Below are 144,179 nucleotides of genomic sequence, written 5' to 3' on the forward strand. Positions count from 1 at the left end.
GACATAAAAACTCTCAAACTTAGCTCAAATTATTTCTAAATCTATTCTATCAGAGGAACATACCTTTACAAAGCACAATAATTCTTGAACCTCCTCTCTGCAAATATGAACAAGATTACAAAAAACAGTTGCAAGAGTTAGCAAACACAAAGTGCTCATATTACAGAGTAGATACGATGCACAAATAATATCTAAAACATGGTAAAATCACCCACAGGCTAAAGAGACAATCTTTCAAAATCTGCAACAAGGAATAGATTGATACCTAACCAAAAGACAATTATTGACAAAGCTTTCCTCCGCAACTATGTGCACCATGAAGAGTAACATGTGAATTTGAAACCACACATTCAATTCTATAAATTAGCAGACGAGGGAAAATCAAGATTGTTAGGTGTCAACACGAAACATTCCCCTATGCATTAATCGTTGGATGACCAAATGTAGACACTTTGGATTTCTATACACAATTGTTGTCAACTACCACCAATAAAGTAAGAAAACTCATTTCTCGTCCACAAAACAAAAGATTTTTTAAGATTTTATCCACCTTCGTTGCAAGAATCAAACTGGATGAAAACACATATCAAACTCACAAAGCCTAAGAGTCAAAGCATTCAACTAGATATACAACAATCATTGTACTTGCCATAGTTTTTCATAGTCTCCACAGAAGAACATTAAATCAACTGTAAAATTCCAATAAATAAAATGTACTCTATTTTATAGGAGGTGGGCAATTGAATTTAATGACAATAACTGTTGCTATTTTGTACACTTTAACTTTTTGAAAAATCATAATTCGCAAACCTAATGAAAAAAATTGAAAGCCCTATTGTCGACCACACAAATCAATGGAAATTTCAGATTTAACAATTTAAAAATAAAAGTATCCAAATACAAAATTCAAAAGACATTAAAAATGATGTAGGAGCATCTTGGGTTTCTTTGTAATCTTGCACATTAGTTCATTCTGCCTAGTTCCAATTGGGCCGACTTTGCTCACATTTAATTTTGGTATAGTTAATTATATTTGATGAGGGCCGACTTGTGGTTTCTCTATGTTCTATAATTATCCATAAGCCATTTTGGCAAGTATAAGTAGGGTGTTTAGGTTTAGGGTTAGGGCAGATTTTGGGGGAGAGTTCAAAAGAAAAGAGATATGTGGATTTAAAAAGCTGATTTGGAGATCTGGAAGTTGTACATTTGTAATTGGCTGTAACCTAGAAGGCCTTACAGCTGGGCATGTATGCTGAATATTTGATGATCAATAAATATATCCTTGTTCTCTCTCTCTCCTTGATGTTGTTCCTTGTGTTTGCTTCCGTTGTATTAACTCTTGCAGGGTGGTTTGGATAACTGGGTGTGCCTTTGGCCCTAGTTATTCATCCCTTGCCTGCATCAGTTGATATTAGAGCCCAAAGTTCATTCTTGTGGAGATTGGATCGTGTAGAACCCTGATTTGGATATGGTTGTAGGGTGGCAGATATGTGGATTTGACTTATAAATTGCAGAGGGTTACGATCTTGCAAGAACCTGATTTGTAAAGATGGTTCGTGGTAGAGGAAATAATGTTGATAACGCTATATTGGATCAGTTAAGACAAATTGCAGCTAGATTAGATGTTGTGGAAACAGCTTAGAGGAGAGGAGCGCATTTTGAAGATGTAAGTGATGATGAAGCAGTAGGACCAAACCATAATCTAGAACCTGAAGAAGATCGAGATGAGAAAAGATTGTTGCGATTATTATCTAGGGAAAATTCAAAGCCTGCTGTAGAAGTTGTCCCTTATGATGGGAAATTGGATACAAATACTGTGCTGGATTGGATCTCTGATATGGAGAAGTTCTTTGAGTATGAAAACACTCTTGATAACAGAAAGGTGAAGATTGAAGTCACTAGGCTGAAAGGTCATGCATCATTATGGTGGGAGCACTTGCAAACTGATAGACAAAGGAGAGGAAAGGAGAAGATAAGAACTTGGCCAAAGATGGTGAACAAGGTAAAGAACAAATTCCTTCCTGCTGATTACCAAGTTAGCTTATTGAGACAGATGCAAAATTTGAAACAAAGGGACATGACTATGAAAGAATATACCGAGGAATTCTATAGATTGAACATCAGATCTGGACATGTGGATGATGATTTTGAGAAAATTGCAAGGTACATTAATGGATTGAGATTTGGAATTCAAGATGAGATAAGTTTTGTGAAGTTGGAAAGTGTGGAAGAAGCATACCAGTATGCCTTGAAAGTTGAGGAGATCTTGACAAAGAAGCATGAACAAAGATAAAGAGGTAGAGGTGGTAGATTCCAAAGAGGTAGAGGTAGATCTTATGGAGAAAGTAGTAGATCTGACAATTCTATGCAAGATAAAGACAAATTTGAATGGAAGACTGATGATAAAGGCAAGACCGAATGGAAAGGTGGTAATTCTTACCAAGGAGGCACTAATTCTTACCAGGGAAGACACAATTCGTATTCTAGAAGTGGATTTCATGGTAATTGTTTTAGATGTGGCAAAGAAGGGCATAGATCTTTTGAATGTAGATCCTCTAAAAGTGGACAAAATAATAGAAATGTTGTGATTCAAGAAGACATTGAAAGTTCACCAAGTGGACCTGAGGTTGGAGAAAATCTGATGGTGAGAAGAACCTTATGTAATAAAAGAAGTGATGAGGAACCTGTTTTAAGGAGAAGTCTTTTCAAGACAAGATGTAAGATGGCTGGAAAATGCTGCAAAGTGATCATTGACAGTGGGAGTTCTACAAATCTAGCATCAAAAGAGCTGGTTACCAAGTTGTACTTAGAGAGGTTGAAACATCCCAAACCTTATCATGTTTCATGGATCAAAGATGAACATAAGATATTGGTAAGTGAGCAATGCCTTGTGAAATTTAAAATTGGACATTATGTTGATGAAGTTTTGTGTGATATTATGCCCATGGATTGTTGTCATATTTTGTTGGGTAGACCTTGGCAATATGATAGACATGTTGTACATGATGGAAGATTGAATCAATATACTCTTTGGGTGAATGGGAAGAAACAAACATTGTTGCCTTTGATTGAAGTTTCAGATGAGGTTAATTGTACTACTATAAAGATTTGTATGGTTAATGGGAAACAATTTGAAAAGGAAGTGAAGAAGAATCAGGTTTGTTTTGCCATAATTTCAAGAAAACCAAGTTTTGTCAATGAAGGCCAAGTGCAAGAGAATAATGCTAACCGAGTGACAGATCGTAGTATTGACCAAGTGCCAGAAGAAATTGCAGAATTGCTCAATAAATATAAAGACATTATTGTTGATGATCTTCCTGATGGATTACCTCCAATAAGAAGTATAAGTCATTGTATGGATTTGATTCCTGAAGCAAGTTTGCCAAACAAAGCACCATATAAATTGACACCTACAAAGAATGAAGAACTTAACAGACAAGTGCATGAGTTGTTGCAGAAAGGTTTGATCAAAGAAAGCTTGAGTCCATGTGTTGTACTTGCTATATTAGCACCTAAAAAAAATGGAGAATGGAGAATGTGTACTGATTCCAGAGCCATTAACAAGATAACAATGAAATATAGGTTTCCTATGCCAAGGATGGATGACATAATGGATTGTTTAAGTGGAGCAAAGTATTTTACTAAGATTGATTTGAAGAGTGGCTATCATCAGATCAGAATCAGAGAAGGTGATGAATGGAAGACTGCTTTCAAGACAAAAGATGGTTTGTATGAATGGTTGGTTATGCCTTTTGGTTTGATTAATGCACCTAGTACTTTCACGAGGTTAATGAATGAAGTTCTGAAAAGATTTTTGAGTAATTTTGTGATTGTTTATTTGGATGACATTCAGATATTCAGTAAGACTAAGGAAGAACATCTTGAGCATATTAGACAAGTATTGCAGAGGTTGAAAGAGGAAAAGTTGCTGATTAATCTGAAAAAGTGTTCTTTTATGCAAGAGGATATTGTGTATTTGGGATTTGTGATTTCAGCTGATGGTTTGAAGATAGATCCTGAGAAGGTTAAAGCAATTTTGGAATGGCCTGCACCTGAGAATGTGAGTGAGGTAAGATCATTTCATGGTTTAGCTAGTTTTTATAGAAAGTTTATAAAGAATTTCAGTGTTGTTTGCAATGCTATGACTGAGACAATGAGGGGAGATAAAAAGGAATTCAAGTGGACACATGGAGCTGATAAGAGTTTTGAGACTGTGAAACAAAAGGTTGCAAAATTACTGATATTGGCTTTGCCTGATTTCAACAAAGTATTTCAAGTTGAATGTGATGCAAGTGGTAATGCAATAGGAGCTATATTAAGTCAAGAAGGTAAGCCTGTTGCTTTTTTTAGTGAAAAGTTGAATGATGCTAGAAGGAAATATTCTGTGTATGATCAAGAGTTTTATGCTATTGTTCAAGCATTGAAGAAGTGGAGACATTATTTGATGCCTAAGGAGTTTGTGTTGTATACTGATCATAAAGCTTTACAATACTTGGGAACTCAACATAAATTGAATCAAAGACATATGAAGTGGGTTGAATATTTGTAGAGTTTTACATTTGTGATTAAGGATAAGAGTGGAGTTATTAACAAAGTTGTTGATGCATTGAGTAGAAGACGTTCTTTGTTGACTGAAATGAAGGTTGAAGTTCTTGGTTTTGATGAGATGAAAGAATTATACGATGCTGATCCTGATTTTTCTGAGGCATGAGAGAGTGTAGAGCACCAAATTTGACATATCACATAAGTAAGTATGATGAGTATTTCATTCAAGAAGGTATGTTGTTCAAAGGCATTTAGTTGTGTATTCCTAGAAGTTCTATGAGGTTGAATCTAATTAAGGAAAAGCATAGTGGTGGATTAGCTAGACATTTTGGAATTGATAAGACATTGGGTTTGCTGAAAGAAAAATATTATTGGCCACAAATGTATAAGGATGTTCAAAAATTTGTAAAGAGTTGTGGAGTTTGTCAAGTTGCAAAAGGAGTGAGTCAAAATACTGGTTTGTATACACCTATCACTGTTCCTGAGAAACCTTGGACTGACATTAGTATGGATTTTGTTCTTGGATTGCCTAAGACAATGAAAGGGTATGATTCCATATTTGTGGTAGTGGACAGATTTTCTAAGATGACTCATTTTATACCATGTAAGAAGACATCAGATGCTGAGCATGTTGCTGAACTTTTTTTTAAAGAGATTGTGAGATTGCATGGATTACCAAGAAGTATTATTTCTGACAGAGACAGTGAGTTTGTTGGATATTTTTGCAAGACTTTGTGGAAGAAGATGGGTACTGAGTTGAAGTTTAGTTCTACATTCCATCCACAAACAGATGGACAGACAGAGGTTGTGAATAGAAGCTTGGGTAATTTGCTAAGACGTTTGGTTGGGAATAAGCCAAGAAATTGGGAGATGGTATTGGCACAAGTTGAATTTGCATATAACAATTCTGTGAATAGGAGTACAGGGAAGACACCTTTTGAGATTGTTATTGGAATGCATCCTAGAGGCATATTAGATTTGAGAGATGTTGGTGAAGAAAAGAGAAGCGCTGTAGGAGAAGAATTTGCTGATTTTATTGAGTCTTTGCATAAGGAAGTGAAGTTGAGATTGGAACAAAGTAATCATAAATATAAAGAGAATGATGATCAATCTAGAAGACACCATGATTTTCAGGTTGGTGATGAGGTGATGGTTCATCTGAAGAAAGGAAGATTCCCAGCTAGAACATACAGTAAGCTGAAGATGAAGAAATTTGGACCTTGTAAGATCTTGAAGAAGTTTGATAGTGGTAATGCTTATGAAGTTGAGTTACCTGATGACATGGATATATCTCCTATATTCAATATTACTGATTTGTATAAGTATCATGAGTCAGAGGATGAAATTGTTGTACTTGATGATTATCCTAAGAAGCAAATCGAAGAGGTTGAACAAATATTGGATCAAAAAGTTGGTAAGAGCACATGAGGAAAAGATTACTATGAATATTTGGTGAAGTGGAAGAATAGACTAGTTGAAGATGCTACATGGATTTCTCAGTCTGAGTTGGATTCAGCTCAGGGTGTGACACTTGCATGATTCAGGAGAATCATTTTTTTTTCCCAACCCTGGTTGTCTGATTTAGGAGCATCCTGGGTTTCTTTGAAATCTTGCACATTAGTTCATTCTACCTAGTTCCAATTGGGCCGACTTTGCTCACATTTAATTTTGGTATAGTTAATTATATTTGATGAGGGCCAACTTGTGGTTTCTCTATGTTCTAGAATTATTCGTAAGCCATTTTGGCAAGTATAAGTAGGGTGTTTAGGTTTAGGGTTAGAGTTAGGGCAGATTTTGGGGGAGAGTTCAAAAGAAAAGAGATATGTGGATTTAAAAAACTAATTTGGAGATCTGGAAGTTGTACATTTGTAATTGGCCGTAACCTAGAAGGCCTTACAGTTGAGCATGTATGCTGAATATTTGATGAATCAATAAATATATCCTTATTCTCTCTTTTCTTGGCGCTGTTCCTCATGTTTGCTTCCGTTGTGTTAACTCTTGCAGGGTGGTTTTGATAACTGGGTGTGCCTTTGGCCCTAGTTATTCATCCCTTGCCTGCATCAAAAAAATAGGTAAAAGTAATTTAAATAAAACACTATAATTGATTTTAAAAAAAAAAATTAGCTAATTGTGGTTGATGAATAAACTTTTTTCATTAATTAAAATTAAAAAATGGATTAAAAAAAAATGACCCCAAAATACAAAATCACCCCAGGAATTCATTCAAGAGCTAATAACTTTATCTGAATACTTCCTATAAAATCTAAATCTTTTCCCTTGATCCACCTTACTAGCAGAGCTCTTGTTTTAAAAAGTCACAGTAAGTCTTCAGTGTTTTTCCAAAAGTTGCAAAAAGTCGTATGTGGAAGAACTCACAGCCTTTGGTTTGTGGGTGCCCAGCAGGGAGAGCCCACTGGACGCTCAGGATTGGGAATCTGAGGATTGGCCCGGCGGGTGTGTGCGCAAAACACCGTTGATCTGCAATGTGAAGAGCTCGAACGGGTTCTTGGAATTGCAAGGTGGGGTTTTTTTGGCAGATTGCTCGTCGGAAAACACGACCCTCGAGGATTGTCAGTGCGCCTACTGTTTGTACGTCTTCGTCATCGCCACCATGGCAGAAGGGACAAAAAAAAATCTGTACAATACTGTATACTCCATTCGTCTATATTGCCCCAGCATCCAACCCCGAAATGCATGTCTCTTGAGCTGTGGATAACTTAGGGCAAGAGCTGCGTAATGTCATCCGAAGACGTTACAATGTCTGCACACTCACACGACGATCACCACCATCATCACGACCATCACCACGATGATCACGACCATCAGCACCACCATGACCACGATCATCACCATTCCTCGTAATGCAACAAAACTTTGTAACCTTCTTAATACTTTGTTTTGCTTCTTTATTTAGAAGATTCAGTACATGTGAAAGATTTTCTGAAAGCAGAGTGGTTAAGTCAGTCGTACTATTGCAGGAGTTTTAAAGATTCGTAGTCTACGTTTTTTGTGCCTTGCACAGCTTTTAGCTACCGTGCAACTTATATGCACCCAGACTAGTGTTAAATAGTCTTAAGTCCTTTATAGCAGCACACATAAAAGTTGGAGATTGACGGGAAGCACACTTTTAAACCCTTTATGTTTTCGCTCATCTGAAACTCTAGATTTGAGTACGATTCGTTTCACGTTTGAGTTTGGTTTGTTGTGGGTTCAGCCAGTCGTGCATTTGCTGGACAGATTCACTTGGGTCACTCCATGTAAGTACCTCCGACAAATTCAGGCAACAAATGCAGAGCCTAAAATGTACTCGCAGAAAATCCATGGTTTTTTTCCATAGTAAATAATCTAAAGATTATGACGTACGTGTTTTCCAAATAGATATTCGTCAGCTGTCATAGAACAGTTGACGAGCAATGGGCATTTGGCCCTGTTTCGTGTGGATCTTGTTAGAAGTTTTCTTAGTTTTTATCTGAGCAAGCTGTTGCCTTATTAACTGCTTTTTATTTTCTTGAGTGAATAAATTACAGGGATAGCAGCCACGCAAATAAATTTAACAGTAATTTCTTTCAAACTATATATATCTCTTTCTGTGTTTAGAATGGGGTTTTAATCTTTCAAATTCTGCAACGCAGCAACTCATTAAAGTTCATTACAAGCCCTATACCTCATATACTAGGCAACAAACTTCATAACGTGCCGACCACTTGTTTCTTGTTAAGAATTATTACCGCATTCTAATACTTCTCAGAACTCAGATCTTGGTCAACGATGTCCAAATTTCAATTTATATAAACTTCTGCATTCTTAGATTCTGAGCTCTCTCTCTAATTTAAGTTGTTTAAGCACACAACTGATTCACCCCCTCTCTCAGTTGTGTTGGTGTACTTTGCTTTCTAAACATGCCTGAGGCATGGTTTTCTGATTCCTGATATCAATAACAAAGGGAGAACCATCAATGCTCGAGGGGGGAGCAAAGGGGTGGGGGCAAGTCCAGTATTGGGGCGGACAACTATCTTAACAGCCTCGTGAAGGAAATCAAACTTTTCTATAAGGGGAATATTACAAGAAGCTTTTGATGTATTAGGAGCAGAGTTGACAGGTAAACTCTGTTGGAAATCTAATGGCAAACAAGTGACTGAGTGGTGGGGAGTGAATTAGGAACCACTTAAACTTTTTCACTTAGAATACTTTTGCTTTACTTCATTAGGTTATCTAATCTACTTTCATGCATGAACATAAAGTAATATAGAAATCAACACCATAACACTTGGACACAATATTTGGTAACCCAGAAACCCTCCAAGGAGAAGGTAAAACTGGGGTGGGGATGACACCCACAATGCTTGACTACTGTAGTAATAAAGTTGGCCTGTTAGGGCTTACAATTACTCTACTCTATTAGGAGTATGAAGGACTGCAAGGCCCACCTTGTGACAGGATTTTACGACACAATGAAGTATGTACTCTGTTTAGGAAATTTAGCAATGGATTGTTAGGTTCACCTGGTTAGAGGATTTGACTGATGCAGTTGTTAGAATGAATCAGTAGGTTGATCTTTGCTTTGCATCTCTATTTGCTGAAATAAATCCTTTGAATAATATGATCACCTGACTGTGATGGATGAGTCTCTGCTTTTCCCTTTATACTGCTAGGTAGCCTGCTAATCAAACTGCTCTTTCATATTCCTTATTCGCTCGAGTCTGCTTCCGTGATTCATCTTTCACGTATATTCCACACATTACATCTTAGACAAACTAATTTGCCTTCCTTATATATACATCAAACAATATCTGCAAGCTAAGTCGGCTCACATAAGAGATATCTTTACAGTTTCCAAATTATATCTTCAAGTTGGTCAAATGCTGATGCTTGGGCCACACTATGCACTTTGGTGTCATGCTGATGCTTGAACAACATAGTGAGCTCGGGTGATACTCTGGCACTTGGGTAACACTTAGCACTCGGGTGACACTGGACCATGCTGACTTGAACTAGTAGCTCGGTTCATATTGAGAACTCAGCGAGTACTGTGAAATCGGTTCATACTGAGAACTTGGTTTATACTGATAACACTGACAACTTGATTTACATTGTGAACTTGGTTCATATGGAAGAGCTCAGTTACACTGGATATCCTTAAACTGCTCGGGCTACATTGAAACATGTTGTCTGATGGAAAGCTCGGTTGCAGTATTAAGCGACCTTCTTGGACGACTTAAGTGTTTTGTCACTAATTGACAATATGTCTTGCCATAGGGTCAACAAACTTGCAGGGGGAGCAAATATCAGTTTAGGGTAAGTTTCGAGGGGGAATAAAATCCGGGGTTTTATCTAACCTTACCATTAGAGTCAGGATTAGTAAAAGTTTCCCGGTGGTAGAGAATTTGTTATGCCTCAATAAGGGTCAATTCTTCCTCATGTGCTCTTCTTACATAAGAAACAAGTGTTAATACAACCCAATAGTTCAATAGGGTATACAATAGTTTCATTTTCTAGTTCAATTCTTAAATCTCTTGGTAGGTCAAGTTCCAAATTGATCAACAACAAGTGTCTTGCATCCATGTGCGGTGACAAAGATGGGGATTCATCCATTCTAAGCACGTTACCAATTGATTTTAAAGTTTTGGGGACCCACTTCCATATAATTGGGGGAATATTCTGCACCGTGACAGATATAGGGCATGATAGATCCAAAAGCTTCATCATTGTTGGGCCCTAAATTATTCAAAGACAATAGATCAAAATTCCTTTTTAACATCCTTTTAGCTCTGTGAGTTCTGGAAAAAAATAACAAATAGCCCTCTCTGGACCATTCTGCAGAAAGAGTATTGAAACCTTAGCTTTTTACCCCTTACATTTTGGAGCCAATTATTCATATAATTATGAGAGAGCAGTTTACTAATATCAAGGGCTGCAAGAAAGACAGCAATATTCCTAATTCTATTCTTTTCACCACCTGAACCTATGGCAATTTCACAATTAGGTTTGATGTTGAGAGATGTGTCAGAGATGTACTTACCTCTTCCTTCTCCATTTTTTGCTCTGGACATTGACCATGGCACCCCTAACCTCGAGCTTCTGTGGAATGGAAGGTAGAATGATGGCTGTCTCTGGGAGAGTCACTTCCCATATACTTTGGTATCCTTGCCAACCACCTCAGACAAGGGTGCATTCAATGCAAAGGTCAAGACAGGCTCAGGAAAGCCATCCTTTGTACAGGCTGAGTGATTGCTTGCTCATGCGGAGATGGCCTTCACAAGATCCTAGAAAAATCTTAATCCAGATCGAATTACAATCACACATTTACTTTTTTCCCATATCTACATTACAAGGACTACATAAAAAATAAACAAATTTGGGAACCTTGTTAAAGAATGTATTCAATATTTAACTGCCCCTCTATAGTGGCCTCGAAATTAAAAAGATCTCCTTGTATCCTTTTAGTCATTGCAGAATTTATTATTTTTTCTGTAGATGGTTCTATGCCTTGCATCTCTCTTCCGAGGTCTGAAAAATTGAGTGCCCTTGCTGATTTTAACTGCCCCTCTATTGTGAATTTCAAATAAAAGATCTCCTTGTATCCTTCTAGTCATTTTGGAATTTATTATTTTTGCTGTAGATGGTTCTGTGCCATGCATCGTACTTCCTAGGTTTGAAAAATTGAGTGCCCTGCATTGTTCTTCTTTAGATTTTCTTTCTGTTTGATCCAATATTGTTCGACACACTGTTTTCCAAGGTAAAACAATTTCATGTCTAATACTTTCTCCCATATTTTGCTCCTTGGCAATTGTTGTTGCCATGTAACTGCTTCAATGTCTGCTTTCATGGTCCATCTCATCTTCATAACAAGATTACAAATCTGAATTATTTTAAATTGGAGAAATGTCTAGTTGACCTAGTAATTCAGTTTTCTCTTTGCTGTCACTGAATGTTTTCAAAATCATGCAAGGTCCATCTTTTTTATTTGAATTTATTACATTTTTCCCGTAGTAAATCAATCTTTCCTTAAATGCATTATAACCGAAACCCCTTCTTGAATGTCTTAAGCATCCTAGTAGATATACATTTTCGAGATGATCTTTTCAAGTTGTTCTCTGTCTAATAAGTTGTTGTACCTATTCAATAAAGTCCTCTGGATCATCACTGCTTCTTTTCTTCAACTGGCAAAATAGCAAGATCCTTTTTGCCTTCAGACTCTATCCATTCACAATATGAGATCAAATTAAGTAACATATAATTCTATTCCATTGCAGACAAATTCTGTTGAGTAAACACTAGATCCCACTGGTTTTCTTTATCTTCTGTTATACGTTCAGTAAATTTCTCATTCACCTGTTCTCAACTTCACTCTGACCATCTATTTTGAAGGGTATCTTAGCTGAGTTGAACTAACTTCTTGTAGCAAATCTTTTCTACAACGTCTCACAAAACGAGACTCAAACATTTAGTCATTGCCATCCTACTACTATTGTAGAATGATGTCTGTTGTCTTACTTACATCAGTGGTTTTTTGAATACATCATGAAATGGGCTATCTTAGAAAAGTGATCAATAATAACAAAATCAGAATTAAAAGCTCTTTCAGTAAAGCAATCCAACCACAAAATACACCATTATGTCTTTTAATGACATAGTCAGAATTAACAAAAGAGTATGCAATCCTGTATTCACGCGGTCACCCTTTGTTACTTGACAAATTTTACACCTTTTAAGTTTAACAAATAGAAGAGCATTGTTATTAAATTTTTAATGAAGGCCAATGATATCTTGCTTCAATATTGCTTCAGTTCTATCTCAGCCAAAGCGACTGACTAAACTTCCACTAAGCATCTCTTTAATGTAAGAATCCTAGCATTTAGTAGTATTTGTTCACTGGTAACTAATCACTAATTTTAATTTAACATCTATCTTAGAGGTAAGGCATCCTTCAGTTGAGTTTTTTAGAGCATAAATAAACTTTGCAGAGATATTAAACACAGAAACCAGAAAACAATGTGTATGTATGTGTATCAACTCAGAGGATCACTGATTTAATTGATATTGCAAATGCAGTCCAATCTATTCTCTTGAGTTCACCCTAGATTAGGTCCTGTGCAGCTTGTTGAATTTTCTCGGTTTCTTGCTGTCTTAGATGACCTGGAAGGATGTATGCCTTTGCAACCTGGATAAAGATCTGTCACTCAGCCTACGTAGTAATTGGACATGACATATAAATGACCTGGAATGATCTATATGAAATTTGTAGTTGTAAGTTTTGTCCTGATATCTTTGCTTCCTCTTGAGCAGAAAATAGTAGTTATCTCCAACTGTCCTCCAAATGGCACCCAAGCAGTTTAAATACCTCACACCAGATATAGGGCCCAAGGCCCTAAATTGGACTCTGAAATTTTAATTTGAAATTCAATTTTATTTTTAATATTCACTATTAATTTTCTATATTGTATATTAAATATTATTAATTAATATATTTAGTTGGTGTTAATAAACACCATTGTTTAGGAATGTGTCAAGGGTTGACCTTGAGAGGAAAGGGGAATGACATCCCTCTCTTCCCCAAATTGTTCGTTCTTGAGCAACTTTAGACTTGGATGCTCAAATATCTCCACTCCTTATGATGTAGCATCCTTAGTTGACCTTGAGAGGAAAGGGGAATGACATCCCTCCCTTCCCCAAATTGTTTGTTCTCGAGCAACTTTAGACTTGGATGCTCAAATATCTCCACTCCTTATGATGTAGCATCCTCAAGTCAATTTCCACTTCACCAAATACTTTCAAATGACTCTGTCCATCAACTTTTTCTCCCTCATATTAATGATGGTGTTGGGCTTCGAAACAAATTTTCTTTTATCATCAAGTGGTGGCAGCCCTTTTAGTTGTGACTTTATGTCCAAAAACCTTCTCTAAACATGGCAAATGAAAAACATTATGAATCTTGCTATTTTCTTGAAGTTCCAGCTCATATCTTGAAGATGGAGAAAAAGCTGGAAGAAAAAGCCATCCTCTGAACTATGACGTGTAAATGGATGAGTGACTCGGTAGTTGAGCAGGTCATCTTACGTTTGGAAGATTCCAAGGTCAATACTTAGTTTCTGTGTCGATAATATTATGCCAGAATAAGCAAATGTGTTGGGCAATTAGCCTCTTATCACAACTATATCAAGAGACCCTAGTCAACAGGTTAGGAATTGTATCTTAAACTAGGTTAGAAGTACCAGGCAAATAAGTTGAAATACAATATTGTATCACTGCTAGATTAAGATCTCCTAAACAAATAATCTAAAAAATAACATTGTATCAAAGTCAGATTAGGAAAGCCAAGCAAAACAATTATGAGATTAGGTTAGGAGCTCAAAGTGAATAAGAGTGGCCAGATGCTTATGTTAGAATATATAGTCCACTAATATAACTGAGCGGGGGGGGGGGGAGGGGAGGGGCTGAATTAGTAGTTATCTAACTAATATCACAATTAACAACTTTAAACACTTAACCATATGAGTAATATAAACTGAAACCACAACAAGATACTCATACACAATAAAACCAAATTTGTTAACTAGCGAATCCCTTGATTAGAGGGAAAACCCTGGTGGGGATGGTACCCACAAGATGATGCACTAATATAAATATTCTTTGTTAGAGGATAGACACTATTAGGAGTTTGTTACAACATTCAGTACATATGAGTCCTTGTTAGGAGATTCCAACCTTGTTAGGAGTTGTGGAAGACAGCTGGACCCATTGCCCAAATAGCTTCAAGGGCAAGACAACCCTATTAAGAGTTGTGGAAGATAGCTGGATCCACTGCCCAAACAGCTTCAAGGGCAAGACCAATGAAACCCACTGTCCAAATGATCTTTGTATTATTCCTTGTAGAATAATAGAACTGAAATGTACTTCCTTCCTTTGTCTCTGTCCTGTCAACCGAACTTCTGCTTCTTCAAATCTTGTAACCAGATCTCAAATCTCGCATCCAATAATCCCTTGGATCGCTTACGCGCATTTAGTAAGCACTCTGCTCCCATTTGCACTTCACACTTCTTGCAATGATCACTATACTTTAACATGCTAAATCACACATTACAATCAAGGAAAATGTCTTTCCTTTATACCACATCTTTATAATAATTCCTTGAGTCAGCCTTGAGGCTTTCCTAATTAATTAAAATAAGATAATTAATTAATTACAATTACAATAACACTATTGGCTCACAGTCTAAACAAAACTTCATATGTGCGATACTAAGGCTTGCGCACTCGTTGATGTCATTAGTGGACTATCCTTTGTCATTGCCTGATTGTGCGTCTCTTCGTTACATCTTAGATGTAAGATAGCCAACAAGCATTAGGAACTACTTTCCCCATACCCTGTCTCTGAATTATTCTCTATAAATCAGGTACAACTTCCGTACGGCTTCAACTAAGACTCCGCGCACTTAACCATGTCATTGAGACACTGTTCCGTACATGTCCATAACTGCGCACGACCAGACAATCAAACCATTGTCTGCACCATCAAGATCTCTGTCTGCTACTCTACGAGTCTTTATAGAAACAATGCTATGTTGACATCAATGACAAACACAATCATGAATGCAACATATCAATACTCTCCAATGCTCAGGATACTCCCCAAAGTAGTATCATCAGCATTCATGCTAATAGCTTATGACACTTTCCCTTTGATACCTAAAAGTTGTCTTTGGCCAGATTTGGTCTACATGCCAGTTTGGTTTTCTAGGTGCTAGATAATTGCGTTTACCATATTTTAATTTTGTCCTTTTGTAGGTGCTCCCATAACATGCTAGCATGATCTTTCAACTAGGTGGCTGCAAATTTTACTCTTTTTGTTACAACTAAAATGCTTCCATTCAAACCATGTTTCCACTTCATAGATCCAATCTTTCAACTCTTCAACCTTCAAACCGACACTGTATTAAGGCACCTATATTTTAATTTTTATTGAATCAACTTTTCATAAAGACCTGAAACACTTTACTAATGTCCCTTGATGGTCTTCTCCTTCATTGACTGCTCTTCAGCTTCTTCTATAGGCTCTCATTGGATTTGCTCCTCAAGGGTCTTTTTGCTGGGACTTCCTCTAGTCTTTGTCTCAAGGCACCAGACTAAAAGAAAATGGCTGCATAAAAAGGCTTTGAACCTTTATAATGTGTATGTATTGATGAAACTTATGAAAAGAAGAGAAGAAAATATCAGATGGAATAAAGAGGATCCAAATTGAGAAAGATCCCAGCAGTTGATAAAAGTTGCACTTTGGAACGATTAAATTTCCAACGGAAATTCAATGCATATGCTTTTTTTGAATTTTTTTAAAGGCACTATCAATGTTGTATTTCTTGCTGTTTCCCTAACCTTCCTAACAAATTCTAATTTCTATGTTACTTGATGATGTGTCCACCTGTTTCACCCCCCTTCCCTACCTTCCTGCAACCTTGCATTCCCTTTCCCCTCCCCCACACACACACAAAAATGCATAAGCACACACTCCCACAGGCGCACGCACACACAGATATATATGTTTTATATTGCTGTATCCTACTGTGTCCCTTGCCAAAGGGCCTCAAATTGCAATATTCTGTCATGCCCACACTACCAACAATTTAAAAAAAAAAGATGAACTATAGGAAACTACATATATATCTATGTATACTACGAATACTCTATTGAATTATAAGGTGTTTGAAATATAACAACTCATGTTTCTTGAGATAGAGTTGAGTACATTAGGATAATACATACTTTGATCATTAAGTTGAAGGTAATGTTGAACAACATTTAGGAAGCATTAACATTTCAACTAGGTCTTAGGTATTATGGGTAGAATGATAGTATTCCAAGATATAGTTGGGGATATATAGTTTTTAGTTGGTGTCAGTGTAGAAGGATTCATTTCATTCGGAATTGTAGTCTTCAAAATTCAAGGGAGATCAATAAGATTTCACAATGCTTACATTTGTTAAAATCCAAGTAATAACATATGTGCTAGGTGATATTATGAGATATTACTTTTAATTCCACATCCTAAACTAAAAGTAAATAGTGTGTTTATAAATTATGAAGCACCAAGTCCTTATGAAATATGGGTTCATAACTTGAAAATCGGGATGCTGTAGACATGCGTATTTGTCCTAATCATTTTGATTATCTTGCCCCACACACACACACACACACATATTTTTAAAATGAACTCTTACATTTTTATCAATTAATTAAACTCTAACCATATTAACCTAACTATATACTACTAACTATATTATTGAAGACATATAGTAATTATTTTAATTTTATATACTACTACAATTTTATTATTATCTACTAACAATCTAACATCAATTAATAATTTAATATAATAAATTTAAATAGTGAATACCAACTAGGCTATCCGTTAGCTAGACTAATCTTATATTCTAACTAAAGTATTAACATTCCTACTAACTAAATACTATTCACCAAAAAATCTACCCTTAACCACAACCATGCAAATTTAATTTAATAACCCCAACCCCTAGCTACTATATTAACTCCCTAAGCCCTTACTGCATGTGACCAATGACCCACCCATTCCGTGTGATAATCTGCTTGACTAAGCTTGACCTAAACCAAGGTTTCACTTTTCCAATTAAAAAGGGACTTGGCGATTTCCATTGACTAGCGCTAGGCTGGCGCAAGTGGGGACCTTTGACTCAAGTCAGAGTGTTCCGCCCTTGCGTGAGGCGCTCACCTAGGAAGTGTGATGTGGAGTGCTTTGGGGAGTGGTAGGGACCACCTCCCTCCTCCCACATATGCGCTTTGCACTTTGAAGTTTGATGCCTCAAACCATGTAAGCGCTCCATTAAAGTTCCCCCCCCGCCCCCCCCACTTTTTAAAAAAAAATTAAATTTTTGTTTATATAAGAAAGGTACTTCCTATTCACGGGTCGACTCCTTCAGGCATATTATTTTATTGCATTTAAATGTGAGTTAGACATACTTTAATCCCTTAGGTAGTTGTTTGGTTTAAATTTATTCCTTGCTGCTCAATAGGAATTATTATTTTATTAATACTCTATAAAGGAGATTCCAAGGCATATTCTTCCTGAATATTATATTAGCCTGTAATATGCAAAGGTCTATTTTCCCATTCTCATACAAATTCTAGAGAAGAAATGTGCACCTACAACATATTTTCTCATATGGATTTTAGACTATGTCTTACATTGGAGTTAATTTTTTCTATTTCTACTATGAAATTAAGAGGGTTTGGTTTGTGATAAGTTGATGTTATCTACTCTAGAGATTTATTGGTATTATATAACTTAAGTTTAACACAAGATCAAATATAAATGTATCCAATAGATGAATAGAATCATTTATGGAATTGCTTATTATTGAAAACATAATGAATCATTTTCCATGCATACATACGAACTATTGCAATACAAGAACTTTTATTTCCATTGCATCAGAATACATAGTAGAGGTCCTTACAATGAAATCACTCAAGTCTACAATGAATGGTTATTACAATGATTATCTTACATGAGAACTTCCTAAGGTTTAGCTATAAATTGAATGCATAAATCTTCATATGTACAAGAGCTTGATCACCTAACTTCAACTTGACTTTCCACAACAATGGATATTTCTTTACATGAACTATTTCTTTCCTTCCTACGCAACAAAGAATGATACAATCTTTCTTTTACAATGCCAACTACATGCATAGCATCAATCTCATTTTACACATACACAATGGTATACAATAGGGGGTAAATTCCTCTTGCATTTCAAAGAACATAAAAGTGGGGATTTTGCTATCATATCCCATAACAAAATGACATGAAAAGGATGATTTCTTGACAACACTTGATTCTTCAACAATGTCAAGGGAAAATCCCTAACTTCTTCATAGGGTCCATTCTCACAAACCTGCAAAAAACAACACAAAACCAGGAACCATGGAGGCTCACCTCCCATCCGAGGCCTCCAAAGAGGCCACCCACTGAGCTGGGGAAACAAGATCCAAACGGGATACACTCAAGCAACTTTTAATGCATGCAACATCACAATCCCTCCTATGGCTTGCACAATGATTCACCATTGGAATCATGAAAACAATGGGTGAAGGTGGGCTCTTCAAAGAGGAGATTGCCATGTCAATACAAATCACATACATTAAATTTCACCATGCCTCTACAAGGGTTGCACCATACATGCTTCTATTCACAATTTCCACTTATCACCCCGATCATAATATCAAGACAATGGCTTCAATGGAGCTCATACTCCATGAAATCCCCCCTTTCTCTCCAAGAGAAGAGGCTCTCAACTACATTGTTGAGCTCAACTAACCCCTTCACCCAAAACTTCTCTTCCCTCCCAACGGTGAGTGAGGCCTTCACACCCATTAACAATCAACACTCAAAAACAAGAACAAAAGAAGAAATCCAAAGAAAGTAATTGCAACACAATTTACAATCACTCCAACACAACACAAAACATGATTTCACCAACAACAATAACAAGATTACAACACCATTATGCAAGTGCAAAAGAAGATCATGGCATGGGCACCAACCTTGGTCCAAGCTAAAGGCAAATGATAGTTGATGAAGAGCTCCCTTCTCCTTAGCCTCCTCTCTAAAACCCTAATTGTCTCTAAACTTAGAGAGTGGTTGGACACCCCTCTAGTTTGTCCAAGTCTCCCTAAAAAGGCTCTTCCACTATCTATTTTGGCAAAAACATTAAGCCACTATCTCTTACAACTTTGTCCCTGCCAAGTTTGTTATTTTTTACTTTGTGGAAACATGGGGGAGAACTCATGGGACAACTCAATTTTCGAATTGGTGGAAGAATGCATTGGTTAAGGGACACCCTAGGCTAGCTAAGCACTAAAATGATCAAATTTAGGCCCCTAACATGTTATGCTAACATATGGGTGGCTTATTTCCACAAAAAAAACACTTTGGGACCACATAATGCCCCTTTAAAATCCTTGTCAAGCCTAAATTCGAATTTCCCTTTGATGGTGACTCATCCTATCCCTTATCAAGTGGTTTTACTTAATCTTTTGAAAGGTAATTATTTTAAAGGTTAAATGCTACCATGAACAAAACCCTAGGTGATATGTCATTAACACACAACAACTACAAGTGTCAAGTGACACATTAAAACACATTACACATCACCATGGCATGTCCCTAATGCCTTCTTGAGATTAAATTTACCACACACATGCAAGCTTACATTTACGAAATAAAACAGATCACAACGAGGCTTTTGAATCTTCCAAAGATTCCCCTTGGCTAAACCATGTTCACATGAGTGTGGACCTTGTTTCCCCGATAAATTTCCATGGTTCATCTTCCTTCACACTAAACTCGAGCATCAGTAGTCCAAAGAAAAGTCATATAAAATACATATTATAAGTGCATACAAATTCCAATGTTGCGTAATCCACATTAACACATTCAATTAACTTTCCTCTCTTAATCATTTAATATAAAGCATTCAAAACATTAAAATTTCAAAATTTGCATATCACATTTAATCTTAAATCAACATGATCAAATTAACATTCTGAATCACATCATAATCCATTCTCTATCCTAACATGGTGTAATGCTGCATCCATACTTGTTAGATCATCCCATATGAAAATTTGGTTCTTAATACATATCATAGGTGAAAATCACTACTGTAAATACCAAATCAAATAGATAATATAGGCCACCATCCATCTAAATCCCGAATATATGTCAAAATATCAAGTCATGAGTATCAAAATGCAAGTAAGATATCTATGCTATGACGGGTCGGGGTGAGGCCTTACATATTCAACATTCATTATGCTGCCCCCCTGCCATACTCGCTGTAGAAATGCTCTGGAACATATCTAGTTCCATTTTTCTATTTAGTGCTGCTCCTTAGCTTCCTAGTATTCTTTTCACAGAGAAACCAGCAACAGACATTTAGTTTCTTATCATTTCATTTGCAGTCTTTATATGGACATAAGTAAAGAAAAAATAGATTTGGGAACTTTATCAGGGACTGCTTTAGATTTTTCTAGTGCTTCTCTATTGGGAATGACTCTGAAATAGAAAAATAGTCTTTGCATGCCTATTATTCTTTTTTTAAAATTTCTTGTAGATTAACCTATGCCCCTGCATCAGAAAATAACATCTTATGACAGCTAGGTTAGGAATAGCAAGCAGATGTGGTGCAAGGAAGTTTTTAAGGACCAGTACTTTTTGAAAGGATGGGAATTATTGCCCATTCAAAATGGAATATTTCTATTTGGAAAGGAATCTTCTAATAACCTGATATATGTAGGCACATTCCTCTGTAGAAATTATCCTCATGGATTTATTGTATGTAGTCCTTGATGTGATTGTATGTGATTACTTCGATGTTGATGATGCAACACAAAAAGACATGATGAAGAATTGTGTGGAAGTATCATTAGAGCATTGAGTTTATACTATATCTATTCTTGAGATTATTCTTTTTCTTATTGCCCTTTATGTAATTCAGGGATGCTGTAGCTGCTACATCATGGGTAGGTCCTGATGGCAAAAAATATCATACTCATGATGGGTTGGCTCCCCATTCACATGAACCTTTGTATTCACCAGGATATTTTACTCGGAGGGCACAGCGACTTACAAATAGAGATTTTAAGGAGCGAGCTTTTACTATTGGCATTGGTGGTCCAGTTGGCACTGGGTTAGTAACAAGAACTTTTTTTTAGCATTCAATTTCATAGTACTTCTTTGTTAGATATGCATTGCAATTTTGTAAAAGTATTAATATAAATCACTGGAACAACTTATGGGTTTGGGTATTAATTTGTCTGATTGCCATGTCTGGTTTGTTAGATGTAAAATTTTGGTTAGATTATAAGTGTTTGCAAGTGTTGAAATCTGGACATATGCTTTGAATCCTATTTCGTCAGTTTCATGCTCTTTGAAATCATTCCCTATTTTGAATTTAAGTTACTAATATACAATTGAAAAGTCCTCTCTCTTCCACCTCAGGCCCTTCCCTTGCCTTACAATCTTTTGCACAAGCATTCTTTTTCCTGAAGAGTAATTCAGTTGAGCCTTCTATTAACAAAATTTTGAATATAATTTTGATTTATACTTGGTATTATATAACACCAATTGCTTGTTCTACAAAATATCCCTGATAATGAATCTATATCATTCATCTCTCTTTTTCTCTCTCACACATAATCTGGGGAATAAGCATTCTTTCCCCACAAGATCACATATATCCTTACACTTGTTGGTTTGTTTCAATAGTTCTGTGCCAAATTGCTGATCTTGAATTCTCCAGTTTATTTTTTGAGGGCGGTTGGGGGAAAGCATTGAATAGGAGAGATGCAGTGTGCATTTCTAAGGTGCTTTTGATGATAAGGGTTTTAGTGGAAAAATGACAAAAAAAAAAAAAAACCGTTTTAAAATCAAATGATCTTTCATTACTCCCAGAACTGTTTCAATATAAGATGATTGAGAGAATGTTTTAATACTCGAAGTTGTGATATTTTTGAGGGCAGTGAGTGATAGTGTTGTTGGAAATAAGAGGGGAGTGGCATGCAAATTTTTAGGTGGTTTTTATTGTAAGGGTTTCAGTGGAGAAATAACAACAAAGTAACACCTGTTCCAAATTCAAGTACTCTTCCTATAATGTCGTTATTTTAAAGTTGAAATTAATAAAGGTTATCAAACAATATTGATAATAAATAAATAACAATATAACCTAATATAAGATATCAAATTGATATAATATAATATTATATCAATTGATATAGTGATAAAATGTAAATGATATGATATAATTATATAACTATTAGACAATAATAAAATGACAATTTAATACACAATAGAATATAATTATAATTATAATAAATATAAAATTATAATTATAATAAAATTATGAAATTGAAATATATAATAAAAAATAATGAGTCCACAATGACCCTCAAAATATAACTAGTAGAGGTCATATCAAAATTATATAAATAATGATAAGAAAGGAAATGATTAAGAGAAAAGCCAGTAGTCATGACTCTTCCCTCTATTCGATACAAACTATATATAATAAGAGTAGCCATTCAGATAGGGGAGGGGGATTTGAACAGAGATTTCTGAATAGTCACATTGAATAATTACTACAACGAAATAAATATCAGAATTCAGACCTGACTCGGCACTTCATCACTCAGTCCATGTTGGGGAGATATACGCCTGATAGTAATCGCATATAGTGGATAATTGGCGAAGGAAATAAAGAGATAGGATATCGATAATATCATGGACCTTTAATGGACAGTACAGAACGACGAGATTATTGAGAGGAATGGACGCATGAAAAGAGTCAGACTCCTGTGTATCATGCTCCTCCAGTATAAAACGGGGGGATAAAAAACATTCAAATTATATGTATAGCAGATATAGACAAAATGTCTTACTGTGAATCAGAACAACATGAACTAGTCTAGTCAGCAAGGCAGAATATAAGCAGCGACTTTAATGTGGGGATTAGACCAAGGAAGATGGAACATGATGTTTGGAAACAATAATATTGTCGTCTATTTGTCTGGGACAAATCAACACTTGGGAGTATAGTCAGAAGCTACGTTGGATAGGAATCAATGTTCTCATAATAAATGGCACTTGATGTTCAAACTCAAACATTAGGAATTAAGGAAGAACATCTATATTCTTAACATAGCATGCACAAATTACTATTGAAGGATGTATGATTTGGAAAGGAAGAGATGCAAATTATCAGATGTGTGATATAAGATGAAATATTGATACATGAAAATGTAAAAGTATGAATGGAGAATGTCTTAGATATGCATATAGTGGATTAGGAGATAAAATTGGAGAAAAGAAATAGAGGTATATAAAGAAGGGGAAAACGGTAATATACAAGATCATATAGGAATAGATATATAAGGAAGATATGAATATCATTAGGGGTTAGTTTGATGGAGATCAATATAGTGGTTGTGATTAGTTTAAAAAAGAAATATTGAATAATCATTTGAGGTCAACCAATCCATCATAGCTAAGCCAAGAAAGAATAGACATCATAAATGAATTATATGGATTTAAGGAATCTATTGAGACACATGCAACTTTATTTCGTTAAGAACCAAAAAAATATCAATACGAGAAGAGGGAACATTACACTTCCATTACCTCTGAACCATGTTCATCATTTTATGATAAAGAGAAGGTTTTACGGCTTTAAATTTTCATACTTGAAGCTATAATATCCAGCGAGAGATATGAATGTATTCTTACTGTAAGAAGTGCATTTGTTTGCTTGGATGTCCCTTTCTAAATTGTTCTTTCTACTGATTTTTTACATGTAGGAAAACTGCTTTGATGTTGGCTCTCTGTCAGGCTTTGCGAGACAACTACAGCATTGCAGCAGTATGTATTAATAATTTATTTTTCATATCACGTAGTTTTTATTTACATATATAATTTGCAACAAGGTTTTCTTTTCAGTGTATAATAAATACATTTTTATGCATTTAAGGTTTGGTCTTATCTTTGCAGTTAGAAGATAAGAGAGATGCTTGAGGGATATACTTTATAACAATTACTGAAAATGTGAAGAAGTCCATTAGTACAGACAAGATATGATTACCTTAGCATCTTTATATTATTTCCCAGAAAGGATGATTCCTTCAAGTTCCATATGCGTGCTTTTGGTTTAAAAGACTTGAAAGACTACTCATGTTGGCATCACTTGCTTTTTGTGTATGTATGGTTGTTCTGTTTGGGATCCACATGACACATTCATTAGGTTTGGATTCATGAATTCTGTAAAATTGCTTTTTTGAACACTTAGCTTTAGAATTTGAAGTGCTAGAAGTTGACATCACACATGCTCCTCTAATAATCAATACTTGTAGTGAATTCATAAGCAGAGAGGGAATGAGTAGGCAAACTGAAGCATTCCGAATGACGAGTATAACTAAATCTGGAAAAATAAGATCAAATAAATAGTGGCAAATTGGAGTTTCTCTTTCAAAGATAATAATTTACACACATTTGTCCATAATGGATGCTAATTTGAAATTTTTGAATATGCTCCAGGTTACAAATGACATTTTTACTAAAGAAGATGGTGAATTCTTGGTCAAACATGGTGCTCTTCCTGCAGAAAGAATTCGCGCTGTTGAAACTGGAGGCTGCCCACATGCTGCAATTCGAGAAGACATTAGTATCAATATAGGCCCTCTCGAAGAGTTATCAAATCTTTTCACAGCAGACATACTTCTCTGTGAATCTGGAGGAGGTATATATGATACATTCTTTTGTTTGATATTTCTATGTGGTGCAGATACTATTCAACGCAGAATGATAGGACTGTCTTTTAACTGGTACCAATATTTTCTACCGAGCATCTCTTTGATTTATATTTTTTTAGCCTTGGATTTTTTTGGCCATCTGAGAGCAATTTTATTCTGCATACTATGCTGTTTATGTGAGTTTAGTTAAAACCCGTGTTATCCAGGGATGTGTTTCCGGCAAAATTTGACCCATCCCTGTTACTGGGACATCCCAGAAACTCAGAAACTTCTGGAAACCTTTCCCTTGGCTGTCCCGTAAAATTAATGTTTCAGTTTTGATAATTTGTTTGATTTCCTCTCTCGGGTGAACTCTAAAGTTAAATTATTTAACACAAACATTATATGTTAAGTTTCTGTAATTCATATAAGCATTCTTTATCCATGTAACTTTACTTACTTCACTTACTACCAATCTAAGAATCATATGTTACTGCACTTATTACCAATCTGCCGCTCATTTTTGTCACTGATTATCTTTTGAACTGCACTCAATAAAACTGACATTGCATGTGAAGTTTCTGGAAGCAATTGCCAGTTTGGTGTATGTAATGCCAAAGGTAGTTGGTGAATGAAGTCAAAGTATTCGTGTACTGATGCTTCAGTGAGTGTTAAGGCCAGCCCAAATAATTAAAAAATCAAGCGTTTCTACTCATCACCAAATATCTGTCGTGGAAGCCGACATAGATTGGATGGACCTCTGCATTTGCAGAGAAAACAGACTTTTTGTAGAAAAGTGTTGATGGGACGATAAGAACCGCGGAGGAATTTTGGAAAGTTCAAGTAACTGGTATTTGATGCATTGTGCTCAGCAAATGAGAAGCATGTGGAAGATGTCCAACTATATCTGCAATCTAGGGATTAGTCAAGCTGATTTTCACTCAACAAATGGAAAGGTCTGAGTAGCATGCATTGAAAGCCAACCACCTCTTGAGATCGTCCTTCCTAAACATATATATCTTTCTGTAAGAGATTATTTTCTATGAACGAGAGCCTGATATTGATCTCCTTGAGGAATTTTTAAAAATTTACTGTCAAGTATCTATAAAAAAGCAGAGAAGACTCTGGGAAATAAATTATGGTCGGTAGTAAGGGGACCAACACATGAAGAAAAACAAAGGATGTTTTTTTTCCAATTGTAGATATAGAAATTTGAAGGAACCAAATCTGTATAATGATAAAAACTTGACATCGGAATTGATTGTAAGTAATAGTATTGTGAGCATGCAGACAACAACATCTGGGAGAGACTTAAACTGACATTTAAATGTGCTACGAATGCTATCTAAAGTTTGCAGACAAATAGTCATTGAGTGAATCCTGGGAATGAAGTTATGTTCAGCTTGGATAAACATTGATTCTCCTTTAATTTGCAGAAGTGTGTTTATTTAGTAAACATTTCTGAATGTTACATAGACCTGAGTGGGGTATTTCAAAGAAAAATATTTGAAGTCAGATTTATGACTGGAGCTGTGGTAGGCATTAGAGTTGGATTGTTGGGTGCTATCAAAAACTTTAGGTCAGACTAATTTGAGGTTGAGGGGGCCGAAATAGGAGGATTGTTTCTATTCCACTGGAGCGAGCATCTACTGCATATGGTTCTATGAAGACAAATCAGAGCACAGTTTGGCTCAAGTGCTTTTTAAGACAAGTAGCAAGTTGAGGTTGGAATCACAAACAAGGGTAATGATCTTGCCAGATTGATTCAATTGGAAGGACGTTTGACTGTTGTAGAGCAATCAACCTCTGATTTATTGCAGACTGCATCTGTGCCTACAGTGACCGAGTTGAAAGTGGCTGAAGCATTTAGATGGCGAGATAGGACTACTGGTTATTTCTTATTTGATGGAGATCACAAGAATCTTAGCACCTCAAGAACTTTATAAAGAAGAGATAATGAAGAAGTTGCTTCAGCTGATTGTTGATAGCTTTTAAGATCTTGGGGACATTGGAAGTCCTCATTTCTCAAGAAGGGCTGCCATGCTTAAGTCATTTACAGACATTAGATTGTGTAATCTCTTGCTTAACATGGGAGTATGATTTAATAAGTATCATGTTTTAGCAATTCTTGGGCACAATTGGGGAAAGACATCATGTAGATATTTCTGCAGCTATGGAAACTTTTATGGTTATGACCATAAATGAGAATGATATTCATTTTGAGCCTCTTATGCACATTTTAGTAATTTCAAGGCAAAACCAGATGTTTCATAAACTACTTATAAGTTGGTCAAAAAGGTGCTCAAACAACATGAGCCAAAAATTAAGAAGAAAAACCAACAATGGGTTAAAGAAGAACTGAATGCAAGAGGAATACAGGTTGTAGGATCCCAGGAAATGAGCAAGAACCAAATGAGAAAAGAGCAGATCTGTTTTACTTGCAAGCATATTTGGTCACTTGGTCACACTTGTGATCATAACAAGAAAGAAGAATCAGCTCACGAAGTGCAGTTCAACGTTGAGGAAGTTGAGAACTTGTTAGTCCAGCTCCAACTTGATGAAGACCATGGGAGGGAACCAACTATGGATGATGGTAAGGACTATACTAACTTCTTATTTGGTAAATTGGAAGTGGTTATTGACAATCTTGCTCATGAGAATGTCTATTTACAAGATAGTTTTAAAATAGAAAGTGAACCTCTCCATGAGGATGAACTATTTGAAAACAATGACGTAATAGTTGATGAGACAATACATTTGAAGATAGAGGAAAATTCTGAAAATGACGCAGTTGAAAAAGAATATGAATCTAGTATTCAAGAACTAGAGCAAGATGATGTCACTATAGAGGCTGATTTGAAGGATAAATCAAAAATTCCATTTCTAGTTGATGATTTTGTAGTATATAATTTGGAGGATAAGCTGAAAGTATCACATGATATTGTTATGTGATTTTTTCTCCAAGAGAACATAAAGTTATGAAATAATCTTCTAGTATCATAAGGAGAGATAAAAATAAATTAGATAATAATCTTTTGATTTCAAAAATAGTAATAATGAATATTTACTAAAACTCTCTTAAAAGAGAAGAGTGATTACATTATTAAAAGGTAATTAAAAGTTATCTTTCCAAAAAGGTATGACGGTTTGGAAGCTAACCATTAAAATGCATATATATGTCATTTGTGAAGAAGTGGGGAAATCACGGATAAAAGGACAAGAAAAGAAAAATAAAATGGAATAAGAAGGAAAAAAATTATATATCAGGTACACAGAGTGCATAGTGAGGGTCTTGGTTGGGCATTTGAGCATTGGAGAAGGTGCACACAGTGTGTCCAACTCAGGGTACATCATGCACTTGGGAGTGTCCTGGCTAGGGCTGTGTTATGTTCATGTTGTGATGCATGTATTTCATCTCGTGAAGGTGTATGGGGTTTTTAGTAAGAACTGTGTCCTCCTATGAATGCTTCTTACCCAAGAAAATACCAGGACCTGTAACTAATCCTCTGCCTGCAAATCTTCTTTATGAACAGAAAATTCTTCTGGATTCAAAGATAAGTATAAATCCATTTCATATGTTAACACTTGTCTCATAATTCTTGTGTTAAATCATTTCATGTCATGGTTACTTTGGTTATCTATGTTTTAAAATAAATTAATTGCAACTTAAAATGATCTAACATTAATATTTGATCTATTATTTCCTCTGCAATTACTTATTTGAATCACAGAGAAAAGTGTCATTATGTAATGTCCCATTTTTTGGAGGAGTTAATTATAAAGTTATCAATTAAAAAAAAAAATATTACAAGGTAACTTTATATATTAAATAAAAAAAAATCTTCTAGAGGTTGCTGGAAGAAGCGGAGAAAAAATTAAAAAGGAGGCCGACCTATCGAGGAAAAAAGAATAAATAGGCATTGAGGGCTTATTGCCTATCATCTAGATTTATTATTGCTTTTTGCTGATGTGCGTTGTGGAGCCTAGGGTTTCTACAAGTAGTCACAATTGGCCATTGAGAACGAAAACTCTCAATTGGTACGCAATTTTGAGGGTGTGAAAGATCACTTGAATTATTGCAGCTGGGGGAAGGATATTTCAGTCCTTTCACTTGTGCTCAATTGCTGGTTTGGAGTTTCAGTTGGAGTTGCACTTTCATCATATCATCTTCAGCATTCAGTCTCCACCATTTGATCAATCCAAGTTCTTCATTTCAATCTGTGGTTGCAACAAGTTCTCAATTGTATATAGCCAGTTAGGGTTTCTCTGTAATGTGCCATGTCATAATGTTTTGGTGCTGAAAATTGCCATATCATTTGTAAAAACATTTGGTTTTCATTGAATGAATACATTGGCACTATAATTTCTTTTATTCAACAATATACTTTCAGCATTGTATTAAATTTAGGGTTTTTTTTAGTGGCCTATTGGAAAGGGTCATTACACATTACAACTGGTATCAAAGCATAGAGCATATATCCCTTCCCTATCCATCTTTGGGGCCTTCAAAATTATCTGTGTCCATATCTGACACCATATCTGTATCCATACACCTCTGTAAAAAGGTGTGGAAAGTATATTGTTTTTGAAAGAAACAACAAAAGTGGATAAAAGGCTTTGGAAAAACAATTATTCTCTAATTATGGTAACATGGCTATCTTCTGGATACTACTGTATTAATAATTCATCTAGAATAACCCCAAAAAGATCTATTTGATTCTGGGAAGGAACATTTTGCAGTCATAGACTCTCCATCTCAAATAAATGTGCAGGATTGGGTTGACTTCTTTCTTGGCTGTTGAAAATACTTAGTGTATTTTGGTTTTGTTTGTTGTGGAATATTGTGAGCTTCTATTGAAACTTTATGCCCTCCCTATAGGGAGGGAAAAGGATAAGGCTATCTTACTTTATTCAAGGAGTAAATTATTACACCTACATAAGATAAGAAAAGGAGGGATAAAATAAGATAATTCAACATTCATCATAAGCTAGATAATGATATGTTATAAACTATAAGAGATTGCTCTATACATTTTTATAGCGATGGACAGACATAAACCAAGAATCACAAGATCCACAAACTAAACCAAGAATCACTAGATCAACAAACTCAAAATAAAAGTAATTTTAATGATTCTACATGGACGTTTCTATTGAATTGATTAATTAATTGTATAAGATAGTGGCACCATATTGAAAACCAAATTTTCAGTTTTTTTAAAAAAATTGTCTAATGTAAAGATTAATTTTATAACAAGAAAATAATATATATAAAATAATTTAAAAATAAATTTAAAAATAAATAAATAAATATATATATATATATGTATGAGAATGTGTAGAAATTTATAGGGAGAGATACAAATTTTATTAAAGTTAAACGATTTCTAGAATGCAAAATTATATTAAATATTTTTTTCTATTGTTAGTGTATCAAATTTATTTCATAAGAAAAATAAAAAATAACTGTTGTCCTACATTCCGAATATTATACACTTTCATGTGTGGTTGTCTATGAGAAGGTGTCTTCATAGTTCTAGGAAAATGTTTAGGTTTATAAAATTATTTGAACAAATTATTTCCCTTGAAGTGAATCAAACTTTGACTTATCTAACCAGTTAAAAAAACAGAAATAATAGATTTTATATCTTTGTATAAATTGCTTTTATGTATAGTTTCATATCGTTCAAATATTGTAAAATAAAAATAATTTATTTGACAATCCTTTACTTTTTTATTGAGCTTGATCAACCCAATAACCTTGAAGTAAAAGAGGGTACTTAGGTAGTCCAAAATAAATGATTATCATATTGGAATATATGTTTAATATATTGGATATGCTTATCATTGCAGAATGATTGATTTTAAATTATTGTGGAAACTACATGTGCTAAAATATCTATACTAAAGAAGATAGATTGTATAATAAGGCAAATTGAGGAAGTTAAAACATATGTGAATAAGGATCATTAGCTTTTCGCGATTGCAAATTTTGGATACACTTATAAAAAAATGTGAATATATAGTTATTATCATCATTTTGATTGGAAAAAGAAATTCTCTTGAAATTGTTTGCTAATTAAGATAAAGATATCTATGAATCAAACAAAGTAATTGGTGTAATCGATGAAGCATACATTTTCAATCTTAACATATTCAATTATTGATTATGAGCTTTTACGTTGTGATGTAATATATCTAAAGCTATTGAGGACAACAACTAAATTACAGGGGGAGAATTGTTATGTGACTTTTTCTTCAAGAGAATATAATGTTACAAAATAATCTTCTAGTATCAAAGGACAAATAAAAATAAATTATATTATAGTCTTTTGATTTCAAAAATAGTAATAATGAATATTACTAAAACTCTCTTAAAAGAGAAGAGTGATTGCATTATTAAAAGGTAATTAAAGGTTATCTTTCCAAAAGGGTATGATGGTTTGGAAGCTAACCATTAAAATGTATATATATGTCATTTGTGAAGAAGTAGGGAAGTCGCAGATAAAAGGAAAGGGAAAAAATGGAATAAGAAGGAAAGAATTTATGTAGCAGGTACACAGTGTGCATAGTGAGGGTCTTGGTTGGGCGTTTGAGCATTGGAGAATGGGCACACAGTGTGTGTCCAACTCAGGGTACAACACACACCTGGAAGTGTCATAGCCAGGGCTGTGTTATGTTCATGTTGTGATGCATGTGTTTCATAGGTATGTGGAGTTCTAAGTAAACCGTGTCCTCCTATGAATGCTTCTTACTCAAGAAATTACCAGGACCTGTAATTAATCCTCTGCCTGCAAATCTTCTTCTATGAACAGAAAATTATTCAGGATTCACAGATAAGTATAAATCCATTTCTTGTGTTAACACTTGTCTTATAATTCTTGTGTTATATCATTTCATGTCATGGTTACTTTGGTTATCTATGTTTTAAATTAAATTAATCACAACTTAAAATGATCTAACATTAATTTTGTATCTATTATTTCCTCTGCAATTACTTATTTGAATCGCAGAGAAAAGTGTCATTACATATATGGTCATTGTAGCCTTGGTGCATTTCAATAACACCTAAAAAACATTGAACAAACCTTTTGGGAAGTTAATAGTGTTGAAAAGAAGAAGGAAGTGACGGATAGAATCAATAGTGCATACCTTCACACTCTTAAGAGGTCATTGCAAAGAATGAAATCAAACTACTTAAAGGTGCTCAAAGATAGGGATATCGCTATCAAATATGCAAAAGATAAAGAGGAGGAGGTAGATGAGCTTTGTCTTCAATTGAGTATGATACACTACTCTTTATATCAAGTGAAAATCCAAATTCTAGTTTAACCACTTGCACAGAGGATGGACATGATCAGAGAACCAATGAGATCATACACATTGTGTAGAAGGGATCAATGGTGAGGATGAAGGTGAACTTAGTATTCCCACTTCACCTGATCTATATGAGGCTCATTATGTTGAAGAAGATTTGAAGGACTAGAAAGAAGTAAACCATGAGAGCTCTGATTTTTATGACAGTAGGTTGTATATCTTCACAATGCCACATGGATAGAGATGAATCAAGTGAAAATAATTCAGAGATTTCACTTGATGATGATGTTTTTATTAATGGAGATAGTGATTTGGCTGATGTTATTCATACTGAACCAGCAGATGCAGGTTCCTACAACTCACCTATTGTTTTGCCACCAAGTTCTTTGATATGGAAACCACCTCTTTACCGATCGGTGATTTTATTTTTCTGCATACCGAAGCTGACAGTGGTTGTGATAGTGGCTGCTCCGCTTGGTCTTCTATTATATTTTTAGATTTGGTTCATCCTTTAGAAGATAGTGAGCTGCAAATTGAACTCCTCTTGAGGCACATACCTTATGAGATGATTTTCCTTTCGGTACAAGAGCACATTGACAACATGGGTATCATTCCTATTCCGAATTCATATTATAGCTGCAGCTTGTGGTGGTCTTATATGTTGGACTTAATACATTTTAGAGATGTTTTTGGTTTTGGTGGGGTGATCTACTTGTTCAGTTGGTTGATTAAGGATGATGATAGGTTGATAAACACCCATTTGTACACCCTGGATTGTACTAACTAGTTGATTTGAGATCTAGGAGTTAACAGGATGGCCGATTTGTATTATGTGTACTGATGAGCTGCTTCACCATTTTGAGATTTGACACAGTTATGATTAGAGTAACACAACATGCAGGTGCGACAACTTTTCTCAGGTTGACATGGGATCCAAGATCTTATTGGTAGATGGGTTGCATTCTTATTTCATAGTTACTAGTAGGAGTTGTAGAGCAGCTTGTAGAATGATATGGGATCCTAGTATTGATTGCTTGAGGGCAAGCAATCTTAAAGAGGGAGGATTGCAATGTCCCCTTTTTGGGAAATTAGGAATTCTAAAGTCAATTTCATAAAATATTGAATTTGGCTCATGGGAGCTTAATGCAAATTTATAAAATAGGTCAATTTAGTATTATAAAGTGGGTTAAAGGTGACAAAGAAGAAAAAGACGTAAGGATAGGAGAAGGAAGCTAAAGGGTCACCGTGTTGAGCATAAAAAGAAGGAAGCTAATTCATTTTGGGTATTGCTTGGTTTATTATTTTGGTTTTGGATTTCGAGTTTCTCTTGGAGAAACATTGGGAGAGCTTACAACTTTTTATTCAGACCCAAGGATGGAAACCTTCAGGCCATTTCTAGTGGATTGGATGTAGCCTTGATTTCATCATTGCGGTGGATTCAAGAGGGAGTTCATGCCGAGCTTACAGGTTCTTTTCCATGTGTTCCAATTGGGTTGTTATTGTTGTTTGTAAGATTGGATTTCTATGGATGCTATTGTATTGCTGGTTTATAATGCAATAAAAAATTATGAGATATTTTATGAGTACTTTTCTGGTTATTTGCTGGTTTTAAATTGCATAAATCATCTGCTATATTCTGAAATTGTTTGGGATAAAATTTGGGAAAAAATATCCAGTGGGATATTATGTTAGGGTAAATAATTAATTAATTATTAATTATTTATTCTATTACTTAAGCTTACTTAGGTAAATGCATTTCATTTATTAGTTGTAGTCTAGGAGTTCTAAGTTGTTGACAATACGAGAGTTTGTTCTCTCCTAAGTCATACTTATCCTCTCACCTTGTTCGAGGATTTTCCACCTCATGTGGATGTATGCTTAGTTGTCACACTTATCTCCTAGCATCTTCTAGCTTGTTCTAGGAGATTCTTTGAGCTCTTCATATTCGAGCTCCCTCATTGTATAACTCATATCTCATTCTTGCATATTGTAAATACATATTTTCTTGTGTTGCAATATCTTTTTCTCTCTCATGTCCGTTTAGGGTTTTTCCCTTGCTCCACACTCTTCTCTCCTTGGCTTCCCTTTGACAGGTTATTGCATGCAGGTGATCTTGGGCGTCTTCGAAGTTGGATTTTATCAACTTCAACATGGTATCAAAGCCTCCCTGATGCTGCTTCGTTGAAGGATTTTTGAAGCTGTGATTTAAAGTCACAAAACCCTAGTTTGTTTGTGCATTTTTTCAAATCAGGGGTAGAGCGAATTTTTGGAGCACATTGGACCCAAACGGACATTGCCATTGGATTCAGAAGGCGCTTTTCAGCGAGGATCCATATAAAATTAGTCGATTTTGGAGACAGGGCTCCGGGAAGCAATTTTTTTTAGCTCAGAGGACCTTTCGTACGGTCGTATGGACGTGTAGGCTTAAAAAAATAAAAAATTATTAGCGCAGAGCGTGCCACCACAGCTCTGCCCAGTGGCCATTGCGGGGTTGCTCGCACCCTGCTGCGACAAGCTCCGCCACCCAAGCTCCTCCCTGCCACTGCTGAGTCCCGACCATCGCCCATTAGCAGGTCTCTGCCGACGGCGACATTGGTTCTCCACTCTTGCAGCGCACCTCCGTCGGTGATTTCTGCCAACACTCCGCTCAACTCTAGTCTTCGCCTATGGTCGCAACTCCAGCGCAGCCTGCTCCGCCTTGTGACCAGTTAGTGCTTTGTTGTTTACTGCATAGGTTAATTAAGAATTGCACCCAGACAATGAACGCGAACACGAACGACAGAACTTTTTTTATTATTATTCGCATATGCCAACCAGTACATTATGCTTGAATGATAAGATGAATACAATGCTTCTCGAAGGGGTTATAAATATTTTTTGAAGAACTTTCCCGAAGGAGTTCGTCGGCCACATACAACATGTCGCTACATAACAAAAACCTTTCCGAAGGGACCCGTCGGCTACATAACAAGAACCTTTCCGAAGGGACCCATCGGCTGATACACAATTTCCTTTCCGAAGGGACCCGTCAGCTGATACACAATTTCTACCGACGACATCATCCCCCCCAAAAAGAAAAGTTGTCTCCTGACGACTATTACAAAATCTCTGAGACAAATTAACAACCAAAATACATTGACTGACTAACTGGTCTTCAACACTGTCATCGTAGCCAATCTGACATCTGACCCTGATAGCCACCTGTGCTGCTTTCTCTGCTTCCAACTCCTCGGTACCCTGAGCCAAGTGTCGCTGCACTGCCTCCAACTGGATGATCAGCTCCTCCCGAGCTCTTTATGCATCCACCAAGACAGCCTCACGGCCAACACCTACTCTCAGTGCCTCTAGTACACAGACACTCTATGCCTACAGCAGCTCCAAGTCTTCTCAACTGGTTAGACTTCCATGACTGATATCTGCCAAGACCAAATTAGCACTTCCAAACCCACACAAAACTGCACGAAACACACTTTCTGTCATTTTCTGCCGATTCTACACTCTTTTGGCAATCGTCGATGCTTCCCCTTCCCTGTGGCATCATCCGTTACTCATTCTGAGCATTCCTGATTTGTCGACTTTTTTTTTTTTTAAAATTTTATAAAAAACCCCCTGCCACCCTCTGCCATGTTACGCCAATTCCTTATGCAATACCTGAAATGCCATTCAAAATCTGAATGGGATAACATGCAAAAGCCGTATGCCCAAACTTGTAGAATCCATACGCCACATTATGCAAAACTCAAACCCCACAAGGCAAAATTTGTACAGCAACAATATTTCAAGCATATAATGAAATCTGCACACCAAATTTTGGCTGAGAAATTTGTATAGCAATTGCAAGTTACAGGCCTTCCCAAATCCGTACACCAGAGAAAAAACGTGTAGGATAAATTGCAAACCCCTGTTAATGTTCCTACAATCCGTACAAGAACTATCAAATGCGTATGGCGGCAAGGGTAAATGTTTCACACAATCCGCATTAAGCCATCCAAAAACCGCACCCCAATCTTCAGAATCTGTGATCTTGCCATCCAAATCCGTACATAGGATATGCTTGGAAAATCCATACAATCACCTCGCATTCCCAATTGCAATTTCCGTACGCTGCTTTCCTTAAAAAATTCGTACAGGAAAATGGCTCTAAAATTTGTACGCTGTGAATGATGGAAGTCTTCTTAATATATTTGCTTGAAAATCCGTACGAAACACAAGCTTATAACAAGCCGTACGGTATCTTCCTCCAGAAAATCCGTACAGCAGCATCTTGTGAAGAAGACCGTACACTGCATAGAAATCCGCACTCATACCAATTCAAAGTCTGTACAATGATCAAAACCTCTAGAAAATTCCATACTGAGACTCCCAATTTCCGTACAGCAACCAATGGTATTGTGCCAAATTCAAACTTAAAAAATGTTTAAAAGCCGTACGCTTCCAAACTTTATAATATGCAAAAATTGTACACAACCTCCAAAAACTGTACGGTGAGCAGGTTAAGAATCCGTACAGTGCCTTTTTCCATTTTTTTTTGGGAACAATTATGTACAATATATATATATATATATATATATATATATATATATATATATATATATATATATATATATATATATATATATATATATATATATATATATATATATATAGTACTTACAGTTTTCTCTCAGTTGTTCGTCCACGGAGGTGCATTATCATGGTAGACATTCAACTTCAACCTCTTCATTGCGTCGGCGACTTCCTTTCCATCTAGCATCCATAGTTTTATTGCTTCGTTATCACCCACTTCTCGAAGCTGATACGACCTGACCCATTTCATTTGAAACTTGCCTGGGTTGATCTCGTTCCATCTGTCATACCTCAACGCCCACTGTCCTGGTTGGAACTTGCTCAATTTCAGGTGTCTATCGTGCCATGGTTTGCGCCTGTTCTGTGTCACCTCCGTAGCCCACTCCTGCAATTGTTGCTCATCAAGTTTTTTTAAGGTACACGATCTCTCCATCCGGTTTTCCATATCGCCCGGTTTGTTTCCGAAGCTCGGTACCATGGACTCCGTCAGCTGCCCCTTCTGGCTGTGAATAACATGTCCACTCCGTACTGCTGCAACTTTTATTAAACCCTTCTACTTTGTTTCCTCTGCGGACCGTATGATGTGTCTTCCTTGCTGTTGGCACCTTTCTGCTATATCTGTGGTTTGACGTAATAATTTCTTCCTACGCAGTCGTACAGTAGAATCTTTCCTTCTTTTGGGTTCATACTGTATGTTCTTTCTTTCAGCTTCAATCATACCTGCCTTTCCTTCTTCAGCTTGTCTGTGTTCCTTCGGACATTCATTTCCTTCTTCGGCTTCTCTGTGTTCCTTCAGACATTCATTTCTTTCTTCAGCTTCTTTGTGTTCCTTCGGACCTTCATTTCCTTCTTCAGCTTCTTTGTGTTCCTTCAAACATTCATTTCCTTCTTTCTTACCTTCGTCGATCCTTAGCATATTACAACTCGGAAAGAGCTCGTAATCCTCCATCTGCCAGTGGTAAAGACCATTTACTAAATCCAGATCGTCATCTCCTTCCAATCGTAGGACTCCCTCCTAATCGGGTTCCATACTCTGCCTCCTCTCATCGTTTTCTCCTTCGGAATCCGACAATAGAGCTTCTTCTCCAACCATCTGAGTGTGTAGATCGATGACATACTTTCGGCCTTTGCTTTCAAGTGATAAAGTATTTTTCTTCCAATCGTGTTTTGCCTTGGCTTGTATCAACCACCCCCGATCCAGAATAGCATCGTATCCTCTCCGCTTGAGTGGGATCACGACAAAGTCCAACAGGAACGGTTGTGTTCCAATCGTCACTGGTTGTGTTGTGAGTACTCCCAATGGCTTGATTCCATGTTGATCGACTGTTAACAACTGGAAGGTAGGTGGCCACAATGTCGGCTGTCCCAACTTTTTCCAAGTATCCTCTGGCAATACATTGACACTGGATCCTCCGTCCACGACCGTGTCCGTTAGCACAGTCCTGAGAATGCTTATTTCAACAACCGTTGGATAGCGTCTGGATGAAAGAGCTAACAGCATTGGATCTTCTGCACTTGCACCACTCTCCTCCTTTTTGTCCACTGTACTTGCTCCACTTTCCTGCTCCCTTCCATGTTCTCCTGGGAGTTTAGCAGCGGGAATGATGTTTGTGAGTGTCGATCAGAGTTGAGGCATAGTGAGCAATAGATCATTTATCCTGACGGGTATCTTAGCTTGCAATAGTTGCCGTACAATGTTCTGTTCTGCGCAGTTTTGTACGGAGGTACTCGGCGCGTCCTTCAGGTGTGTCGTTTCTATCTGCGTTGCACTCTGGATCTCTGCCCGTGCTTCCTCTAGTCTCTTCTTTTCCTCCATCGGATCGGGGTATAGCTTTGCCTGCTTCCGAGTGATTTTGCCAAAACTTCTTCCTCTTCCGTCTTGACAGTAATCAAGTTTACTCCAAACTTCGGGCATTTAGCATCGTCATGATCGCCAGGTCCACACCATCGGCATAGCAACTTCTGTGTGTTTGCCGTTGTGCACTCTTGGGCGAAGTGACCCCACAGATTGCATGCGCGGCATTGAACTATCGGCCGACCATTCACATCATATTGAATTCGACTCCTTCCGCCATTATTGTTGTTGCTGCTATTGTTGTTGTTTTGACCGTGTCGGTTGTTTTTATATCTACCCGATGTGGCACCTTCCGTATTGGTGTTCCCGTTCCCTCCTGACGGGGATGCCTCCTGTGTCTGGAACACTTGCTGCGGTGTTCTTGTTTTCAAATTGAAAGGGCATTCCTTTACCGAGTGTCCCATAATCTGGCAAATCTCACAAAATTGATCTTTTGGGCAGGATCCCTTCGTATGGCCTTCTTTCTTTCACTCCGTACACCATAGGTCATTGCCCTTAGTCTCTTTGTTCATGTTTTTGAGCTCTTTCATCATCCAAAGCATGTCCTTCTGAAGAGAACGGACTTTCTTGCTGCTGCCTTCATCGTCGCTGCTATCTTCTCTTGAAGGCTATCGTCATCTAAATTGGATGAGCTAGTCTTCTTCTTCTTCTTGGTCTTCTATTCACTTTCGAGGTTCAGTGCCCGATTATATGCTTCAATATATGTCGATGGTGGCACGATCTTCATCTTTTTTCGCAGCTTCGAGTGAAGGCCTTCAATGAACCATCTCTATTGTAGCCCATCAGCCGACTTATTCTCCATTTTATTGATCAGGTCCTTTAACTTCTTGGCGAAGACTCGGACCGTTTCATTCTTCCCTTGCTTAGTATTGAATATCTCCACTACAATCTCATTATCCTCTTGCAATATTTGAAATTCTGCAATAAATTCCTTCTTAATATTATCCCAATTGTTTAACTTCTGCGGATTTGTGTTAGTAATCCAATCAATCGCAACACCCCGTAGGGTGGCTGGAAACTGTCGGACCCATTCGTTCGTATCTGTTATGCCATTTGCTCTCCAGATCGTTTCACATGTTTTATTATGTCGAATCGGATCAACAGTTCCTTCACCATCAAATTTAGGCAACTTTTCTTTTGGACCTGCCATTATCACTGTAGAGTAAGGGTTTTGTTGTGTAGCTGCGCTGTTCTGAACACTCACGCTGTTCTGAGCTCTCGTGCTGTTTTGAACATCCGCGCTGTTCTCTACACCCGTGCTTTGTTCTGCTTCTGCATTGTTTTCAACACCCGCACTATTTTCGACTTCCGCATTGTTTTCAACACCCACGCTTTTTGGTGAAGAAGAGGTTTCGTCAACCGAAGCTGTTCGTTCCGGAAGTATATCTCGAACGAAGAGGTCATTCCACGCTTGTGCTCCTTCGGTACTTCGAGCTATGCGAGTCGATCTCCTTCCGTCAGGATTCTCTTCCCGTGGCATATGCAGGTTCAGAAACTCCTCCCTTGCTTCTTCCACCAAATCAAGCCGTTGTCGAGTCTCCTTCAACAATCCTTCCGTGCTCCTGTTTCCATCGGCAATCTTCTGGAATCTCCTTCGGTGCTCTGTCTGCTACGCTAGAATTAAATTTTCCTGCGCAATGCGTATGTCATCTTTTTCCTTCAGCTTATTCTTATCTTTGTTCAACTGATTCGGCATTTAATTCATATCCGCCTGCCTGTGTACCAGGTCCATTGGGCAACGGCGCCAAATGTTTATTGCATAGGTTAATTAAGAATTGCACCCAGACAATGAACACGAACACAAACAGCAGAACTCTTTTTATTATTATTCGCATATGCCAACCAGTACATTATGCTTGAATGATAAGATGAATACAATGCTTCTTCCCTTGCTTCTTCCACCAAATCAAGCCGTTGTCGAGTCTCCTTCAACAATCCTTCCGTGCTCCTGTTTCCATCGGCAATCTTCTGGAATCTCCTTCGGTGCTCTGTCTGCTAAGCTAGAATTAAATTTTCCTGCGCAATGCGTATCTCATCTTTTTCCTTCAGCTTATTCTTATCTTTGTTCAACTGATTCGGCATTTAATTCATATCCGCCTGCCTGTGTACCAGGTCCATTGGGCAACGGCGCCAAATGTTTATTGCATAGGTTAATTAAGAATTGCACCCAGACAATGAACACGAACACAAACAGCAGAACTCTTTTTATTATTATTCGCATATGCCAACCAGTACATTATGCTTGAATGATAAGATGAATACAATGCTTCTTGAAGGGGTTATAAATACTTTCCAAAGAACTTTCCCGAAGGAGTCCATTGGCCACATACATGTCGCTACATAACAAGAACCTTTCCGAAGGGACCCGTCGGCTACATAACAAGAACCTTTCCGAAGGGATCTGTCGGCTGATACACAATTACCTTCAGGCCATTTCTAGTGGATTGGATGTAGCCTTGATTTCATCATTGCGGTGGATTCAAGAGGGAGTTCATGCCGAGCTTACAGGTTCTTTTCCATGTGTTCCAATTGGGTTGTTATTGTTGTTTGTAAGATTGGATTTCTATGGATGCTATTGTATTGCCGGTTTATAATGCAATAAAAAATTATGAAATATTTTATGAGTACATTTCTAGTTATTTGCTGGTTTTAAATTGCATAAATCATCTGATATATTCTGAAGTTGTTTGAGATAAAATTTGGGAAAAAATATCCAGTGGATATTATGTTAGGGTAAATAATTAATTAATTATTAATTATTTATTCTATTACTTAAGCTTACTTAGGTAAATGCATTTCATTTATTAGTTGTAGTTAGTTATAAGTTGTTGACAATACGAGAGTTTGTTCTCTCCTAAGTCATACTTATCCTCTCACCTTGTTCGAGGATTTTCCACCTCATGTGGATGTATGCTTAGTTGTCACACTTATCTCCTAGTGTCTTCTAGCTTGTTCTAGGAGATTCTTTGAGCTCTTTATATTCGAGCTCCCTCATTGTATAACTCATATCTCATTCTTGCATATTGTAAATACATATTTTCTTGTGTTGCATTATCTTTTTCTCTCTCATGTCCGTTTAGGGTTTTTCCCTTGCTCCACGCTCTTCTCTCCTTGGCTTCCCTTTGACAGGTTATTGCATGCAGGTGATCTTGGGCGTCTTTGAAGTTGGATTTTATCAACTTCAACATGGTATCAGAGCCTCCCTGTTGCTGCTTCGTTGAAGGATTTTTGAAGCTGTGATTTAAAGTCACAAACCTTAGTTTGTTCGTGCATTTTTTCAAATCAGGGGTAGAGCGAATTTTTGGAGCACATTGGGCCCAAACGGACGCTGCCATTGGATTCAGAAGGCACTTTTTAGCTAGGATCAATATAAAATTCGTCGATTTTGGAGACAGGGCTTCGGGAAGCAAAAATTTTTTAGCTCAGAGGACCGTCCGTACGGTCGTATGGACGCGTAGGCTTAAAATAAAATAAAATTATTAGCGCAGAGCACACCACCATGGCTCTGCCCAGCGGCCATTGCGGGGCCGCTCGCGCCCCGTTGCAACAGGCTCCGCCACCCAAGCTCCTTGCCACCGTTGAGTTAAGATCGCCACCCATTAGCAAGTCTCTGTTGGCGGCGACATTGGTTCTCCACTCTTGTAGCGCACCTCTGTGGGTGATTTCTGCCGACGCTCCGCTCAACTCTAGTCTCTGCCTGTGGTCGCAACTCCAGCGCAGCCTGCTTCGCCCTGTGACCAGTTAGCGCTTCGTCAGCTTTTTTCTACACAGTCACCTGCTCCATCAACAGGTCGTGGACAAATCAGTAGCCCAGTCAACTCGTTTGAGTGCGTGACACGTGGTAGAGTTGCCACATGGCACTTCGCCATGTGGCTCCTACCATGTCATCCATCTGCCATGTGGCGTCCGCGTGGCACTGCTACGTGGCCTTCTTTTTTGCTGCGATGGTTGCTAGGCCGTCAAATTTTACCTCATGAAATGATGATGTTAGCATGACGTCAGCGCTGCATCACCCTCTTGCATCTCTCCTAGGTCATTTTGAACCTACCTTAGGTTTTTTGGCCATAACTTGAGCATACGAAGGTATTTTTCTGATCCGAAAGAAGCGCCGGAAAGCTGGTTTTGAGACGGAGACATTGGTACAGGTATTTTCAAGTTTTGATGTAGTTTTCTTGCCCATTTTTTCAGTTGAAGTCCGAAGTTTGTTTTTCAACTCTGGCATGCATATCTTTTGCATCCCATGTCTGTTTTTTGAAAACGTTATATTTCTGGAAAGTTGGTTATGTCTACTTTTCAAAAATGTTGTCATTTCCTTCAGATTTGGCCCCATGCTCTTTCTATCATTGTTTTGGCATTTTCGGTCCATGGTGGATATCTTAGGTGTTTTAGGTCCGAGAATCGTTTTCTTGGTACGGGATCCTTTGTTTTGGGGGCTGTACTATGTTTTGTTGCAGCTTGTTTTTGGTTTTGATCATTGTAGCCATCATTTTTAAGCACTTTTATGTATCGCACTAAGATAAAGTGTCACTCTTGCATTCTGGGGGTCATGAACGTTGTTTTGAGACAATTGTACTTGCACTATTTTCATAAAGCACCATGGGGGGATAGGTTTTGCCATTTTTGTGCCCTTTTCCTTTGTCAAGTGAGTGTCCCTTCCATTACATTAGCCCCATGCAGCATTGTTGTGACCGTGTCTTTATAGGTGTTTGTACCTCTTCCTCTCTCGTCATTCTTGGTCCGTCTGCAAGAGACTTTGGCCTATCTTCTCAGTTGCTTGTCATCTCACCCCGTCTGCATTAAGGGGGGGTTATGTTGTTCTAATGCATCCTTGGTTCGATGGTTCGATAGTGTGAACTATGTATTCAGTGGTTGATCCTATATACAAGGTGATTGCAGTGGCTGGCTACCTATGCATTTCGGTGAGATGGATCATCTACCATATAGACATGCTCGGTTTGTGCCATCTTCTTCCATGGAGGTTCTTCAGATCAGCAGTTTCTTTTGATGGTAGGTTTGCAGCTTCTTCATGCTTCAGTGATGCTCTTCATGATCACTCATTGTTCTTGTTTTAGGGGACATTCCCCTAGTTGGAGGCTTCTTCAGTTCTTCACTAGATTCTTACCTCTTTTTGGGAGAGAGTTTTTTCCACGTGGTTTTCTCTCTTTCCCCATTTACAAAGGTTGCATCTTTTGCATTTGTACATGGGTACCTAACATGGCCTTGTTGTAGGGACCCATTTTGCATTTTCATCTTAGTTTTGTGAGCTTAAGGCATTCCCCTAAGTTGCACTTAAGGGGGGGTGTTAGAGTAAATAATTAATTAATTATTAATTATTTATTCTATTATTTAAGCTTACTTAGGTAAATGCATTTCATTTATTAGTTGTAGTCTAGGAGTTAGTTATAAGTTGTTGACAATACGAAAGTCTGTTCTCTCCTAAGTCATACTTATCCTCTCACCTTGTTCGAGGATTTTCCATCTCATGTGGATGTATGCTTAGTTATCACACTTATCTCCTACCGTCTTCTAGCTTGTTCTAGGAGATTCTTTGAGCTCTTTATATTCGAGCTCCCTCATTGTATAACTCATATCTCATTCTTGCATATTGTAAATACATATTTTCTTGTGTTGCAATATCTTTTTCTCTCTCATGTCCGTTTAGGGTTTTTCCCTTGCTCCACGCTCTTCTTTCCTTGGCTTCCCTTTGACAGGTTATTGCATGCAGGTGATCTTGGGCGTCTTTGAAGTTGGATTTCATCAACTCCAACATATTATAGTTAAGTTTCACTATCATTACACCCACAAGCTTGTCAAAGATGGATTAGTTCAATTGTAGTATGTTCCAAATGAGGAATAGATTGCGCACATTCCCACCAAGTTTCTGGGCTAGACCTGTTTGTAAAATTTAGGGGGTAACTTGGTGTAGTTGATAGATTGACCATTAAGAAAGGGTATTAGAATAATATTTACATATTTATTTAGAATAATTAGTCTTAAGTTATTGATTGTTTCTTTAGGTAACATTGTCAATAAAATTGGCTATACATGTACAATTCATTCTTTGAATTAAATCAAGCAATTACTATAACAAAATTCACAACTAAGTATGAAAACCCTTCCCAATTTAGAGGTTGAAGAGGATGAAAGTAGTGCAAAAGCACCTCTGTCATTGAATACCCTCTTGGCATGTCTTAAGGGTCTAGAAGATGTTAAATTAGTCACTTAGGTGTTTTGGGTCCATTGGACCATTGCATTGTAATAAAAGATCCAATTGTAAGGCTAGTTGACACAAGGTGTGTTTATAAACCTTGTGGTCAAACTCAATCAAAGGGATCAAAATGTGTTGATTTTGGTGTTTTAGAGTTCTTTCGGGATTTTGGGTTAAAATGATCCCAATCAAGGTCTTAGGAGGTTTTAAGAAGCAAGGAACACAAAATTTACAAAAGAGTTGTCAAAGTTGCTTGAGAAATTTTGCAACTTTCCTTGCAAAAAGTTGCAAATCAACGTATAACTCTTGCAACAGTCTAGAAGGATTGGAAGTTGGTTAGGGATATTGGATGGAGGTTATATATATTTGTAGAGAGAGAGAGAGAGAGAGAGAGAGAGAGAGAGAGAGAGAGAGAGAGCCATCACGTGTATGCATATTTGGTGGCAATTGAATCAATAAAAACATTTTTTTATGGAATTTGTGCTGTCATTCCGTATTGTACGGCCAAGGAGTGATTGTTAAGGGATAAACTCTTTCATGTTTGGATTGTTATTTGAGTTATGCTTTTAATGCAATTGGTTTGATACAAATTGGTGGAATTTTGAGGGAGATATAAGTGATTTTGTCCAAACTGGTCTAAAAAACATAGGGTTTGGATGAAAATGAGCCCCTAACTTGCAATTCCACAATAGGATTTTCATGGCAATTGGTGAAATGCAAGTAGGGGTGCAGTGTTTCATGATTCCAAAAGGCTAGAACTAGGGGAGTCAGTTTGCCATTTTTGCTACCAAGCCCTAGCCAAGCATTTTCAATGTGCTTGGTTATAGTTTTGACCAAATAGTTGCATAGTACAATTTGGGGAGTGGTTGGATGTGATTTAATGTTGAATTGGGTGTTCTTGGATGTAGTATGCCCTGTCTCAATCATTGGTTTGGTCTTGTGAATCTACTGACGAACACTTCCTTTGTAAATTAGACCCAATTAGGCATGTTAAATCTCTGACCATAGTGGGTGTTTGGGGGTTTAAATAGTGAGTTGAAATTTGAGTCTTTGGTGGTGTGTGGATCTCCCAAAAGGATGTTTGAATCGCTAATTCATTTGTTAGGTCCTTTGGGGTTTTTCAAAACTCATCGTTGAAAAACCAAGTTCATAAGGCTACTAAAAATGAGTGGTCAAATAAGGCCTAATAGAGAGTTTTGCTTGTGAGATCAAATGGACTATGTAGGAAGTTTGGGAAGGCTTCAAACTTATGTTTTGTGAACCATAGAACCCTAAGCCACTCCTTAAAGTGGCGTGTGAAGAAAATGTGCATAAGCCTTATTCAAAGGGGAAATCTTGTAAGGTATCTTGACATGAAGGTTGGAGTGTATGTTTGTTTCAGTTTGTTTGCAGAAAGGAGTTGAAGAAACTTAAAAGTTGCTTGTGATTAGACGACCAAAGTGTGGGTGCAAGCACTAGGAGGTCAAAAGATTGTGATCGGGCTCTTAAATAACACTTCCTACCACCTCTCTGCATCATAAAGTCCTCTTGGACTTCATTGGTAGAGTTGAGGATGAAAAACCTTATTTCCTTTTAGGGCATCTTCTTAGAGAGGTTGCATTGGAGCTTAATTTGGGTGATAAATATTTGCAAGCAAACAACATGATATCATCAAGTGGGAGTCAACATTGCGATTGCCAGACTTTCTACACTCCTGGGCACTGATTTGTGATCCATTATAGATGTCTCAGCATTGGAATTAAATTTTATACCATTAGGAAGTGATCATACAGGTCTAGGGCATCATTGGCGGACAATCAGTGTTTCTTAGGGTTTGTATGAATTTTTGGAAATTGTCCTGCATCTTTCCAATCATTGTGACCACCATTTTGGGATAGACTTGCCTTCAATTTTCTAAATAATTAAAAAGGTTTTTATATTAGTAATTGTCTTTTTAGTGGAGCAACCAGTACTTTGTAGGTCTACATTCGAAAACTGGCATAATGAGGATTTTGTCATCTTACAAAATGTTGTTCTGCACTGTTTCTAGCCGTCTATCTGTGTCCCTGGTACAATGCCATATCAGCTTTCATCATTGCTGACCCGATGCATTTTTGGAGGGTTCTTGCTGCAATTTCAGACCTGATTGCAACCCTGCAGCAGAAGCAGTGGTGATTCAGGTTTTTGGGACAGTTATTCTTCTACAACTTGTGGCCAGTGTTATTGGGTGTATCAGCCTTTGAACAGCAGTACCTTCATTCCCAGCTGCTCCGCCTTCCAACCTGCAAATTGCACCTTTAACTGTCAAATTGCTGATTTATTGTAAGTGCAGAATTACATTCACTTTTGCAGATACTAGGGGTAATAATTAATCCATTTTTTATGTGAGGCATTTATGATCTAATCGAGGAAATAATTTTTGAAAAATTTACTGAGGTTTTGGACTTAAGAGTACTTGTTTTTTTATTCTCCAGTTATTATGAACACGCTTACTTCATTGTTCCAGTTAGTTTACATTATCAAAATATTGAAAATTACAAACAAAATTCAGAATATTGCAAAATTACATGATTAGGGACATTTTATTGGATCCTACAGCTATCTTTAAAGGGATACTTCATCATCCCGCCTTTTATTTTGTGCAAAATGAGCTCAGGGGAATGTTTCAAACCAAGAGTATGATACATATGCAGCAGGCCATGTTGAAAATTTTGCTGTCAATTGGGCCAAATTCAGGCACTGTATGTGTCTGGTAATACATTGGCCTTACATTTTCATTTTTGACCCTATGATCATGGCATTTTAATGATATAATAACAACATAATGCTGGTTTTCATGGTTTTCATCTGGAACTGTTGTGTTCCTAGCTCACACCAGCTTTCTTAGAATAAAAATCCTTACCCCTAAATTCTGGGAGTGGAGAGAGAAGGAAAATGGATGAATGCTTTTTGTAATTGTGTCAATGTTTGGCAGTGGTGTGAAATCAAAATAGGTAGAATTTTTAATGATGCTTTATTTTCATGTATTTTCAGATAATCTGGCTGCAAATTTCAGCAGAGAGCTAGCAGACTATATCATCTATATCATTGATGTCTCTGGAGGTGATAAGATACCTCGAAAAGGTGGCCCAGGGATTACCCAAGCAGATCTCCTTGTACGCAAAATTCACATTTCATTTAATTTTCAATGTTTAAAACTTCAAAGTTAGGAAGGTTGGAATTTTAGAACTTTTCATAGACAATAGGCTCTTTGTTTCTTATTTAAGAGTTGACAATGTAAGTTTAGTATCTATTTAAAGTGGCGATCTACAAAATGTCTTGTAGTTTATTGGTTAGGAATTCTGCTTTTAGTTTCTGACATTGGTATCTAGAGAATGCTTCTCAGGAACTAATGTGCCATCTACCATGCAGGTAATTAACAAGACTGATCTTGCAGCAGCAGTTGGAGCTGACTTAAAAGTTATGGAACGTGATGCACTTCAGATACGTGATGGAGGACCACTTGTTTTTGCACAGGTGAGATAAGAAGATTTTTATTTATTACTGGAAGAGAAGAAACAGGTTAAAAGAATCATGTCATTAAGAAATTCATTTTCATGTTTTCTAGTGTTTGATAAACAAGATAAAACACTCTGCAGCAGTTCAAGGTTTGGTTGAGTTAAATGAATTTCTTTAATTATCCAAAAGCTGAAGAAGGCATTTGCATTGCTGAGCAAATCATAAATGGTTTTTTAATTTATATTGTTCATTCAAAAAAAAATAAAGAGAAAGAAAAGTAATTACAGTACCAAATTGGTTGTGTATCTAAACTTTTGTCTAACAAGGAGAAAATTTCATTTACCTCAGCAATCTAAGGATGAGGGAATACTTTGGCATACTTTCAGTCGCAGTTTCAGACAAGAGATGGGTAACTTGCCACTTGAGAGAGAAGATACATGGAAAGTCTATGTAATCAACAGAGGAAGCTTTTTTGGGTTCGAGTCCAATGGGATTGCATTGTAAAAATTAATAGAACACAATATTTTAATATTCTACAAAATAACAAATTATTGATTACAATAAGGTTCATCTCCCTGTAGAGATTGGATGATGTAACTCTGCAAGAGGATAAACATGATATTACTCGACACTAAAAAATAGTGAAATTAGATAAAGGGAAAAAAACACTCATCACTAAGGTGGCTTTATTACAACTGTAAGTGTTATCTTCTAATAATTATTTAATATTATTCTAATGCTTCCCCTCAAGGTTACTTCATTGGAAATAGAAAATATCAAACCTAAAAGACCTTGCAAACCATGTATTTGTCATCCTTCAGAAGCTTTTTCTTTGAAAACAGTGGGCCAACAATCCATGCTGAACTACAGTCACGGGGCTCTATCAAGTTGCCTCATAACCCTTAGTATATTATTCAGAAAATTCACAAACTCCCAAGCTAACTAGGTAACCATCCATTTTGAATTTTGTCTACATTAGCTTTCTACCTTTCTTCAAAGAGCTAGACTTCATTAAAAACCAGATAATGGAACTGAAATTTTTTTCTCTATCTCTTTGCGAAACCTCTGAAAACTTGAGGGTGCTGGTTTGCATAATATAGTTATATTATACTAACGTGTATATTTCTTCTTTCCAATCTTTCAGATCTGCAAAACAATGTCACACAAAATATTGACTCCTATCTACAAGCCTTCAACAATTTGCAATTCTTTCTTATAGATTCCGACAAGCTAGCCAAGCTAAGAAATCAAGGTAGAAGTAATATTCAAGACTTAGAACACTATGAATCCTTCACATGCAATCTTATAGATTCCGACAAGCTAGCCAAGCTAAGAAATCAAGGTAGAAGTAATACTCAAAACTTAGAACACTACGAATCCTTCACATGCAATGACATGCAAGCACATGTATGTAAGTTATTTTGTATGAAAAATACCACATCTACTATTAACCAGAAGCCTTCAGCAATCTGCGATTCCTTGTTACAGATTCTGACAAGTCAGCCAAGCTAAGAAAGCATTATAGAAGTAATACCCAGAGCTTTAAACACCATGAATCCTTCACACACAATTACTTGCAAGCATGTGCAAACAACATGCAAGCTCATGCAAGCATATCTAAGCAACTTGCAAGTTATTTTGCATGAAAATTCCTACACAATCCTTTGAAATTTTTTTTTGCAAACTTCATCTGCTTTGGAGCCCACAATTTTCTTATTTCTGTAGCACGTTTTTCCCCCCAAATATAAAAAGTTTGCCAATGCAGAAAACCCCTAAATTGCTGAAACGTGGGACATTTCAGGCAATTCCAGTTGCGAAACGTACTGGAATCAGATTCTGAAACAAATCTCCCGTGGGTACACAGCGATTTGTGTTTTTAAATGCCAAAATGTTTAGTGATTCTAGTTTGATCTTTTAGATATTTTTAAGACGTACACTACTGATCAGCAAACTCTGAACTTATCTATCATGAGATTCTAACTTGATCTTTTTCAGCTAAGTTACTTTTGCTGGTGCGGGTGCGGGGTGCTGATGTGTGGATTTTGGATGCGTTTGGGTGCGTCCATATATAATTTATGTATGCAAAGAGATGCAAGAAATATACAAAAATAAACCATTTCCTAGCAATTAGCATATTCAAATTGAAATAACAGTAATGCCTTATTAGTAAATTACTCAAGTTCAAGATTCCAATGCAATTTGAATTACAAAATCAAAGCATAGTTCATGGTTCAATGTTGATCAATCCAGACTCGAGGCTCAAGATTCACAAATCAAATTCAGTCAATTAGAATCATAAGGATTCTCAAAAAAATCCACATTCTCAACATCTCCTTTTGCTGCAACACTTGCAAGTTTATTTGAACCAAACATGGTTCCAATTGTGTTAGATGCACGTGCTTTGATTTAACATCATCATCCGTCATCACAGTAAGATCCTGAAGTGTTTCATCCAAATTTGCACATTCAAGGGCTATATCTCAAAGCTTGGTGGACACTTCCTTGTATCCATCCTCCTTACATGACAAAAGACGCAAGTTGGTATGTATATAAACCAAGTCCTCAACTTTCTTTGAGCCCAATTGGTTGTGCTTCACTAAATGGATCTAGGAGTATATACTCCAATTCCGTTCAATAGAAGAAGAACTTGCAACCTGGATAGTGTTATACTCCAATTCCATTAAGTAGAAGAAGAACTTGCACCCTGGATAGTGTTCATAAAATTAAACATACAAATGAAAAGCAAATTAAAGAATGTTAAACACTATAGTGTAGAATACAATTGCTAAAAAAAATAAAATGAAAACTTGCTTGTGAGAGGATCTTGATTGCAAGAGGTTGTAGATTCTTGAATGGTTGACCATACATGTACCACCATTTGATAGCTCCCATGTCATTTTGGTCCTTTATTGCATATGGAGTAAGTTTTAACCCTGAAGCAAATAAGCCAAATTCTAGCCTCACCTTTTTGGGCATTTCATCAACTGGGAAGAGTCTTGCAAATATAGTGTAGCACCCAGTAGCAACTTCTTCATCCGCATACGGTGCAATTTTATCTGGCATAGCAAGTATTTCCTAGCTATAGTACCTTGGAGGTAAGGCATATGCAAGGAGGTGCAATGGAACAATCATCTTCTCCCAATGATGATGAATGATTTCCTCCACCCTTTTGCAGAAGGCTTCACATTCAGTATGGTTAGTCTCATGTGCTTGTATGGAAAGCTTTACCTTTTCTACTATGTTGCCCATGCCATCATACACATCCCCCAAATAAGGTGCATTTGTATTGGTAAAGAATAGCAAAGTCATGATAGGCTTGGTGAAATCCAATACAAATTTTACATGAGCCCACTAATGCTCATCCAAGACCATACCCCTTACCTTCAAGGCTCTATCTGAATTTGAAGCCTTCCATATAGCCCATTGGTTACAAATAACCATTTGGCTGAATGTTGATCGCACCTTAAGGAGTCATTTCATAACAATAGTATGAGATGCAAATCTAGTCTCAACAACCTAAGCAAGTTGACTATATGATAGCAAATATAAAGCAAAGTTATAAACAAGAAATGATTTGATAATTGAACATGAATACAAAACTTATTCAAAATAAATAAATAAATGAAACTAAGTAATTACAATTTTAAATTTACCTTAAACAACTCCAACTTGGAGAATGATCTAAATATAGATTGTCAAATGTGGTGGTTTGTCACAAACATTTGTATCTCCTCTCCCTCTTGGTATATTTGCTTCACCCAATCTATTTGGGTGCCAATTTGTTGCATGACTAAGTTTAGAGAGTGTACAGTGCATGGAGTCCAAAAAATATGGTTGTATCGAGACTCAACCAAAGCACCTGCACCCCTACAATTCTTGGCATTATCTGTGACCACCTGGATAACATTCTCACTGCCCACCATCTCTATTGCCTCAATGAGAATTCTAGAAATGAATCGTGAATCCTTAACTTGTTCTTTACAATCAATTGCCCTCAAAAACATTGCCCCTTTGGGGACATTGCAATCACATTTATCAATGGTCAATTTCTTGTGTCTTTCCATCCATTAGACACAATAGTTATGCTGAAAGTTTTCCAAGATGTCCTAATTGGTTGAAGAGCTCTGTCTATAAAAATCTTTTCTTTTTGCAAAAGAGTAGTACACACCTTTTCATACCTGGGGCTAATGTAATTAGTTGGCACTCTAAGGATGGCTGCAACCATTTCCTTCCAATATGGTGATCTTACCAAATTGAAAGGAAGACCATTGGCATAAAGGCAATGTGCAATTGTTTTATCAACAATCTCGCTTGCCTCCACTTTGAATGCTTGATCCAATGGACCTCTTTTGTGGGTAACAACTTCTACTTCTTCATCTTCCTCTCCCACTTCCAAGAATGGATTTTTGGAGGATGCAACATGATCGGTGGGCACATTCACTTTGCTCTTTGTGGATGAAGGTTTGTAGAAACTTGTTTTTGATTTGCTCACTAAACAATCAACAACTTCTTGCTCTTTTATAAATCCGGCTAATTGTGCATCACTCATCCTTTTTCCGTCTTTGTTTCCTTTGCTTAATACTATTCCTTTACCAATAGGGCCCATAAAATGGGCTTTGACTTTAGAATATGAGTTGTTGAATGGTTTACTATTATGACATACACTGCATTTTCAAATGTACGACCCACCTCCTAAAACTTGTGATAAACTTCTGGTGTGTCTCCATAATGGAGATGCCACATCAATATTGAAGTTATCACTTCGTTCAGCTTGCCCTGCTGCTGAACTTTGACTACCAGTAGTGGCCATTCTTGCACAATAGAAACCATGAATCTAATAAGAAAACAAATATTAAATTAGAAATATTTAAATAAACTATGAACATGAAACATAGGAGTACAAATATACGATACAAAAATACTAAAAAAAAAAAAGTTAAACATGTTCTTTCATTTCTTAAAATAATGTGTATATATATGAAAAAACTTGGGAAATTCTTCCAAAACTTGAAAAATTCATGAACATCTTAAAAAAAATCGCTAAAAAAGCTCATGAAATGGATCAAATGCTTACCTTAGATGCTTAGATGTCCTTTGTAGAAGCTATTAGACACCCTAGAATGAGCCTCTTCAAGAATAATGACATTGCTTTCAAAATGTCAAAATGGAGACCGAATGAGAAGAGAGCCCAGCTGGAAACAAAATGAGGGGAATGAGCAATGAATAGCCTATATTAGGGTCATTTTAGGGTTTTGGGGCTCCTATATGACCACTTTGAGACCATATTGTAAAATTTAGTAGGAAACAATATTTTAATATTCTATTAAATAGTAGGATACCACTTACAAAATAGATCATCACTTTATAATATATATAGAGATAGGAGGATGAAACCATGCAAAAGAATAAACTTGATACGACTCACCTAACAGTAAGAAAAGCAAACATAAAAGGTAGATTTTATTATTATTATTACTAGGTGACTTTATTATGACTCTAAGCCTTATATTCTAATAATTATTTAATATTTATACCAATAGATTCTTCTTCATATAAAAATATCTTCTTATCACTCTATGTAAAAGCCTCTGGATCTTTGCAGCACCACATGATCCCCCTTCAACTTCTAAGAATTATGACCACTTTGGATCTCTTGCAAAAGCAACAATTTACAGAGTTCCACATGATCCCCCTTCGACTTCTAAGAATTATCACCAGTATCTCTTGCAAAAGCAACCTTTATGGAAGTATGTCGCGGCACATTGGTATAAGATGGATCTATGGTAATATGAATCTCTTTTTGATGAGTATTTGTCCACAAAATAGAAAGACAGTTACTATGGGTTCCTCAAACTGAATATTTAAATTTAATCAAAACAAAGTTAATCATTCAAAACATTTTTATCTATGCAATCACTTATTGAAGAGTGAAGACACGAGGAAATAAGGATGACAAGTGTGGAGCTTTGAGGCTTGGCTAGGAAGACAAAGAGCCATCCTCCATTGTTGTTGGAGCTCCAGTTTCTACTAACATTCAAATCCGATTGGTATTCTTCACCATCTTGGGCCTACTTCATATTCTTCTCTCCAATGTTCCATTTGTGGATTTTAGTTCTATTTGCAATTTTTTCTGTATGCTGGTTGCATGGTGATTACCTTATATATTTAAATGGTTCATATTTTTAAAATGTTAGCTTCTTTAAGTCTGACTAAGCGAGTTTTACAACTGTATAAGTTATTTAAATCATATAGCCAGACCCACCCTGTCCCTCCCTGGGTGCACATATTCCTGTATCCATATTTGACATGGCACGAATCATAGTTACCTAAAGACGGAGACTTGGAGGTCACCAGTGCTGGTACAGTAATTTTTTAAAAATAGGAGACGGGGGTTATTTGGAGACAGCAATTTTTTTAAAATATAGTTTAATAATTTCCAAGAGATATCATTACATAGAGCTTCAAAATCAAAAATCAAGAACAAATGAAAGTTTTAAGTATGAATATTAAAAAAAATTAAATCTATTGAATCAAATCATGATATATCATATAGTCTACTGTCTAATAGTAATGTCATGTCATTTACTCATTTAATATTGTTTAATATAGAGTCAAATAGTTCAAAACTCATGCTGGATATCTGATATCTGAGTATCACATTAGCATATATGAGCATATCAGCTTACGATTTATTATTACATATTAAAACTTGAAAATTTGAAATTGAAAAATATATTGTTTCATGCTGAATAGCTGATATGCGGAAAAAAAAACTCAGAACTGTACACACAAATAAAAAATCTATCTAGTTTTCCACAGTTTTGATCATCATCTCAAAGTCTTCGGCTATAATGTAATTATCATTCTCCAACTCAGGTTACGGACTAAAATGATGCGAGTTTCAGTCTAAATGCAAAGTTTCTGCCGTTGCGCTTTTTCCTCCAGAGGCATGCGGGAGACTTCAGTTTTTATGGCGGGAGACTGGAGACTTCGGGATTTTTCCTGTTGAAGTCTCTGCTCAATTTTGAAGACTCTGGAGTCATGTAAGGTCTCAGAGGCGCTACTCCATCTTTGAGACCTGTCTCCAGTGACGATGGCATGGATACACATCGGATACCATACCCACATGTGCCCAAAAAAATGATTTTTCACTCATGTCAGATACTGTGGGATTTGAGATTTTAAAAATATGACATAAATCTTCCTAAAACTAATTTAGAAAAAACTTCAATAATGCATTTTTTCCTGGCTGTAAACAAAACCTATATCAAAATGAGGAAAACAAATGAAATGTTTTTACTATTTCCGTGTCTCATTTTTAAGGTTATTTTCTAATGCAGCTCAATTATTTTTTTGCATTTTGTAAATTGTTAAATCAACTTCTAATCATCTATGTAGAAATTATGTGTCTATATTGCCTCAGAAGTAAGAAAATTGAATTTCCTTCTTATAACTAAGAACTTAAGAAGATTGTCTTAAATGCATGTGTATGGGTTATTTACTTATTTAGGATTGTCATATCCAGCCGTAATCATATTGGGGGTCTTAAAAAATGGCCATAACCATATCTGATACTATATCTGTATCCAGGTTCATGCAAGTTTGATTCATATTTAAAAAAAATTAAGAGAAATTTTAATAGCTGTACCCCAGCTGTTCCCCTGCCATTCCCAAAATGGATAAGTTTATGCCTACCCCAAAACCTATCCCTTAATACTTGTGTTCTCTCATACCCCAAGCTTGGAGAAACACTATGTTGGATACCATTACAATCTACAGGTCTTGTTCCAGGAGTAAATCTATTTCTCGTTTTAGAGCCGGTACTAAATACCAGAGAACTGAATCAATTGTTTGACTTTGTTCGTTGCATTATGCTAAATAATATTATACATTGTTTATAATACAAAAATGTGAATGCCTGTAGGCTGTAATCAAAGAATCATAGAGAAAGGAAATGGTATACCATGGCATATCAGGAGTAGATAAATGAAAACAATGATGAAGTGTGTGCTTAGCAGCCAAGTGGTTATTTTTACCATCCAGCATAGACCATTATTAAATCAAATTATCAAAAGCCTGCGTGTTTTCTTAGGTTGTGAAAACTTGTATTTGTTAATAAGACAAAGGTGTCTTTGTGATCTACTAAAAAGATTCAAGGCTGGAACATGTGGAGGATACTAGATTCAACAAGCTTGCTAACCATTAATCTTCATAATGCAAGGGTAGAGAGATAGACCCTGAAACCACTTTTGGTTACATAATACTTATATGGTTGAAGAGCAGGTTGCAACTGAGAAGTTCGAGTGACTTTGAAGATACTGTATGAATAGTTTTGCACTTTAAATTTCAAATACGGGATGGTCGCCGGTAATATGGTTCCCTTGCTTGACTTTTTAGTTTTTACTAATCATCAGAACTTACAGTAAGAGGGTCTATAGGCAAATGGAGTCTCTGTTACTTAGGGGATTGAGGGGCTCTTCAAACAACATTTGATTTGACCAGATTTGAACAGCTATTCGGTTCTTTAATCGAAGAGAGGAATTCAGAATTATTTTATTTCAAGGGACTGGGCTTATCATAAGTAAAGATCAATACGTATAATCAAATTGTGTTACAAAAAATGAATAGCAAATTAAGTGATCTATGTTTTCTTGAGTTATCATACTGACTTTATTTTGTTTGGAAATTGTTATAGGTAAAGCATGGACTTGGGGTCCAAGAGATAGTTGATCACGTACTTCAAGCTTGGGAAGAAGCTACACAACAGAAACGGCACTGAACTTGGTTGAACACTGTGAAAGCACAATTTAAGAAAAGTATAATTTAAGAACACGTGGAAGCTAACTGTTTTTTTTTAAAGACTACATAAGTAGCTGTGCTATTGTAAATGAGCTTAAATATATCCTAAAAGCAATAGTCAAAAAATTCAACATGCCTAAGAGAGTCACAAGAGGAAATTGTTATAGGTAAAAGCGTTGACTTGGGATCCAAAAGATTGTTGATCACGTGCTTGCTTGGGAAGAAGTTACTCAACAGAAATGGCACTGAACATTGTTGAACATTATGAAAGCATAATTTAAGAACACATGGCGGCTTATTTTCTCTAAAGACTATATAGGATAGCTATGCTAGTGTAAATGAGATTAAACATATGCTAAAAGAAATAGTCAGTAAAATTCAACATGCCTTAGAAAGTCACAAGAGGAACTTCTGTTGTTACAATGTTACTAGGGTTTTATCATTGTGGCATTATATTTCTTGTTTCTCTTTCAGCTTGAATAAATTTTCACCCCTCGTTTATTTCAAAAACTGCCAGCAATCAGGAGCTGCCAAATTATGATGCCCGTTTCCAATTTTTTCACAAGATTTATAAGAATGGATTCTGAAATACACACATTGAGAGAAAAATGCAGAGAAAATACAAATTTAACAATTTTTTGGAATAGAGGTATGGGTATTTTTAGAATTTCTTGAAGTTGTATTTTAAAAAGATCTTGTTTACAAGCTTGATTTTAAATGACAGTTTTATTTTCTTTAAATTTGTAATTTTAACTTAATGAAGGTTTAGCTGAACAAGGCTGCCCCTAATATAGTAGGTCATGCTTCTGAGATACACACATTTGAGAGAAAAACACACGGAAACAACACATTTAACAAGTTTGGAATAGGGGTATGGGTATTTTAGAATTTCTTTGAGTAGTGTTTTAAATAGATTTGTTTAGAAACTTGATTTATAAATGACAAAGAATTTTTTGTCTAATTTGTAGTTATAACCTAATGCTTAGCGGAACAAGGCTGCCCCTAATATAGTAGGTCATGCTTTGTAATAATAGAATGTGCTTACTATCTTAAGTCTTGTCATAAATCCTCTAGGTGAAAGTTAAATTGATTTTTAAAATTCTAGTACAATTTAATTGGCTTTTTTAATGATGCATAATGTTTGCATTGAGTTTTGAATGAGCATACAAAACTAATAAACATACCTAAAACAACATAAGGAAAATAAAATGCTATTAGACCAGAGAAACTATACCTTGTTACGAATTATGGTGGGCTATGTTGTTTGCTGGAGTTTCAACTGGGCCATTGTTGAATGCTAGGGTGTTGCTAGTTTTAGATGGGGTTTTGTTGGTTGTGGATGGTGTTTTGTCATTTGCTAGTGCTTCGTCGTCTGTTGGATCATTGATGATTTCAACTAGAGTGTTGTTGTCATCTACGTTTGAATGGGGTTAGATCGTCCGTTGGTGCTCGTCGTCTCATGGGTCATTAATTTCAGCTAGAATGTTTTCATTTGTTGATGCTTTGATTGAGGTTTTGTCATCTGTGGGAGCTTCTCTGTATACTGGACCTTCGTCATCGCCTTCAACCTTTGGATCCTTGTCTATTTGGTTGAGCTTCAGTTGTGGTCTTACACTCTTGTTCTTCATACTGGGCCCTTGCCATCTGTTGGAGCTTCTCTGTTTTTTGGGACCTTGCCATTTGCGGGTTAGATCTCGGCTAGGTCTTCAACCTCTCTTTTTGGTGGGATTGAGATTGGTGGCAGTGCGGGTGTGAAAGTGAAGGGACGTTTTCTTGTTTCAAACCCTATATGAATCATTTTGGAGGAAGATGTGAAAGACATTGGGGCTGCCTCCTTTTTTTAAAATTGTGTTGTGATATGTCATTTCAAGGGTTTATGGCCAAGTCTTAACTTGCACAAGTGGATCTCCTTTATGTAGGAGCCTATTTTATTTGGTATTGTTTACATCTTCTCTATGGGCAAGGGTTGTTTTGTTGCTAAGTTTAAAAATGTTGAGGATATTAAGTTGATTCACTGTGATCATTCTTTCGCTTGGAAAGATCTTTTTGCGCTAACACCGAAACAATGGTATCTCCATTTTGCTCCCTTTACTAAATCATTTTTTCAAGTTTCCAATTTGGGTGAGACATTCCTATCTTCCTCTTCATCTTTGGGTTGACTCCTTGTTGGAAGCTTTGGGAAATGTTCTAGGTAGTTTCTTGATGGTGGATGACAAGTCATCTAATATTATGCATTCTACTTATGCAAGTATCTTGGTAGAGATGGACATCTCTAAGGGTTTGCCTGAAATGATTAAATGAAAACATTCTTAAGGATTTTTGGATTCAAACTTTGGACTATGAAGAGCTCCCCTTTGGATGTAGGAAGTACTTTAAAGGGGTCATTTGGCAACCCAATGCAAATTAGAGAGGGTTAAGTAAAAATAGGCTTTTTCTTGGTGGAAGGGTGCCTCTTTTGAACTTTACACTTTTGGTAAGAAGATTTATTCTTAGATTGTTGTGCAAGACTCTTGTTGATGTGAACCCCATTGTTTGTAGCTCTATCTCTGCCAGTTTTGTTTCTATTGGATTCTTTCCTGCTAGCTTTGTTAGGGTTGTGTCTTTTGGTGACTCTTATGTTGGAATTGATCTTGTTGTATATGTTGGCATGTCTTCTACTGGAACTATCCCTGATGGGTCTACTGATAAAACTTCTAGTAGTTCTATTGCTACCGTTAGTTTTAATTCTAGCTTTGCACTGCTCAAAGTGTCTTCTATTTTTTCTTTGTAGGATAGTGGTCTTTTTCGTGTTTGTCTCTTTACACTAGATGTTAAATTTGGGCCTAGTGTTTCTCTTTGGTGAAGGAGGTAGGAATTGTTTGTGTTGATAAATCTGCTAATGTTGGCACTGCTAAGCATGATGTTGTTGGTTTTGATGTCTTTCATTTGGTGGAGGGTCCCATTGTTGGTTCTATCCAAAACTCTCTCGCTCAATGTTATATTCTAGCTAGGTTTGGTCATGCTTTTATAATGGGATCTCAAGCTTTGGTTTCTCAAGATTGGCAGGGGAAGGCTTTTATGGCGGAGGACGAGTGGATCTGTATTGTTGGAAAACACCATAAGAAGTGCCATCCTCATTTTGACATGATATTGCCCAAGTTTTTTCCTTATTTTGTCTAAGCGGTGGGTTCTTGGTTTCATTCCCATTGGGTAGATTGGGCTTTCTATTTATTTCTTATGTTCTATCAGTTTCTTTTAGTCTTCAATAGTGTTGTCCTTTACACTATTCTTTTGGTTTGCCTTGGGCCGCTTCTTTGTGTTTGCTAATAATGTCTTATCTTAGGGCTTTCATTGATTATCTCCATATTGTAAAAGTTTTAAAGGGCTTCAGGGCCCTTCAAAACCTGTTTTTTAAATTAATTGAAAACAACATAAGAAAAGTAGAGACAAAACACATAACACATGAAATTATAATGCTTATGTTGATGTTTTGTAGCTTTAGTTGTATAAACACAATGAGTCAAAACTAGTGAAGATGTATATATAGACACACACACGCACACACACACACACACACAGAGACACACATGCACCGAAAGGAGGTGCAAGAGATATGCCAATAGTTCAATATTTTATAAATTTGTAAATAATGGTTGAATATTATAATTGTGTGAAAAGAAATTGTTTTTAAATTTTTTTAGTTCATACTATTTCTTTTTATAATTAATAATAATAATAATCATTGTATAGTAACATTTTGTGTAAATTGCTACTATCTTTTCTTATTATTTGATTTGAAGATACCTTTCAGGATCGTTCAATGTTGTAGATACAATGTGTTTTAAACACACACACACACACTTGCACCGAAAGGAAGTGCAAGAGATATGCCAATAGTTCAATATTTTATAAATTTGTAAATAATGGTTTAATATTATAATTGTGTGAAAAGAAATTGTTTTTTTTTTTTTTTAGTTCATATTATTTCTTTTTATAATTAATAATAATAATAATCATTGTATAGTAACATTTTGTGTAAATTGCTACTATCTTTTCTTATTATTTGATTTGAAGATACCTTGCTGGATCGTTCAATGTTGTAGATACAATGTGTTTTAATATTTAAAATTTTAGAAGCATTTACATATAATTGTATTTGTAATATTAAAATGATATATGTATTACATAGTGTTTCTTTTTTTTGCCTTAAGTTTTAAATTGAGTCCTTGTGCTTTTAAAGTATAAGAAACCTAAAGTTTTAAATTTCTGAATACTACGACTCCTTGCGCTTGTAAAGTATAAGAAAATAAATTCTTTCCAATTCATTCCTTGATTGCATACCTACACATTGTAAAGAGGCATTAGTGTATTATTTTGAGTAATGCACCATTCCACACTATAATAAGAGATGTCCTAGTTGAGTCTCTTCCTTTTTCCTGATAATTGTGTATGGACTATTTTTCATTTTCATATATCAATCAAAGGAAAATGATGGCTCTATATGAAGGTCATTTAATCATTTGACTCTTGATATAGCTATAAAAGTCAACCCTTGTCTTCATGTTTTATCTATATCAATTGTTTCTTCGCAAGGTGTCATTCTTTGAGATTTATGGATAGTGATTGTCCATGCCATGTATGGTGGTATTTGTCTATGATTACCTTGATATATAGGTGTTATAGGTAAACCATTTGGATCATCTTGGTTCCAAGTTGGACCATTATAAGTATCAAAACTTTTAAACAAAATTTTAGATAATTAAAATAACCATTTGAGAATCAAAGGATTTAATCTTCAGATAACTACAATTAAACTAAACCTAGCTCATTAGTCTATACTTGCGACAGTGATCATATTTTAAAAAATCATTTAATGATGTACAAAGGTTCCTTTCCTAGTTAAACAAAATGTTAGATAAATAAAATAATGATATCCATAGTAATAAAAAAAAATTATGAGTAAAAAGGTTTCATGTGTCCACTAAATGAAAATGGTGAATTACAAGACATTGTTTTTTCAAATATTCAAAATCATTGTCAAATAAACATTAGCAAGTTCTATGAATACACATAGATTAGATTCAAATAGACTATACAATATTCAATAAAGATTGAATTATAGTGATTTGAGAAAAAATATCTAGGGTTATATTAATGCTAACAACATTATTAATATCTTTCTTTCTTTTATATTCAAAATAGTTTTTTCTTAGTTCTTGACTCTTTAAATATAACAAAACGATTGTCCTTGATAGGCCTCTAGTGTATGTTGACAAGATGGGTCCTCCATCTATGAAAATAACATAAATTTTCCAGGTAAAAGGAATAAGAGATGGAAGGTAAAAAAAAATTCAATTTAAGTGTGACAACCAATGCTTTGGATGATTACACCTTGATAATTATTGAGTTCTTCCATGAGATATTAATGGAAAAATAATTGTATTTTCTATCTAGGATGAGTTTGACCTATTCTATATATATTCATTTCAATTGGTGAAATATAACCAAATTTTTTTCAACAACGGTAAGGAAAAACTACTAACAGTCAGATTATTGTGAAGCCACATCCAATTTCAATAAGGTGACACATAAAAAGATTTCAAACTATTTAAGCATAGCATTACTTTTGATATTCATGTAATCCAACATATCTCCTATTTGAAGCATGATGTCTTGCATAATTCTATATCGAGCTGCCTATCACACCATTATGGTCCACTGCGAGTTCAAACTACAAATGGAGCCATTTGGTTCATGAATTTGGAGCTAGCTGATCTCTTTGCAAAAAATAAATTCTTGTAAGCATGTCCAAGCTTTGAAGATGTGCACTCAGATTTAAGCCCCAAAATCGCATAAGAAATCTATGCTTTCTCCTCACATATTTTTTTTAAAGTGCAAACATGTTGTGTATCTCTATATATTTTATCGTTGCATCTCTATATATTTTACATGTCTGTATTAATTGTTAAATGTAACGCCCCGCCAAGGGATCCAAAAGAATTAACCTAAAGTTTCACTAAGTTTGCTAAACATTTTTTTTTTTAAAGTAAGAAAGTATAACATACACATCAAACACATAGTAGCGGAAGCAATAACATGTAATCATCGACAACATACATTGTAAGTTACATTTCTTAAAGATCCCAAGACGTTGAGTCACGTTTAAATTTAATTAATTCTAAGTCTAACAACTATCACATACATATGAAAGAATAATCAGAAACTCCAATGTCCATAATATACATTTGTTCCGAATGCTCCTTGGCAAATTAATTCGGAATGCTCAATCATCCACTGTACATGTCACAGGGTATGAAAGGCTTAAAAGAATATACATATGCAAAGATCAAGATACAACATCCTCAAATCCATGATACAAAGTATAGTAAAAACATATGAAATTATTCCCATACATGATACATCCATACATCCATAATGATAACACATCTATCATAATAACCCAAGAACATAGTGAAGGTAAATGCCAATCACGAAAACTCCAGCCACGGTGACCACGGAACGGATCTCAATGGTAAGAGTAAAAGCACTACCACCCGACCGCGTGGAACCTAAATGGTCCACTCCCACCGCGCTGAGGAGATAGTCTCAAGTCCCAAATAGGATAACAAAACCTATAATCATAAATACTCTCTAAGTCCAGGAAATCCTATAAGTATGCTAACTCAAGGGTTCCTAAAAAGATCGACATCTAAATTCCAGAGGTACCACAAGACACGTAGGAAACCTAATATGCAAGCGGGAAAGTGTCATCGCAAAAGTCACGTAGAAGTTACCCGAGCAATCCCTTAGGAATCTCGGGTCCCTACTGATCCCTGCGGCCATTAGTATCCTCTCGTACTGACGAGGCATACTATGGAATGCAAGGTCATAACCAAGCGTTCTCTCTACCCCATCCTAGTCTGTACTAGCACTCAAGGCATGGGAGAGAACATACAATTATCTTATTAGGTTCATTTTCCCTTATTTAGTGTAAATGTTTTCACTTATTAAAACAACTTACAATGGGTTACTCCAGGCAGCCTCTTAGGGCCCCGATCCCCATTGCAAGCCACTTCTCGACTCTACACATAGATAACCTACCCTAGGCTCATGAAATCACAAATCAAGAATCATAATAAAATCACCTCAGTCCTATACAAGCAACTGAAAAACATCATAAAAGATAAGCCACAAAATTATATCAGTTCTTCATGAGCAACAGATAAGCATCCAAAAATAATCATATGATCACGACAGTTCTCTATCAGCAACTGAAGGCATCAATGATAAATCACAAAATCCAATGGTTCTCCAATGAGCAACCAGAAAGTATCCCAATAGTAAATTTCAATACTGATCGAAGACTCCAAAATGGTCAAGTCAAAACATGACATCATCAAGAACATAACCACCACTTTAGTCCTCTCAAGCGACCGAAAAGCAATCCAAGTATAACTGATCGAGACTCAAAAATGGTTATCAAATATAACTGATCGAGACTCAAAAATGGTTAAGTCAGGTATCTCATAAACATACACCTCAGCTTCACACAAGAAGACTGAAAGCAATAACAACTAGTAAATACAATCATGTCATAGAGCACTCCATCACACTACCATGGTCGGGTTAAGAAAGATCGAGACCAAATCATCATAACATCACATTCACAACCCCGAGCCTCTGGTAACAACCTAAATTGGTCAACGCTAAACCAACCCCAAAACACTCAAAGCACAAGGACAACATCAAAGTCTCAGAGATTGGATTTGAAAGTATATTATTGAGTTAAGGTAAGGTTTATGTTTCAGTTTAACGTCGAATTCAAGTAACTAGGTTTTCATAACTACCCCTTACGATTAACCCAATTCTATAATAACTTCCATTAAGTCAATATTCCAAATCTACCATTTAATCAATTAATATTCATTATTAATTAACTTTAATTAAACTAATTTTAATAATCATTTGTTCTTATCTTAATCTATTCATTACTTGTTAATTTATTAATATTAAACCAAAATTATTAATAAATTAATATTTACAAACTATGTTAAATGCATTATTATTTAATTATTAAATATGAATAAAAATTAAAATATTTATTAATTTAAAAATATATATATTAAAAATTTATTAATTAAAAATTTTAAATAATAATACAATTTGTTTTATAATTAATAAAAATTATATTTAAAAAAAATATTAAAAAAAAGTACAACTCTGATATATACGTTTAAAGCCCGTCGGCTTTGCCGCAGGCCTGCGGCGGCAGGTATGTTGTACGTTGTACCTGTCGTCGTAGTACCTGCGACGTAGGTACTGTCGGCTGACGGCAGTGGGGGGTGGGTACAGGTGATCCCCTCCCCCCCCCACTTAAAACAATAATTATATATATATATATATATATATATATATATATATATATATATATATATATATATATATATATATATATATATATATATTTTTTTTTTTTTAAAAACAATTTTTTTTTTTTTTTTAAAAACGTTTTCTATAAATAAAGTCATGTATTATATATATCGATTTCAAGTAAATTTACTTTATTAAATTTTATCAACCATAAAATTTAAATAAAATAAATCAATCATTTTTATTTTCCAACTTAGAGTTTTCTTCATCCAATTTCACAACCCTAACCTTATTAAATTTCTCAAATTCCATTTAATTCAAACTCAAATCTTGATTTAATTCTTATTTATTTCAATTGTTGACTGAGGTTTGTAAACAGTTTTTCAATCTAGATTTACAAATGAACACGAGTAGCAAAAGATTCAGAACGAAGAAATGACACATTCGAGAAGGCAAGTTCTTACAATCACGGAGTAGACAGGAATATCAATTTGCATAATTCAATCAGTGATCAAACACAAGACCCTACCTGAACCTGATGCTATTATGCAATCTCCAGGAACTGTAAGAGAATTCGCTCCTCTCAATGACCTTCTTCTCGAAAACTTTCTTGGTATCAGCCTTCTGAAATTCGCTTCCAAAAATTGTCTCCCAAAAATTCCTATGCAAATACGTCTATCTCAAAAATGAACCCCCCCAAAGTTGTGATAAGCAATTTTTCTCCTCAAATCAGGGCACTAATTGTGCGTTCATCCGAGAAGACTCTTTGCACAACTGAGTTAACTCCAAATTAACTTTTATTATCTTTTCTTTTATTTTGCATTCATCTTTCATGCGCATTAAGTTGATTTATTAAATAACTTTATTTAATATTCTACTTGACTTCTATTTTAGATTAATTTATTACTTTAATCTCATGTGCACTTCATGAAATTAAAATAACATTATTAATTTCTATTATTTAATCTTTTAATTTAATTCTCATATTTAAACTCATGCTTAGATCATGCGATCTAGAATTCTTAATAATTTAATATCTTTCAACTTTTAATTTATTTTAGAACTTAATTGATAACATATTTAATTAATTTAATTAACAATAATATTTAGCATTTATTTAAAAATGAACTCTAAATATATTATTATTAAATTAAATAAATATTATCCTGTTCTAAATTTATCTTTGAACTTTAATCTCCAAATTTAGTTATTTTATTTAATTAATTTCTCAATTAATTAAATATTAAAGATATCAAAATAATTCTCTATTAAATTAAATCATTAATTAATCTTTTTAATAAATTTCTTTTATTTTAAACTTATGCACGCATCATGCAATGTAGAATCTTTTTAATAATTTAATATCTTTTCCACTTCTTAATTCATTTTAGAAACTTAATTAATAAAATATTTATTAATTCAATTAATAATAATATTTAGCATTTATTTAAAAATGAACTCTAAATATATATTATTATTAAATTACATAAATATTATAATGTTCTAAATTATCCTTAAACTTTTATCTCCAAATCTAATTCTTTTTATTTAATTAATTTTTCAATTAATTAAATATAATTAAATATTAAAATATCATAATAATTTTCTATTAAATTAAATCATTAATTAATCCTTTTAATTAAACTTAATTAATAGAAAATACATCAAGGACTCATAAAGCAACATATAAAAACCCATCATAGAAGAACCATACTAAATCAAACAAAAAGGGTTATAATCACGAATTAACATCATTTGATGCATTCGGAGGGTACTTAACTCAGATACTTGTCCTAATTATCAATTAGGACAATTGGCTAAAGGGTTTAGGATTTGGACTTAAGAGTTTATCTCCCCTCTCTTACCATTGAGACAATGCGATAGGGTACGCTCATCCTGGCAATTCAGGGAAGTCGATACCCGGTACCTGCAACCTGCATAAAATCCACGCATGTACAAACACAATATTCTAAACTAAACAGACAATGGCAGGAAGTGGTGCATCGTGTAGATCCCGACTAGCAGGTGACTACGACTCCCTTCCTTAACCACATCAGAAACACCATACATAAATAAAATAAACACGCACACCATACACATACAGTTTGGGGTAAGTATCCATAAGAAAGCACATGGAATAATAAACCATCTAACTAATCATCATCGATAACTGAAACCATTGAGTAATCATTATACATGCATGAAATATAGAGTACCAAGTAATCTCATCATATAATAAACTGAGTATAAAACAATATCTGATAATCTCTAAAATAATAATACTAATCATCAAACATAAATTGGCCTAAAAGAGTTTGGCAATGATAACAGAAATGCGACTTAGGGGCAGGCACTACATTAAAGAGCAATTTTTGTGGGGTTATTTCTAAATTGATCAATTAAACCATAATATTTTGTGTTTCTTATGCCAAGTTAGGTGAAGCTTAATATGAATTACTAGATGGTAAGAATAGCTAAGTAAATGAGACTTTTCGACCTCTAGCCATTTGTTGATAACGATATCTCACAACATGGTGATTTGATGTACTATATACTTAATGGGTTACTTCAAACTATAATGATGGATGATTAGGTACACCGTTACTAACAAGAATATGTTACAAGGAGTGTGAATTAATATTAGTAATTTGAGTATCATGCAAAGAGGATGAACAAGGCTGAAAATAAAATACCAATTTATATGATAGAGAAGTCTTGGCTATCCTAAGAAAATCTCAAATAAAATCACATGTGAATATCATAAATGAATGATAAAATATACAATATGATTCATACCACAAGAATGTTCTATCACGCAAATCAACTCTAAATTCACTTATCAATAAGACATTGTCATCAATGTATTAATACTAACATGTACAATAACTTTAAATATAAATATTTGTCAATAAAACCTTCTTGAATGTCATTTGCTAATAACTCACTAATGGTGTAAATAACATTATGTAATGTAGAATATAGAAATTAATAACTCACATAAATTTCTACCCCTTGACTTTTCATAAGACATGTCATTAGATGAAAATTAATACAAGAGAGTAGAAATTAGACTACCATGACATCCATGAACAACATTATCACAATGTGCAATATCATTAATAGCTATAATTTCTTTATAATACAAACTAGGATGTCGGTGACAATATCTTATGCTATTTTTCACTATTATAGTTGTGTCATCTTTTATTGTTGTTATGTGACATTAAATGATTTGTTACTTTCTAAGTAAAATATTTCATTTAATTATGTGTAGTTATTACGAACAATATGTGCTCAAAAAATGATCCTCTTTCCATTTAAGATTTACTTTGTAATATGATATAATGTTAATTTGAATCATGAACATTGGACTCTTACAAATGTGTGCAATATTATATATATATATATAAAATGACAATGTATTGCACAATATTGAGTTGACTGCTGTCGTAACTCTTTGACTACAAAATTTGCGGCCCGCTGGCTACGGGGCAACTTAGTGATGAGCGGGAACCCTAACCCTCCAATGTCGTGCACGTCCAAGATAGCTTCCGTCGGATTACTTGCACCGTTTTGCCTCTTTTTATCTGAACTGTTGAATTAGACAATTTTTTTGTTGAAGCTTGATGATTTTATCCTATTTGAGCTTTACCCTTTTTGAGGAAACGAATTCAACGGTGGTTTAGAGCTCAATGAATCTACTTCACTTGAAATCCATACAAAATTCACACATTTTGTTAGATGTTGAGGCACTGAAAAGGCACTTTCACATCGTAGGGTTGCTGAAACTGTAAACTCATATTGATGAATGGATGTTTCAAGAGTTGCGAAGCAGTCCAACTCTTTCCCGCGTCCTTCTCAAGACAACATCTGATAAAACTCTGGAACTCTGCAGATGCACTCGCAGGCGCCGAGGGAGGATCTCCAAAACAAATGGTAAACATAAGTGTAGCCCGATCTGCCTGTTCTCCAGCTGTTACAAGGGGGAAATGACCCAAATAACATTCCAACAGTGTCAATCCCAGACTCTAGATATCCCCAACATATCCATTGTATCTCCCACCATAGCTCTGTGGATCGAATCTCTCTGGACTCATGTCTGCAATTTTAATCCGCTGGTAATTCTTGCTAAACAAGAGATTGGTGGGCTTGATATCTTTGTGAACAATTTTGTGGCTATGAAGGTATTTCAATCCCACTGACATTTGTCTTTCAATAATCCAGCAAAGGATCCACCGTCCATGTACTCCAGCACAAAATTGATGTTCCCTCCCTCATCGAAGACACCCTCACATTTGAGAACAGAGGATAATCAATTTTTGTGATGTCCATCTCTCTACTAATGTGGGAAGTGAGGGATGAATTATGGTCCATGCAGATGACTTTGATGACATAAATAGTGAATGATTTGAGGCGGAAGATAAGTTTGAGTGAAAATCCCTCGCTGCCATGTCCCAACTTTCGCACTCTTTCCAAATTAGAGAGCTTCTCTACAGCCTGCACTGTATTTTGGGAAGTAAACCAATCGCTGAATAAAACCATATACCATATACCATATGCCACTGTGAGAAAACCATATACCACCGTGAGACAGGTTTGAGTGAAAAGACCAAACAATATAGCCTATCGGCTAATATAATGTAAATATTCAAGAAATTAATATAATGACGACTCAAGATATTACACGCATATACACATACAAAATTATAATTTTCATTGTATCAATTATATAATAATGAATAGACATGTCCCATCATGGGACATGTCTCTTCTTGGCATTTTAGACATGCCCCATGAAGGGACATGTCTCTTCTTGGCTCATTCTAAATGTAAATGCAAGCGATTTTTTCATTTGGAAAACACATACTTTATAGAAAATGCTAATACATTTGTAGCAATCCCAAAATTTAACATGGTATCAGAGCCAGACTACAAATGTACAATGTGGCATGCACAATCTTGTTTGTGGTGGAATCAATAATATCAATGTGATAGCTATGTACATGACACAAAGGGGTATTTGGATTTACGATATCAATATCCATCAAAGTCTTTAGAGGAATTTTTTTAATAGAACTTCCAAAAGTGTGCAAGATAGTCACAAAACCAGCTCAAACATCCATGATAAAATTCAAAAGATCTTCCTCTATCAAGATCATCGATGACTCTAGCTTTCCATCGCTTGGTGCAAGTAGATATGGACACAAGTAAGATGGTTGATACCTTTGATAATTTCCAATGTCTTGTATCCTCATCCTCTTAATTGGGCACATGAAGACTCTGGATAATGTGATAAAATATGGGTTTATACTAGGCAATCAACAAAATGAATTTGTTTAACAATGATAGATAGCAAATTTTAACTAGCTGATCTTTGTTAGAAAACAAGTTAAATAATAGGCAAGAAGGCATACATGTGCAACAGGGGTGGTTGCTTCCACAACCTAAACTTGAGATTATCTGATGATCTATTTGTTAGTAACAGACCAGACCAATTACAACAAGGGTCCTTAGTAGGACAAATCAGACAACATACAAAGGTGAAAATAAATGTCCTTACACAATTGGTGGAGGTCAACACACATGGACTGATCGCCAAGAATTGAGAAAAATAATATTGGGACGTAGATAAATGTGAACATAAGAGAGGATAAATGGTAAAAGATATGCAAATAAGGTAGCATCATGCAAATTGATTCAACTTTTGACACATATTCAAACAATGCAAGTGGCCATCAATACCGTGTACTAGCTAAAAGACAGCACAAGAAAAGCACAAAGTATATAAAGTGAAGTGAAAGTATATATGTGTGCGTGTGTGCGCGCGCGCGCACGTACGCGTGCACATGTGTGTAGAAAGGTACCCCTGTATTGACCTGCTATCAAATGGGTAAAATATAAATATGGAATTATAGGCTGCACACATCATGCATTACCATTATGGGTGTCGAACAACTTATGAACATCTCTATAAGATACTCCATGTACATATATGTGAAGAATAAGTATGTAGAATAAAAAGTATATCAGAAGTGAGTAGACTACTATACAAATATGTATGCAATCAGATTCTCATACATACATACATATATTAAAGTGGAGTGAAAATATAAATAAGGAGCGAATAATAATAATAATAGAAGATTTGAGTAAAAGATTTAGAACAACTTATATCAAGGATGTTGATGTATAGAAAAGTATTTATTATCCTTACATATTTCATTTATCTACTTATTGTAGTCTCTCTCTTATTTGTACTTCTATACGTACTATAAGAGCTTTTTGCCTTGATCTTTTCTCTCCTAGGATGTTCTTGCAGGAAAATAAAGATTAATATTAGATTCAGAGGGAGTTTGACACTTCGTCAAAGACAACATTAGATGAGGAGCTTAAAAGATTGATATTCAGATGGAGGCTAACAATCCATGTATGTGAATGTATGATTTTAATGGGCATGCTCCCTGTGTACATCATGAGGAAGTGGCAACTTTCAAATGATTATCACATATTTTTATAGAAGTTATTGAAAGGCAGCGATCTTACGATAACTTAATCTCATGTTATGATGGATATCTTATGATGTATAGGTAGATTATGATAGATTATATCTTGCATGGTGGATTAAGTTCCTTAAACAAACCACAAATGTTCCTATGGTAAGTATTATTGAGGATACATGTGGACATACCTTATGAGCATTTTGAGTATTTGGTGAATGTCATGCAAATTGATGTTCAGGAAGCCATTACTCAGAGCACTTGGTGAATATCACATGACTTTTAGGAGGCCATTACTTAGAGTATATGGTGACTATCATGCATCTTGACGTTCATGAGGCCAACTTAGAATAATTGATGAATATTACACAGCTTGATATTCTGAGGCCATTAATCCTAATATCACGAGTTTGTTGGATAAATGAGATGGGGGTGAATCAGTTATCTCATATCCTTTTACCCAATTTTCAACTTATAAAACTTATTAGCAATTGACTATGTTATGCATTCAACCAACTTACAACAATTTATAACATTATGCACATGAAAACATCAAATAAATTGCAAAACATTCATAAACACTTTGACACCAAATTTTAACATGGAAACCCAATTTGGGTAAAATCCATTGTGGGAATTGTCACCCACTAAGAAAATCACTCTTTAGAAGTGAGATTGGTTAAGAGCTAATCATGTTAAAGGTTACAAAACACATTTGTTAAATATAACCCTATTAGGGAATTTTCACCAAAGGTCTATAATTAGATCTATCACTCTATTCATTAGTGGACTTAGTATATTCATTAGATTACAACCGTACAAAGGATTTACAAATAGGATTGTTAAATCCAATTGGTTAAGAGAGTTTCCACTACAATGTTTAGAAAGTAACAATGAAATGATATGTTGAAATAACAACTACATTTGCTTGTTCAGATCTCCTTTTATGTTCTATTATCTTCTTCAAACTCTTTCTTTCTGGCTAATCAACACACACGGTTCAAATCATTACTTTCCTTCTCTTGATTCACACTTTACTCCAACTCTAGTCTACTCGATGTACCCTTATGTCCTAGTTCGACTATCAACAACATCATCTTTCTTGTTCATCCCTTACATAGATGATTTTTGCCATTTAAGCACATTAATTAAGGTTTCCTTGAATTTCTCTCATTCGTTTGATCACATCTCAACTCACATACATTGAATTTTCCACTATGTAAAATGATCTATGCATCGTGCCAGCTATAATTTATCTTGGAACTTAAACTTTCCTTGGATCACAAACCTTTCATTAAATATTTTCCATTTGATCTTTACCTAACCTTTTCCATCCATTGATTTTGCTAACGAACTTCTTTCCTTCCTTAGAATCTTCTAGACTAATTTAGTTTCTCACTCGATGTCATCTCACAATTGATTTTACCAAAACTTTTCTTCTTTGCTAATGTATGTTCTTTCTTTAACTGACCAACCTCATCAGCTCAATTAACACTGTTCACTCAGTTAATACTATTTGCTCAGTAACACTAGTACATCTTTGATTCACTTAACACATGCTTGGTACACTTTCACCAAATGATGCCTTTGATTACTGACCAACACTTTTAGCTCAATAACACAACAATTCTTCATCTTTTCACTTCACAACTTTATTTCATCATTACTAACCAATATAACATATTTGTGCATCATTCTAACACATTATCACACCATGCAAGACAATGAATCCAACATTACCTTGTCAAAGACTGATTCATCAATTTCCCATTTAAGCTTACATACTTAACATCACTTATTTATTCCATCTTCTAACTTTACCAACCTTTTCTTCACTTAGCATCACACACTTCGAATGATTTGGCAATTCACATAAATTAATAAGTCAATAAGATTGATATTAATGACAACATAAAAACTGATCAAATTCTTCTATGTACCTTTCATTGCTCAATTATCTAACCTTGTAACATTATCAACATTCAACATCACTAATAGTTGGGTAACAATATCAGTTAGGTTAACAAAGATTGTATATAAATGGTGGGTATCTTCTTATCAAAGATATCCTTAATCAGGTCAACTTGATATTATATCGAGGTAATATCTAATCATGTGTTATCCTCCCTAGCTAAGAGGGGGTGTTGATGTTTTCTACATTCAGTCGAATAAACAAACTAAGTCAAAACTACCACTATATATATAGAGTGGGGTGAAAAGAGAAATAAGGAGAGAATAATAATAATAGAGGATATGAGTAAATTTTTTAGAGAAACTTGTATTAAGGATGTTGATGTAGATATAACTATTTATTATCCTTAAGTATTTCATTTATCTACTCATTGTAGTATCTCTCTTATTCATGTAAGTGAATGCATGATTTTAATGGGCATGTCCCATGTATACATCATGAGGAAGTGGCAACTTCCAAATGATTATCATTTGTATTTTTAGAAGGTATTGAAAAGTAATGATCTTACAATAACTTAATCTTCTATTATGGTGGATATCTTATGCTGTATAAGTAGACTATGATAGATTATATCTTGCATGGTGGATTAAGTTCCTTAAATAGACCATGAATGTTCCTAAGTAAGTATTATTGAGGATACATGTGGACATACCCTATGAACATTTTGAGTATTTGGTGAATGTCATGCAACTTGATGTTCAGGAAGCCATTACACGAAGTACTTGGTGAATTGTTAAGCATGAATGTTGATTGTATTCCTCTAGGGGAGTATCCTAGCATTGCTTGAGACATGATTTAGGGGTTGTGTGTTGCATTCATGAAAATTTTTGTCATTGATGTCAACATACTGATTATTGTATGAAGACCTGTAGCGTAGCAAACAGAGTTTGGCTTTGTGCAGTTCAAGAAATGCATATGAGCTCATGCGTAGTTGAGATTATGTTCTATAGAGTGTCTAGAAACTATAGTTAAGAGCGCATATGGTAACATGAAGATTGGATAGAGATATGATGGATTTGGTGAATGCAATGTTCATATAGAGTTTATGGGTAGGAATTACTGTTGTTTGGATTGTATCACCTAACAAAGATGGAATTTGGTTAAGAGGACTTAGACAAAAGTAGAAGACCTAATGAAAATGTTGTGTTTAATCACACACATCTAGATAAGTAGTGCATGAAGAGTTATGAAGACTGTGAGCTGACAATTTGAGTGTAATTATGAAGATGATATAATATTGTAATGTAACATGTAAATATAATATCTCAAGTTGGTCCTATATCATTATTGTAAATTGGGAAAGCCTTAAGGCTGGTTCAATAATTTGGTTTAGGACTTGGTATAAATGAATTTTTTTTTCCTTGTGGTAGAGTGTGCATTGTAATTATTAGTGAGATCATTTTATGATATGAAAACTCATGAGTGATGTATTGTATTGTATGAATTTACATGAGAACATCTTTTGGATTAAAGAAGTGAGTGTTGCAGTTGAGGCACAATGAGCAGACAAAGAATTGTATCTGGTAGAGAAGTTATTGTTGGTTAGTGTTGATGTACCATTTTATTATTTAGTGGAAATAACATTGAATCTGTTTGGATAGTAGGTCCATCAATCTTCCTAAACAACTTCTAACATGTTTGGAATATCCTAATGGGGATTAAAAGTCTCCTAACAAGGATTGATATGTACTAAATGTATTTCATTGACTCCTAACAAGGCCCATCCTTTCACAAGGAACTTTTATATTAGTACATAATTTTGTGGGTACCATCCCCACCATGATCTCTCTGATCAAGGGATTCCCTAGTTAACATGACTTGTGTTATTGTGTATGGTTATCTTTTGTGGTTGTTGCATCTATTGTTTACATGTTTTAGAATTAGTAAGGATATTGAGATTTGTTTTAATTGCATAACTGATTTACCCCCCACCCCTTCTCAATTATCTTGGTAGACTTCATAACAATTGGTATCAGACCATCAGGTCCTTGAAGGAAAATCTTAACAACTTAAGGAGATCTATGGCACAGTTCAAGAAATAAAATCTAAAGATTGACAGAGTTAACTATGACATTTGGAAGGAAAAGATGAAGAAACATTTGCTATGCATGGGTGTGGGTTATTGGTCAATTACTAAGAGTAAAAATTATGTGATTGAAGAAGAAAATCTCAAAGGTTATGATGAAACTTAGAAAGATGCATTCTCGTTCAATATGCTTGCTAGAGAAGCACTATTATTAGCTCTTTCAGAAATTGCATTCACTCGGGTAAAATCTTTAAGACTTGCTCATGAAATTTGGATTTCTTTGCAAGTTACATTTGAAGGATATGATCATGCTCAAAAGGTTAGACTAAAAAATCAGATATGCCTATATCAAGATGCTAAAATGAGGGAAGATGAATTTGTCAAAAGTTATTTTAGTAGAATAGTAGAAATTGTTGCAGGAATTAAGATTCATGGAGGAAATAACTATGAAGATGAAGTTATATGGAATGTATAAAAGACTTTGACACCTACATATAGACATGCAAACAAATTATTGAACAATTAATTCCCCTATCACCAAAATTTACAAGAGAAACTCTTCTTGGGAGATTACAGTCAACGGAAATGTGGATGAGACAAAGTAAGGAGTTGCTTAGTGTTGAAATTGCATTCAACACATTGAGTGTTCAACCTATGTTGACAAGGAGTTCAAGTACAATTGGAGATTATGCTAGTAGCAGTCAAACGAGAGTTGAAGAAGAAAATAATATTGAGGAAGGACTTGCCCTACTTATGAGGAGAGAACCTAAATGTAACAAAATCTTGAAACCTTGGAATTGTAATGAATATGGTCATTATTTTTCTAAATGTCGGACTAAGGAAGACTAGAAATCACTACAAATCAAGAAATTATAAAGAATGTCTATTTGCCGCTGATGATGAATTTAATCCTAAAGTAGAAGAAATCTTGAGTGAAAGTGATGATGAAATAGGATTTGTTGTTGTTAAGAAAGAAAGCCTTGAAAAAGAAGAAGTTAGAGAAAAAAAAAATATTAGTATCACAAGTTGAAAAGTAGAAATATGATTGGATTATTGGCAGTGGTTGTTCCCATCACATGACTGAAGATATGAATGAGTTTTTTGAATTCAATAGCTATGAGGGAGGAATTGTTAGAGTTGGAAATAACACAACCCGTCATATAAAAGGAAAGGGATCTATTACATTTGATGGAACAACTAATAATAATGATGTTTATTTTGTTGATGGTTTGAAACACAATCTTTTGAGTGTTGGACAACTAGTGGACAAGGGATATTAGTTGGAATTTATAGAAAAGGCCTACATTATCAAAGCCAAAGATGACATGTTGATTGGTTGTAGTTAGAGATTTACCTAAAATTGTGAAACCTAATAACATGGTATGTAAGGAATGTGTGATGGTAAAAGAAAAGAATGATTTCACTGGAATGATGTGGGTAGCATTTCTTAGAGAGAAATGTGAAGCTTTTGAGAAATTCAAAATATTTAAGAGTAGAGTTGAAAATGAATACAGTTTGACGATTAATTGTTTGAGATCTAATAGAGACAGAGAGTTTACTTCAAATGAGTTCAAAAATTTTTGTGAAGAAAATGACATTAAAAGACAATTTTCAGCCCCTAAGACACTTGAACAAAATGAGATAACAGAAAGAAGAAACATAATAGTGACAAAGGAGCAAGAGAAATGATGCTTGACAACAACGTATATAAGATCTTTTGGAGAGAAACAATAAATACATCAATGTACACTATGAATAGAGTACAAATAAGAAAATCCACCGGTAAGACACCTTACAAACTTTGGTTTGGACATACACCTTTTGTTAAGTATTTAGAATTTTTGGAAGTAAATTTTACATTAAGAGAGATGGTGATATTGGAAAGTTTGATTCAAGGAGTGATGCAGGTGAGTTTCTTGGATATTCATTGAAAAGTAAGGCATATAGATGTTTTAATCAAAGAACTAAGACTATTGCTGAGAGCACAAGTGTGAGAGTTGATGAGAAGTTTAGAACTCAAGAAAGGATACTTGATTAAAGTTATGACAAAGAGACTAATCCAAGGCCTAACAGAGAAAATATTGATCAAGAATTATTTTATGAGATTGACACTTATTTACAAAATGAAATTTAGAGAGGAGCATAGAGAAGAACAAAGAGAAGCACCAAGATCTAAACCTCGAGCTAAAGTCAGAGTTGAAGTAGTGAAACCTAATAGAATTTTGATAAAGAATCACCTTGTTGATCAGATTATTGGTAGAAAAGATGAAGGAGTTATGACAAGAAACAAGGTACAAGAAGAACTATGTTTGATTTCTTAGATTGAACCTAAAAGTATTAATGAAGCTAGTAAAGATGATTTTTGGATTAAATCTATGAAAGAAGAACTAGAGTAGATTGAAAAGAACAATACATGAAAATTGGTTCGTAGACCTAAGGAGAAGAATGTTATTGGAGCTATGTGGGTATTTAGAAAGAAGATGAATGAACAAGGTGAGGTTGTGAGAAACAAATGAAGAATGGTATGTAAAGGCTATTCACAGCAAGAAGGAATTGATTTTGAGGAAACATTTACACCTATTGCTAGAATAGAGCCAATAAGAATATTTTTGGCATATGCAACTAATAAGAATTTTGAAGTGCATCAAATGGATGTTAAACCAACTTTTCTAAGTGGTGAACTAGAAGAAGAGGTATGCATTGAGAAACTTAATTCTTTTCCTTTGAAAAATAAAGGAGATATGGTTTTCAAATTGAAGAAATCATTGTATGGATTGAAATAAATACATGGAGACTAGTATACGAGATTGGATAAGTATTTGAAAAGTTTGGGATTTTTAAAAGGTAATGTTGCTAGCAATTTGTATGTGAAGAAAATTGAAAATGGCTTACTAATTGTTGAGGTATTTGTGGATGACATAATGTTTGGAGGAGATGATGAAGCAAGTGAAGCATTTTCTAAAGAGATGAATAAAGAGTTTGAGATGAGTATGATTGGTGAGATGAAGTATTTCTTGGGATTGCAGATTGTTCAGAACAAAGATTTCAAGTTGATCCTAAAGAGTCACATTATGCAACAATAAAAAGATTTTTCATATAATCTAAAGGTACACATGATTTTGGATTATGGTATGAAAAATAAAATGATTTTACTTTATGTGCATACAATGATGCAGGTAGGGAAGGAAGTGTATGAAAAAAAGAGCACTAGTAGTGGAGCATTTTTCTTGGGATGAAGATTGGTTTCTTGGATAAGCAAGAAATAAGGCTTCATTTCATAGAGTATGACAAAAGTAGAGTATGTTGCAATAAAAAATAGTTGTAATTAGATTATATGGATGAAACAAATGCTAAAAGATATTGGGATCGATTTTACAAAGCTTTTTATTATACATTATGATAACACAAGCACAATGAGTATGTCAAAAAATTCAATCTTACATTCAAACACAAAGCATATATCTATTAAGTATCAATTTTGAGAGAGAAATTTGTAGAGAAAGAGATCAGACTTGAGTATGTTAGTACAAAGGAGTAGACAATAAACATATTTACAAAACCTTTTTTGAATGACACATTTGAGTACTTGAGAGGTATGCTTGGGGTTATGCCCCAAACTACTTTTGAGTGGTTGATGTAGAGATTGCATTAGTCTAGTGGTAACAAAACACTATTTCTTTTATCTAGATTGGATGCTTGATGCTTCCTTTATAGGGGACTATCTGCGTTTGATTTGTGTCATTAAGGACTCTTGGTACTGGTATTTAACGGTGTCTTTGGACACTTGAGCTTATTGCAGATCTTATGTAGCGAATTGACATAATGGTACCACTATCATTGATGTCAATAGGGGAAAGTAATACATGAAAAATACCCTTGTATATTGATTGATATAAATAATGGAGAATAACACATGCTTGTATATTATTGATTGATGTTGATGAGAAGAAGATGCAAAGAAACCTATAGTTTGGGGGAAAGTTGTTCTTGAATGAGAGATTTGATTGATGAAGAGGATTTGAAAAGATGTTGATGTATGAGGAGATCAACATCTTCCTTATGCATGATCGTTACAGAACATATGACATTCATGGACAACATGAATGGGGGAGATTGTTGCACATGAAAGTTTATGGTATTCCTTATGGGGTAGTATCCTATCCTTGTTGGAGACATGAGGTTGTGTGTTGCATTCATGATAGATTTTTTCATTGATGTCAACATACTGATCATTTTGTGAAGACTAGCAATGAAATAGATAGAATTTGGCTTTATGTAGCTCAAGAATTGTAGATGAGCTTATGTGTAGTTTGGATTATGTTCTAGAGAGTGTCTAGATACTATAGCTAAGAGAGTGTATGATAATATGAAGAATGGGCATATATATGATGGATTTTGTGAAGGCAACATTCAGATAGAGTTTTTGGGTAGCAAGTACTATTTTTTGGATTGTATCTCCTAACAAAGATGGAATATAGTTAGGTGGATTTGGATAGAGGTAGAAGACATGATGAAGATGTTGTGGTTAACCACACACATCAAGATGAGTAGCGCATAAGGATTTATGAAGACTGTGAGCCAACAATTTGAGTGTAAATGTGAACATGATGTAATATTGTAATGTAATGTGTAAATGTAATATCTTATTTTTTTCCTATATTATTATTATAAATTGGGAAAACCTCAAGGTTGACTCAATAATTTTCTTGAGGACTTGGTATAAAGGAAAGTTGTTTTCCTTATGGTAGAGTGTGTATTGTAATTATCAGTGAGATCATTTTATGATATGTGAACTTGAGAGTTAGGTATTATATTGTGAAAACTTACATGCAAACATCTTTTGGATCAGAGAAGTGAGTGGTGCACAGTTGAGGCATGTGAGTGGACAAAGAATTGTATCTGGTAAAGAAGTTTTTTGTTGGACAGCGTTGATGTACCATTGTATTATCTAGTAAGGATAGTATTGAGGTTGTTTGGACAATGGGTGCATCTGTCTTCCTAAACAACTCCTAATAGGGTTGGCACAACTCCTAATAGGCTTGCAATCTCCTAATAGGGATTCAAAGTCTCCTAACATGAATTGATATGCATTGAATGTATTTCATTGACTCCTAACAGGGTCCATTGTTTCATAAGGAACTTTTATATTTGTACATCATTTTGTGGGTACCATCCCCACCAGGGTTTTCCCTCTAATCAAGGGTTTCCCTAGTTCACAGATATGGTGTTATTGTGTATGGTTATCTTTATGTGGTTGTTGCATCTACTATTTACATATTTTGGAATTAATAAGGATATTGAGAGTTGTTTTAATTGCATAATTAATTCCCTCCAACCTTAGTTATCTTATTGGACTTTAATTTCTAACATGAATATCATGTAACTTTAATTTTAGGTCATTACTAAAATCACTTGATGAATATCATGCATCTTGACATTCAAGAGGCCACTACTCAGAGTACTTGTTGAATATCACACAACTTGATATTCTAAGGCCATTACTCTTGATATCATGAGATCTTATCTAAATGGTGGGTATCTTTTGATCAAAGATATCCTTAATCATGCCAACTTGATATTATATTGAGGTAATATCTAACCATGTCTTATCCTCCCTAGCTAAGAGGGAGTGTTGATGTTTTGTAGATTAAATTGCATAAATATATTAAGTCTACTTGCTGATTAGCTAGTTATTGAAGTTAATTTGGGCATCACTATAGAGATCTTGTGGATTGTGGATTATAAACCAAAAAAAAAAAAAAACAACATTAATCATTCCCTATTTGTATGTTGCTAAAAAGAGAGATCTTGACACAACATAAAAGTAATAAAACTCACTCAATAGGTTGTCGTGCCCTTGTGATCTCTGTATTTATATGTATGTATGTGTGTGCATGTGCATACATGTGCATGTGTGTGTGAATGTGTGCGTGCACGCACACGTGCGTAAACAAAGAGATCTTAGCACAATAGAAAAATAATAAAACTCACTCAATAGGTAGCATGGTCACAGATGTGATGGAAACGCCTATTGGTAAGTAGATTCCTCTTTCTCTCTCTCATTTTTCATGTGTTTATTTCACTTGAACTAATATTTCTTAGGGAGAATTTTCTAATATTGGGTTCATTTTATGCACGAGGCGATAAGGGCGTTCCTGGATGTACCAGTGTGATGAATTTCCCATGAGCAATGAAGATGGATTTCTCCTGAGAGTAGCAGGAGGTGACAAGGACATTCCAGGTACTTTAAATATTGATCATTTGTTAAAAAATTTAGATGTTAATGTGGAATTTAGATGTTGGGGGGGTGGGGGTGGGGTGGAATGAGCTTCCACCTTCACATGGATGGCCTTGGTTAGTAGAGAATATTAAACTATTCTCAAAACCAAGTGAAGTTCAACAATAACCTATGATTGTATGTAAACTAATTGCGTGAATCTCTTGGCTTCAGGCAATGCAAAAGGATGCCATAGTTCAATATGCAATGTGAATTCATATGCATACAACATTAGGCAGAACTAAAAAATGCAACCGATTTGCATTTTCATTAGAGGTCTTTAATTAGGTATTTTAAATTATAGACCATCACGAACATTGTCCATGATGATGGTCTATAATTTTAAAAACTTAATAAACCTATTAAATAAATGTAATTGTGCTGCATTTTTTTAGCTCCACCTATTGTCCATGCATAAAGAATGTAGTTGCATGTGCATTCTTCATTCAGAGTGGCATAATTTTATTTTGGATGTGACGAAAAAATGACATGCACCAAAAGATAGGAAAGTGATGTCACTTTTGCAGGTTTGGAACCTTTTTTTGTACTTTAAAAATTGATCATTTCTTAAAGATTTTAGATGTTAACAAGGAATTTAGATTTTGGGAGGGGGGGGGGGGGGGGGATGGTTGGTCAAGATGAGCTTCTACCTTCATGTGGTTGGCCCTAATTAGTGGAGAATATTAAACTATTCTCAAAACCAAGTGAAGCTCAATATTAACCTATGATTGCATCATAGCTATTCAACATTTACTACCAATTTTTTAAATTAATACAGCACGACATCACAATTGAAATGGCTAGCTGTTGATCCCACAACATTCCTGCTACATGCCTATCCCCATTGCGACAGAGGTTTCCAATGGCTTTCTGTTAGACCCATTGCATTTTTTTTGCATGAGCATCATAATTATGTCAATGTATTCAACAAATTTCCATTACAATTCTTATGGTGAAAATGAATGGTTTTCCAGAATGATAGCCAAATTTACGATACTTGTAGATGTCATAATTTTGATGGTAACCCTTGTCATCATAACTTGCAACATCAAAAGTCTAACACTCGTCCGATGGGAGCCAATTTTGACTGATGTCGGTTGGGTGATGCTTGAATATCATAATTGTGACCGCCTATTTATCACAATTTGGGCCCAAATGTAGTAGTGAGTCATGTGACTTTAGGACTTCAAATTTTCAATGATCTTACTTGAAGTCCAATCGGTACAACCATGAATGGTGGCATTGCTTGTGTTTCCATTTCCCACTTTTAATGTCACATTATAACTAGACCCATACAATATTTTAACTTCACCAAAGACTATTAGAGGACACTTTAGATCAATCTTTTTTCCCATGGTGTGTTGGAGTTGATAAAACTTAGCAATAATTTATCATTCAAAGTTAAAATAAAAAATTGAGCTAATGTATCCACACTTTGATCAAAAACTCCAATCTTGACTCTACATATTCTAAAAGCCATCAAAATAGAGAATACATTCAATTTTTTTATTTGCCCTCATCCCTATGTTAACAAAATTCAAAGAAGTCGCAGATTCCCAAATGATTGTAGCGCTAATTCTCAATACTTCTCTGCACCATGTTATTATTTCCTGTTCTATATTTTCTAGCAGGTCAAAAATGTTGACTTTTCCTATTTTCATTGCACAGTAATGCAAAATAGACAAAGAAGCCACATCTCTCTAGCATCAAAACTTGGAGTAGTTTGACTAGCAATAATGTTATTTGTTGCAATTTTTAAATCCCAAAACATGTGCAAAATATGCCCACCACTACCAATGTAAAAGAATCATCTACCATGTTCCTCATCATTCTCATTATTACCAATTAAAATCACAAACAAATACTTGAGTGACCTAACATTGCTGATACTTTTATAACATTCATGATTCATTATTCCATTGTAATACCTCTTGTTAGCCATGTTTTTAGGGCTAAGTTTTGTTTGGAATTTCATTGTGATCTTGGGATAAAATTGGTGTTGTCTTCTAAATTTTTTAGAGGCAAACCCTAGGTAAATTTTGAACCCCTTTGAATTCCTTTGTTTCTCTTCCAAGCTGACATATCCTCTTAATTAAATTTCTTTAACAAAGTTGCATCTGTGGGATTTGCTGTAAAAATCTAATAAAAAGTGTGGGCCCAACAAAATTTTATTTCAATGCATTGACTTATAATTGTGTGGTGTGTTTCTATTGGCTAAAAGCATTCTTAGTGGAATGGAAATAGTAAAATTGGTCACTTAATTTTTGAGCATCAAATCTCGCAAGATCTACAACAGATGCTTGTTCACATAATGAACATGCGAGGTTTTTACCTATAGCAAAAAAGCAACGGATCAATGTGTGTCCAGTGGCCAACCAAAGCATGAAGCATCTACATACCCACCTCGCTTGGGAGCCATCAAATGTGTAGTGATCAATGAATGTCTATTTATCAAATCCTCAAGGTGCATGCTTGTTAATAAAAATGAGAATGTGACAGCGTGCCATGTGCCTTGAAGGGCTTATTTTGTACCTTTTTCTTAGTGACCATTCAATCAAGGTAGATCTATGATGGTCACATTCTCTTGATGAAGAGGTGCACAAACTTTAACAAATGCAAGAATGCAACATAATACCACGTGTCTTGTGTGGGCTAGTCATAGCAGTATAAATAACTATGCATCATCCTATGTTGCAACTGTTAGATCATATAAAATTGATGTTTGTCACTTTCTCACATCATGAAGATGCAAAGTTTTTATCAAAATCAAGAAAGAAATAAAATAACACATATCCATGGTGGGATTGATATAGGGTGAAGGTCACTTGATATCTAATTGTCAGATCTTGCAATATCTATGACAATCACTTGTTTGCATAATGAACATGCAAGAGCTTTAATGAATGCAACAAAGCAATTAATTTACACATGTCTTAATGGGGCCATGTCTAATATGAAGGCATGTTGAAATAGGTGCACACCCCAACCCTTAGATTAAGAAAGATCAAGGGCCATCGCTTAGTCATTATGTTAAGATGCAATTTTTCTACCAAAGTGACGATGACATGTCTCCAAATTTTCAAAGTTTTTCTTAAATCCAAAAACTATTGGATCAAGATAGATCAATATTCGTCACCTTCTCACTAAAGGAAGATGCATGTTTTTTAATGTAAGTGAGAATGCAACAATGTGACATGTGTCCATGAGTCTTCAAAAGCATCAGACAAGGGTCTACAGAGTATAGACTGGCTACAATTGGCACTTTCTGATTGGTTTGACTGTCCTATCATTACTTGAACAATGATTCAACACCTGAATTAAAACAAGAACATTTGATCATTTTGAATCAATAGATCATATTTGAAGCCATTTTTAAAATTTTGCGCCTGTTGTATGCAACAATTTAATAGCAAATTTATTTCAAATTCATGCGACTGTAATAAATGGTGAAAATGACATGTCCACTACATGTATGATAAAAGGTGTCTTGTTTATTGAACAATTGTGAAAAGAGAAAGGACCTTCATCACTGATAAGAAATTGTGAGCACACTGGAGTTTATTTGTGCAAAAAATCATAGAGATTGGATGCCTAAGGGTGAGTAGTTCCTCTTGTCTGAAATTTTTCATTTTTCATAAGGAAATTGAAAAAAGATCATTTGTGTGTGACATTTTATATACTTCAAAATGACTCCTGAAAAATAATTCAGTGGAAAGACAAACTATGAGGATAGGAGTGTCCATGATGATTTTCTAGAACAGTTAGACATGTCAACAAATGGCTCGGTTAAAGGCAAAGCATTAATCCCTAAATCCCCTAGGTTGAAAATTGATGAGGGTTTGTATGATAAGGGTAATTTTATTAGAGATACACATACATCTACAGGTGGTTTTGAATATTTCAAGAGATGGGTTTCCTATATAAACTAGGAAATCCCTCACAGTAATGTGTAGAACTTCGATTTGGGAAAGTTGGTTGTCCTAGGGGTGTTTATTGATGTGGATCTCTTAACCCTAATTGCCAACGGATATGAACTATTTCTCCATCTAGTAAGAAATCACTCTAGAGGTGTCTTGTTCAAGGTCACAATAGAAGTAATCTATGAAGTTTTTACATTGCACCCTCATTCTGTCCTCCACAAAGTAATTGACTTTGAGAAATTGCAATCAATAAATGAAGTGCAGAGGGCTTACCTTAAAAGAAGGCCTTTGCAAGAGGATTTTATGAAGGTTAGAAACCTAACCCTAGTTTCATCATCCACACTAGAGCCACTATTGAAAAAGAATTTCAATTCTCAAGCTCAAGTTGTATACATGTCTTTGTGTAAAGTTTTTGGTATGGACGAGCAAGATTATTTACCCATTCTATTAATGTACATGATGGTTCAAATTAATTTTTATGGGATGGATTCATTCTTTTTAATTTTTCCTCATATCTTATTGAAGAGATTCACAATGGATTTATTGGAATAAGTAAGGGAGGAGTTAACAAGCCCTTTGGATGGTACTCACTTCTTATTTATATATGCCTTTTTAAAGGAGTGTATGTGTTTGAGAAGGATATGAAGATAGAAAAGGAACATGAAGGGGAGATTATGGAGTGTTGATATGTCTTGGGAGGTAATAGATGCTAGTTTTGTAAGGTTTGATAGATATTTCACTTCAAAGATGAGAGCATTGTTATCTTCACATAATCCCTAGATCCCTAAGGTCCTCTTGGAATTAATCAAACATAAGGAATATGCTACTGGTTTGAAGGTGACTCACAATTGGGGAGATGTCATCCCACACCCAATGTCTATAGTTTTCAAAGTTTATGGTTTTTAAAGAAACCCTCATCTGGTACCTTTCCAAGTCCATCTTAAGGTAGATGTTGCATAATTTATATGGCAGGTGGGAGGATTGGAAGAGGAGGAGCTAATAAATAGATCAAGGGGAACAATTTTTCCTAGCTTCATCGTAGCACATGAATTTTTCATAACCAAAGGGGGGTGGAAGCATCTAGGAATTTTTTTAGATAAATATCATATGGAAAAATATCATGCAAGATTCATAGACCTTAAGGGTTTCAATGAAATTTTTAGAATAAGAACTAAGATGAAAAGCCACATATATAAATTATATTACCCTAAGGATATCATTAGAAATGAAATCTCCTTACAAGAGCAAGAAATAAAGAAAGAGAAGTAGAGGGTGTAAAGAAAAATTATGGATTTTATTAATGCTATTGATAAAGACTATGACCCATTGAGAGACACAAATCAATGGGATGACAAATTGAATAAGCTAATGACACATTTTGCTGAGATTTTTCAAGTTTTGAATGTGAAGAAGAATGGCTTAATAAATGCATATCCTAATATGGCTAACGAGGTGATGAAAAGACTCTCAAATGTATCTAAAATAAACCTAGGAAGATACACTCTTTAGAGGAGAACTGGGCATGTTGTTGTGAGGAGTACAAACTTTAATCCTACCCAAATCTATAAGAGATAATACTCTAAGAGCCCTCATATTGAGCCCTTTGCACAGAAGTAGAAATTGGAGCAAGGAACATCATCAGAGGTTGAGGAATATTCACCCTCCTAGGCCCCCATACATTTTGATAATGAGCAAGCAATGGTTGAACATTTGAAGCAAATGGGTGATCGTGATGATATTTTGGTAACCATAGTAGAATTGGAGGAAGGGATGTTACAGGACCTCCCAATGCCAGTAATGGACCTTACAGTAGAGGATTTTAAGGGGAAACAATTGAATCCTGTAATAGAGCAAGCCTAGAAGCAATTCATCTCAGATGATAATTTTGTTAAATCAAGGACTTTTGTTCAATTTTTATGGAGGTTGAGTATGTCAAATTTTGAGGCAAAGTGAAAAAATCTGAAAATAGAGCAACCTAATAAAGAGGAATCTACTATAAGAGAAGAGATTAAAGAGGAATTCATGGAAAGTTTTGGCAAAATTACTCCAAAAGTAGGGAGACAAATGTTAAAGGATTCTGGTGTATTGATTCTCCCCAAGTGGGATATTTCCAATGCTATGGTATTTGATACAATCAAAAAATAAAAGCATACTAGGTACAAAACTAAAGAAGAAGCTAGGGAGGCTCATAAAGGAGTAAAATATAGTGAATACATGAGGCTTTGGTAACATGGTCCTTATAGAAAAGAGATAAGTCAAGGCATCAAGAAGCCTTAGACACAACCCACATGGGAAGTTGTATGGTGTTTAGGGTGGTAGAGACTGGTAATGAACAATTAGCTCTCATGAGAAAAGAAGTGGTCAATTTCAATTTGGATGTGGCTAGGAAAGAAAACAAAAAGTTTGTTGATTTAAATACCAAGTATGAAAAAGTGCTAGAAGCATATGATGAAAGAGGGAGAAAAATCAATGAGATGGAAAAGATTATTGCAATGTTTGAGAAGCAACAAGGAAAGAAAAAAATAGTGGGTGAATCTTCTCAGATGATGATTTCATCATCACTAGCTCCACCTCTCCCTATTGGCCCAATCGTTGAACTCCCCTAGAACCTACTACAATATGGAGAATTATCAAATGAAGACACTGAAGAAGAAAAAAGTAAGCTCAAGATTGCTCAGTTAGAGGTAGTGAAGAGGTATGAGGACAATGTGAGGAACACTATTTTGCATCTAGCATCAAGAGTTGATACTAGATTGTTGCACCATAATATCAAAGCTCCTAGTCATTGAGAAATACTTGAATGAAAATGAAGATATGCTAAGGTAAATTTTATATAAGTGGGTTGACCAAGAGGAAGAAATGATCAATGTATGTACAAATATCATAGACAAATACCGCATTAATGATGCAATATAAAAAAAGGTGATTATGTCATGGGTTTGGTAGAGTTTAGTATAAATAGAGAAAGATAAATTTTTATCTCTCCAAACATAAGAATAAGAATTTTGACCTTTTTCCCTCTATTTTCAATAAGGATATCAGTTTTAAAATTTTGAAGAGTGGGATGAATATTTATATTTCTTTCTCAGCAATAAAATGAGTGACATAATAAATATGATGATAATGATCTATTTGCTGAAACTATAGAGAGAATGGTAGAAGCAAGATTTTTTTATAAATCTTATATGTTTGATGTTAATTAGTTGAGGGGAAAATGGAAAGAAGTTAGTCACATGGAAAAGGATATCATGGAATTTAATTGGACCAATGATATTTTTTATAATGAATAGATAAAAAAGCATGCATCCAAGACAAAGGACCCATAGGTGGAAATTGAGGGTCAGGCACAAGAGGAAGAGGAAACAAAAAATGTTTTGCAATCTACTGAAGAGGTTGCCCCCTAATCTACTGAAGAATTTTTCCCTCGACCCACTAAAGAGATCTCCCCTGAGCCTATTGAAGAGGTCACCCCTCTACCTACTGAAGAGGTTTCCCCTAAACCTATTGAAGAGAATATCCTTAAAATAGAAGAAGCTACAAAATCAGTTAAGAAGGTTGCAATTGAGGTGGACAAAGACAATAAGAAAATAGTTGAGGAAGACACATCAGAGAAAATAAAGGGAGAATTAGTTATCTAAATAGGGTATCTTACTTTTTTGATTCATCCACTATGGATACACCTACTTGAAAAATTATGAAACTACCTTCAAAACATGTAAACTTCCAGTTGTATGTTTGATTAACCATTTTGAAAAAGCTATTGATAATGATATTTTGTCTCTTATGTAACTATGTAATGTATCATATTATTGAAAGACATGTTTCTATCACTCTCCCAGGTTTGAAGCTTGTTGTAATCCTTGTCTATAAAAGGATTTCCAAGACTAGGATTGATTGTCTGAGAATTTTGAAAGGAATATAATTTTCTATGTTTTCTCAGAGTCAGTCCAATTATTGTTTATTTTTATGATTTAGAATGGTGAAGAAAAAATTGGATATCTATTGGTTTAAGTTGATATCTATGGAGTTCCAACATAAGGATTGTATTATTTTCAAGCAAAATAAATACAAATGAAGAAGTATTTTGAGTGCTAGGTTCTGATCTTGTCTCTTCTTATGTTATTTTCAATTTTTTTGAGGTTTAAGAACAAGTATTCTAAACTCCAATTATGATTCATTCAGTATCATATCTTAGTTCATGTTTTGTTGATAATCAAAATGATTATGTAAATGCTTGATGTGATTTAGGGGAATCAGACATATCATAGGGAGATCTAATAAGTATAAGATCTAGAATTGAGAATTGATGTTCTTTTCATAAAGTGAGAGAAATAGGTCAAATGAAATAAGTTCAAGTTTTCTAAATAAAATTTCCTAGATGGATAAAGCACTGATGATGAGTTGCTGATAGATAGGTCTTGTAAGGATACACAATGCTAAATTTCATAAATTGAAATCAAATATTTTATGATTTGTTTGTAGATCCAAAAGGATGGCTTATGCATGATTTAGAGAAAGATCTAGGGTATGAAATAGTAGCTGAATTACATCCCTTATATAGTCTCTAAGTTAGAAGAATTAAAGTCAAATATCTTCTATAAAGGAATTTATAGTGAAAATTATTATAAGAAGAAATACTAATAGATTCCTAGGTATATTAGCCTAAATCCTACAGAATTCAAATGGAAGAAGATTGTAAAGTCTTTTCAGTTGGTCCTATTGGCTTGCTTGAGAATATATGTCATGGTATTTAGCTAATTCCTAGGTTTTCTCTGCATTCTCAAAAGATAGTTAAAATCACTATAAAATTAGGAGCCAAGAAAATGGCAACTCTACTAGGGATTGAACCCAGAATCTTTGGTTTTGTAGACCAATGATATGAATTATATATGAGAAATGTTGCACATGTTAGAACAATATCCTTTCATGTGTAATAGAGTTGGATCTATCCACACTAGAAGAGTTTGTGTTGAGCTGATTTTTTAAATATATGCCCACAATGGTATGCTTTTACTTTAGGAAGAAAATAGGCCAGTCATGTTCTTATCTTTTTATGCACCCAAATTGTAAACTATGTTTTGATTGGTTCATCTTCTTGTAGATTCTCAAGGTTTGTCATTAGGAATGTTTCATTCCCTAGGTGGGTGATGACTTGGTCAAGGTTTCATAATCAGTGTTCAAATTTTTATCTTATTAATATCCTAATGGATGACAAAAGAAAAATCATAAGAGCCTATGTGAAATCACACCCTAATGTTCCCATATAGACTGACTTACCCAGGGGTAATAGAAAGATATGGCCTTAGAAAAAGGGAGAGACTAGTCATGCTTGGCATTCTAAGAGTAGTATAGAGACAAAATTGCAACCTCAAATAGTAGAAGAGAAGAGTTTTTCTTCTAAAAGTTCAGACTCTAATAATAAGATCATCTTGGAAAATAATTTCAGCACTCCTTTTCAAGAAGAAGAAATATGTGAAGATAAAGTAGTCTCATTAGGTGGGATATGTTAGATCTAGGACAATTGGTTTAAGAAATATGGATAGGTATGAAGCTTCAATAAATTTCCAACTAGAAGAATCTCTCCCATAATGCATCCCTTTCATTGAGACAAATCTTAACAAAACCACAGAATCATAGGCTTCTACTATTAATACCATTGATCTGTACATGGAGTTAGAAATCCTTAGAAGACAAGCTATTGAAGAGGATGCAAAGAATAAACACTTGGAGAAAGATAAAGAAATGGAAGTTGTGAATGCCCCCATTCAAATGGATAAACTACTTAGTAGAATAGATCCGTTGAAAGAATAAAACAAGAGATTAGAGAAAAAACCTACAACTCTAAATGCATATGTATTTGGAGATTTAGGAAAATTTAGGTCCAAATGTAATGCACAAAAATAAACCCTACATAACAATTTTGAATCTGTGAAAGAAGAGCTAGTTATAAGTCAGATCCATCATCATGAGCCCATTGAGAAGACTAAAGATATAGTGAATACAGTTAAAACCACAACTAAGATTATAGAGAAGGGTAAATAGAAGACAATTGGTATTCACATTAATGGACCCCTAATAACTCCAAAAGATGTCCCTGTAATGTCACAAATTGATATAGAGTTAGAAAAGGCTAGAAGGGAATGTGAGAACCTTGCCAAAGATGAAAATGAGGCCCAAGTAGTTGAAATGAAAAATGAAATTCAGATCCTAAGATCCGCTTCTGGACTAACCATGGAACAACTTCAACCCTCACAAGGAATACCCTCTATTGTTTCTTGTACTCCCCTAGTAAGTAATGTAGGGATATCTCAATCAAGCCTAGCTTCTTCTTCTACTACAATAGGTTAGTAGACCACAGGGCAATAGGGAAAGATCAATGTATTTGTTAAGAATGTTGGACCAAGCTCTACTAGTGCCTTAGGTTTTCATAAAAGACCTGATTATATGGAATGGTATAAGAAAATATCCTTCATAGGAATCCCTAGTCATCCTAACCCCATCCCAAATGAGTTGAGAGACAAATTCACTAAGTTCATAAAAAATAATGCAATTAGTGGTGAACAAAATCTCATAAATTTTATAGATATGTTGAACAATTATGAAGTTGAATTTGAAGATGTGGTCATGAAGGTATTTGTGCATTCTGTTACTGAGGATACTAGAGATTGGTTTAGAAGGCTTCTTGATGATAGTATAGGTTCATGGTATGATCTTGAAAAGTGTTTCAAGGAGAAATATGGAGATGACACTAATGTTGGTTTTGTCTCGAATGAATTTAATATCAAGAATAACCCAAATGAATCTACAATTTATTTCAATGTTAGGTTCCAAAAGGGGTTGTATAATTTATTTTAAGTTATGAGGTTGGATGAGAATGTGTGCTTGACAACTTATTTTAATTCCTTTGACAACAACATGGCTTATATCTTAAGGGATACGGATCCTAAAATTTTGAGAGATGCTTTTAGAATAGATGTGAACATTGAAAATAATAGAAGGGCTTCAAGAAAGATAGGGAGAAGAGATTATCCTAAGTTATTTAATCATCAAAACAATAAGAAGGAAGGTGATAAGTTTCTTGCTAATAAGAAGACTAAGGAGGAAAAAATGCATGAGATGCTAAATCTATTAAAGAATATTAAACCTCTAGTTGGAGATCTAGGTAGGAATCTTACTAGTGAAAAGCCTCAATTCAATAATGATTTCAACAGACAGAACATATTGCAATATTTTCCTTACAATACACAATGGAAGGATGGAAACCCTATTACTATTAGAAATGCTTTAGAATAACTGAGAGGGGGGGGTGAATTAGTTATTCAAGGTCCAAATGTCCTATTCAAAGTTTTTCATCAAGTAAAGTGTGCCCATCAAACTTATTCATTCATCCAACCTTTAACTTTCCTATTTAGCAAGTTACTATAAATCAACATGCAAGCATAACACATAAAAGATCAACACATAAAACAATGATTTATGTGGAAACCCAATTTGGGAAAAACCATCAGTAACATGCTACTCAATTCTCACTCTTCTGAAGTGATGCCCTATGAAAGGCCTACCCTGTTAAAGGCTTACAACACACTGTTAAATGTGACCTGGTTAAAGGATTTAACCACCCGGTTAGAAGTGGGCCTGGTTAGAGGACTTTAGAATATTCACTTGGAATGTCACCATGTTAAAGGATTTACAAATGGCTATTAAACCAACCTAAGTCCATAGGATTTTCCTTTACCCTAACTAATACAATTGCTAGAGAGTAACAATAAGGGGTTTAAACCTGATTATAGAATACAACTCAACTTGCAGATCGTAGATCACTTCTCAGCTCATATCTTTGCCTGGCTTTTAGTCTTTGCAACTCTGGCAGCTTGCCCTCCTTTCAAGCTTAGTCTCCTTGAGTCTCCATGCTCAATGTACTAGTAAAATCTTCTCTTTCTGACCACTTGTCAAAGTAGAGACTCTGTGCTCTGTTCTTCCTTCTCCTAGATGTCTTCTCCTTGACACCCTTTCAACCACTTCGCAATTTGGCATACCAGCATCTCTTGCTTCTTGGTCTGTGACTTCTTAAATAGAAGTTTGGAATTCCTTTTCCCACTCAATTCTTCCCTCCTTTAATTTCAATACGTATGGATTAGGTAGGATTCATTGAATATAACCCATATTATGTTCCTTCTAGAAACATCATGAAGAATTCTCTTGAATTCGCTCAAAAATGGTTACATAAAATTTGGTGCCACCAGCTCATCATCCTTATCCTCCAACTGGTTCAAAAAATTCAAGGTAGCAACTTTGTTGACTTAGATTTGATGAATCTTTGTCATTTCCAATAATGCAAAAACTCGGCACTATTGAAATTTTGGTGCTCGACACATACTGTGTTACTCGGCATCAACTATGTTTTACTGATGCTCTGCACCTGAAGTTCACTCAGCACATACTGAGATTTTCTAATGCTCGGCAGTTGAACTTCACTCAGTACATATTGATATTTTATGATACTCGACACTTGAACTTCACTCAGCACCTAAAGTTCATTCAACACACACTAGATTTTGCATTTTCTTAGCTCCAACTGAAAATTTTCTCGGCACCCACTGATGAACTTTGTTTAAGCTTTACAGTTAACCTTGTTACAACTTATACTTCTAGTGTTTCTTAGTTTGGACAACCTTTGTATGTTGAAGTATGTTATCAATAGATCATTTAACCATTGTCTAAGTTGATCCTTGTACTTTATTACAATATCATAACTCAACCTTTCCCTTAGGTACTTTTGTTACATCTTGTTGATCAAATCCTCTTCATCAATCAACTAAGTGATAGTACTTGGATCTTATGAGCAATTGTCATTCCTAAAAATAGTAGGTTTGACATCAATGAAAAAACAATGATTGAAAACAACAATTTCCCTCTTTGACAGTAAACCTTTTCAATCAAATTTCTAACGATCTCCCTCTTTGGCATTGATGGCAAACCAAACTAATCAACCATCAAACTAAACTATTCAACCAAGTTATCAAAATGATAACTAGGTTAGAATAGTAAGTCAAATGCCAAAAATTAATTGTGTTAGCATCAGTTTTCACATCTCCCTCTTATGATCTACTATCTTGATTGCTTCATTTCTACTTCTCCCCCTTAGCTGTTGTATCCTTTTTCTTTCCTTTCTACCCGTCTTACATTTTCTCCCTCTATATGCATTGCTCATCTTCTTCTATTCTCTATTCTAATCAACTTCTTCATCTTCTCCCTCAACTGTTGATCATTTATTTTTACTTCTCCCTCATACTATTGATCAAATGTTGTTGATCAATTTCTTACTACTTCTCCCTCTTTGACAACAATGCCAAAGACATCTTAGCATCTTATCATGCAAGTGTAGCATTTGCAGGTTCATTCAATCTCTCCCTCTATCATCTTGCTTGTGACTATTTTGGAACTTCATCACTTCAATTACTTCAAGAGTAATCCTAAAGTAGGTATCCTCTACATCAATGTGTAATATTTCAACAATCAATTCTTTTGATGCAAGGCGGTCTTGCTTTTGCTTCAAGTAGCCTTGGCTAAGGGTATCACCCCTAACTTACCTCTAAGATACTGAAAAGCATCTTTAGGTAGTGTCTTTGTGAAAATGTCAGGTATCCTTTGAACTAACATATTCCATCTTCACTTGTTTGTCTTCCACCAATTCTCTTACATAGTGATACTTAATTGCAATGTGCTTGGTTTTAGCATGCATTACAGGGTTCTTTGATATGTTGATAGCACTTGTATTATCACAATAAAGTATCACAGGCTCATCTACCTCTTTCTTCATACCTTGCAGCAAATGTTTGATCCATACAATATTAGTGCAATTGATAGCACCTGCAACATATTCAGCTTCTGCAGTGGACTGTGAGGTACAACTTTTCTTTTTGCTGGTCCATGTAATCAATCTTCTTCCCAAGAAAAGTGCTCCTCCACTGGTGCTTTTTCTGTCATCAATATTACCTCCCCAATTTTCATTAGTGTAGGCTCTTAGTTCAAACTTTTCACTTCTCTTATAGTACAAACCAAAGTCATTAGTCCCTTTTAGGTACCTCAGTATTCTCTTTACTTCCATCAGATAATTTTCTCTTGGATTTCCAGAAAATCTTGCCACTATTCCAACAGCTAATGCAATGTTTGGTTTACTATGTACAACATATTTCAAATTTCCAATCATTGATCTATATAGTGTCTGATTCACTTCAGTTGATTCATAATTCTTTGATAACTTATGTCTTGTTACCATTGGTGTGTTGTGGTTTTGAGTCTTCTAATCCAAATGTTTTGAGTATCTCCTTGATGTATTTTGATTGGGTCACAAATATGCCATGCTTCAATTGATGTACTTGTAATCCAATAAAGAATTTGATTTCTCCAAACATTGACATTGCAAACTTATGTTTCATTTGATCAGCAAAATCTTTGCATAGAACATCATTTCCTCCAAATATTATATCATCAACAAAGATTTCAAATATCAAAATGCCTTTACCTTTTTCTACCTTGATGTACAAGTTGTTATTTTTTATCTATTCTCTCAAATCCTATCTTCACAAGATATTTGTATAGTCTCTCATACCATGCTCTAGGTACCTTCTTCAAACCATAAAGTGCCTTATGCAATTTGCAAACCATATCCTTCTTGTTGTTATCAATAAATCTCTTAGGTTTTTCAATGTAGACTTCCTCTTCTAGTATACCATTCAAAAAACCAGACTTCACATCCATTTGGTAGACTTTGAAACCTTTGTATGTAGCATATGCAAGCAGTGTTCTTACTCCTTCCATCCTTGCAATAGGGGCAAATGTTTCTCCATAATCTATTCCTTCTTCTTGTGCATAGCCTTTGCAAATTTGTTTCTAGTTATCTCACCATTCTCATCAAGTTTTTTCCTAAACACCCATTTGGTACCAATTACATTCTTGTCAGCTGATCTAGAAACTAGGGTCCAGGTTTTATTCTTCTCAATCTGATCTATCTCTTCTTCCATAGTTTTATACCAGTAATCATCTTATAGTGCATCTTTTATTGTTTTGGGCTCAACCTTTCTTAGCAGACATGATTCATTTCTTAGTCTATTCCCTGTCATTGGTCTTGCATCCTTGTCACCAATGATTTGATCTACAGGGTGATGTCTTCTTACATACTTGGGTAATCTTGGTTCTGACCTTCTTTCCATGTTTGAACCTTCAACTTCAGAGTAATTATGTTCTTCTTCATCTCGTACTTCATCATTTCTTTCATGTATACTATTTTTAGAATCAAAATGTGTATTTTCTTCATTCTACAACTCAACTTCTGAATGCAGCTTGGCATTCACTAGTTGTGACTCAGTTGATACTAAAATGTGTTGTTGATTCCCAACTTGTTTAGTAGTATTGTCTTCAACAGTCATTCCTTCATAGAAGTATACAAAGTATCTATAATCTTATGGTTTCTTGGATTCATCAACTTGGACTTCTGCATGCTCATCAAAATTTACATTTACACTTTCCACAATCTTGTTAGTTTTAGCATTCAAACACTATATGCCTTACTTCTAGTGGAGTATCCAAGGAATACGCCTTCATCACTTTTTGCATCAAACTTGCCATTTCTAGTATCTTTAAGAATATAGCATTTGCAACCAAATATTTTCAAATGTTTTACATTAGGTGAGTGACCATACCACAGTTCAAAAGGTGTTACATTTGTACCTTTCTTGACCTAGACTCTATTCAGGGTGTAAACAACAGTACTTGGAACTTCTCTCTAGTACTTTAGAGCAATATTTTTCTCCATCATCAAGGTTCTAGCATAGTCTATCTCTAATTTATTCCTTCTTTCAACAATGCCATTCTGAGGTAGAGTTCTTGGTGTTGATGTTTTCCTTTTGATGCCTTTATCATTGCAAAATATCTCAAATTCTTTTGATGTAAACTCTCCTCCTCTATCCTGATCTTAGGCATTTCAGACTCTTACCTATTTTCTTCTCAACTCTGGCCAAGTACCACTTGAACATTCAAAATGCATTAGACTTTTGCTTCAAAAACATAGCAGTCATCATCTTGGAATAGTCATCTACAAATAACATTATGTATTTGTCTCCTATGTAGCTTTCAATTCTATTGGACCACATAAGTCTATATGGACTAGCTCTAGTACTTCTTTGGAAGTGTATGTTTTGCTTTTGAAACTAGATTTAGTCATCTTCCCTAGTTGACATTGTTTGCACATTGTGTTTTCAGGCTTCTTCAATTTTGGAAACCCCCTAACTTTCTTCTTTTTGCTGATGCTAATCAGATTGTCAAAGTTAACATGACACAATCTTTTATGCCATAACACCAAGACAAGTTGCATCTTCCATATCTAGGTAAAACAAGTTATTTCTACTTTGTTCACCTTTTCCTATCAGATTTTCATCAGTGTCATAGATCTTGGCAGATTTGTTTCTAAATTCTACTTTGCAACCTACATTGCCTAACTATGTTACACTCAACAAGTTGTAGTTCAGTCCTTCAACATAGTATGTATTATCACATGAAATTTTCTCTGTAAGTTTAACTGAACCTTTTCCTTTGATTTGACATGGAGCATCATTACTAAATCTAACACTATTTCCATCATGTTGAGTAAAGGTAATAAACTTTCTTTTGTCTCCTATCATGTGGTGTGAGCATCCATTGTCTATGATCCACTTGTCATTCTTGTTAACATAGGTTACTAGTGTTGTTGCTTCATCTTCACCCGATTCATCCTTCATGGCCACATAGACTACTTCATCATCATTCTCATCAGAATCTTCTTCAACAATGTAGCATCTTTTTCCTTTTTCCTTGTAATCTCTACTATCATCTTCTCTTTTGTTCTTGTACTTGTTTCTTTCTTTGTAGTTCTTCTTCTGTGACCTACCTCATTACAATTAAAACAAATGATAGGGAGCTTACCTTTGAATTTACCTTTGCCTCTATGGAATTTTCTAGCTAGTAGTGCTTCCAATTGTTCCACGTCTTCCTCATTTGTGTTGTTGTCACTAGATGCATGTTTACCTTTTCTACCCTTCTTCCTTGATGTCACCTCCTCAGTGTCTTTCATTGTCAACTTGGCCTTGAAAGTAGATTCAAGGTTCTTAGGTCTGTAGTTATCAAAATTTGACAATTCAAATGCAGTAAGTCTTAGAGTGTTTCCTTGTACACATCTTAGCTATTGGATGGCTAAAACTCTAATAGCATAGATAGGGAGCAAGGTTCTCAAGTATTTTCTATTAATAGTCTCTTCTTCTAATTTACCACCCAAACTTCTTATTTCACTTACCACTTCTTTCATTCTGGATCCATATTAAGCAACATTTTCACCTTCCTCCATTTTCATGTCATCAAACTTTCCTCTAAGGCTTTCTCTCTTTGCTCTTTGAACATTCTGATCTCCTCCATACGTATCTAACAAGGCTTTCCACGTCTTGAATGTAGTGTCACATCCTTTGATGTCATCAAATTCAGCATAACTAAGTGCAGAGGCAATCTCCAACATTTCCTGAATGTGCTCCTTTATTTTGCTCAAACCATCTGCAGTAAGAAGTCCAACTGGGTCTACATGTTCTATTCCAATTGAGGTTTTGTGATAATCACCTATTGATCCAAGGTGCAATTTCATCAAACTCTACCATCTAATGAAGTTGTCTTTTTCTCTCTTGGGAACTTCTCTCTTGGACATCTTGATCTTTCTACTTCTAGTACCTTGAAACTAAATCAGCAAATGGTTCTGATACCAATTGTTAGAAATGCTTTGGAATAACTGAGAGGGGGGGTGAATCAGTTATTCAAGGTCCAAATTTCCTATTCAAACTTTTTCATCAAGTAAAGTGTGCCCATCAAACTTATTCATTCATCCAAGCTTTAACTTTCATATTCAGCAAGTTACTATAAATCAACATGCAAGCATAACACATAAAAGATCAACACATAACACAATGATTTATATGGAAACCCAATTTGAGAAAAACCACCAGTAACATGCTACTCAATTCTCACTCTTCTGAAGTGATGCCCTGTAAAAGGCTTGCCCTGTTAAAGACTTACAACACATTGTTAAATGTGACCTAGTTAAAGGATTTAACCACCCTGTTTGAAGTGGGCATGGTTAGAGGACTTTAGAACATTCATTTGGAATGTCACCTTGTTAAAGGATTTAGAAATGGTTGTTGAACCAACCTAAGTCCATAGGATTTTCCTTTACCCTAACTGATACAATTTCTAGAGAGTAACAATAAGGGGTTTTGACCTAATTACAAAATATAACTCAACTTGCAAATCTCATATCGCTTCTCAGCTCATATCTTTGCCTGGCTTTCAATCTCTACAACTCTGACAGCTTGCCCTCCTTTCAAGCTTAGTCTCCTTGAGTCTCCATGCTCAATTTACTAGTACAATCTTCTCTTTTTAACCACTTTTCAAAGTAGAGTCTCTATGCTCTATTCTTCCTTCTCCTAGATGTCTTCTCCTTGACACTCTTTCAACCACTTCACAATTTGGCACACCAACAACTCTTGCTTCTTGGTCTGTAACTTCTTAAATAGAAGTTTGGAATTCCTTTTCTCACTCAATTCTTGCCTCCTTTAATTTCAATTTGAATGGATTAGGTAGGATCCATTGAATCTAACCCATATTATGTTTCTTCTAGAAACATCATGTAGAATCCTCTTGAATTTGCTGAAAAATAGTTTACATAAAATTTTGTGCCACCAACTCATCATCCTTATCCTCCAACTAGTTCACATAATTCGGCAGCAACTTTGTCCACTCAGATTCAATCAATCTTTGTCATTTCCAATAATGCAAAAACTCGACACTATTGAAATTCTAGTGCTCGACACATACTTTGTTACTCGGCATCAACTGTGTTTTACTGATGCTTGGCACCTGAAGTTCACTCGGCACATACTGAGATTTTCTAATGCTCAGTACTTGAACTTCACTTAGCACATACTAATATTTTATGATGCTCGGCACTTGAACTTCACTCGGGACCTAAAGTTCATTCGGCACACACTAGATTTTGCATTTGCCCAGCTCCAATTAAAAATTTTCTCAACACCCACTGATGAACTTAGTTTAAGCTTTGCAGTTAGCCTTGTTACAACTTATACTTCTAGTGTTTCTTAGTGTGGCCAACCTTTGTATCTTGAAGTATGTTATCAATACATCATTTAACCATTGTCTTAGCTGATCCTTGCACTTCATTACAATATCATAACTCAACCTTTCCCTTAGGTATTCTTGTTACATCTTGTTGATCAAATCCTCTTCATCAATCAACTAAGTGATAGTACTTGGATCTTATAAGAAATTTTCATTCCTACAAATAGCAAGTTTGACATCAATGAAAAAATAGTGATTGAAAACAGCAATTTCCCTCTTTGACAGTAAACCTTTTCAATTAGATTTCCAACAATTACTAACCCTACAAAAGGTGCTAATGAAAAAATTATACTAGATCCATTACAAAGAAGTTATGTAAACATTGCAAAGGAATTGCCTTGGTGTATGGCTTGCCAATCCCCTCATTCTCCTAATAACTATACAGTAGCTCAGTCAATCTCAACATCCCAACAATCAGAGCTAGAAGAGAATGTTGATGAAGAAAATCATGGTGATGTGGCTTGAAACTTGGTAAGTTCTTGTAATTATAATGAATTGAATTTGGAAGAATTAGAATGAGATGAAAATAATTAGAGTAATTTGTATGCAAGTTATCATCAACAAAATTTCTAAAATGATGAAGAAGAAGTAGACAAAAAAGAATGTAACATCACATCATATGTAGGCCATACAAATTTAAGGAAGCCCTCTAGAGAAGAAATTGATAAGATCACTTTTGAAATGGTTTCTCACATTCAGAGTAATTGTAACTTGAGGAATAGGAAAATGAATGGCAATATTGGTAAATCATCTAGTATTTTCATCAAAGATATAACTCACAAAATGACTGACATCCATAAAGAAAAGGACCCATTGGTTATCAAAATAAAAGAATTAAATGCCAAGAAATGGGAGCCTAAGAAAAATGTGCATACCCAAGACACGGACAAAAAGAAAGAGATTGTGGAAGTCAAGAGGTCTGAGCCAAATGCAAATAAACAAGTTGAGGATGTTTCTCATCAACTGCAAGAAAGTAGAGGTATGCTTCTTGAAGTTCCTCTTTATACTCATGTTGATATGATGATTATGTTATCACAAAATATTATGAAAGTCCCTTTATCTGAGATGTTTAGGATTGTGGAACATACAAACAAAGCCTTGGTATGGTTAGGAGGAATTGAGAAGGGTAATATTATTAAGAATAAGTTATCAGTAGGAGAAAAGGGACAAATCATACATAAAAGAAGAGAGGATGGAGAAGGAGTAGTGTCCCAAATACCACCCATGTATCTTGATAACTCTATGGCAACTTATATTGAGAATATTGATCCTTTCTTTTAAGCTTGATAATAAATGGTAAAACTATAGAAAATTGTATGGTAGACTTTAAAATCATGGAGTCTCTTGGTTTAAAGGTAGATACCAAATAGGCAAGATGTTGTGCTTTAGAGTCTCCAGAAGTCCCTATTATAGGAACTATTAGTGCACTAACATACAAGTTAGTTGCATATCCTGATAGAATCTTACCATGAGTGTGCTAGTAGTGGATATCCCTCCTCAATATGATATGATATTATCAATAAAATGGGGAAAAAAGAGGGAAAATTTTGAAATAAAAAATCTTGCCAATGAAAATTAGAAGAAAGGTAATGAGATCCTTGATTATTTCAACAAACTCTATAAGAATATAAAACCCTACTAATTTTCATGATGATACATATGTACAACTGGAATGTTAGAGGCCTGAATATGTTTGATAAGAAATACGAGGTCATAAAATTGTGAAATAATCTTAAGATTAAAGATATTTTTTACCTACAAGAAATTAAATTATTTAGGCTTCAAGCTTATACCATTATTACATTCCTTTTTTATCATATCACTGGTTTTCATTCTGTCATGTCCCATTTTCAAATAATTAAAAATAATAAACTTTGCTAAGGCAGGCAGGCTCCAAAAAGGTGAAGTTTCGGTAAAAGGGGCTAATCTTTGGAAACCAATGGACTAATAAATAAAAATTATTATTAAATTATATTTTATTAACCCCTCTTGGACGTGAGTTAGGGTTATTCCCTCTTTTAAGGGGGTTTGGAGGCATTTTGGGCTCATGCCAGAACTTGATTTTCGCTTATTGCTTTGTTGTTCTTCAGAGGTTGCCAAACTTGTGGAGAAGGAGACCCAAAGACGAGAGTTTGTAGGTTTTTAGGAAGGCTAAGTATGGTATTTTGAAGCCATTCCATGTGCAAGCTCATGCAGAGTTTTCCCTTGTGCTGAACAGTGCAAATTTGTGGGTTTTCGGGTGTGTTTTTTGTAAGAGTTTGGTGTTTTAGGTTGGGTATTTCATATCAGTTTGGGTTGCTGCTGTATTTCAGAATTTAAGATGTTAAAGTAGAGCTGAATATATTTATTGGTATGTGGTTAAACTTCTGAGATAGTTTATTAGAGTTTTTGTGGTGTTTTCGGGCATTTTTGTGATATTTCGGGAGCCCGATGAGCATATTTTTTGTCCTATGTTTGTGAGTTGTTGTGTAGATGCTATACAGATATGGAAATTTCATTTTGTAGGCCTTTATGCTGCTGAAATTTCTGTAAAAATTTTCATTTTCAGATTTATTAATAATATGTGAAGTTGTGAAGTTTTTGGCACTATTTCGGACATACCCGATTTGGGGTTTATTGAGAAATTGGTGGATCTTTGTAATATTGGTTGTTTGATTTTGAAAATCAGATTAGAGGCTTGGAATATCATAGGAAATCAGAAAAAGGGACATTTCAATGGCATCAGAGCTATGATCTTGCCAGCCTGAGGGTTTGTAGAAGTTTGCATGCAACCAAGTGAAAGAGAAAAGAGATATTTGCAGCAAGAAAAGAATAAAGAAATTTTGATCAAACTTCCAGTTGAAAGTAAAAGTAAAAAATCCAAGGAAGGGAAAATTATGGCTAATCCAAATGAGATGGCAAAGAAATTCTTCTAAGACATCCAAAATACTCAGAAGCAAACAGTGGATAGTTTGGCAGAAACTAGAGAGGCTTTGTGAATATTGATAGAAAAAATGCAAGGAGTTGCATCTATTAATGAGAAAGGGAGCACTTCAGAGGAGCCAAGAAATCTGAAATCCACACCATCTAAATCAACCAAAACTATTTTCTTGCCTGCAGATGAGCCACCAGTACCGAATCCAGCCCTTAATCCCGTGGAAGATGTTACAGGTAACTTGATTGCATTAAGAGCTACTTACAATGGCTTAGATGATGACTTTCACAGTTCGGTTCCTTTTAGAGAATATGTGGATATGATGAACACTTTGATGCCCAAGAAAGAGAATAGGAGGGAGCATGACATAAGTGGAAGAGAGCTCAATAATAAAATAAGCAAGTTATAGCACCTACTTTTGATGGAACAAATAAAATTTCAGCTAGAACATGGCTACAAAAATTACAGACTTTCTTCACACTTAACCCCATGAAGGAGAGTGATGTTGTTCAATTTGCAAGTCTACACTTGGAAGATGCAGCCTAGGATTGGTGGTATCATGGAATGACTACTCAAGGTCATGATCAGGTAACTACATTTGATGATTTCAGTCAAAGAGTGATAGATAGATTTGACCTCAAGGATGATGAAGAGTACTTTAAAGAACTGTCAAAGTTGAAGCAAACCAAATTAGTTAATGAGTATATAGAAGAGTTTCAAAAAGTGGCTATTATGGTACCTGATATGAGTGAAAAGAGGATTGTTTATCTTTTTCTTGATGGTTTAGAAGATTCTATTAAGGGTTTGGTTAAGGCTTTCTCACCCTCAACCTTACAGGAATCTATCAAAAGAAGCTTGCAACTTGAAACTTGCATGCCTATGAAACCAGTCACTAATCAAAAACCCCCAAATCTTTGGCAACATAAGGGAAATTTTTAGAAAAAGACTTTTCCAACACTACCACCAAAAGATGTGATAAATGTGGCAAAAAAGAAGGTAGATGAAGAGACTAGGAGTGAATTATGAAGGAAAAAGCTTTGTTTTACTTGTAGAGAACCATGGGTTCCAGGACACAGATGTTTGGGGAAAGGTCAAGTGCACTATATGAAGTTGCTTCAAAATCTGATTCAGATGAGCATGAGGAATTCCATGACACTAAGGAGGAGGTAGAAGAAGAGAAAGAAAAAGAAATCAGCAAGGATGGCACTTTAGCAGCATTATCAGGAGTCCCAAGATACCATCCCTTTCGAATTCGAGGGGTACTAGCAAGACAAAGGTTGACAGTTCTTCTTGATAGTGGGGCAACTCACAATTTTATTGATGAGGGATTTTTCATGAAAAGAGGGCTTAAAGCAGAAGATTTTGAGGGATTCAATGTTACTGTAGCTAATGGATTCACTATGTCTTGCACACGGGTGGTGAAACAACTCAAGATGACCTTAGGAGATTATGAGTTATGTGATAACTTCTATGTGGTTCGTATTAGGGAGATAGATCTTGTATTGCGTGTTTAATGGTTGCACTCTATTGGAGGCTATTACATGAACCATCAAACTATGGAGTTTAAATTTCATTCCAATGGGAAAGAAGTCATATTGAGAGGCTTATTGAATGGAGCACCTAAGGCGGTCTCTGCAAAGAGGATGGAGAGGACTTTTCGAAGAGGTCAAGTAGCATGGGCAGCAGGAGTCATAATCCATCCCACAAGCTCTCTAAAGAATCAAGGTAATTTCCATTTTGAAATTCAAAATATTCTTGATAAGCATAGTATAGTTTTCAATGACTTGCCTCCAAGATTACCACCAGATAGAGGTTTTGAGCATGTTATAGAGTTAGAATAGGGTGCCAAACCAATTATAACAACCCCATACCGCCATCCAAGAGGTTATAAGGAAGAAATTGAAAAAACTATTAAAGAACTCCTGGACATGGGATTCATAAGGCCTAGCTCTAGTCCATTTGCATCATCTGTGGTATTTGTCAAGAAAAAAGATGGTACAATGAGAATGTGTATAGACTACAGGGCTCTAAACAAGAAGACCATAAAAAATAGGTATCCCATACCATGCATAGATGAACTCATTGATGAGTTACATGGTGTTGTATACTTCTCAAAAATTGACTTAAGATCAGGGTACCATCAAATCTGAATGAGGAATGAAGATGTGGAAAAGACTACTTTCAGATGTCACTATGGGCACTTTGAATTTCTTTTTATGCCATTTGGCCTCACTAATGCACCTGCAACATTCCAATCTTGTATGAATAAGGCATTCAGCCAGCATCTTCAAAATTTTGTTTTGGTATTTTTTGATGATATCTTGATTTACAGTAAAACATGGGAAGAGCATCTAAAGCACATAGACACTATTTTGGGAATCTTGGAGCAGCAATCCTTCTATGCTAAGCTATCTAAATGTGAGTTTGGTTTGACAGAGATCCTATATTTGGGACATATTATAAATTCTAAAGGAGTACAGGTTGATCAACAAAAAATCCAGGCAATTTTGGATTGGCCTCCACCCACTAATCTTACACAGTTGAGAGGTTTCTTCGGATCGTGTAGCTACTATAGGAGATTTGCCAAGGGATTTTCTCATCTTGCTGCCCCTTTGACTGATTTGACAAAGAAAGGAGCTTTTGTTTGGATAGAAGAGGCACAAAAAACATTTGATAAGCTTAAGGAGGTAATGAGTTCATGCCATGTGCTTGCAATTCCAGATTTCTCTTTACCTTTTGTTGTTGAATGTGATGCTTCTGGAGAAGGTATAGGGGCTGTCCTAACTCAAAGGGGACATCCAATAGCATTTGAGAGTAGAAAATTAAATCAATCAGAGAAAGGTTACTCCATCTATGATAAGGAAATGTTGGCAATCATGCATGCACTTCATAAGTTTAGACAATATTTGGTATGTGGGAGATTCATTGTAAAGACAAACCATAATAGCCTCAAGTTCTTCTTGAACCAAAGGGATTTGAATGATCATCAACAAAAATGGGTAAGCAAATTTCAAGCTTATGATTTTGATATTGAATACATGAAAGGAAAGAATAATGTGGTTGCTGATGCTCTCTCAAGAAAGCCCACTTTGTGTTCCTTAACATCTATCTCTGTTGATTGGAAAGTCTCCATAATTTCAGAGTATGCTAATGATTTCTTTGCCACCAATATTTTGGATAAGTTAGTGGATGATAACAGGTACAAGGTTGTTGATGAATTGATTTATTACAAGAACAGGATCTTCTTAGTGCCAGGATCAAAAACTAAGGAGAGGATATTGAGGGCCTTTCATGACACACCTTTGGCTGGTCATCAGGGATACTTCAAGACATATAGGAAAATTTGAGAGCAGTTTTCATGGAAGGGTATGAAGGAGGATGTCCTTAAACACATTAAGGAATGTATGGTATGCCAACAAAGCAAGAGTGAGCAAAATTTTCCTGCAGGGTTGTTGCAGCCACTTCCTATTCCTGAACAAAAATGGGAAAGTATTTCCATGGACTTCATCACTGGGTTGCCCAAGGTTCAAGGTAAGGATTGCATATATGTGGTGGTAGATAGACTAACTAAGTATGCACATTTCTTTCCTATCACATCTAATTTCAAGGCATCACAAGTGGCCGAATTGTTCTTCAAGGAAATTTTTAGATTACATGGCTTGCCTAGAAACATTGTTAGTGACCGAGATAGTAGATTCCTCAGCTCTTTTTGGAAGGAGCTCTTTCATTTGGCAGGAATTGAACTCACTCCCAGTACTAGCTATCACCCTCAAACAAATGGACAAACAGAGATAGTTAATAAATGGATAGATGGATATTTGAGGAACTATGTTTCAAATCAACAACATGCTTGGGTGAAATGGTTACACCTAGGAGAGTATTGTTACAATACATATCATCACATGTCTATTGGTATGCCTCCTTTTCGTGCTCTTTATGGTTATGATGCCCTTTCCTTTGTTGATCTAATACTTTTTGATAGTAGAGTACCTGCAGCAAGTGATTTCGTCAAGCAAAGCCAAGACATAATAAGGTCCCTCAAGGATAATCTACAACATGCACAGAACCAAAAAAAGTTATATGCTGATAGGAAAAGGATTGAAAGATCTTTTGAGGTGGAAGATTTGGTATTTGTTAGGTTGCAGCCATATAAGCAAATCACCTTGAAGAGGAGTGGGGCAGAGAAACTCAAGCCAAGGTTCTATGGGCCTTATAAGATCATCAAGAAGGTAGGAGAGGTAGCTTATGAATTGGAGCTCCCACCAAACAGCAAAATACATAATATTTTCCATATATCTTGTCTAAAGAAGGTTCTAGGCCAGAAAACCATAGTATCTACAGAATTACCACCTCTTGATGATGAAGGGAAATTAGTTTTGATACCAGAAGAGATTTTGGATACAAGAGAGAAAAGATTGAGAAATAGGAGCGTCATAGAGCATTTGGTCAAATGGAAAGGATTACCACTAGAGGATGCAACTTGGGAAGGAGCACATATTTTTGAGAATTCCAACCTTCATTGCTTGAGGACAAGCAATATTTGGGAGGGGAGGACTTTTCATGTGCCATTTTCAAATAATTAAAAATAATAAACTTTGCTAAGGCAGGCAGGCTCCAAAAAGATGAAGTTTCGGCAAAAGGGGCTAATCTTTGGAAACCAATGGACTAATAAATAAAAATTATTATTAAATTATATTTTATTAACCCCTCTTAGACGTGAGTTAGGGTTATGCCCTCTTTTAAGGGGGTTTGGAGGCATTTTGGGCTCATGCCAGAACTTGATTTTCGCTTATTGCTTTGTTGTTCTTCAGAGGCTGCCAAACCTGTGGAGAAGGAGACCCAAGGATGGGAGTTTTCAGGTTTCCAAGAAGGCTAAGGATGGTATTTTGAAGCCATTTCATGTGCAAGCTCATGCAGAGTTTCCCCTTTTGCTGAACAGTGCAAATTTGTGGGTTTTCAGGTGTGTTTTTTGTAAGAGTTTGGTGTTTTCAGTTGGGTATTTCATATCAGTTTGGGTTGCTGCTGTATTTCATAATTTAATATGTTAAAATAGAGCTGAATATATGTATTGGAATGTGGTTAAACTTTTGAGATAGTTTATTAGTGTTTTTGTGGTGTTTTCGGGCATTTTTGTGATATTTCAGGAGCCCGATGAGCATAGTTTTTGTCCTACGTTTGTGAGCTGTTGTGTAGATGCTATACAAATCTAAAAATTTCATTTTGTAGGCCATTTTGCTGCTGAAATTTCTGTAAAAATTTTCATTTTCAGATTTATTAATAATATGTGAAGTTGTGAAGTTTTTGGCACTATTTCGGACATACCCGATTTGGGGTTTATTGAGAAATTGGTGGATCTTTGTAATATTGGTTGTTTGATTTTGAAAATCTGATTAGAGGCTTGGAATATCATAGGAAATCAGAAAAAGGGACATTTCACATTCAAATCATGTTAGGGGTAAAAATGTTACTTCTATTCTTGTTGGCCCTCAATGGGATGATAAAATTGTTGTTAATGGTGTCTTAGCATGTCAAAGAGACCTTTGGGTCACCTTAAAGAATAATGATAGTATCTATGGTATCTACATATGCACCAAATAATTATAGAGAGAGGGCTAGCTTGTGGGATTGGTTATCTTTTGGACTTCCCAAAGCTCACTAGTTATTTGTGGGGTATTTTAATATGGTTGAGTAGAAAAGTGAGGGTAGTATGCATTTTTGGTGGAGAAATGAGGATTTATTTTGGTTTAGATTTAAAATGAGGTTTAGGCTAGTTGATTCTCTACCTTTGAAGAAAGGCTCTTTCCTTGATATTTGGTACTCCTTGTGTAACAACCAAGGTGGTCATCAAAGACTATATTATTTATTGGATAGGTCCTATTATAAAGACTTTTTTTTCTCTCATTTTGTTCTTAGTGTGGGTTTGCACCTAGCTATGTCTTTCCTGCCTTGAATTTTGATCATTCTTCTATCTCTGCATATTAGCTTGGAAACTAATTTGGCAATTCCAAGAAGGTCAAATAATGATAGTGTTTTCAAATTGAATACATCTCTACTTTCTAAAGAAGACATTAGGGATTATGTTAGGATGACATCTTATTTGAGAAAATATTGTAACTCTTATTTTAGGCCTAGAGAAATGTAGTTTTCTTTTACTACGACTTGGAGGAAGATGTTTCAAATGATTAGTGAAAAGGAGGCAATGGATAGATCTAAGGATGATTCTATGTTGCAAAATGGGTTTAACCAAATTAAAGAGTAATTAAAAATTATAGGGAATGACAATACCTTAGAAGAACAACTTGCTTGGGAAAAAACTAGTTGTGGAAAGTTCAACATTAAAAAATTCAAGGATGGAGAACCACTGCTAAGATGAATTGGCTGAAGAAAGTTGATAAAGGTTCTAAATACTTATTGAATATTATAAAGGTAAAGTACGAGAGAGATTTAATTGATGAGATATAAATTGATGGTGTCAATATGAGGGATCCATCTTCTATCAAGGAGGTTTACTTTAATTTTCACAAGGACCTATTTGCTTCATAACATGGTGCAGAAAATCTTGAGCCCTTAAACATTTCTTAAAGCTTATCCCAAATAAAATATCTAATATTGAGATGTGAAACCTAGAAAAAATAAATTATTTAGAAGAAATAAAGGTTGCAATTCTTTCTCTTGCTAATGTCATACCTCATAGTCTTGATGGTCTACCAGTTGAATTCTACAAACATAATGTGAATTGGATTAGATCATAGTCATTGGCCTGTTATGAAGAATTATTTGATTAGGTATCTATTGGAATAGATATTAACATAGGCATTATCAATATTATTCTTAAGGGTTTAGATATGACCTTGGTAAAAATTGAAGGCCGATCACCCTTTTAAATCTTTCTCGCAAAATTATTGCTAAAGTTTTGGTTAGGATAATTGTTGGCCTGTTGAATAAATTTATCTCCCCAACCCAAAATGGCTTTATTAAAGGAAGGATTATCCTTGAAATTTTATTACTAGTTGGGAAGAAATGCATTAGGCTAAAGAAGATGAGAAAAATATTGCTATTATCCTTTTGAATTTTGAAAAAACTTATGACAAAATTGAATGTTTTTTCATTATGGGTACGTTTCAATCTTTTGTTTTTCCTCCATACTTTTGTACATGGATCCATTTTTTTCTTAAGAACTCTCATTGATGTTAGTGGTGACTTGACCGAATCTATCCCCGTAAAATGATCTATTAGACAGGGTGCCCTATTGGCCCATCCTTGTTTGTAATTATTGTTGATACACTTCATTATATTTTAAGATCTTCTAAGCTTGGCCCCTAGTTAAAGGTATTACTCTCCCCAATCAAGAGACACTTATTAATGATATTATTTTTTATGATACAACCTTATTTATTAAATTGTATGAAGATTGTTTTGATAATATGGTTACCAGACTATAGTTCTTCTATATGGTCTCTAGAGAAAAAGTGGTTCCACACAAATCCAATATTCTTGGATGGTCTAATTTGTTACTTGAATGAGTACTTAATAAGTGTTTGTAGTGGTCTATACCAAATCCTATTTTTATTTGTGGATCCCCTTTTTTTATCCTTCAATTAAAGACATCTGATTGTGGCTATATTCCAAGATTGAGAAAAAAAAAACCTAAAATGGAAAACTCATCTTCTCTCTCTTTTTGGTAGGATACAAGTTGTGTAGAAATTTTTATCCTCACATAATATCTATTTTTCTTATTGTTTTATTTTTTCTAACTACCAATATAATAAAATTGAAAAGATAATGAGATATTTTCTATGGTTTGATTGTTTGGGTAATAGAAAGAGGCATTGTGTCAAATGGGAATGGGTGGTTTAGGTATCAGACCTATAAAAACACATGGTATTAATTTGGATTCCAAATGAATCCTTAAATATATAACATGAAATAAACTTTGGAAATTCATCATCATTAACAATATTGAAAGATCATCGAGAAAGGAAATTTTGGGAGGATATCCTAACCTGTGATATTGTTCTAGAGGAGGTTCAACTAAAAAATTTTGGATCTCAAGTGTTTAAATTCATATAGAAGTCATGGTCCCAAGTAAGGGGATTTATATCATCCAGTGATTCTATTGGGGGTCTCTTGCATATGTCATTTTAGACAAGTCTATATCTAGTGGGGGTGGTATTGAATGGTAAACGTCTTGCTTTGACCCAAAGTTTCTCTACACAAAATTAGTAAAAGTATAAAATTTCATTTATTAGAATATTTATTGAAAATAGACTAGGGACCTATATTTAAATTTCCTCCAAATATGGGATTCCTCCCTCTTAAAAAAACCCACTCTTTGATTTTTAAGGTTGCTAGAAGTTTCTTCCCTAGAAAAACTATGGATATTGATGTCTTTTTGTAACATTGAGATGGAATGATGGTACTCCTTTCTTCAAGGTATCTACTAAGAATATTTATAACATGTTCCCTGACAAAACTATGGATATTTATGTCTTTTTGCAACAATTAAGATGGAATGACGGTACTCCTTTCTTTTAGGTATCTATTAAGAAGATTCATAATATTTTAAAAGATGATAGTTCTATTTTCAAAAGCATGAACCAATGTTGAGGCCTTTACTAGTTTGAATCTTAGTGGTACTTTGTTTTTTACTTTTTTTGGCATTCTCCCTGTGATCCAAAAAAAAAACTTGCTTTTGTTGGCTCTTATTGTTAATATATCTAGTTGTTGGTAATTCGTTGTCCTTTGTTTGGCGGGGGGGGGGTTTATTACTTGTGGTATTTTCTCTATCCCAAAAAAATTTGAACATCTTTTTGTTAATGAAAATATGCTTGTGGTATTTGGTCAATTTTTTTTGTTCTCCCATTGTTTGGAATAGTCATGTAGGGTTTTCTTGGAGTGAAATTCTAGCTAGTTTTGTGGAGTCATTTGACTTGAATTCTAATAAGTTTTGGTATGGCCTGTCTTGTGAAATTATGTGGTTCCTCTAGAAGGATAGAAATGGAGAGATTTTTCAAAGGTGTAGGAAGAAACTTAATGGGTTTACATGTAAACTCCTATATTTTCATATCATGCCATAGGTTGTTGCTTCCCTAGAGATTTCTATAGATAGATTTATGATTCTCATGAGAGAAGGACAACTATTGATCCATAAAAGGGACATTATGTCATTCCATTACTTTAACACTCATAAGGATATGTTTAACCAAAAATAAATTGAATCTCTAAAGCAATATGTTAAAGACCTTAAAATTGATGATGAACAAGGTTTTGGAATTGGTGAATCCTCTACAGCTTTTGGTCATAGGTTTGATTCAGTTGATTCCACTTATATTAATAGGGTTGCTAGTGAATAGTAAGAATGAAGTAGTTTTAATGATTCTTAGTGCAACTAATGTTTTGATTTGGTCTAGGATCCTTTGATACTAAAACTCTTTTTTGGTAGTCAGTGATAATAGTGCATACAATGTAATTGATACCTCAATGTAAATTCATTTTTATTGTTTTAAAAGCCTTTTCAAGCATGTAAATGACGTAAAGGATAAGTTGATAGGGATTATTATATACAAACTCCTAAAGAAGTTCAATTTATGCACCAATTTTAAAGTTTTCAATATATATATATATATATATATATATATATATAAACTGGCTCTACAATATCTAGAGATATTCCTTCTCGATCTCTTGATATTCTAAAAAAATCAATTTTTCATCTAACACACTTAACTACTTCATCAATTCCCTTGGTTTTTTTCTAATATTTTCTATCTTGCCCTGAAAAAGGCACATCCTTTAGGCATCTCTTTCCACATATCATTCACCTTCTAAGATATATTATTTTGAAATATAGAGAGCATTTCATGCCATCCATAATGAAAAGAGGAAAAATAAAAGGCAAATAATAACTAACTACATGATTAAATCTGACTACAGAGCCAAACAAACACAAGCTTGGTCAACAAAGCAATGTGAGATATATTTTATTTAAAAAATACATTTCCAATTCTATAAAAATAAAAAACTAATTGAAAATGTCACCAATGGCTACATGGAAAAATAAATGTCAAATGGATGACAATGAGTAAATCCATGGTTAAAAGTAGTTAAGGCTCACAACAAACAGATATCACCCTCCAAATAGAGTTTGACCAAATAATTGTAGGGAAAACAAAAAATACTTTACATTAAAATACTACTCACAAATATGTCATGGGAAGGATGTGAATGTCAAAATAAAAATTTATGGAAAAGTATAATTACAATTAGAATTGTTGTTTTTGGTATGCCAGAATGATACATGTAAGAAAAGCCCCAAGTAAATACAAATATAATTTTAGCATGTGATCATATCTATCTAAGACAACCTTATATGCATAGAAACCTATCTATTTGCGATATATCCTATTAACCAAAACCCATGAGAGAAGATATCTTGAGAAATATGTTAAAATTTATGAGAAATAATGAGGTGTTAGAATTATTTAGCTAGTATCAAACTAAATGTGCTAAAGCTTACAATGCACACATAAAGATCATATGAGGAAAATCAATGATTGATAATGTATTTGATATGATACATTTATAAAGAAGTAGGTTGCAATAACAATAATAATGATGAATATATTCTTGAAAATTCTAAAAAAAATGAATATATTGACAATATCATTAATAAAATTATTATTTAGAGAAAGAAATCCATAACATACTACAGTGTTGGCATAACTATCAAAATTCTAAAGGACTAATCGGTGGAGATAATGGTGTAATTAGTTATAATTAAGTTGTCATTGATATCAAGGTAAAGATAGAACAACAACCAGTATGAAGTTAGGACAAGTGAGGCATAATGAGCATGTAGGTGTGACTCTAGTTCACAATCAGAGGAATGAGAAGGTCAAGCCAAGCAAGGAAGTGATAAAGAAAAACCATACTTAAACAAATTCATACTAAGTGTGTAAGAATATAAATAATGGTGTCAATTATGCATGCAAGATGGTATGACTAATATCCATTAAGCATAGTTAAGCCATGATAGTAAGATGAAGCTAATGGAAAGATAGTCGTGACTATCATGCCATGAAGCAGGTAGAATGCACTTAACATTGAATTTAATGGTGATGGTGATGTCACATCGAGGATAAATGATATTATTTAATTTTGAATTCCTTCTAACGGGGTAAGCCGTAAAAGTCAGATAACATCTATGACTTTTATTCATACATGGTACATCTAAGAGGAACAACACATGACAAAAATAGGAGAATAAGATAGGTATAGGCTTGAGAACTCAAATTTTGAATTCATAGATTAGGGTTTTGAATGAAAAGACCGTATAAGAGAATTTTTCTTCAAGGGAAAAGGTTAGATTGTAGATTAATAGCCAAATAACCACAAAAATGACCTAAGTGTAATCTCAAGAAGAGAAGGGTGATGTTAAGGAGTGAAGACCAGAGTGTGAAAGATAGTGCGTTGAGGAGAAGATAGTATGCCCAATTAACACAAGTGCATTGAGGAGAAGACAATATGCCCATTACACAAGTGATGAAGTGAATGACGTAAGTGATCATGTTTGAGTTGCAAAGCCAAGGGAGAGAAGAGAAAGGTTATAGATAGGTCCAAGGAGAATCAAAGTGATCTATAAATAAGCTAAGTAGCTATTTGAATTAGATTATTCATTGTTGTTTTCTACTTACTACAATAGTAAATCTCATCAAGGGTGGACTTTAATAATTTCTTTATATTAAATCCTCTAACATGGTGACACATTAATTTGTGTTCAAAAGTCCTTTAACTAGGATGCTCTTAACTGGGCAAGAATTTCACAGGTCTTATCTAAATCCCTTAATCGTGTGGCAATTAATAATTTCTTTGTAATCTTCTAATATAGATAAACTCTTGATTGGGCACACTTCAAGGGAGTGAAAACTTTCTAAGGATCATCTTAAACACTATGGTTTTTACCCTTTCCATGAGAAAAATACTCGTGTTATATGATGTTATGTTTGTCTTTATTGTTTGTGCTTAAACCTAACTGCTTAAGTTATATCTATCATTAACAAGTAGAACGTTGTGAAGAAATATAGGTGATAAAAGATGAAGTTATCTACGATATAATGATTCACCCCCCAATATATTCATTTGTGTGTGAACCAACAATTAGTATCAAAGCCTATGACCTCTGAAGAAAGGAGTCTAGTTATTAGCATGAATACCAATGATATAACTATGGAGGATTATATTAGCATAGCTGGAAACATGATCCAGAGATTATGTATTGTATTCATGATTATGTTTTACATTGATGTCAACATACTAGTTATTTTGTGAAGACTGACAGAGTTTAGAGGTAGAAGCATTTGGTGTGGTTTGAAGATTAAAGATCAACTTATGCACACTTGAAGCTATATTCTATAGTATGTCTAGATGGTACAACTAGGAGCATGTACAACAATATGAAGACTGGACATAGTTATGAGGATTTTAGTGAAGACAACTTTTGGGCAACATTTTTGGAAAGCAAGTACTATTGTTTTGATTCTATCTCCTTGTTGAGGTGGAATTGGTTTAAGAAGACTGAGACAAAGGTTGAAAACATGTAAGAGATGCCTTGGTTAGGAGGGCATAATCTGGAGATCATCAAGTAGAAATTTATGAATATTGTGAGCCGATAATTTGTATGTAATCTTGTATAAAGAGTAAAAATGTAATGTAATGTTTATTGTAATATCTTAACATGGTCCTATATTATTATTGTAAATTAGAAAATCCTCAAGACCAAATCAATAACATTTTTTAGGATATAGTATAAAGGAAGTATGTTTTCCTTGGATGTAATGTATGGTATGCAATCATATCTTTGTAATATGTATTATGTAAGGTTGTGAAGATCATAGTAGAGTTTGGTGCAATTGAGGGACACTGAGCTTATAAAAAACTATATTTGGCAAGACAACTTGTTGGATGGACAATATTGTTTCATACTTGTATTATATGGACTGAAACAAGCACCTAGAGTCTGGTATGCAAGACTAGATAAACACTTGACAAATTTGGGATTTGTGAAAGGTAATGCAGATAGTAACTTTTATCTAAGAAAAAAACTATAAAGGATTACTAATTGTTGTAGTGTTTTTGGATGACATTATTTTTAGAGGTGATGATGAAGCAAGGCATTTTCAGAAAAATGAAGAAAGAATTTGATATCAATATGATTGGAGAGATGATATACTTCATGGGATTCCATATTGTACAAAAAAAAGATGGCATTTTTATATCACAAGCAAAGCATCTTAAAGATTTTTTGAAAAGATTTGGATTGGAAAGTTGTAAACCTATTAGAACACATATGGTAATTGGATGTAAGTTATCTAGCAAAGATGAATCCCCTACAGTTGGACATAAAAAGTACATAGCTATGATTGGTGAATTGTAGTATTTGACACACACTACACCTGATATAGCTAATGTAGTTGGGATTATGGCAAGATCTCATGTATATCTTAAAGAGACACATTATGTAGTAGTAAAAATAATTTTAAGTGATTTAAAGACATACCTAATTATGGATTCTGGTATGACATGTCAAATGATTTCACTTTATGTACATACACATATGTTGATTGGGTAAGAAGCACCAATTGTGGATCATTCTTTTCGGAATGAAGATTGGTTTCTTGGGTGAGAAAGAAACATGATTGCATTTCACAGAGTATAATAGAAGCAAAGTATGTAGCAATAGAAAAAAATTGTAATCATATTATTTGGATGAAGAAAATGTTGAAAGGCATTGGGGTAGGGTTCATTCAACCTGTTACCATACATTGTGATAACACAAGTACTCTAAGTATGTCAAAGAATCTAGTTTTACATTCAAAGACAAACTATATCTCTATTAAATATCACTTTTTGAGAGAGAAAATATTGCAAATATGGCTAAGTAGCATGAGTAAGGGTTGTCATTTATGGAAACATATATCTTAGGATGAGATGACAAAATGTACAGATGAAGACTCTATAGTTAGAGACAAAGAAATTTTCTAAGCGTCAGATAATTTTAATATCAGTATAGAGATAAATTTTCGATATTGTGAAGTCTATAGTGAAATTTGGAAAATGAAAAATTAAGGACAGTTAGTACAGACATTCTTGATGATGTGGCTAAGTGCACAGTATGGTACATTTAGTATGATGTCAGTTATATTAGATTTACTAGTAAAGGCAGTAAACAAAGAAGAATAGAGCACAATAGTAAACAATCAATAATAGGTTAATAAATTATTATTTTTATAAAATAATTACTTAATTATTTAGGGATGATATCCTAAATGTTAACCCTAAGTTAGCATGGGATGATTTTGTATTTATCCAAACATATGGAAGCATCAAAGTCGACTGGACAAAGTTTTGTAAAAGGAAAGATATAAGTAAGAAATCATTACTTGCAAAGTATGGAGTGAGTATGTGAACTATGTATATAATATGTGAGCTTGTATTAAGCCTATATGATGCAAATTATGATGACATATCAAAGATATGTGAAGTACAACAATCAACAGTAAAGAGGTTTTTGTATCTATCTCTTTTGTATAAAGGTGTGCTATATTCTATAATTGCATGTTAGGGCGGTGGGCTCTTCTTGCATACATATGTAATTGTATTACCAAATCCTAATAGGGTTGAAGCAACCCCTAACAAGGTTGAGGCTTCTAATAGAGCCTAGTCCTCTAACAAGGACCGAGACACTATATGTATTTTATAGATGCCTAATAGGGTAATATCCTTAACATGATTCTTTCGTTTAATGGATCATTTTGTGGGTACCATCCCTACCAAGGTTTTCCATTGGCCAAGGCTTCCATAGCTAATAAAATATGGTGTTATGAGTTCTCTTTATGTATAGATTTTTTTTTGTTCAGCATAATTGGTTTACTTTCATATGCATGTTATAAAGTATTTAATAATATCCAGTTGTGGGAAAAAGTTTATAGAATATTGATTGACACCCCCCCCCCTCTTAATATTATCTATTTTTAACAATTAGTATCAAAGCATAGCTATTCAAAAGAGGCTTAAGAGATTGAGTAAGATCCTTATGGCTATGGAACTATTAAAGAGGAACCTTGAAGAAGCCCTTGAACAAATTGATCTTCTTACAGAAGAAAGAGAAAACTTCAAAGAAATGTATGAAGATGTTAAAGATTACATTGGGAAAATAAAAGATAACAATGATCATCTCAAATCTAGAAAATAGACTAGTGATAGTAATGAGCTAGAAACCCTAAAGAAAGAAAATGAAATTTTGAAACATGGGTTAAAGATTGTTGAACTAAATTTGAGTATGAAGAAAGATGATAGGAAGAATGAAACAAATCTGAAGTTTGAGAATGCATATTTAAGATCTCAACTGACAAAAGTGACATCTGAACTAGATTCTATCAAAATAGAGCATGCAGAATTAGAGAAGTACAATATCATTGTGAAAGGAGAATTAATCTAGGCTAAGAAACAGTTAGACAATTTATATTCTAGTAGTGAGAAAAATGATGAACAACTATTCTATCAAAGACCTTCTTATGATAAGACAAGTCTTGGATATCTTATTGGACAAAAATCAACAAAGAAAATTGAAGTTAGAAATGAACCGATCCAATTGTTGAAACCCCTGAAACTAAGGAGAATGATTAGAATAGGATTTAGCCAAGCAATTCTACAAAAGTACCTAAAGAAGTTGAGAAAGTAAATCAACCTAGAACATGTGATGAACCCAAAAAAAAATAGAGCAAGTTGAACCACCTAAAGAAGTAAGACATGAATTCAGAGGTAGATGTTTTATATGCAATGAAGTTGTTCATATGAAGAGAGATTGCACAGGTAAGTCTTTCAAACCTATTACTAATTTATATTGTTATAATTGTCATGGTTTTAGACATAAAGCAGTAGATTGTAGAAAACCTAAGTTTGATAGTACTAATGGAAATAGTAGAATGTTTAGGGATACTAACCCTTTAGGTAATGAAAGAAGAAGATCCAATAATGGAGAAAAAACTAATGAAACAAGAAGAAACATTGAGTGTTATAAGTGTAATAACTTTGGACACATTGTGAGAAATCGCAGAGCACTAGTCAATCAAAATGGACCTAATCAAAGAAAGAATACACCACTATGTAAATTATGCAATAACTTTGGACATATTGCAAGATTTTTTAGAATGGATATAAGGAACATTAATAGGAACTCAGACTACAGAAGGAACAAGAACAAAAATAACAGAAGGAATCACAGAACAGTAGTTATCACAAAGAAGCACTCAAGGAACATGTTGAAGAACTTAAGGAAGTATTTGTAAAGGGAAATGATCCATCAAGTTCAAATGTGGTTTTAGAATAATAATTTTTTGATGCACATGATGAAAGATTGAAATCATCCATTGTGTGTGATTCATCTTATTTGAATTAAGCACTTGTCTATCCTAAATAGAGTATTAGATAGATTGAATAGAAGTTAGAGATCAATTTAGAAGTTGCAAAGTTAGAAGAAGGTTTAGGAGATAATAAGAATTCTCTATTTAAGAGTGCAAATCATTTGGAGATCATATAAAGCTATATGAATGAAAATAAGTTTACTGGTTAACAGAGAGCACTTTTTACAGATTGAGTAGTTGCACAATTAATGCAGAGATCATTACAGAAAGATATAAACTATCAGAGCATGATTGTGGGTATCATTCAACCATGTAAAGAGTTAAGAAGCTATCAAGAGTGATTTCACAATGAATTGAAGGAATTTTACTCAATTTTTCAAGTACGAAGAACATAAAGCCCTAGTTACGTATATCAACGAGGTATGTCACTTATTAATCTAAATCTGTGTCAAGAATTTAGTTGTAAGTATGTATAAATATTTCATTCATAATGTAGAAGATGAAGCAAAACCCAAACTAAAGGTTAACTGAGTCAAGAATCTAAGTGATGACCCTAGTTTCACATTGTCAAGAATGCCTAAAAATGTCTTACACGTGGAAGATGTTAGTAGCTATATGAGAAATAAGTTTGAAAATGTAGGAGAGGATCATATATCTAAGGAATTTGATAATATTTACAATAATGATATGATCTATAAGAAAGGATTTGAGTATTTGAAGGAAAATGGCATAGTCACATTTCTTTTCTACTATGAGTTTGAAAGTGAGGAATGGACAAGGATAATCTTAAGTAGAATTCATGATGGTAAGTTTTGGCTAGGAGATAATGTGATAGAAATTTCTTTTGAGTTTATTCATGAGGTAACGAGACTGTGTACTTTAAGTAGCATACTAATCAATAAGAAAAATGTTAAGAAGTTAGTACTGGACAAAACTAAGTCGGTCTACAATGGAAAACAAATTGGTATAAGAAAAATTAAGCAAGATGACGTTAGATTCTTGAGAAGAATCATGACTGCAAGAATGTGTTTATAGTTCCAAAGAGGATGACATGGTAGTTGGCTTTATAAAAGTAGCTTATAAGATTTGTATTGACTAGGAGAAGGTCAACTTGTGTGAAATTATGAGAGAACAAATGACAGAGAACTTGGAGAGGATAAAGAAAGTGAAGAACAATTAGTTCATATTTGAGTCATTAATTACACATATGTTCTTCCACTTAATCAAATATTTCCATTCTTGTAGACATCTACAATAGTGAGCAGTGAAAAATGTACAATGGAAAAGATTTTAGAATTATATAATAGACACATTATTAAAAAGGTGAATGATAATGCAAATTTGATAATGAAGACTTATCAGATAGAGATGAAGGAAAGATTTAGAATCCCACCTTCTATGAAAAACAAGTACAAGGAAGACATTTGCTTCATGGTAGACATAGCCTTCACCTACATGGAAGCAGTTGAACCAAGGATTTTGTATGTTGAACCCTTGGATTATGAAGTAACAAAAGCAGAATTAGAAGGATATGCCCAAGCTATCCTTAAATAAAACAAAGATGAAGAGTTTGATACATTAGGAACATATGAGAATATGATACAATCAGCCTATCAAACTCAATTGGAGAAATCTACCAAGAAAAGGGTGGAGGCATTCATGAAGAATTCATTGAAACAAGCTAGAATGATAGCAGAGGAAGCAAGCATAGTGAGGCAAACTCTCATTAGAATGCAACAAATCAATCAGCAAGAAATGATATGCATTCCACCCTTGTCATCAGTAGGATCAACTAATGGTGTGAGAGTGGCCACACCTCCTACTACAACACCTACTACTCCGTATGTAGTAGTTTCACATTGGCAAACACCTATTACACTTGTCATTCCACTTACAAAGGAGTCAGAGGAAAAAGAGGTAGAAGTTTTTGAGGTGAAGAGAAAGTCAATCAGACTTGTAGAGGTGAAGCAAGAATCACTTGATTCACCAAGGAAAAAGAGGATGAAGGTTTTGTCTACAGGACTAGGCAAGAGACAAAAGGAAATAATTTCAAGCAACAAGATGTGAGGTTAGATAGAGCCTCAGAAAAATGCTGAGAAGGAACTAGAAATTGCACAAACAAAAAGGAAGACCTAGAAACCTAAAATAAAAAAGTTAAATAGTACAATCATAAATGATGGAAGTTTTGTTCAACTAAACAAGTTTTATCATTTGTATACTAGCATAGGTTGACTACAATTAGAAAATGTTGTTATTAGACACATCATTCTTTCTAATAAGAAATTTGGAGATTTAAGGATGTTATTCCCAAAGACCTCTATGAGGGATTGATAAATAGAAGAAAAAGAGTTGTTGAAGAAGATAAAAATATCAGATAGAATCTACTTAGCAATTTATGTCAAATTCACAATGATGCACACATTGCTAGTCTATTGAAAGGTCTAGAAGCTTATCTAAGGAACAAGAAGAGATCCATATGTTGATAAATGATTGAAAATATCATTTGAGTAGAAAGATTGTTGAAGAAGACTATGTGTTTCAATCATTGTTTTGTCACTAATGTCAAACCTGCTACATGCTAGTAAGACAATTGCTTATATGTTTCAAAGCACTATCAATAATGATGCCTCCAGTGATCCAGTACAAGTAACATGGGTTGCTCCAGGAAAGGTTGGTAAATTATCAACAGTACTGGTATTAGTTCTATCATCAACATCACAAGGTGTACCTGTCACATAAAAATTTAATCAATGTCATAATATACTCAAATGAACAAGAAAGTGCATTAGCATATTTAACACATAACAAAATATAGCAAACGAGAATTTACCATCTCTAATTGCAGCAGGTGTGGATGTTTGCATGCTCCTTGTTGTTGATCGTATAGTCAACAATCTTGCAGTGTTAGCCAGCCCCGTGGAAGTAGGCGTATGGAAATCATCAGCACCTAAAAAAAATCATATATATACAATGTATTTTTCATGTCCCCTATTTTCCTCTAATAGAATTTAATAATAAATAATAAATAACAATGGCATTGCTATCAGGAGAAACTCTCCACCCATGATTCATTCCAAATAAATATTATCTATTCAAGGGTAAGCATTATACCACTATAAGCAGAACCAATCCTATAGCAATATATCAGGAGCTACAGATCATCATATCACAATAAGTAATAACTGAAAGATAATTTCATATGTACAAAACCATATGACAAGCTCATATTTCAATTAAACCATATGACCAGTGAACGTCATATAGAAAATAAAAAGAATAGTGATTTAATTGTATAAATAGTATTAAATATACTCTGAACCTCATTTTCACTATTTATAAGACTGACACTTCTAAAAAAAGGCCAAACAATCAACCAAATTACCCATCACTGGAAAATGACTAGTACACAACCAAACCTAGCAAAATAGGAACTAAAAACATAACCAACTTTGCTACCAAAATATTTATTTATTATATTTACTTCAATATTCACCATGATGAAATATATTCTCTTTTCTTTTAAATTAGTTGTACTCTTTTTTAAAGACTTAATAAATAATAAGAGGTGAGGGAAGACTGAAATCCCTTCTTGTAATGTCCTCTATTTAGTTGTGTTAGGAAATAGGGACAATTACTTAAACTTCCCTTTCTACTATGCTAATTGAATGAAAATAAAGTAGTTAATGAAACTTGAACTAAAAATAGCCTATTTCTGATATAAAAATTAATTTATACAAATGGAAATAATCACAATCTAATAAGGAAGTTGATGGAAATATTATCATTGATGTCAAAAGAATTCAGGTGATTGCTAGAAGTTGTCGTTGATTTCAAAAGTATGCTTATTAGGAAAATCTATATCAAGACCAACATATAGACTATTTGGCATTTGAGCATTGCAAATAAGTATGTATACACCAATTGTAATTGAACTTGAAGGACAAACTGATTCACTAAAGAGTGCATTGAAAATTGTGATATGGAGTGATATGTTCCTCACACTAACCAAGAAGAAACATCATCTACAGTTGTAGATATAGAAATTAGATCCATTTGTCAACAAATACATCACACTACTATTGGAGATAACAAATTAAGGAGAGACACATAAGACAAGACAAGCCAAGATGGAAACAACTGAAATTAATAACAATCTTGGCAGATTGAATAGTCAACATTAAAGAGCACATAAATAAGGAGTGATATGTATATATACAACGGGATTATATTTAAAGAGTCTCATTATTCATTAACCAATAAATGTAGAATAGAAGCAATGAAGAGAAGACAACATTGGGTAATATGCATTAAATGAGAGAAAGAGAAACTTTATAAATCATATGATGAGTCACTTCAAAGCCAATAGATAGTATAAAAGAAACCATTAGACCAATGACCGACTATTATGTACAATAAAGATATTAGAATCATATCATCACAAGCTCATGGACATGGAATTGTTCAAGAGGATATACATTTAAGACTATGTCATCATAAAGGTTTAGAAATTATACTTAGAAAAGATATATGAGTTCTCCACATACAATAGTTATCTTAAGTATCAAAGAATGAATACAAGTGGTTAAGTAAAGGAGAAGAGTGAACATGACAAAAGTAATATAAAACTGGCAATAATAATCATGAAGAAAATAATGTCCCTTCTAATGATTGAGAATTGAAATCACATACCTGTAGGACATACACTGGTACCCTCATCAGGTGGAAGAACTCGGTGTGGTCTCAAAGAATCCTATAACAAAACATACATATTGTGGTTCATGATGCATAAATAAGTATAAAACATAAATCTTTATTGAACTATTGTCCTAGCATAAGACTCATTGTTTCTTACTTCCAGACAATGTGCTCTATGACACAATTCATTTATTGTGGCCTCTTTTTCTTCTATTGGATTTGGATCCATCACAAACCCAAGAATTTGTAGATTGACGTTCTTCAAGGTCTTTTTACACAAGCTAATAGGGTCACTGCTCTATGTGATGTCATCATCACATAATATAGTGGCTTCTATATCAGCAAGTAATTATTGTTATGCAATTTGTTCCTTTCCCTTTCCCCTTCCCTATGAATCAAATTGTGACAAAAAAATATCAGTAAAACAATCAAAACAAGTCCAAAACCTTCATGAAAGTAGCATAATAATCTGACATTTTGTAAAATTAAAATTGCATTAATTTTTATACAAAAGGTTTATCTATGTTGGAGAAGGGGTGGGAGCAACATCCCTGCCTCTGTCATCTGATGGCTTAGCCATGTCGCCCTGTAACAAAGAATATATATAAAAAAATCAGCATAATCAAAGGAATAATCGACATAGCAAAAAAACTTATTATTAAAATGATATATTAGACTTCTAATTGAAACTAATTAGTTTAAATTTTACATATATGGTACTTACAAGTCCCATGATAGTAACTTTCTTTGTATCTATGTGATTCAAATTGAAATCTATTAGCAACTCTTCCCTTAAATTTATTGATTTTATTGCACATACAAAAGCATGATTTCCCTCAAGTGCCTCAAAAATGCAAATGGGTTTCTTATTAGTTCACCCAGGACACATGCTATTTATAAAACCTTCAATGTTCCCTGTTGCTTTTGGCCTTCCATCAATATACATAGCAAATCTTTTACTTTGATTATTTTCTTTCCATTGTAGATAATTTGCTAACAGTGCATACCTACACATACTTTCTTTATATTGAACTATCTGCATCAAGTTTTTGTAATTGTAACAAGGTCCTACATAGTCCATCAATTCAACAACCTTGTTATAACTAACCTTTATGCCATCCATAGAAATAGGCCCAAACCATGTAATGATGATGGAGCTATGCGATATATCCTCTCATTAACACAAAAACTAGTGTTAATTGGAGGTAATTCCTTGGGTACCCATTCTTTCTCAAGATGTGTGTACCTCAAGGGAACATTGATGTCACCCTCTGTCTCATCATCATAAGAACATGAGCCCCATTGAGCAAGGAAAAATTTCATGCATTTATTGAATTTTCTTCTAATCTTTTTCCCTCTAGTTTGTCTCTCTTTCATAGACCTACTACATGTATCATTTTCCTCTTCTATTCCCGCATTTCCCTCACTTGAGGAAGACAAATCTAATAGATACCTATTTGGTGGTACCTAGAGCCCATAAAATGAGAGATATAATTGAAGGAATGAAATATTAGGATATAAAATGAGGCTAATATTGATAATTTTTTCCTAAAGTTAATGTCGAAAGTAAAGAGAAAGCAAGCATGTAATAAACTTATACCTCTCGATCCATGTCACTTTGTACGATCCTTGTTAAAGGGGTATAGTTTCCTGCATATGTAAATCATTTATCTTAAGTTAGTTACAAATTGCATGATACTTATGCTACAAATTATGCATAGAACATAACATGAACAATATGCATACATCACAAAAAACATAACATTGTATATTTTTCAATTGGTTACCTCTATAAAAAACATATTATAAGTAATGAACACTTAATACATTTTCATTGATCATCTTTTTTGTCCATTTCATCATCATGACCATCATCATTATTTTCATCATCATCCAAATCATCAGAATGACCATCGTCAACATCATGATAATCACTATGACCATCATCGTCATCCTCATCATCACCATCACCATCACCACCATCATCATCTTCACCACCACCAGCACCATCATCATCAATGCCATCACCATCATCATGAACATCTTCACCATCATCATCTCCTTCTTCATCTTTGTCATCATTAGCATCATCATCTCCTCCTTCATTTTCACCATCATCATCATCATCTCCTCCATCTTCTTCTTCAATCACATTATACTTTACTGATCTTCCTCTTGGATCGTGTCTAATGACAAATGACCAACCTAGTTTTTGTGGAACACCAAAGTAAAACACTTGCTCACGTTGGCTTGGAAGAACATAGGGCTTATTTCCAACTGGCTCAAATGACCTTGTATTAATCATTGTAAATCCATTATCATTTTCAATAACAGTTCTATCAGGATCATTTTGATTCAATCGTGGCCTGTACCATTTGACACCAAATAGAACTTGTTTGAAGGAATTAAAGTCACACTCAATTATATCATCCAAAATGCCATAGTATATGTTTTCATTTTGTTGAGGATGCATGTTGTTTCAAGATGGAATATTGGTGATCTTGAACATTTCAGTTATCCCAGAATCGAAAGTTCCCTTAGTCTTGTCCACCTTTTTTATGCAAAATTTATGGCCATTGTAGTACATAGCTCTATGGTGCTTGACCTATAATTTTTCAAACATGTGAAAATTATGCATCCATGCTTGAGTTGATATTAATCAAATGGGTCATGATAGATTAACTTATACGTACCTTTCCACCTCTTAAACCATTTGCTAGATCAATTACCATTGGCATAACATTGGGATCTCCATTACGATGAGCTTCTTTAACCAATAAAGCAACACCTTCCCAAGTTAATGAGCGACGATTTTTTTTAGATCATTCAATCCATAGCATCTTCCAATCAAGATTGTTTGCAATATACAAATGAAGTGCATCCCACTCACGAGCAACTGTATAAAATAAATAGACTAGTTAGAAACAACTTATATTGATGATGGATAAGAATTAATTAACCACAATAGCATCTTATAATTACCTCTCACTTTCCTCAATATAACTTTCCCCATCAAGTACTCCCCTTCAAATCTATTAATGGAGTTGGGATCCCAAATGCGATCTACATGGATCTTTGATGCAAACTTGGGAAGATATTCACTAATGTAAACCATGGTCTGGTAGACCATATATCCCTTGACCATGGAACCCTCAGGATGTGCTCTCTATTGAACCAAGCCCTTAAAAAAATTTAAGTGCCTCTCAACCATCCACATTGACCTAGTTGGTACAAGTCCACACAATTTGATCTCCTCAACTAGATGTATGAGATAGTGTTCTTGCGCATTGAAAAAAGTTGAAGGTAGACACTTTTGCATCTCACACAAAAGCTAAGAAATTTTTCTCTTCCATTTCTTTATGTTTTTTTTTATAAATTTCTTTAGATGATAACCACCTAGAAGATATTCATCATGCAAAAATATATTAATGAGACTGATAACACTTCTATACAACAAATCTAACAAATAACACTTCTACCCTCATGTATTTCCCAAGATCATATATAACATGTTTGACACTCATGTTGTCAAAGTTGTGTAGGAGAGATAGAGGTAGAATGTACTACAGTAATAATAAAATGATCTTTTCAATATATTATAAAATAAAATAATCAAAATTAGATGATGTTTTACAAATTTATTTTAAATAGAGAAGAACATGACTTACCTTGACGGAGGTATGTCAATCATGCATTTTCAACCTTGACCCAAAATCACCTTTCTTTGATATGAGATTGCTTATGTTTGTAGCAAATCCTATGAGAAATTTAGTCTTTTTTATGGCTTTATTTATCGTATCAGTTTGTTGCTGCGTTAATAACCAAGGAATGGTGCTTGTATTAATCTAGTTTCCATCTCTATTTGATTCAACAAAAAACTTCAATGCATGATTGGATTCATTAATCTCATTGCAAATTTTGACGAATTTTTCTTTGTCATGCCTTCCATCCAATATTTTCAATAGTGTCTTTGTTACATTCTTTCCAATATTCATAGCATCAAACAAATGCATGATTGGGAGGTGCTCGTAGTACAACAACCTACTATATTGTCTAGGATAGCTTTTAAGTCCTTTTGGAAATTTCTCATTGGTGCCTTGAAAACCGTCACAAACATCAATTATATCATTAGTAAACAAAACATAGTAACCAAATTTAAATTTCATACGAAAAACTGCATCAGATAAACTAACATTACCTCGATGATTCATTCTATTGTATTCCAACTTCCACATGTGAGGTGTCATTCTTTGTGGCTTTGATGTTGTCTCTTCTTTCCCATTGAAAAGATATTTTTCGGCAATTTGATAGTTTTGATTTTTGTGGAGAAAGTGTCTATGCTCATTGAACACCTAATTTTGTAAACTTTTTGAATGGCGAGATTTCATCCTTGGACCACAAATTGGCCATGCAAATTTTTCCTTTGTATGAAGACTAACAAGATCATGTATAATTGGATGACATGTATACTATAAGATTCATATTTATAATTATCACACACAACTCAAACATACAATGAAAAATATGTGTTAACAATTTTACATACCACAAAAATGTATTAGTCCAGGGGCATCATGTATAGTCCATACAAGCATTGCATGGAATTGAAATTGCCTTTCACCAATTGGTCTAGAGATGTCATACATAGTGACCCCATTCCATAACTTCAACAACTCATCAATCAAGGGATCAATATATACATTCATATCTTTCACTTGGTACTTACATAGTTGAATGAACATAAACAAAACATAATTATTATGGCTATTTCGATACTATTTTTATAAATTAAATTACATGACTATTAAATGGAAAAATACCTAGTAAAATCATTGCCAACATTATGTGCTCCCTCTTTATAGACAACCAAGGAGGAATGTTATTGTTAATAACAAAAATAGGCCAAACCGAGTAAACAGATCTCATCTCTCCAAATGGATTGACACTATCTGCTACCAATGAAAGCTTCAGATTATGAGGTTCTTGTTTAAATATTGGTCACCTATCTTCTATGTCTTTAAATGCAAAACCATCTACAGGCATTCACATAATTTCATCTTGAATTCTATTGTGTGTATGGCAATCCATAAATTGTGCCAAGCTAGTACACCTGAATAATCGTTGCAGATGTGGAATGATGGGAATTTATTGAAGAACCTTGCGAGGCACCTTTTTCATTATTTGATCCAATTGATATCTATTAATGTGACAATCAGGGCATTCTGTTGTAAATTCATGTTTTTTATGATATATAATATGATCATTGGAACATGCATGTATTGTTTGATACTCCATTCCAATATCTTTCATAATGGTTGATAATTTTTGGTAAGAGCAAGGTAGAATATTTGATGGTGGTAACAAACACCTATCAACCTATGGCAAAAAAATGATATTAATATAAAGAACATTAATGGTACGCTAACATAGAAGATGACAAAAATTACACTATCCCTTAGCATACATGAGATTGCTACATTGGATATACCATTCATAACCTTGCAGTTTACCAAAAACAATACAGCGGAGAGAAGTGTTGCTTGCGAGCCTTGGTACAAGGGATCATATGCCTTTTCAATTATAGATATATCAAGGTTTTCTTCATCATCATCATTAGATACACGACTATCATTGTCTTCATCACCTTCATCAGTTGTGTTAGTAACATCTTCTTCAATCCTATTCTCTGGCACATTAGCAACTGCACCAATACCAACATCTTCAATTGTGTTCTCTGCCTCATGATCATCTTCTTCCATGGGAGCATTACCTATTGCTTTGATATTCACACCTCCATGTTCCACCAATTCAAAATTCACATTCACCAAAGGATAAAAATCATTTCCCCCTTCAATGTGATTGTGTTTCCTACAATGTCTCTAAGTTGTTGTGATTAGAATTCTCCGATTCTTTAAGCCCTTGCATTTTTTGCAAGGACATCCGCATTTTCCATCACCATTTCTTTTGAACTGAGACCATAATCTAGCAATTGTCACCTTATTTTGTTCTAGGTCCATATTGTTAGGCATGGACTTTCTTCAAAAGAAAATATACGGGCTATAAAATTATAAAAAATATAAACATACAAGCATTAGTAGTATGTTGTATATAATCGATAATAATTAAATAATTAAAAATTACTATCTCTTCAGTAGAGATGGCATCTAAACAAATCAAATGAATTATACAATATAAATATTGGCATTGATTTTGAACAATATAGCATTAGCATTGGTTCTATACTTCATTTAAGTTGGTAGAAAGCTTTTGAACTATTACATCCAGGAGGTAAGGCCACAGTAAGTGCATACCACATTGTGATGATCCATGCTACCTAACTATGTCCAAGGTGACTGCACACTAGATGCATACTATGTCTACTAGACTGCCTACATACCGGTATACACAGGATCAAGACCCTTGAACTAATCACTCTAATGAATATATACTTCTAGTTTCTAATTGCTTTGATGTAGCTATATTCCTATAACTATTGGTAAGGTTTACTCACCTAATACAACTCTTTATCATCATACACCCACTAGGGCGAATTAGGCAATTTTCTATAATTGTAATCATGTATATCTTAGTGCAACCTTTGTGTTGTAGTTTATAGTTAATGTAAGGTTAACCTATATGCATCCTAACTCACTCCTTATGTTTTAAAGCTTGTGACAATAATCAATGGGTCTAAATAGACCAGTCAAGTTAATGCTAGCTAGGAATAGCTGATTGTTCATTTTATTTACCTAATTTGATGACAATTCTACAGGAATTTGTAATCAACCCAGCTAATCAGCAACTAGACCAATTGACTTGTATACATCCTAACTCATTCCTTATATAACTATGTTTAAAAGCTTGTGACCATGCTACCTATTGAGTGAGTTTTATTGTTTATATACATACATACATACATATACACATATATACATATGCATATGTATATATATGTAGATACATACATACATACACATACATCGATCAAAACGGCATGGAAAATTGGACCATCCGCAGGCATTCACATAAAAGAGAAATTAAGCAAGCAAATAGAAGAGGACCAGACCTGACATTGAAAGCAAATTCCAAATAGAAGAGGACGCAAATAATGAAAATGAATCCATCAACCTTACCTTGATGGCACTGAAAATCTCTTCATTAGTCACACCTAAAGCCTCTTTCCCATACTTTGCCGCGTGATATGAAATGAAGTTTCACTTTTTTCTTCTTCTTTTTTTAATTCCATATATATATATATATATATATATATATATACACACACATTGATCAAAAGGGCATGGTAATGAAATCCTAGATCTTGGTGCTGGGGCCCTAGGTCCTAAATAAGTTGGTCAAACACCATGTAGGATAGTATAGAAGGTGATCAATAAGTATCCAAGTTGACACAAGATAGTTTATACAATCTCAAACATCCATTTAGGCAAGTTGTTTACATGTTGTAATAAGGTTATAGGCAAGTCAAACGTTGGTTAATGATTGGTCAAACATTCTGAGTTGACCAAAAATCACCATTTTTATGTTTTATAATCTTTTTGCATATTTTAGTATAGTTTTTAAGGTATTTGGAGTCTTTTATTTTAATTTTGTGTAAAAGTTGTAAAAATTGCAAAAAATCCAATCAAAGTTGTCATGCAACTTTTTGCAATTTTTCCTACAATCTGGAATTGTAATAGTCGGATCATTATTTTGATAGAACATGGAAGGATGAAGTTGTAAGGTCAAGATTTATACCCTATAAATTGATAATCTTCAACCTATACTGGGGTTGGGATAGTATTGTACGAATTTTGAATGAAATAGCAATCCTTTTGGTGGGAAAATCCTTACTCTTGTTGATTCGATCTTCATACCACCATAACATATGCATACATACATACATATATACATACATACATAAATACATACATACATACATACATATACATACATACATATATACATATACACATTCATACATACACATACATCTGCATATGCAATTTTATCACCTCATTTATCTTTTCATACTAATAGGGATTTAGATGAAAACTAGAAATTGATAGATGACCATGATGACCATAATCAAAACATGATTTTGGTTGAACCAAATTAAAAATTGGTAGAGGAAGCTTTTAATTGACATGAATTCAAAAGTCCTTTAGACACATATTTGATAGTTTTCAAATACTTAGGGACATAAGACCTAGCAAAACCCTTATAAACAAGACTACATTTTCCCTTGTTTATTTTCAAAGCCACAATCTTTCACAATGTATTTTTCACTTGCTTGTTGTGTTGAAATACTAGAAACAATATCTTGTTGAACATTTTTATTATTTTTTAAGGCATTTGGTGTTTGATTTTGCAACCTATCCATCTTTTGTTGTAGGAAAATAAATTGAGCACAAATTGCATAACAGTAGGCTAAAATAGTCACCAACATTCTGCTATTTGATTTGCTTCTTTTAAGTTGTCAATTTTGATGCATAAAATAATAATTCCATTTCCAATCAAAGTAGATCCTAGTTCCCATGATGTAGGCTCAATCAATACCTTACAAACACTAATTCCTTATTAAAAAGAAGCACATTATAACTGCAAATCAACATCTCATGTCTCTAAAACAATTTTTACCTTATTAAAAACTATTCAAAATTTCTACATTGATACTTACACCATTCTCCTCCTTCCTTTCTCCTTTACTTTTGCAATTATATTCTATAAATTGTAAATATCGACAATGTATTCTTAGGATGTAATAAAAAAATGAATGAAATTGAGATTATTGTATCATCATTATATATTGTATATTCCTTCACCAAATACTTTTGTGACCATAGTAGAGGTTAGTTCTTAATATGTGAATTATAATATAAAAGAGTCATCATTTCCCTTGATGAATCATTTCAATTATTTACCACCCAACTTTTTTTATTGTCACATATTACTAATAGTAATATATAGTTGGCATGGCAAGAAAAGATTCAATCCCAATTGATTAATGTTTACATAGGAGAGTTGGTACCCTCTTGTGTATGCACTCTATGACACACTTTTTGGGCATATATATATTCTTTAATTTGAAGTCCTTTAGTTATTATATAAACTCCAATTAATATGACAATCTACAAAACAACAACATTGACTAATTTGAATTATTGTTTCAAGAGATGAGATGTGATCACAAAAATGATATAACTTTGGATGCACTAGTGGGAAGGTTGATAGCCTTTGAATTAGATAACTACGATAACTATGTTCCTAACTCTAGCAATATTGAGTCTGCATTTCAAGCCAAGCTATCACTCAAGAAGAAAGCTACAAAATCTAAAAGTAGAAAACCTGATAGTGAAGATGAAGATGGTTCTAATGATGATCTTGAAGTCATTGAAGCATTACTTGCAAGAAGATTTCCCAAAGGCAAAGGAAAGTACAAAGGAAAAAATCCTTTAATCAGCTTCTCGTGTGAAGAAGTTGGTCACATTGTTGCAAGGTGTGCAAACAAAGAAAGAAAAGAAGAAAAAAAACATGACAAGTACAAAAGAAAGAAGGATTGAAAAAGCTACAAAGACCTCAGGGACAAAGGTAAGAAATCTTGTTACATTCATAAAGATTCTGATAGTAGTGAAGAAGATGAAATGGTTTAGATTGTTGTTAAAGATGAATCAAATGATGAGAATGATAAGTTGGCCCTCATTTTACATTTTAGAAAGAATGACACATGGATCAGAAATAGTGGTTGTTCTCACCACATGACTGATAATAAATCTAAATTTGAGAACTCTGTACACTTTGATGCTGGAAGTGTCATCTTTGGAAATGATGAATCATGTTATGTAAAAGGAAAATGATGCATTGTATTAACTAATGAACTCAGATGTGATAATGCTTATTGGGTTGAAGGACTGAAACATAATCTGCTTAGTATGGCACAATTGAATAACATTGGATTCAAGGTAGAATTCATGAATGGAAAGGCCAAACTATTGGATGGGAAAGGAAATCTGGTTGGGACTTACAATCAAACAAAAGGTAATCTATTCTATCTAGATCTAACTAAAAGTTCATGTTTCCTAGCTCAGGTAGAAGAAAGTTGGTTATGACATAAAAGGTTGTGTCATGTGAATTTTGATAAACTGGTCAACATAAGAAAAAATAGAAGAGTGAGAGGCATTCCAAGCCTCAAGAAACCTGACATGGGCATGTGCAAGAATTGTCAAATTGGTAAGATGGGAAAGTCAAGCTTCAAAAGAAAGAATTAGTATTCTGAAGAAGTGTTGGATCTAGTTCATACAGATCTTTGTGGACCTATTGGAATATAAAGCTACTCTGGAGATAAGTACTTTTTTTTTTTTTGTTGATGATTATTCTAGAATGATGACAGTTATGTATTTAATGGATAAATCAGAAGCTTTTAAAAAGTTCAAATTGTATCTATCTAGAGTTGAGAAAGAAATAGGAAAGAAACTAAAATGTTTAAGATCAAATAGAGGAGGAGAATTCATCTCTAATGAATTCAATGAACTCTGCAATGAAAGAGGAATCAAAAGGCAAGTGTTTGCATCTAGTACACCTCAATAGAATAGCATAGCTGAGAGAAGGAATAGATCAATCATGGATTGTGCAAGGACATTGTTGATAGAGAAGAATGTTGCTATCAAATATTGGAAAGAAGCAATCAGCACTACAATTCATACCTTGAACCAAGCTCAACTAAAGAAGGACTTAGATCAAACACTTTTTGAATTATGGTATGGCTATAAACCTAATATTTGTCATTTCAAAGTATTTGGAAGAATGTCATTATATTATGAAGGAGTCAAGGAAAGGAAAATTTGATGTGAAAAGTGATGAAGGCATATTTCTAGGATACTCCAACAAAAGAAAACCATATAAAGGTTTAAATCTAACTACTCACAAGGTTATAGAAAGTGCACACGTAACGATTGATTAGTTTGCAAAAAAGAGTGAAGAACAAAGTAGTAAGTGTAGACACCTAAATCTGATTACACCATTAGGTAATCTTATTTAGTCATCTCCTAGGACATTACTAATTAAATATTTATTATTTAATTAATTAATTTTCATCCCCTAGTTAATTAATTTATGTAATTAACTATAGTCCAATTGATAAAATCAAAGGATAGCCCAAAATAAATTTATAAATTAAAACTCTATTCCTCTATTAAATTAAATAAAACCTCAAATCTATTTAATTTAATCCCACATCCCCCTCTTTATTAAAAAAATCATTTAACAAATCATCCTAACCCTTAAAACCATCCCTAAACCATATCTTTACCCCTAATCTAACCCATTCACCCATACTAACCTCACTTGGCCTCCTAACTATCCCATCCCATCAAAGCTAAGCCACTTGCCCCCTAACCACCTTCCTAAGTTAAGCCTAATCCCCCTCCTAAACTTATGCACAACTTTAAGCAAGGGTTAAGACTTGCTAACCCAAGCCAAAGTCAACAAGTCTACCTTGTCCTCTTCCATCCCTAGCCTAGAGCATTAATGGCTCTTAAATGCCATTAAATGCCTCTTACATCTCTCTTACACACTCATCCTCCCTCATTACTCCCCTTGACCCTCCATTTTGACCACCCAATCCCCCTGTGACACTTGTCACAAGGCTAGAGCCCTAAACAAGCACAATCCATGTGCTCCCCTTTCAAAGCATCCTAGCCCTACCTCACCATTCTTCCATCCTTGCATCCTAAACCTCCATCTCACTACCCATTGGCCTATAAGTAAAGCCCTTCCTTCTCACAATCTAATATCTACTTTAATGCAAACTTATAATGCCCCACGGACCACCCCATCATACTCATTTTACACCATCACCATGCTAGAATATATCCACACCTCCATTGTTGAATCTCTCACCCATCTCCGTTGGAAGCTTGAGCATATTATGAGCACACATCCCTTATCTCTCATTGCTAGACATATCAATGTTATCATGGGAAACACTTGAGGAGCTTACCATTTTTGGTCTGCTTTCCTCCATGGTGTCTTCCTTGGTCTTATCATAAGTGTTAATCTATTTTGTTATTGTGAATGCTTTGATAACCTTAGTATTTAATTTTCATTACTAAATTAGGTGATATAGTAAGGAACCTAAAAACTACAAAAACTTTTTTTACTATGAACTTGACATGTTACCTAATACAATTGGGAATCAGCAGTCTTCACGACCCAAGTCCCCAAAATCTCCATTTCAACCTGAGTCGCGGTCAATGCAACCCGAGTCACAATTAGAAGGACCCAAGTCTTTTTCAAAAGGACTTGAGTTTTAGCTAGTGGAAACTAAGTCATAGTCTAAAGGACCAGAGTCACAGATAGTGGGACCTGAGCATGATTTAGAAGAACATTTTGAGCATGGTAAACTGAGTCATCCAAGTGCAAAATCCCAGGAGAAGAAACCTGTGCTTACTAGATATGTCAAAAGGTATCATGCACCTAAGAAATCATTGGAGATTAGTCAAAAGGAAAAATGACAAGAAACAAACTGAAAGGTACCTGTTTGTTTACTAAATTTGAACCTAGAATTGTAAAAGATGCATTAGATAATGAAAGTTGGATTGAGGCAACGAATGAAGAGATTGATCACATTGAAAGGAACAAAACTTGGTCTCTTATTCCTAGACCCAAGGATAAAAATGTAATTGGCACAAAATGGGTATTCAAAAATAAGTTGAATGGGAATGGAGAAGTTTCAAAGAATAAGGCAAGGCTAGTATGCAAAGGTTATGCTCAAGAGAAAGGTATTGACTATGGAGAAACTTTTACTCCTATTGCCAGACTAGAAGGTGTTAGAACACTCCTTGCATATGCATCACAAAGGATTAAAATTATATCAGATGGATGTGAAATCAACATTCTTGAATGGAATCTTAGAAGAGGAAGTCAGCATTGAGCAACCAGAAGGTTTCATTGATACTAGCAAAAGGGACATGGTTTGCAGATTACACAAAGCCCTGTATGGTCTTAAATAAGCCCCCAAGATATCTTATATCTAATACCTTCATCATATAATAAATTATATTGTAGTGAGTTCTATAGAGCATGGTATGAAAGGTTACATAATTATCTCATTAAGATTGGTTTTCAAAGAACTAATGATAACAACATCCTATACATAAAAGAAGGACCAAATAAGAAGATTGTGTTGGTAGAAATCTTTGTGGATGATACATTATTTATTGGAAATGATGTATTTTGTAAATATTTTTCTACAAAGATGAGTAAAGAATTTGAAATATCAATATTTGGAGAGATTAAATTTTTTTTTGGCTTACAAATTCAATAGATGAAGGACGGTATCTACATTACTCAATCAAAGTACATCAAGGAGATACTAAAACATTTTGGAATGGAGAATCTTAGACTAGCTAGAACACTTATGTCTACTAGACATAATATTTCCAAAAATGATGATTCCAAGGAGGTAGAATAGACTACATACAGCTCAATGATTGGAAAACTTCAGTATGTAGTACACACAAAACCTGATATTGCATTAGCAGCTGGTATGGTGGCTAGATTCTTTGCTAATCCTAAAGAAAATCATATGATGGTAATAAAAAGAATCATGAGATATCTCAAAGGTACTAAAGATTATCATTTGTGGTATAAGAAAGGAGGCAACTTTGAATTGAAAGTATTCACTGATGCTGATTAGGTAGGAAGTGTTGATGGTAGAAAGAGAACTAGTGGTGGAGCATTCTTTCTTAGAAAGAGGTTAGTATCTTGGACAAGCAAGAAGCAAAACTATATCGCTCAGTCTATAGAAGAAGAAGAATATGTTGCAACAATAATCAATTGTTCCAACATTGTGTGGTTCAAACAACTATTATCAAGTATGAAGGAGGAGATCAAGGATCCATTTATTATCTTCTATGATAACACTAGTGCAATCAACATATTCAAGAATCTAGTAATGAATACAAAAACCAATCACATTGCAATAAAATGTCATTTCTTGAGAGAATTGGTGCAAGACAAGGAAGTAAGATTGGAATATGTGAATACAAAAGAACGGATTGTAGACATATTCATTAAGCCATTACTTAAGGATGCATTTTTTTATCTAAGAGGTAAGTGAGCGATCATTCCCCTAATGCATCAACCAAGCATGTTAAAGATCAGTCAAGTTAATGCAGTATTGTAAGAGAAGATAGCATATGAATATGTACATCAAGTACATGGAAACTATATGATTGTTGTCTTTGGCATCAAATGTCAAAGAGGGAGAGTTTTTTTTTCATACATCAAAGAAATTTTGTGTAAATGTCAAAGAGGGGGAATTTTTCATTTTGTCATATCAGAAATTTTGAGTTGATATCAAAGAGGGAGAGTTTGTTGTCAGAAGGAGATATTTCAGTCATTGCAAATAGATATTGATGACAAAGGGACTTCACACTAATAGAGAGAGTTCTCATTGATAAGAATTAGAATGAAACTGATGATATTATCCTTTTTTTTCTCTCTAAAATTTCTATGTATCATGACATGTTGTGTTGCCATCATGCCAAAGACAAAGATTGTTGAATACAATCATTCTATTGTATGTTTTCTTTGATTTTACACAAATTTCAAGTATATGTCAAGCAATCAATGTATGTTGAGCTCACTCAAGAATCAAAGGAAGTTCCTGTGTATGACAAGAATTTTAGTTCTGAGTCAATATCTATCAAGCTCTCTTGATCGCCTAAGGAAAGTCTGCAAGGAACGAGTGTTAACTGAGCTCACTCAGTTACCAAAGGGAGTTTGTAGGAAGATAATGTCTACTGAGTTCACTCAGTAGCCAAAGAAAAGTTAGCATGTAACCAATGTTCATCGAGCTCACTCAGTCACAAAAGAAATTCTGAAGAAAGTATTTTCTTAGTTAGTATTGACAAAGTTGTGTTGACTAACAAAGGATTTTCTTGAATCAGCATACTTAGTTTGATGAATTTATTTGTTAAGTCTAGCTGACTTAAGGGATGAATATTGATTATTTGAAAGTGCATTCAAAATGACTTGGCAAGGTAAATGATATAAGTATAAGGTCAAGTTGTGAGATTGAATGTGTGAAGCATGTGATTTAAAAGATAAATCAAGGAAGCGAATTGGAAGGATATTAAAGTTGATCAAGCTACAAAGAACAATCTGGTCAAGGAGGATCAAGTATTTAACCTAGAAAAAAGATCTAAAATCAAAAAATATAGTTGCATCAATAATTAGGTCAATTCATTGTTGCTCTCTAATAATTGTAGCAGTGAATCAAATCTTCTAACAGAGCTAGTTTAACAACTATTTGCCAAATCCTCTAACAAGGTGGCATTTCTAGATTGAAGTGTCTAAAAACCTCTAACAAGGCCACTCCTAATAGGGTGAACTAAATCCTTTAATTAGGTCACACCTAACAATGTGTTTTGTAACCTTTAATAGGGTTGGCTCCTAACAGAGCTCACTTCATAAGAGTGAAAAATAGTAACTAGTTGCAATTGGTGATTTTCCCAAATTGGGTTTCCACATTAAATCTTGGTGTCTCATGTGTTCATGTTATTTGCTTTATGTTTCTACAACTAAGTTAATCAAGGTTAATCACATTTAATATCATAAGATCTGCATATTCAATGTTAACCAAGTAATAGTGCATATATTCAGTATTAACCCAGTGTTTACTGAGTGACAATGATCCTGTGTAAATCAAGTTACAACAACATTTTAGTTTCAGCAGAGTTTTGGTTTTGTATTGTATTGACATCTTAAGGCATCTTGGATTTTTTTTTGTGATAACTAATTCACCCCTCCCCTCTTAGTTACTTCTCTTATATTTCCAACAAGGAAACTATAAGGAAGTCAATTAGGAAATAGAGAAGGTAATTGTGTAGATGATGGGAGATTTGAATAAAGTAGTAGCAGTTGCACCCCATATTACAATTGGAACTGACACCATGCAAGTTGGTGCTACATGGGAGATAGGCAACACTACAAAAGATCCTTTTAAGGATCTTGGGCAAAACATTGTTGGCAATATTATTGAGTACTCTAGCTCTCATGAAGAAGAGGAGAAAAGAAAGAGTGAAGTAGAGGAGGAGAAGAGATAAGAAGAAGAGAGAAAGTAAAAGGAAAGAGCATAAGACAAAAAGAGAAAAGAATATGAGAAGAAAGAAGAAGAAAGAAAGAAAGAAAAAACAAGAAGATGATAAGAGAAAGAAGGATGATGAAGAAGAGAAGACAAAAGAAGAAGAAGAGAAGAAAAAGAAGGAAGAAGAAGAGTAGAAGAGGAAAAAGGACAAAGAAATCAAAAGAAAATAAGATGTGAAGAAGAAAGAGGATGAGGAAAAGGGAAGGTAAGAAGAACAAAAGAAGAAGAGAGAAGAGGAGGAGAAAAATGTACCCAACACTTCTATAACCCATGCAACATTTATAGGGTCAGTTAATGATGATCAAATAGAATTTATATCATCCCTAAGCAAGATTATCAACAAGAATAAGCAAGTGAAGAGTTTGTAGAAAACTCTTATGGATGTAACTAAAAAGTTAGAAGAAACATTGACAATGAAATCACTAGAACCTAATGCAGACGATAGAGATGTGATTAAAGCATTTGAAATCAAATTCATAAATTTGTTAGAGGTAGTAGCATCTCAATTACAAGCAAGGCATGATGCTCAGATGTTTGACACTATATGTTAGAACATCAAAAATGATCTAGGAGCTCTTGATGCTTGCATCAAGGAACTGAGAAGGTGTGAGCTTGAAAGTAAGACCTTATATGAGAAATATGCCATGTCCTTGAATTTCACCAAAGGCATTGATGAGAAGTTGAAATGAAAGCACTGACACATCGACTCAGACAACCTAGTGTCAAGATTGAAAGAATTGAAACACAGGTGAGCAAGACTCATGATGAAATAAGTCTACTGGAAGTCAACAAGGAGAAGATCGTCAAAAGGTTCTCACTTCTAAGAGAACACTTATCAGTGAAGATTAACATAGTTAAGTAAAAAATAGAGGATTGCCTAGAAATAAAGGCATCATTTGAGAAGTTTATTTACTCAAACCTAAATGTAGTTGAGATTACATCTTATGGGTTATGTGCTTTCCTCGGCATTTCAGGAGCAAAAGACACATGGGAGAAGAGAATGAAGATTTTGACACTCAGTTTTGTAGACTATATTTCTCACTTATCATCCTAGAGAAGAGGTAAAAGTCCAAAATTTTAACATGTAAATAAGTTTTGACACCTTTGTCAATTATGTCAAAGGGGGAGTAGTATTGAGGAAAATTGTATTGGAAGAAGAAATAGAAAATTGTATAGAATATAGTGAAAGGGGGAGTAACAATTATATACTTAAGGGAGTGGTATTATTATATGATATAAGGAAAAGATGGTTATAAATGTAATGATCCACAATTTTGTAAATTTTGAAATTTTGTAAAGTTTTGTAAAGGTCAAAATTTTGAGAAAGTTTTTTAGTAATATTTTGGGACTTGGCCAATTTTCCCATATGTTTCCATCAATGCTAAAGGGGGAGATTGTTGTAAATATGGATAAGTAGGATGAGTAAGGGTTGTCATTTATGGAAACATATATCTCTGGAATGGTAGAATGTATAGATGAAGACTCTATAGTCAGAGATAGAAATTTGTCTAAGTATCAGACAATTTTAATATCAGTACAAAGATAGTTTTTGATATTGAAAAGTCTACATAGACATTTGGTACATGTGAAGTTAAGGATAGGTAGTGTAGACAATCTTGATGAAATGGCTAAGTGTGTAGTATGGTACAATCAGTACGATGTTAGTTATATCATATTTACTAGTAAAGGTAGTGAAAAGAGAATAACAGAGCACAACAGTAAAAGATGAATAATAGGTTAAGGAATGTACTAGATGTTAACCCTAAGTTAACATTGGCTGATTTTGTATTTACCCAAACATGTGGAAGCATCAAAGCTGACTAGATGGAGTTTGTAAAAAGGAAAGATATAAGAAGTCATTACTTGTGAAGTATGGAGTGAGTATGTGAACTATGTATTTGATATGTGAGCTTATATGAAGGCTATATGATGCAAATTTTGATGATAGATCAACGATATGTGAAGTACAACAATCAGCAGTAAAGAGGTTTTTGTATCTATCTCTTTTGTATAAAGGCACTATATTGTATAATTGCATGTTAGGATAGTGGGATCTTCTTGCATACATATGTAATTGTATTACCAACTCCTAACAGGGCTAAAGAAACTCCTAGCACATTTGAGGCTTCTAACAAGGCTTAGTCCTCTAACAAGGACTGAGACACTATATGTATTTCACATACTCCTAACAGGGTCAATATCCATAACATGATTCTTTTGTTTAGTGGATAATTTTGTGGGTACCATCCCCACCAGGGTTTCCCTTAGCCAAGGTTTCCTTAGTTAACAAAATATGGTGTTATGAGTTCTCTTTGTGTATGGATTTATTTTCTGTTCAACATTATTGGTTTACTTTAATATGCATGTTGTAAAGTAATTAATAATATCCAGTTGTGGGCAAAATTTTGTAGAATATCTCAGTATAATCTATTTCTAACAGAAATTTGCAAAAAAAGAGACAAGATTGGAATATGTTAGCACAAAGGAGCAGATAGCAGATATATTCACAAAACCTTTGGCTAAGGACACATTTGAGTATTTAAGAGGTATGCATCAGGTTATGCCCCAACTACTTTTGATTAATTGATGTAGAGATTGCATCAGTCCATTTGGTAGCAAAACATTATTTCTCTATTTGGATTGGATTCTTGATGTTTCTCCTATGGGGGAGTATTTA

The 144,179-nt window shown here is 34.5% G+C and overlaps 1 protein-coding gene and 1 pseudogene across 2 annotated transcripts; one reads left to right on the forward strand and one right to left on the reverse strand.

The window, feature by feature from the left end:
* The first annotated feature begins 7,239 nt into the window (after positions 1 to 7,239).
* UREG (urease accessory protein G) lies at positions 7,240 to 57,386 on the forward strand. 2 transcript variants are annotated; one of them, XM_089786883.1, is made up of 7 exons: positions 7,240 to 7,403; positions 21,075 to 21,266; positions 23,929 to 23,989; positions 24,662 to 24,863; positions 47,814 to 47,935; positions 48,192 to 48,296; positions 56,974 to 57,386. In XM_089786883.1, exons 1-7 carry the CDS (start codon positions 7,282 to 7,284, stop codon positions 57,055 to 57,057), a joined length of 888 nt encoding a protein of 295 aa, XP_089643009.1. In that variant the 5' UTR covers positions 7,240 to 7,281; the 3' UTR covers positions 57,058 to 57,386. The 2 variants fall into 2 exon arrangements, with proteins under 2 accessions (XP_089643009.1, XP_089643015.1); XM_089786889.1 differs by lacking the exon at positions 21,075 to 21,266.
* Positions 57,387 to 68,807: 11,421 nt separating this feature from the next.
* Positions 68,808 to 70,032, reverse strand: LOC149579796 (mitogen-activated protein kinase kinase 9 pseudogene; annotated as a pseudogene).
* Positions 70,033 to 144,179: the final 74,147 nt, after the last annotated feature.

The sequence above is a fragment of the Cupressus sempervirens genome, chromosome 1 (genome assembly GCF_028749045.1).
Source record: "Cupressus sempervirens isolate cs-2001-9-10 chromosome 1, ASM2874904v1, whole genome shotgun sequence".
NCBI classification, from domain to species: Eukaryota; Viridiplantae; Streptophyta; class Pinopsida; order Cupressales; family Cupressaceae; genus Cupressus; species Cupressus sempervirens.

Coding starts and splice junctions, on each gene's coding strand:
- UREG (XM_089786883.1), top strand. CDS start 7,282: ATGTCATCCGAAGACGTTACAATGTCTGCACACTCACACGACGATCAC. Junction 21,267..23,928: donor GGTGGTCCAGTTGGCACTGG/GTTAGTAACAAG, acceptor TTTTACATGTAG/GAAAACTGCTTTGATGTTGG. Junction 47,936..48,191: donor TTACCCAAGCAGATCTCCTT/GTACGCAAAATT, acceptor TCTACCATGCAG/GTAATTAACAAGACTGATCT.